The sequence below is a fragment of the Phascolarctos cinereus genome, unplaced genomic scaffold (assembly GCF_003287225.1).
Source record: "Phascolarctos cinereus isolate Bilbo 61053 unplaced genomic scaffold, phaCin_HiC Scaffold_5;HRSCAF=322, whole genome shotgun sequence".
Taxonomy (NCBI): domain Eukaryota; kingdom Metazoa; phylum Chordata; class Mammalia; order Diprotodontia; family Phascolarctidae; genus Phascolarctos; species Phascolarctos cinereus.
Genome location: NW_027555958.1, coordinates 311448272 through 311587202, shown reverse-complemented (window position 1 = coordinate 311587202; position 138931 = coordinate 311448272). Strand labels below are relative to the sequence as shown.

The 138931-nt window shown below is 41.2% G+C and overlaps 1 protein-coding gene across 4 annotated transcripts; it reads right to left on the bottom strand.

Moving 5' to 3' along the window:
* Nucleotides 1–58713: 58713 nt before the first annotated feature.
* HLF (HLF transcription factor, PAR bZIP family member) lies at nt 58714–138002 on the bottom strand. Of its 4 annotated transcripts, none has more exons than XM_020991937.2 (4): nt 137449–138002; nt 135000–135332; nt 67449–67669; nt 58714–61329 (listed from the first exon to the last, which is right to left on the bottom strand). In XM_020991937.2, exons 1-4 carry the CDS (start codon nt 137561–137563, stop codon nt 61111–61113), a joined length of 888 nt encoding a protein of 295 aa, XP_020847596.1. In that variant the 5' UTR covers nt 137564–138002; the 3' UTR covers nt 58714–61110. The 4 variants fall into 4 exon arrangements, with proteins under 4 accessions (XP_020847596.1, XP_020847597.1, XP_020847599.1 ...); XM_020991938.2 differs by having other exon boundaries at nt 58714–61326; nt 137449–138000; XM_020991940.2 differs by lacking the exon at nt 137449–138002 and adding an exon at nt 137074–137424.
* Between the last annotated feature and the right edge of the window lie 929 nt (nt 138003–138931).

The window sequence follows — 138931 nt, the reverse complement described above, 5'->3', positions numbered from 1 at the left end:
GCTTGGCCTTCCTGACTTCCTAAGTCCTTCCTTCCTACCTGCCCCAATGGCACTTAGGTTGCAGAATGAATAGAAATATTCACTTTTCACTTACCACCTTGGCCTTAGGACTGAATTCATATAGCAAAGCCTCTGACTCCTTACAAAATTATGAAATTTTTCATGTCTTGTTATCTGCAGAGCATCTTTGGCTGTAATAACATTTGTTATATCACTCTGCCAAGTATTCATTTGCCACCTAAATGATTCTCTTATCTACTTTCTCATGGAACAAAGAATGTTTCCAGAAAGTGTGCTAGGAATTTGTGTAATTTAGTGAGATTGGAATTTTAACATAAATGGAGTTACTCTGGCATTACTGGTATTCCTCTATCAAGGCTGTGTGGCACATTGGTTAAAGAACTGGCCTGGAAACCATGATACAAGAAATAATAGACTAAAACTATCCAGAGCTTCTGAATACAGAAAAGTGCCAAACAATAGAATACCTATGTCATCTATGTGGGGGAGGGCAGTAAGAGAGAAATCCTATGCTGCAAACTCCAAGACACAAAGTGGTTAAATTAAATAATGCCATCAACAGACTCTTCACTGGACCCTGGGGAAAGACCCATAAACATAAAAGAAAGGAAATTTAAATAACAAATCTATTCTGCATTCACCAGAAACTACAGAAAGTAATAGAATGACTGTTCCAAAGAGCAAAGGAGCTGAAGATTCAACCCAAGGCAACATATTCTGCAAACCTGAGCCTAATCATCAATTTAAAAATATGAGTGTTCTAGAAAAGAGGCTTTTTTTAAAAAAAATTCATATCTCACCATAAAAAAAAAAAAGACATGAGAGATTATTTCCTTAGCAAACACCCTGATAACAAAAGCAAAAGGTAAATACTGCACAAGAAACAAAATTACCCCCAGAAAAAGGTGGGGGGATTAGAAAAAGAAAGCTATCTAAAAGGTCAAAAAACAATAACTGCAACAAAATAGAAGAATAATTAAGACATTTCTTTCTAAAAGCACACAAGGAGACAAAGGTGAAAGTGGAACTTAAATAGAGATGATGGTGGAGGAAGTCCTGAAACACCATGGACTAAGGCCTCATAGTACCTGCCTGGCCTACAAGTGAATCAATGCTTGTTTGTTTTTCAGTGGGGGGAACTAAACTGAAATGTGGCAGGGTACATAAAAGAGGGGAAGGGAGGGAGAAGATACAGGGAAATGTATGCCGTACCCCAATCAAGTCAATGGGAATCAATGAATGAAAAAAGAACTTTGATAGTCTCTCAGGGAGAGGAGGGATAGGAGGACAATGGATGAAATGGCAAAGGGAAGAACTGGAATTGGGAGAAAAGAAGAAATCTTAATTTCGGAGGTGGGAAGAGGGTCCTACTAAAGGACGTTCCCATGGTGGGAGATAGTCCATAATAGTAGACAGGGACTTTACAATGGTCATAGTCTGCAGGAATCTTCTCAGAGAGACCACTCCCTCAGACAGCATGTCCATGCACAGCATCCTATCTATAGATAAGGGGAATCAGAGCTTCTGGGACAGCCAGAAAATGAAAAAGACAAGAAAATGAGGGGGGGAGTGGAAAGAGAATTTTAATGACTTAACTGAAGGGAAAAGAGCGGAAGAATTAGATAAATAGGTAAAAGTAAGAAAGGAGACAGGATTATTAAAGCGCATATAACTCCAAAACTAGAGAAAGAGGTGACTACTAGGCAAGGGAGGGAAGAGCATTTGAGGGGGAGGAGAAGAGAGCCTATAGGAATAGAACTGGATTAAAGTAGATTTATCAGAGAATGGATAAGAAAACAAAACCCCACACTATGTTACTTATAAGAAACACCCCTAAGGGGCAGCTAGGTGGTGCAGTGGCTAGAGCACTGGCCCTGAAGTCAGAAGGACCTGAGTTCAAATCCAGTATCAGACCAAACACTTGACACTAGCTGTGTGACCCTGGGCAAGTCACTTAACCCCAATTTTGCCTAAAAAACAAACAAAAAAAACCCCTAAGAAGTAAAGACATACATAGAATAAAAATGGGGGATAGGGTTAGAATAAAGTATACATCAGGTAAATCCAAAAAGTCTGGAGCTGCAATACATGTTATCAAACAAAGCAAAAGCAAAAATTTACAATGTAAACAGATAAACAAAGGGAAACAATTATACTGAAAAGGAACCCTAGACAATAAACCATTATCGATATTAAACTTACATGCTTTTAATGCCTTAGCATCTAAATTCATAAAGAAAAAAATTAGTTGAATTACAAGAACACATAGCAACACAATAATATCAGGAGATTTTAATACCCCTCTCTGATTTTGGAAAAATCTAGCAAAGATATCTGAAACAAAAACAAAATTGACAAATTCCTAGGGAAATTAGAATTAAAAGACATCATCTTCTAAATAGGCCTGCTAAAGAATATACATATTTTTCAGCACCTCATGTAACTTTTACAGAAATATATACACAATGCACTATAGACATCAAACGATATTATAAAGCAATAGTCAACAAAACAATTTGGTGTTGGTTAAAAAAGAGGGGTAATCAATGGTTCAAAGGACAGGAGAAGATAAAAGAGAATCAGAAACAATGGAACTCAATGACTCAGTGTTTGATAAACCAGAAAACATAAATTACTTAAGATAAAACTCCTTATTTGATCAAAACTGCTTGGAAAATGAAAGCAATCTGGCAGAAATTAGGCTTAAGCCAGCATCTTACAGTGAGGCAGCTAAGTGGCGCGGTGGATAAAATGCTGGTCCTGGAGTCACAAAGACCTAAGTTCAAATCTGGCCTCAGACATTCATTAGCTGTGTGACCCTGGGCAAGTCACTTTCAGCTGTTTACCTCAGTTCCCTCATGTGTAAAATGAGCTAGAGAAGCAAAGGGCAAACCACTCAGGTATCTTTGCCAAGAAAACCTCAAATGGGGTCACAAAGAGTCAGACGTGACTGAAATGACTGAACTACAACAAAAATATCTCATGGCATATTTTACAATAAATTCAAAATAGATACATGACTTTAGTATTAAAGATCATGCCATTAAAAAATTAGAAGAGAGGCAAATCATATCCCTTTCACAGCTATGTTAATAATACTATATGCCAAGTGATTTGTAAATATTTCATTTGATCCTCACAACAACCCTGGGAGGTAGATACTGTTATTCTCCCCATTTTACAGATCAGGAAACTGAGGCAAACAGAGGTTAAGTGACTTGCTCAGGGTCACACAGCTAGTAAGTGTCTGAGGCCACATTTGAACTCAGGTCTTCTTGATTCCAGGCCCAGCACTCTTTATCTACTGCACCCATCAAAAAGGCAATTACAAGAGATAAGATAGATAACTTTGATTGAAAGAAATGGAAGATCTTCCACACCAACAAAATTTAATGCACCTCAGAAAAGATGGGAAGTGATCAAATGGGAAAAAAATTCTTTGTATCAAATTTCTAAGGTAACGATTTGATGTCCGATATATAGACAAAAGACAGCTGCTCTATAGGGGATATATAACTACTCCTATACATAACTTTGTATACTTACATATATACACACATATTTATCATATATACATATATAATCAAAAGCTTTTAGATAAATTGGTCAGAGAGGGACCAAAAATCTCAAAAGAATTGCATACTTTAACGACCATATGAAAGAATGCACCAAATCACTAATAAGAGAAATGGAAACCAAAATAACTCTGAAGTTTCACCTCACATCCAGCAAATTGTCCAAGAACAAAAAATGGAAATAGCCAATGTTGGAAGGATTGCAGGAAGATAGGCACACTGGCCCATTGTTGGTGGAGCTCAGAATCAATATAACATTTTGGAAAGCAATTTGGAATTTTCCAAATAAAGTGACTAGAACATCCATACCCTTTGATCCAGAGATTTTACTATTAGGCAAAAAAGACGACCACTGATAAGAAATACACACCAAAATCTTTATAATGGCACTTCTTGTAGGTAGCAAAGAACTGGAAACAAAGTAGTTGTCCATCAGACTGGGGAATGGCTAAACAAAATGTGGTACATGAATATAATGGAATATTACTGTTCCAGAAGAAACAATGAATGTGATGAATAGAGAAGCATGGAAAAACTTCTCCAAAGAATGAAACAGAGCCAAGAAAACAATTTACCCAGTGACTACTGTAATGTAAATGGAAAGAGCAACAATGACCCATCAACCAAAAGTGAACATTGTAGAATTACAAAGAACAAACAGTGCCCCAAGGAGATTTGAGGATTCACTTCTGTAATTCCTTTGCTGTGGCAAAAGTTCCCCAAGCATGGAACATTACACATGTTGTTGTATACTTTTGTCGTATTGCTTGATTTTGCTAATTTTTTTTTCATCTTCCTCTTTTATCCATTAAAAAAAAATCCTTTGTTCTATGTATTGGTTCTCTTCAAGAGGTAAGTAAGGGTGGGGATACTGGGAGAAACTGAGACAATGTAAAAAGAAAAGCTATCAAAAAATTTTAAAGTAAAAGATTCAGAGTTATCCTCCCTGTCCTGAAATCCCTCATTCAGAAATTGCCACAAAGCACAAAGCTGCTCTGCTATCTGAAACGAAGCTTTGTTTTCTTATTATTAGGAAAGGGCGACTCAGTTGTGGCCTTGAGTCTGCTAGTTGTTTCTTTGCTTATCTTTTATTGTTGAGCAGTTTAAAAAACCCACACCAAAACCCTCCGAAATAATTTGCTTTAGATAGATGGGTCTGTTTGTACACAACTGCCTTGTCCCTGAAAAGTTGGGTCTGGATTTAACATCTGTCAACAGAATTCTATTCTGAATGCAATAGAAAACCTCACTATTAAAAATAAACTTGTGACAAATCATTTTGTGAGAGGAAGCCATCTTTTTGCTATGTAAATAAATAACCTAATCTTTTTTTTTTAATTTTTAGTCTTTCTGATTGAGAGCTGGTAGGGAGCAACCTTAGCTATTACTAAATATAACAGCTCTCATTTTACAGGTGCATAAACTAATGCCTAGAGTAATCAAGTGGTTTGCCAAGGGTCACATCAACAGATGCGGTAAAACAACAGAGTCAAGATCTGAATACAGGTTCATGCAAATCCAGTTCACTCACAAGTAAATTTATTTTCTAATGTACCAGGTCTCCCTTAAAGCAGACCAGAAACCACAGAGCTGGACCTTCAGTGCATGGGGAAAATAAGATGAGAAAATGTATAACTAATAATTGGGAGGGAAGGACTTTTTGCTCTTATACCAAACTGTGTATAATATAAAATCAGAAGGAATTTTAGAGATCTAGTCCAAATTTCTGCACAGTCCCCAATACTTTGGCCAACATGTTACCAATTTTCCCACCATGTTCAACCCTGCACCTGTCTCTTAATCATCAATCCCACAACTACCTACTGTGTTTACTCTAGAGAAAAGAAGATTTCTGGGATACAGGATTGTCACCTTGGGGAGGGGTACAATTATTAAATTTTCAGTATGAGCATTTACACCACAGAAATCCCCAAAGGCTTGATTTATTATTTTGTTGATTGTCTAGTCTTAAGAAAGAGGTGGAGAAAATGTTAATAATCTGGTTAAATTTCAAAGAATATTCTTTGTATATTCCCTCCTCCACCCCAAGCTGATTGTTAAACATTTACCAGCACACTCCCATATTCAAGTATTTCCAGGGTTGGCACAGGAAGAGGAGCTAGATTCCTTTGGTTTTTTTCCCTTTATTCCAGAGGGCACAACTAGGATTAGTTGGTGGTCGCTTCTCAGTGCCTGTTAAAGCCTTGATATAAAGACAAACTTTCTAATAATTAGAGCTATCTGAAAGTAGAATGGGTTACTTTGAAAAATAATGAGTTCTCTAACACTGGAGGTATCTAGTGGATGACTATCTTTGAGGGCTGTTATAAAGATGGGATTCTTATTCAGGAATGAGTTGGATAGGATGACCTCTGAGGTTGATCCCACCCCTGAGATTCTATGACCAAGCTCTCAGAGATAACTTTTAGGGTTTGTCTTCGTGATATTTATGTGCCAAACCAGGTTCTAGCTCAGCTCTCTGGTTAATTTGCACCATGACCTTGTAAACAGGAATTGTTTCATGTGTTGTATTTGAATCCCTACCACTTAGCATGCTGCCTTATACATTGATTAATTGATGTAAATACCTCTCTACAGTTAACTCTTCAGTAACCTTGAATGGCAAAGCCACCCTGTGGGTTATCTGCATTGATTTTAATCCTAGGCCGGTATCTCCTGACCATTTAGCACACTTCTGGTAATACCTTTCTCTGCCATCCACCCACAGCCACTATCCTCTAGATATAAAGCAGTGAACATGATATCATTAATTTGAGCAAAACATTATGAGGAAAATGTGTTTTGTCATGGAGTAGGAAAAGTATTTAGAATACCTACTATAGTTCACTGCATAATCGTTGCAGATTTTATGTCGATTTTTTTGCAGAAAAAAAGGGGTGTGACTATTATGTGAAGCTTTTTAAAAAATTGTGCCAGTATTACTTAAATTTATTACTAACCTGTCTTTGGTGCAAGATTAGGATGTACAGAATACTCCTGAATATACATTAAAATTGGGAAGATGAAAGCCTTACCATTTCATGTGACTTACTCAGGGCAGCTTTGCCTGCCCCTTCCCCGCCTTGCACCTACCACTCTTCGTTGGGTTGAGTGACAATACCATTACTAATCAGCACCTTAAACAAACCACGCAAGTCAGCTTTCGTAAATATACTGACAGTGCACATGCACTGAGAATTCTAGACTCTCTGCTCAACATATCCATCCGTATGCCAGTGGTGAATACATTGCTGCTCTGTTTACCTTTTAAGTGGTGTGACGAACAGAATTATACCATGTGATGATTACACAATGAAAGGTTATAAATCAGTTTTTTGACTGAAAAAACAGAGTGTAACGATTATGCAGTGGCAACAATTATGCGGTGAAATCCAGTACTTTTTAGTGTGAATAATGGAGACTTGAGTACAGACAGATAGATACATAGGTGTAGAATCCCAGAACCACAGGGTTGGAAGGAATCTTGGAGTCTATGTGATTCAACGCATATAGTTATAGGCAGTTAGGTGGCACCTGTACCTTGAGTCAGGAAGACCCAAGGTTAAATTTAACCTTAGACACTGTGTGACCCTGGGCAAGTCACTTAACATTAGTCTGCCTCAGTTTCCTCATCTGTAAAACGGGGATGACAATATCACCTACCTCCTAGTGTTGTTACAAATGAGAAATTTGGAAAATGCTCTGCGAATCTTAAAGCACTATAGAAATGTGAGCTATTGTTACTAATTTTTTTTTTAAATTATAGGAACCCCCTCTACAACATTCCTGGCATGCCATGTCCATTTGATGCCCTTCAATGATATAGAATTCACTATCACCAGGAGGAGCTCACACTGCTTCTGAATCCTAATTTTTAAAAAGTTTAAAGCCTAAACCTGCCTCTGCAACATTCACCCATTACTCCTGAAACCCAGGGCTACACAGGACAATGTTTCATGAAATGACCCTTCAAGTATTTGATTGCAGCTATTATATTTCCTTGACATCATATGCTCCAGGCTCCTCATTACCGTGGAACAGTGGAAAGAACATGGGCACTAGAGTCAGAGGACTGGAGTTCAAATCCTGCCTGTAATGTAAATAAAGAAAAGACACTTAACTTTCCTCTACCTCAAGTCCCTCATCTGCAAAATGAAGGGGCTAAATTCTGGAGAGCAACTTGGAACCATGCCCAAAGGTCAATAAAACTGTGCAGACTCTTTGACCGAGCAATATCACTACTAGGTTTATGCCCCAAAGAGATCAAAGAAACGGGAAAAAGACTTCTTTGTACAAAAATATTTATAGCAGCTCTTTTTGTGGTGGCTAAGAATTGGAAATTGAGGGGATGCCCATCAATTGGGGAATGGCTAAACAAGTTGTGGCATAGATATGATTGTAATGGAATATTATTGTGCTATAAGAAATGACAAGCATGATTATTTCAGAATAATCTGGAAAGACTTACATGAACTGATGCAAAGTGAAATGAGCAGAACCAGGGGAACATTATACGCAGTAACAATACTGTACAATGATCAACTGTGAATGACTTAACTATTCTCAGAAATACAATGATCTAAGACAATTCTAAAGAATTCACGATGAAAAATGCTATACACCTCCAGAGAAAGGACTGATGAAATCTGAATGCAGATTGAAGCATACTATTTTCCTATTTTTTGTGTGTTTTTTTTCTGTTTTCTTTCACAACATGACTAATATAGAAACATATTTTGCATGATTGCACATGTATAAGCTATATCAAATTGCTTGCTGTCTCAGGGAAGGGGGAAATTTTGGGAATGAGTGTACTGGTGTCACTGCCAAAGGGGTAAATGCCGTAAGCTCTCTTCTTAATTGCCATCTGTCTCAGGAGGCTGAAGTGGGCCAGTGCACTCCAGTGCCAACTCTGGATTTCTTTCTGTGTGGCATTTGTGATGGAAACATCCACTCAGAAGATAAAACAATTGTAGAGCTGAGTTCATTACTATCCATTAACTTCTCCCCTGCCTCCAGAATAGAACAACTTTCACAACTTTCAAAGATTTCCAGACCATTTTTTTGGTCTCTCTATTTCTTCCTTCTTTCCCCCTGTCCATAATCCTTCCCACCCTACCTCTTTCTTCTTTGGGGTCATTTCCTTGTGTTACTTGCTGCATAGAAGACTTTATTAGCAGGAAACAACCCATCTTCACCTTGACCATACTTCTGTTTAGCTTTCTCATTTCAAGCTTTTCAGGACATCTGGGAGATACTAGATTGACAGCTCAGGGATTGTAAAGCTGCTGGTTTGCCCGTTTAGGGATCATGACCGAGACATTCTTTCTAAACATATGGCACTGGTTTAGAGGCCAAGGACTAGCAGTTCTAGTCTCAACTCCATCAAGTCCCTTCTCTGGGTCTTATTTTCTTCTGGAAAAAGAGCAGTAGCTTTAGAACTGGAAGGGACCTTGGAGATCATTTAGTCTGGGGGTTTCTAACCTGTAGTTGTGAAATAGTGATAATTTCCATCTTACCTATATCCCAGGATAATTATGAGGATCCTAATTGACACAAGAAATATCAAAGCAATATGAGACTATAAAATAGCATATGAACATAAATGCATGTGCAGGAAAAAATAGTGAATGGGAGTTTTGATTTAGAAAATGGTGGGGGGGGAGTCTTATCTGACCCCAAAATACAAGGAAACACCTATCGATTATTCCTTGGGAAATGCTTCTGACTATAAATAACCCGAATCTCTCCCCTGAGCTCCAGTCTCGCAGCACTAAGTGCCTAATGGACATGTCAAACTGGATGTCTAGAAGACAGCTCAACCTTAGCATGTCCAAAATAGAACTCATTATCTTTTCCCCTAAACCCATCCCTCTACACAACTTCCTTCTATATGCTCAGAACAGTAACATTCTTCCAATCTTCCAGGTTTGTAACCTTGGCATTTTCCTCAGCTCCTCACCCTTCCTCACCCCATCTATTCAATCAGATGCCAAATCTTATTTCCACCTCCACAATATTTCTCACATTTCATCCCTTGTCTCTACACATTCATGTCCCCTTCCTCTCCCTCCTGAGCTATTGCAATAACGTCAGAATTGGTCTCCCGGGCTCAGATTTCTCCATCTTCCACACAGCAGCCAAAATGATTTTTCTTATGCACAGATCCAGCCACATCACTCTGCTACTCAATAAACTCTACTGGAATCCTGTTCCCTTTAGGATAAAATATAAAATCCTCTTTAAAAAGTCCTTCACAACTTAGTGCCAGACCCCAACCTTTTTCCCAGCTTCATTATATATTATTTTCCCTTCTACACTCTATGGCACAGCCAAACTAGCCTTCTCTCAGTTCCATAAACATCGTCATCCATCACGCATCTCTATCCCTTTCCGCTGGTTGTCCCTGGTGCCTAGAATGCACTCCCTTCTCTTCTCTGCATCATAGAATACCTTTACTTCCTCCAAACGCAGCTCAAATACCACCTTTTACAGAATCCTTTCCTGATAACTCCCAGCCCACATGTATTTATTTCACATTTGTTCTGTGCATACACACACACCACACACACACACACACACACACACACACACACACACACACACACACTCCTCCTGTTGTCTATCTCCAATAGAATGTAAGTTCCTTGAGGGAAAAGATTGTTTCACTATTGTTTTTATATCCCCAATATCTATGCCTAGAACATAGTAAGCACTTAAATGATTATTGATTAGCCAGTTTGAGACCTTTTCTTTAATTACAGAATATGCTTTAAAAAAAAAAAGACAACCTATATCAGATTTCTTGCCTTCTTAGGGAAGGAGGATGGGAGGGAGAGAGGAAATTTGGAACTAAAAATTTAAAAAAAAAACAGATATTGAAAATTATTTTTGCATGTAATTTGGAGGAAAAAAGTCAGTACATGGTTTTTCTTAAGGATTTATTCAGGTAGCTGAGCAATTTTCAAACTTAGTGACCTAGTGACCCCTTCTGGATGTCTTGGGAAAAGTCGACATTCTGAGACAGCTGTGCTGTGACGCCAGAAACATCTCTGTGGATCATAGGTCCATACGTCTAGAGCTGAAGGGAGCTTATATTACAGATGAGGAAACCGAAGGCCTCTAATGACTGGCTCCAAAGGTTAGTTTGACTTGTGTCTGAACATAAACTTCAATCCACCCTGCTCATAAATGTAGCACTGGGATCTTTCCAGTTGTCCATCAGGGTAGTTAATCAATACACATTTTTTAAGTACCTACTGTGTTCTAGGCACTGTGCTAAGCTCTGGGGATAAAAAGAAAGTGAAAAAAAAGTCCTGGGTCTCAAGGAACTCTCAGTCTATGGGAAAGACGACATGCAAACAACTCCAGGGCGCCAGGGAAGATGTCTGGTTCAAGGAACAGCAAAGAGGATAGTGACACCAGATTGAAAGGTATGAGGGTGTCCACTCTGCAGATTATCTGTAGCAAGCAGTTAGTCAATCAAGTAATATTTAGTAAGTGCCTACAAAGTATATGGCACCTAGTACATGTGAGGAATCTAAAGAATTGAAGAAAAGGTCTCTCTGCTTTTTTAATTTTTTAATTTTTTAATTTTTAGTTATAGAGGATCATATTCGAGGTAGGAGAAGGGAAAGGGATATAACGGAAAATGATAGTGATGTAAAAAAACCCAGAAGATTTCAGGAAAAATTTTAACAAAAGACAATTAGGTCTAGACTGTAAGAAAGTGATGCAAAAAAAAAAACCCAGAAGATTTCAGGAAAAATTTTAACAAAAGACAGTTAGGTCTAGACTGCAGGAACTGAGAATGAGAATTGTAGTCATCTACATAATAAATTTTATTTACATATTACCTTGAGGCTTACCAAACACTTTATCTCACTTGGGCTTCACCACAAAGTTGTGAAGAGTACAGATATTATAATCACCATTTTACAGGTAAATATAAAAAAATTTTCAATATCCATTTTTTACAGATAAAGACACAAAGTCAGAGAGAGGGTAAGTGATTTGCCTAGAATCACATGGTAGGTGTGTCTTTTTGACTCCCAATCCATCACCTAAAATTCTTCCATAATGAACAGGCCCCCATACAAATGAAATCCTAGATCCCATGGAGGCTGCATGGTATAGTGGAAAGGGCACTGGGGTTCTGGAGTCACAAGACCTGGTTTCTAATCTCTTTTTTCCTTTCCTCATACTTCCTTGTGACCAGAATTGATCACTTTACAATTTCCTGAACCTCAGGTTTGTTTGTTTTTTTCATTTGTAAAATGAAGTGGTTGGACTAGATTACTTCTCAGGTCCCTTTTAACTCTAGATCTGTGGCTATATGATTCTTTCATATATAGCAGAATTAGTAGGGAAATGGGTAGAGTATACTCAGGGAAATAGCATTAAGAAAAGCATTAGAGGGGCAGCTAGATGGTGCAGTGGATAGAGTACCAGCCCTGGAATCAGGAGGACCTGAGTTCAAATCTGACCTCAGATACATGATACTCACTAGCTGTGTGACCCTGGGCAAGTCACTGAAGTCCAAATGCCTCACAAAACAAACAAATGAAAAAAAATATTGGATCAAGAAATGTGTAGTAGGGAACACCTAAAGTTCGAATGTGAGATGAGGACAATGAGAAATGCCAGTTAGATGCAGAGGAGAACCAATATAACCTTTCCCAATACCCCTCAGCTGCTAGCCACCCCCAATTATCTTGTGTTCTTTTTTATATAGTTAGTACTGTTATAATAGGACACGAGTTCCCAAAATCATCTTGACATGCACAACCAAGCAATAAAAACCACAGGACTTATGGGTAAAATGATGTTGATGGGTTCAACATTCAAAAACTTTAGAGACACAAAAAAAGATAGAAACCTAATAAAAATGGCAGCATAGTTTTATATGTTAAATGGTTAAGAAATATGTAAATACTATAATAGATAGTGGCAGTGTCCAAAGTCTGCCCAGGGCTGGCAAAGTTGAGTTGCTGAGGGCAAGAGGGCAGCTTCGCGTACCAAAACTCTCTCATGGTAAAAGGTGGAGGGAGAGGAGGGGACAGATCACAGCTACTCCTACTGCACTAGAATATACACGATAAATATGACACTTTACCTTGAAAAAGACCTAAAGTTTGCTGATGGAAATAGTCATTAGAAGGGCTGTAGCTTGTTATAAAATGGTGTCATTTTCCGTGTTCTCTCACTATGTCTCAGGGACAAAATCAAGCATAAGCAAAACACAAAATCCATGTTATGTTCAAATTACTCCCTAACATATTGTGTTAGAACTGATTTGTGTTTTCAAAACAATCATTATAGCAAAACTAACTACACTTACATGTCATTTCCCTTGATAGAGTATAAACTCCTTGAAGGCAGGGATGATTTTCTTAGTCTTTGCACAGTCAGATTCTGGCATATCACATATCTTTAACCGTCGATCTAAATGTCAATTGGTTGATAATGAGACCTAAGAAAGGGAGTTTCAAGGAGGTACCTGAGCATAGGTTTGAATCTGGGTAAATTATGTCTAATGTTACAGGGACATAAAGGTGAATGAGGACAGAGAAAAAAAAAACGGTGGTTAAAAAAAATCATCAGTGACATTCAAGAGGGAGGTTTCATAGAAATGGCAAAGCAAAAGCTAACATGGAACTCTTGTTCAAGGACCAAAGAGGGATGTGATGAAGAGAACCTAAGCCTCCCTTAGAAAACAGAAGAGGCGCCTCTTACTCAGACAGTAAGGAAGGTGAAGAGGGTGAATTAAGGTATGGAAAAGAGAAGCTAAGAAGACTCAGTCTCCCCAAGCATGACTTAAGCTCTTCTAAGGAGAGCTTGGGTGGAAGAAGAGACAGAAGCTTGAGGAGAGTGGAGAAAATGAGGAGTATTCTAGGGAATGACCAAGAGGGTTAAAAAAAAATAGCTGCACAGCAATAAAGGCTCAGCTGATATTAAACAGCATTCATTTGTAGAGAGGCAAGCAAACACAGCTTGGTGAAATTCTCCAGTGATAATGGGAGCCAGGAGAAGCAAGACAGAAAGGAGGCAATTGTAACTACAAGGATGCTAAGGGCTGTGTCTTCCTGGTCTGGACTGGAATATCTTGATGTAAATAAACAGGTTAAGGGATAGGAGTCCTGGATGTTAGTGAGGAAGAGGTGGGATGGGGGGTTATACTGTGGTCAGAGACAGGAAGTAACAAGGTTGAGATTTCAAAGTGAAATGTCAAGTGATGATAAAGAACATGGTGTAGCTGTATTGATGAGTGGCTGATAAGAAATGGAGATGTGGGCCAGTGGAGCAGATGTGAACAAAGTGCTATGAAATCAGCCTTTCAGGTAGAACATCAACATGACTGTTGAAGCCACCTCCTTGAGGTTTGACTTTGGGTGAGACATTTAACTTCCCTGAGCCTCAGTTTCCAAATCTGTAAAATGAAATGATTGAATAAGATAGCTTCCGAGATCCTATCCAGTTGCAGATCTATGAGTCTAGGTACCTAAATGCCTTGGAGGCAGCTAGGTGGCTGAGCCTGGTTTCAGGAAGACCTGAGTTCAAATCCAGCCTCAGATACTTATTGGCTGTGTGACGGCGGGCAAGTTACTTAACCTCTGTCTATCTTAATCCACTAGAGAAGGAAATGGCAAACCCACATCAGTGTCTCTGCAAAGAAAACTCCACAGAAAACACTGGTGTCCTGCAGTCCATGGGGTCACAGAGTCAGACACGACTGAACAACAATACCTAAAAATTATGCTGGGCCTCAGTTTCTCCATGTGTAAAAGGAAGTGGCTGGACAAAATGAGCCGTGAGTTCCCTTCTAGCTCCAGACTTGCGAGCCTCTCTGGGGTCCCTTCCAACTCTGACATTCCATGTTTCTGTAGCAGAAAGAAGATATAGAGGATAGGAGATATTTTAATTAACAACTGACTTCCTGTGACCCATCCCACTTTGAGGCCACCGTCCCTACCTACTTGTTATACTCAGCTCTTTTTCATCTCAGTATGAATAAAACATAATTAGTAAAATAAGCCTGCATTTTAAAAAAAGGAAAATAATTACCTACCCTTGGAACAATCTACATTGTTACTCTTCTTCACAGCACAGATAATAGAGAGTTGTCGACATCTGTATCAGAGAGAATCATTCCAGAGGCTCCAAAAAGGAAACAATGACTGTAAGTTAAAAGCAGACCAGAAAAACTAATTCTCGGGTGACATAGTGTTGGACCACAGCTAGCCCCAAGAGCCTCATGCCCTTTTGTAACTATGGACGTCTCTCCTCAAAAGCTGCAGGTGCACTCAAGGTATCACCTGCCTTCCCAGCATTCCTAGGAGGTCAGTCCAGGACAGACATTGTCATCATCTTTTTTTTTTTCAGTTTGAGGAATAGTCACACAGAAACCATAAATGACTCTCCCCACATCGAATAGCAAGTTGTTGACAGAACCAGAACTGGAACCATCAGGATTGGTTCCTTTAAAAAAAAAATCAATCCTGCCAAGTTCTCTATGAAGCATCATCTGCTTTTTAGTCAAAGTCTAGGAAAAATTAAACTTGAAGAAATGAATAGAACCATAATTAAGGGACCTGGCAAGGGAGCTCAGCTCCCTGAGAGAACAGCTTGTGCTTCATTCTTTTCTTATTTTAACAGAGCAGTTGTACGATTTTTTTCTTCCTTTTGCCCAAAACTTTGTTGTTTAAAAATCAAAACTTCAAGAAAATGAAACTAAAGTTGTTCTGTATATGCAGATAAACATTCTAGGATCAAGGGGTCTAGAATTAAAAGGAACCTCAAAGAACACCAGACCTAGGGGTCTTTTGTCTTTTTTGGTATTGTGGAACTCTTTGGCCATCTGAGAAAGCCTATGGATGGACGGACCACTTCTCAGAAGTGTTGCTTTTTTAAAAACTATATAAAATATATCAGATTACAAATTTTTTTTAAGTTCACAGGTCCAAGGTTAAGAATCTGAATTTAGTTCACTCCTTTTACAGATGAGGAAACTGAGACCCAGGGAAATAAAGTTATTTGCCTAAGGTCCTACTATTGTGCTTATGCATTCTTAGATTTTTCATTTTTTTTTCTTTTTTAGGTTTTTCTTTAGAGTCTGATGTTTCCCAAGTCTCTATCTCTTCTAGGACACTAGTGGGCTTGCTATGTAGTTACAAGAGTAAGCCCTGGATTTGAACTCAGAGGGCTGGAGACCAAGTCCTAGCCCTGTTTATCACCTGTATGACTTTGGGCATATAACTTGAACATTCCTGAGCTTTGCAGCATCTGAAGACTTTCTAGCCTTTCTATCTGACCTGCAGCTAAGTTCTTTCTTACATGTTTCTGCAAACAGAATTTGGGCTCTTTCATCATGGGCTGTCTCATTTTTTCTTCTTGTGTTCCCCAGAGGTCCATATAGCGCTTGGCACACAGTAAGTGTTTAATACTTATTTTCATTCATTAGGTCTTAGTTTCTTCATCTGTAAATTGAGAAAGTTAGACTAAATCTCTTTCAGAAATTTAAAACTAAATCCCTTTCAGCTTTAGATCTTATGATCTCATGACTCTTCAGCATGTGCTAAATCCATTTCCTAGGGAGTGGTCAGTCCCTCAGCATGGAATAGCACCATGCAGAGGCCCATGTGAGTGTGGGTGGGAGAGAAGAGAAGCTACATGGAGTAGTGAGAAGAGTATTTCTGACCATGAATTAAGAAGGGTGAAACAGAATTAGCTTATGAATGGTATGGCATTCCAAAGGGCAGGTGGGTAGCACCATAGCGCACAAAGCGCCAGGCCTGGAGTCAGGAAGACTCATCTTCCTAAATTCAAAACCAACCTCAGATACTTACTAGCTGTGTGACCCTGAGCAAGTCACTAACCCTGTTTGCCTCAGTTTCCTCATCTGTAAAATGAGCTGGAGAAGGAATGGCAAACCACTCTAGTATCTTTGCCAAGAAAACCCCAGATAGGGTCACAAAGAGTCAAATAGCGCTGAAACTACTGAAAAACAAAATGGCATTACAAACGTAAAGGGGCTGGGCAAAGGGGGCCAAGAAAAGACAAAACAAGACAAGTATCTGCAAGTAAGCTAGACAGGCTTATTGCCTGGTACCCTCAAACAACAACAACAATAATGATAACTACCACGTACATAGACCTTTAAGGCTTGCACAGCACTCTCTCACCTCAATGACCCTGGGAGGTAGGTACTAATATCACCCCATTTTGCAGATGAATAACTGAGACTAAGAGGTTAGTTGACTTGCCCAGGATCAAACAGCTAGTAAGTGTCTAGGGAAGGATTTGAACTCTCCTCTTCTGAATTCCAAGTCCCTCTTTTATCCACTACATTACCTATCTGATTCATAGTGCCAGTTAAGCTTTATATGCCCAGGGTCTAGGTCAGGGGTCTGATGGGTTCACTCAGAGCCTGAGAGCTCAAACAGTCCTTTTTTTTTTTTTTGACTCAGAACACATTCCAATACCCAAGAGGATTCACAGCAGTCCAGAAAGATAAAAACAGATAAAGATTTCTAGAGAGATTTAAAAAAAAAAAAGGCAAAAGGAAGTTCACAGAGTTCTCAGAAGCTCCCCTGCAAAGGGCTAAAAATTAATTTTATACTCTCTTTGCCCAAAGTGCTCACACCTGGGTCTCCATTAGCTCACCTGGGGGCAAAGGTAATCTCTATTACCATAACTTCCCTGTTCTCAACACTACTGCTGGTGTGGGGATGGAAGGTGGGGAGGGAGGGGAGGAGATGTTAACTCATGCCCCACTTCCTCTCACCTTCTTCAACCAGTATCCAGGCTCATAACATGCTCTTGGGTTGAGGAAGTCAGTCGTGGGGGAGGAGGGCAAAGGCCAAAGGGACAATCAAAGATTAAGGTTTATTGGTACAAGAAAAGCAAAAGAACCTGTAGACACAGGTGCCAATAATGAGATGAATTGAAGAACAAGAGGCCTGCAGGAGCTGGGTCAGAGCAGGAAACTCAGGGTGGGGAGGGCCACATGTTGGGCATCAGTGTAGGGGCACACATTGCCAGAGCACTGGAGAGAGGGCTTCTCCCCTCTGCATACACATACACACATACAAATGCCAGCAGCAGGGATGCTGCTTAATCACATGCTAATGGTCCCAGCCATACCTGGCATCAATCAGCCTCGCCGTGGATGCAGGCTGCATGTGCATGTGGCCATAGCAACGGCTAAAATTGGCCATTCTCCCAGACCACTTTCTCACAATAAGTTGGTCCTATTTTTAACCCTAACCTGTGCTGAAACACCTTTTGTCTCACAAAATGGATGGAGCCAGAAAAAAGGCTTGGATTCTGGTCTTATTTTTTTGCAATTGACATATTCACTGTTTAATATCTGTTTAATCTAACCTCTTAAGTTCTTAGGAACCATAGTCCTAGATCCTAAAGGGGCCTTAGAGATCATCTAACCCAGAGGTGCCCAAACTTATTTGACCTACCACCACTTTTTAAAAAAATTACTTAGCATCCCCTTGGAAATTTACTTTCTTTAAGCCTTTAACTTTTTCTTTTAAAATTTGCATCATTTTAAAAAAATACATAATTTTTAAAAAATGACATACCTTAAATTTAATAACAATATTTATAATATATAATAATAATTAACACATTTAATAATTTATTATAAATTTGTGGGGTTTTCCTGCATTGAAATTTTGATGAAACAGTATTGCATCATGTAACAGAGTTATCATATTGTAAACAAGTCATTACACGCACATATTCCTGCTGATGCATTTTAGACTTCCCGACAATATGCAACAGCCATGCATGCCTGACAACATTTGCTTGTTAAAACCTGTCAGCGGACTTGACTACTAATAGGTTATAACTTGCATTTTGTGTGTTTATTTGGAAAAGAATGTAATTACTATGACTTTAACTCTGTTATACAACACATGAAACATGTACAGTTTTTCAAAATTTTCTTCCCTTCTCTTCTTCCCTTATGCTTCCACCACCCCCTTATTTTTATTCAGCGCCCTCCAATTGCACTCCAGGCTACTACCACCCCTGGATCATTCCAACATCCTCCAGAAGGCAGTATTGCCCACTTTGGGAGCCTATAATTCTAGCCCAATCTCATCTGAGAGCTAAGGAAACTGAGGTTCAGAGAGATGAAGTCCAAGGTCACACAAGTAGTAAGGGTTAGACCTGCAATCAGGAAGAGCTGAGTTCAAATTCTGCCTCAGGACACTTAATAGCTGTGTGATCCTGGGCAAGTCACTTAACTTCTCTTAGCTTCACTTAACTGATTTGTATAATGGGGCTAATAATACCACCTACCTCCCAGAGTTGGTGTAAGAATAAAATGAGATGGTATTTATAAAGCATTTTCAAATCTTAATGCACTATATAATTGTTTATTATTATTATTATTATTAATCATTTCAGATGCATAATTTACCAGCATATCTCTCAACCTCTTCCAAGGGCAACATCCACATATACTCAACCAACACTATGTCAACAAAGAAGCATTAAACAAATAGCTGAATCATGAGGATTTGTTTACAGGAACAGAAGGATTTATGATAGCAATTAAAGACAAAAGAATTGATGTAAGGAGTTAGAGAAAGGTTATCTGTCCTTAAGGAATTTGGATTTATTGACTAATAGAGATTATGTAAGAAAACCGTACAACATATCACTGCAAATTGCAAAAGTTTAGCACCTACCTACAAAATACCTAGAAAGACATAATCAGCAGGCCAAAATTATACAGCAGAAACTCACAGTCCCTCATAAACAAACAGATGACATAGTCCCATATGACAAATACAGACCCAAAATATCCTTGAGCAGTCATTCCCAAAGTATGGTCTGGAGAGCTCTTAGGGTCCCCAGGAGGGACTTAAAGGAGGCCCACCAGGTTAGAACAATTTTCGTGATAATTCTGAGATATTTTGATTCCTAATATGTTAAATATGGATAGCTACCACCAACACAAACAGAAGCTTTTTGAAAGAGGTGGGCTCAATAATTTTTGAGAGTGTAAATGAGTCCTGACATCTTCAGAAAGATATTGGAACTAGGGCATTATCACCGACAAAACCGCTGCTGACAATGCCCGAACATGGCAATTCCCGGATGTGGCAATGCCCCATATAAATTTGAGAGCAATGTTTTTTGTTGGATGTCCCCCTACTAACATTCATAACCTCCAATCTATATGGAATAAAAACATTCTCAAAACACAGAGACCAAGCAAAAGAAATCAAAATCTTGTGGGAACAAGATAAGATTTGACAAAGAGGTCATTTTGTTTTGTTTTTTGGTTGGTTTTCAGTCATATCCAACTCTTTGTGACCCCATTTGAGGTTTTCTTGGCAAAGATACCAAAATGGTTTCCCATTTCCTTCTCCAGATGAGGAATTGAGGCAAACAGGGTTAAGTGACTTGCCCAGGGTCACAGAGTCAACAAGTGTCTCAGGCCACATTTGAACTGAGGTCTTCCTGACTCCACATCCAGTGCTCTATCCACTGCACCACCTAGCTGCCATATCTAGATAGATAGATAGATAGATAGATAGATAGATAGATAGATAGATGGATGGATGGATGGATGGATGGATGGATGGACGGACGGACGGACGGACGGACGGACAGACAGACAGACAGACAGACAGACAGACAGATAGACAGATGGATAGATGGATGGATGGATGGATGGATGGATGGATGGATAGATAGATAGATAGATAGATAGATAGATAGATAGATAGATAGATAGATAGATAGATGGATAGATGGATAGATGGATAGATGGATGGATGGATGGATGGATGGATGGATGGATGGATGGATGGATGGATGGATGGATAGATAGATCATCCTAGTTTTCCTCTCTGATCCTAGAATCAGCCTAACAATTCATTCCATGCCCCTACAGAAGATGAGCTTAGATTCTAGCACTTTTATTCCATCATAAAGAGCAATTATTTTATCCTTATGCACAATAGTCTAACAAACTTTAAACATAAGTGAACAATAGCAGAATGGCAACCTGTTTGAGGACCATTTCTATCTAAACTCCATAAAACTGATGAATAGAACGGAATAAGAATAAACACCTGGGTGGTATGGTGTATAAAGAGCTTAACTTGGAGAAAGATGTGAGTTCAAGACTCACCTCTGATACTTACTAGCTGCATAATCCTGATCAAGTCAATTCACCTCCATCTGACTCAGTTTCTCTACCTAAAAATGGGGATAATAAGAGCACCTATTTCCCAGGGTTGCTGTGAGGATAAAATGAAATTGTATATGTAAAGTGCTTTGCAAACCTTAAAGTACTATATAAATACAATATTACTGTCAATGATAAGAATAATAATGATGCTGATGACGATGATGATGATGATGATGATGATGACAATTAACATGATGTGAGGGGGCAGGCATCAGTAAAGCAAAGAATGCCAGCCATAATGATATACAGTGGGAAGTAGGAGTATTCTGAAATTACGACATTAGCTATAAAGGCATGGCAACCCTGAAACACTGTCTAATTGAACTCTGGTGATGCGACTAACTGGGCAGTGTGATGAATTTGCTCTTTAGACTCTAAGAAATAGGTTGCATGGCATACAGCTGCTCTGCTCAAAACCACTGTGAGCATTAACTTGACAAGAAGATGACAAAGTGAGTTGCGTTTCTTTCTGTTCCAGACCCACAAACCAGCAAGATATAGATCAGAAATCCCAATAGCCTTCCTGCTGGAAATGATTCAGTGCAGATAGCACTGACCACTAAAGTGAACAGATCACAAATGAGCATGAGATGGATGAAGATATAAATCCTTGTATTATGCTCCAGTGCTGAATCACAACAAAAATGGAAACACGGAACCAAGCGTAGGGCAGGGCTTCCTACTATTTTTTTTGTCACTGGTACCCTTGGCTCCAAGTCACACAATAATGTATTGCTGACCACTGCGGGTTAATCAGAAAAAAAAATGACTTCATCCCTAAACTTAGATTAAACTAAATAAGAAATGAAAATGAAGAATTACTGAAATCTGAGGGAGGGAAAGTTAAGAAAGTCATTGAAAAAGTTAATTTAATAAGAGACTCCAAAAATTATATGTAGTAATGAAATGGATGACAAAACAGCACTCGTTTCTTAAATGATTTTGAAAAGGGGATGAACAAACTTAGATTAGAATTCCTAAAAGTCATTTTTCAAGTTTGACATCATGAATACAACTAGTACACCAATTATGCCAAAGAGGCATAGTTTTTTAAAAAGCTAGTTATTTGCTGAAATCATCATGAACAAACATATTCTCTTACAGTTTTTGACAGAAAATATAAAAACATTTCAGGACCTGCACACAGTTAACAGTTGCAATGCTAAGAGCCAGGGTAGCAGGTGATGCCATGGATAAAGCACCAGACCTGCAGTCAGGAAGACCTAAGTTCAAATCCAGCCTCAGACACTTACTAGATGTTTGATCCTGGGCAAGTCACTTAACCCTGTTTGCCTCAGTTTCCTCATCTGTAAAATGAGCTGGAGAAGGAAATGGCAAACAACTCCAGTATCTATGCCAAGAAAACCCCAAATAGGATCAGGAGGAGTTGGACACAACTAAAATGACTAAACAACAATAAATGCTGAGAGCCATAGAAGAAAATTGCGCTGATGCTTTCAAGGAATGTCCTTAAGAACAGGAGTCAAATAATACCATGGCACAAGTGATTTGAGAGAGCTGTTGAAGAGGGAAGATCTTGGAAGACAACATCAATATCTAGCTGGTATACACAGTAGAAAGCTGAGTGTCATATTGCGCAGTTAAAGTCAACAAAATAGAAAAATATGTAAGGGAATCTGAAAAACAAAAACATATCAGAAATTAAGAATCATCTTGATTAACAAATGAAAGTAAAAGTCAAAAGGTTAAGGTGATATAAGAAGCCAAAACAAAGATCAAAATAAACAATTCAGGATTCTTTTTTTAAAAAAAAAGCCTTAGTACACAGGTTTGCAAAGTAAAGAAATCAAATATGAGACAGAAAACTTGAAGATGGGGAACGTGGAAAATTTCTCCTCAAACAATAGCGAAGGCTATTAAATATACATGCCATTTGATTTGTTGAATGTAACTGAAAAGGATTTGCCTCCAAATGGAGCCTGTGAATTGGCTCAGATCCAAGAATGGAATCAAAAGGTCCTCTATGGCTGACATCCACATGAACTCAGACAACAAAATATGAACAAAGCTGCATTGACCAAATGGCTGAGTTGTGCGAATTTGTTTGTGGAAATGGAGTGGTTTGTGAAAGCAATTCAGGACCAGGTCAGTGTCACTGGAACTTAGGGACAGGTTATCCTTAGAGAAGCCTGAACTTACTGATCAATGTGAATTATGCAAGGAAATGGTAGAAACTCTGCAACACATCACTGTAGGCTGCAAACATTTCCGGTGTCCACTGAACGCCTGGCAAAGCATCACCTGGTGGCTAGAAGCTTTCTATCCTTTTTGGACTGACAGGTGACAGTAACAATAACAACAACAATAGCTGGTTTGCAAACACTTTAAAGTTTGCGAAGTGCTTTACAAATGTCATTTCATTTTATCCCCAAACAATCCCAGGAAATAGATATTATAATTATCCCCATTTTACAGATGAGGAAACTGAGACTGAAAGAGGTTAAATTACTCTGCCCAGGGACATTTAGCTAGTAAGTGTTTGAGGCCAGTTTTGATCCCAGGTCTTCCCAACTTCAGGCCCAGCAATATAACTGTACCACCTTGCTGCCTCACATTACAATTGCATACCTCAAAATATGATGGAGAATTTAACCAAAAAACTATCCCAGAACTGGGCCATCATCATAAATTGAACTGTTCTTCCCAAATACCTGGACATTACATTGATTCTTTAAAACTTAAGAACATTAAATAAATATTGTCCTACCAAATTCTCATAATCTCTAAGCTACTTGAAACAAAAAGCTATAAAGATGTAAAAACCTAGTAAAAGAGATCAAAATCACAGGGGAAGAAGATGAGATGTGTATCATCTGTGCAGCCTTATCTGCTTCTGAAGCTGAACCAGGGATAATTTCAGTGCGCCTACAGAGGATGAGCTTACGTCCTAATATTTTTATCCAACTACCAAAAAAAGTTATTTTCTCCACTTGTACAATAGTCTATAGAATATTAAAAATAATAAAAAGCCATCTAGTGCTTTGTCCCAGGACTATTTCTATCTGTATACCATTGCAAATGGTAAGAGGAAAGAGATGATAAGGATAGTGATAATGTTATATTTATACAGCCCTTTAATTTTTTCAAAGGGCTTTCCAAATATGAATCAGTTATAATACAGACGTTTGGAGGAAGGACTAACATCTGTGCTGTTTATGTTATGTCAGGCCTTAGGAGTGGATGATCTCTACGGTCCCTTCCAACTCTAACAAATCTATGATCTTAGATATTGTTTTCATTGATAAAACGTATAAGTTTGTTGGGGTGTTTGCATGGATCAGAGGGAGGAATTCTTTCATTTTTCTCATATCCTCAGCATACTGCCTAGCTCAAGGTTGGGGAACCCTTGGCCTCGAGGTCACATGTGGCCCTCTAAGTCCTCAAATATGGCCCTTTGACTGAATCCAAACTTGAACCCCTGGCACTGAAAGCATTTAATGCTAGGTTGTGTATTGAGAGACAATTAAAAGAACAGCTAACATGGATGTGGTGTTTACTTTTAATTAATTAATTATTTTAAATTTATAAGAATAAAACAAGCATTTCCATAACATAGTACAATAAAAAGACAATTATACATGAAACCACAAATCACTGTGTACAACTCGCTATTCATTTTAAATATACAACAAAGTTATCATGTAAATTTCCTTTCCTTCTCTTTTATCTTCCCTTTCCACCCCCCTGCCTCAGAGATGGCTACCAGTAGACATGTATATATATGTAACATTATTCTATACATACTTCTATTTATCAGTTCTTTCTCTGAATGCAGATAGCATCTTTCTTCATATGTCCTTTATAGTTAATTTGAGTATTTATAATAGTTAAGATGACTTATTTGCTCAGTCATTCTTCAAACAATATTGCTGTTACAGTATGCCATGTTCTCTTGGTTCTGCTCATTTTGCTCTTCATTATTTTGTGCAAATCTATCCATGTTTTTCTAAGATCATCTAGCTCATCATTTCTTATAGCACAGTAGTATTCTATCACAATCACATACCACAACTCATTCATCCCAATTGACAGGCATCTTTGCAATTTCCAGTGCTTTGCCACCACAAGAGAGCTGCTACAAACATTTTAGAACATATAGGTTCTTTTCCTTTTTCCCTACTCATTTTTGGAAATAGACTTAGTAGTGGTATTACTGGGTCAAAGGGTACAGGCAGTATAATAACTCTTTGGGCATAATTCCAGATTGCTCTCCAAATATATGCCAGGCACAGTGCTAAGTGCTTTACAATTATTATTTCATTTGATCTTAACAACAACCCTGGGAGATAGATGAAGAAATTGAGGTATACAAAGGCTAAGTGATTTATCCATGTTTACACAGCTATTAAATATCTGAGGTCACATTTGAACTCAGGTCTTCATGACTCCAGGCAATATTTGTAATAAAAAAAAAAGTGGAAAAAATAGGAAGACATGGTAGATGGGAGGGAGGGAGGGAGGGAGAGAAAGAGAGGGAGAGAGAGAGAGAGAGAGAGAGAGAGAGAGAGAGAGAGAGAGAGAGAGAGAGAGAGAGAGATGCAAAAATGTTAGGAGTCTGATCCTTGATATATTTGATGGAGTGCAGTATGATGGACAGAGCATTAAGTTTGGTATGAGGGGACCGGGGTCAAATCCTATCTCTGATATGTACTATGTGTGTTAACTTCTTCACCTATCTGGACCCTAGCTTTCTTATCTATAAAATGAGAGGTTTTAGACTAATTTACTTCTGAGGTCCCTTTTAGTCTCCAATCCTAGGATAAAATGCAATAAGAGAAATACAAAATTCCAAGGTGTCAGAAAGAAGAGCGCTCATCTCCTTAGGTATATCTGAGATAAGATTTCATAAAGGAGATGGCAGATATTTGAGCTGAATTCAGTGGATGGGCATTCCAAGCTAATGAAATGACATAAACAAAGGCAAGGAAGTAGAAAGGCAAGAAGGTATGTTTGAATTAAAGGAAATAGTCAAGAGTGGGTGGACTATAGTGTGAGTAGGAGAATAGCTGAAGAAAAGGCAGGAGAGGTAGATTGGAACCAGATTGAAAAGGGCCTTGAATGCCAATCTGAGATAAATGGACTTTATTCATTAGGAAATAGTGATTTTTTTTTTTAAGCAGAGAAGTAATATGATTAGATCTGGGTCATAGGAAAATTAATCCAGCATCATTGTTAAAGGTGGGAGGGAAGGGATGGTGGTTGGAAGTGTGAAGACTGTTTAGTGGTTTATTGAAATAGTCTGTGCAAAAATAATCAGTCCTGCACTAAGACAGCTGCCATCAAAATGTAATTGAACTGAATTATTAAATTTTGGTCTTCCTTTATAGTATTTTCATAGCAACAGGTCACCACAAGGGGGCACCAACAGTCAAGTTAATTAATAAAAGAAGCTGGTACTGTTAATTCTTTATGCAATGACTAAGCATGATCTAGGACTTTCATATTTCTAAACTTCACTATAAAGCTGAATCAATATAAGCTCAACTTTGGTAAAGTGGCCTGAAGAGGATGATTCGATTTTATACAAAAAATATTGGCTACCTTCTATGTGCAAGGCACTGTGCGAAATCTTGGGTATACGTAGACAAAAAGGAAATAGCCCTGCCTTCAAGGAGCTTCCATTCTACTAGGGGAGGACAGATCACAATGTATGGACAAATAAACATAGTGTAAGGAAAACTGACATGGAGAGAGAACGCTAAGTATCAGGGAGATCAGGGAAAGTTTCACAGAAGATGGGGCAACTGAGTTGAGCCTGAGGTCAACGAAGAATCTGAGAAAGAGTACATTAAAAATGGGGACAATGGCTTGTGTAAAGACAGAGATGGGAGATGGAATTACTGAGTTCAGGGGATATAGGTAGCAATCTAGTTTGGCTGGACTAGAGTATTCATCACAGACTTTAAGAATTGGAATGGACCTCAATAGCCATCTAATCCAACCCATCCGTGAAAAGAATTCCCTCTATGACTTACCTGAAGGATGGCCATTCAGCTTTGCCTGATGACCTCCAAGGAGGCAGAACTCACCATCCCCATTGGAAGTCCATTCCAGCTTTTTTAAATAGCTCTGTTAAGTTTTTTTCCTGACTTCCTGCCTGAATTTGCTTCTGTAATTGCTACCCCATTGTTCCTACTTCTACTCTCTGTACTCAAACAGAACAAATTTTAAACCTATTCCACATTACAGCCTTTTCAAATGCTTGAAGACAGTTATCATGTCCTCATGTACTATGGAATCAGGCTAGAAAGGTAAGTAAAGTCCATGTTGTGAATGGCTTTGAATGACAGACTGAGTTTGCATTTTATCCTGTAAGCTATAGAAATTTGGGGGCAGGGGAATAGCATGGTTTTGAATTCCCTTCTTATCCTGGTTGCCTTCCTCTGGATGTATTCCAACTTGCCAAGATCTTTCTTAAAATGTAGCACTCAGCAGGTACCTTAATATTCCAGATGTGGTCTGACCATGGTGGAGTACCATAGGACCATCACCTTGCTGGTTCTAGATACTTTACTTTTAATAATACAACCTAAATTTGAGGCTCAGTGAATAGAGTATTGGAGCAGGAGTCAGGAAGACCTGAGTTCAAATGCAGCTTCATAAACTTACTAGTTGTATGACCCTGGTTGGGTCACTTAACCTCTGTCTGCCTCAGTTTCCTCACCTGTAAAATGGGGATAATAATAGCACCTACCTTCCAGGGTTATTGTGAGGATAAAATGAAATAACATTTGTAAAGCACTTTGTAAACCTTAAAGTGCTATGTAAGTGCTGTGATGATGATGATGGTGATGATGATGATGGAGGGGGGAGGGGTTGGCTGCCATGTCCATGTTGACTTGCAGTCCACTGAAACCACTAGGATTTTTTCACATTGATTTGTTGTCTAGCTAACCTTTCCCCATGCCATACTTGATCATTGATTATTTTTAAATCCAAGGGTAGGATTTTTCATTGTTTTTATTAAATTTCATCCTATTAGTTTCAGCCAATTGTTCTTCCCTGTTGGGACCTTTGGGGATACTGTTTCTGCTGTCCCTCCCAACTTCAAGACATCTGCAAATTTGATATACATACTATTTATGCCTCCATCCAAGGGGAAAAAAAGCATTGAATAGAATAAGGCCAAAGACAGAACTCTGCAGCACTGAATTGAAGACCTCCTTCTTGGCTACCCACCCATTTGTTAATCACCATTCCTTGGTTCTGGTCAGAAAAACTGTCAACCTCATACCCACACACAGTATCTTCCTACACCTTAGGCTGTCTGTTCCAGAGACTCCAAATGCATTATACAATGTTGTCTATTCACCAATTATTCACCATATGCCTGCCCTCCAGAGGACATGGATTCCAATCCAGTTATTTATTCTCACACAAACTTAAATTGTATGACTTAGTCATTTAACTTCTTAACTAGTCAATTAACTTCCCTGGGCCCTAATTTCCTCGTCTGTAAATGAAAGAGATGGACTAAATGACCTCTGGCCCTTTGAGCTCCAAATCTACAATATTCTGATCTATCTGCCCACCTGTAATACCTATATTTGATCCATTTGTAAGTCAAGTGTACATAAATCAGGGTCTGACTGTATTTCTTGCCTATCTCCCATAACACCTCATGCAAATAGGCATTCAATGGGTTTTGTTTTGAAAAAAAAAATTTGGTCCCACAAAGAAAAGCCAGGAGCAAGTGTATCTTCCTTTTCCTCTTTTGTCCTCCCTTCTCTCACATGATTACCCTTCCCCCCAACTCCTTTCTGGGCTCTCTTCCTCCTCTGAGTCTCTCTTTCTCATTCCCATTTCCTCATGCATTCCCACTGATTCTTTTTCAGAGAAAGCAGCCAAGATATGTGTGGGGGTAGGGATGGGGTTGATGCTAAGAATCCATTTTCTGGGTTTCAGAGAACTTTTCCTTTCTCCTCAGGCACCAAGAAGGGGCAAAGCTGATGAATTCACGTGTGCCTTTGCCCTAAATGAGCCCACAACTCTGCAGAGCAAGCAGCCTTTCCTGCTGTATTGTAAAGCTGTTGCCTGTGCCGGAAGGTTAGAAACGAGTTCATTAGCTGTCTGCACCAAGGTTGCATTTCTTCACTTAGCAGGTCTTACATATCCCTGCCGTCTCTGAAATAATTAGGGATTTGTATATTTTCTGCAAGCAAAGTCTTCAATAGAGCTGTTCCTGGCCTGTCAATAGTCAAATCCTTGGGCCTACTTGCCTAGTATGAACACTGTGATCCAATATACTAGCTCATTATCTCAGTCATAATCTGTTTTCTAAGAATTTTCCCCTGGGCATGTTCTTTGGTACTGTTCTGATTGTCATCTCTGCACTCACTGTGTGACCAAGGTGGCTGGGGATTTAGAATTCATAGATAACCAGCTGTCAAAGAGCTCCCACCTCTCTCCTAGTCCTCTGATAAGCTGTATCTCCTGCCTTCCTTCACCTACAAAGAGGCTTTTGTAGGCACTAAAGAAGAAGCAGAGGTGCCTGTCTCACCTGGGACCCTCCCCACCTTTCCACAATAACTCAAACTGTCCTTAGTCTCCACATCAGAGCTAGATCAAACTGCCCTGCTTACTGTTCCCCAAATCCATCATCTCATCTACAATCTCTATGCTTTTGTAAAGATGGCCATGCCTGGAATCCATTTTCTCCTCATCCCTGCCTCTTAGAACCTCCAGCTTCCCTCAGGGCTCAGCTCATTTGCCACACTCTATAAGAAACCTGATTCCTTCAGTCAAGAAGTACTTACTCCTTCCTCAGAGAATTATGAGTGCTGGACTTGAAGTCAGAGACCTTTAGAAATCCTTTCCAAATAAAGGTCTACGAACCCATGATTCTGTGACGTGTGTTCAAAATCCAACTCTCCTATTTAACTCTTTTTGTGAGCCAAGCAAATTTATTTACCTTTCTTGGTTTCATATGAGAAGATTGTACTAGATGATGTCTGAGGTGGTTTCTAGCTCTCAATCAATGTGTAGCAACCCTTTGAGCTATCCACCCCAATTTGTCCTTTGAGATGGGATCTCCAGGAGATGATTGCCCAAGGTTCAAGATCCTCTGTGGATCTGCACTACAACCATAGCTCACAAACCTCCACTAGAGGGTTAACCTTTTCAGTAGTCAGTCAGTAGGGGCATAAGGGGTGTTCAGGGAGGAATAGCACCTCTGGTGTGAGGGCTTGCTGAGTCCTTTTTAGGGCTGCTCATCCACCTTTGGTATCCAACTGGATGCCCAAATCTCACCCGTGGCTCCAAAAAGCTGTAGCATGGGCAATGGCCCCACTCTGATAAAACCATGTCTGCTGACTGGCTAAACCAGGCTGAGGGTGACAGAGTGGACTCAAACCTGTCAGGGGAATGTCTATCCCAACCATGTGAAAACTTCTTGAGGGGGAATGGGTACTTATGAACAATTTGTTCTGAAGCAGGCACTGTGGAGCACTTAGAGCTTGGTCAGACATTGAAGTTGCCAAGATCACCCACTGCATCCTGGGGCATTGCCAGTTTAGTGCCACTGGACTTCGATGACTCTGGAAGAGAGAGTGAGGCTAATAACTTTGTGCTACTCTGCCTCACTTAAATCCAGTTCAGGTGGGAGTCAAGACATCACCCTGTGATGTCACCAGTCCTCTTGGAAAACAAAAAACAAAACAACTACAGTCAGTCGATTGATGCAACTAGCTGAAAGCAAAGGTATTTTTTGAAATAGCATAGCATGAACTGTAGCAACAAAACATCCTCCCTATAAATCTGGGACATACTCTCCTACAAATAAACATTAATAGTGGGAAGATGGATACTCACACTAATAGGAATGCATGTGGCCAAGGCAACTCACCTTTACCGGGTCCCAATACCTTTTCTTTTCTCATGATATTCTCTCATTCCTCCCTGCTGAGTGCAGCATTTCTACTTGTCGTGTCATTCTAATCTAACATTCCCAGCCTCTGATCTCTCAGATCTCTGACTGAGACCTCGGAATAGAGGATGGCTATGCAGCTTTCTCATTGTCTCAGCTCTGGGGTCTGCAATTTCCTGAGCACCACAAACCAAATTCCCAATTCCTTTAGCTGGACTCAACTTTGCATCTGGCCACTCCAGAACTGCTCTCTGCTAGACATGGCAGCTCTTATGGCTATGTACTTCTGCTGTTAAGACACCAGTGTCGATCAGAGAGAGGAGAGAAAAAATCGTTTTCCCTGCCTCCGCCTAACCATCTTCCCTTTTCCCTCCCCCTTTGCTATACTCTGGAAAGGAAAAGATGAGGAGTAAACTCTTGCATGAGCATTCACTGTCTCAGCTGACACTAGCCCTGGCTGGCTTGCTTTTTCATATGGGCTCAAGGGGCATGGCTGATCCTCTCAGCTAATCACTAGAAGTTCCCAGCGTGACATCAGTTGCCTCATCCAGACTTAGACTTTCTATAATCCTATCAAGTCAATTGAGAAACTTAATGCCTCTGAAAGTAGTAACTCCTTTATATTTGATGGCGGGCAGAAGCAATAACAACCAATACACCTAGTTTGTAGCCCTGTTTCCTGCCACTTATAGAAAAAGAGGCTATCGATTAATTAACAAATAAATCTCTTAGGGGACTGTGGGAGACAGACAGACAGAGACAGAGACAGAGACAGAGAGAGAGAGAGAGAGAGAGAGAGAGAGAGAGAGAGAGAGAGAGCGCGTGTGGGTGCATGCCTCTGTGTGTGTGTGTGTGTGTGTGTGTGTGTGTGTGTGTGTGTGTGCATGTGTGTAGAGCCAGGCCTGGAGTCACTCATCTTCCTGAGTTCAAATCTGGCCTCAGATACTTACTAGCTGTGTCCCAGGGCAAGTCATTTCACCCTGTTTGCCTCAGTTTACTCATTCTGTAAGATGAGCTGGAGAGGGAAATGGCAAACTGCTTCAGCATCTTTGCCAAATAAATCCCAAATGGGGTCACCAAGAGTCAGACATGACTAAAATGACTCAACGACAACAAGTAGATGTGTATGTATATCACTATATGGTTTGCAAATATACGGTATCTTTTATCTAATCGCTAGAGGCATAGATCAGAGATCTAGGTAAACTATAGATAGATATAATACAGAACGGCCACCAGGTGGCGCTCCTTCCAGTCCAGCAGTCAAGTTGCTTCCTGAGTGAGTATTCAGTGTATGCACTGACTTTCTCCAAGGCTGCAGTATCCCCATTGCTCCCAACAGACTGCTCAGTCCAAAAAAAATCTTAAACTACTCCCTGTTCCCACTGCCCTGAGTTCACACAGCTGATCAAAGCTGGACACCGGGCCTGGGTTCACTATAGTTCTTAGAGGAATGTATAGAACATGATCCCAAATTACTAAAATAGAAAAGCTCTTACCTCCTCTCTCACTACCACCTGGGAAATCTGCTGTCAACTAATCAACTAAGTTCATTCACAGACTAAAATGACTGCCTTTTTTTTTTAAAGGCCACATGATTTATTTAAACATAGTCAAGGAGCTGGCTCATGGCAAAATTATAAAGAAGCTGTTTCATCCAGTCATCTCCCCTTCCAACCCTCCTAATCTCTCTCATTGGCCAAGGCAAGGGGAGGATTAGGGGAAGGAGTGGAATGAAGCCCACCAAGACCATTTCATTGGGCCACTGGAGAATATGGAGAAGGGCTGGGGTTAGGTAAAATCCTTCTGCCTGATGTCCCTCACTACAGCTATGGTTTCAGAGAAGCTGCTTATCCCGTTCACTTTGATCGTATCATGCATCTAAAGTGCTGACCCCATCTCTCCTCCCAGATCTCTACCATGACCACCATAACTCTCCGGGATCTGTCTCAACTCAGAAATTGTGGCACTTCATTTGGGCTCTAGCCATAAGTGGCTTACATAGTGGTAGAAACCACAAGGATCAATGGGTCTAGGCTGCCTGCCCCACCAAGTGTTCTCCCCTCTCTGCTCCTGGCTCTGCGTGTGTGTGTGTGTGTGTGTGTATGTGTGTGTGTGTGTGAAAATGGGGGGAGTTGGGGGACATAAAGGAAGACCAGAAGTCTTTCAATAGGCAAAAAAGAAGAAATTCAAAAGCATTGGGAAGTAAATACCTGTTTATATCACCTACCTTTCTATGGCCTTGATGACATTACTATTTCCTCCCAGTCAACTTCCAGAAGGGGAATAAACATTTTTATACAGTGCCTACTACATGCCAGTGCACTATGCTAAGTGCTTTTACAAATATTGTCTCATTTGATCCTTACAACAATCTTGGGAGGAAAGTACTGTTGTTATCTCCATTTTTCAGATGAGGAAACAGAGGTTAAGTGACTTGCTCGGGGTCACACAGCTAGCAACTATCTGAGGCTAGATTTGAACTCGTCTTCCTCACTCCAGGCCTAGTCCTCTATCACCTGTACCACTAGCTGCCTCTAAGAAAGTATTAGAAGAACCTGTAACACTATTATCTTATGTCTATATTTATATTTACATATTATGTTCCAACCCCCCCCCCAACACACACACACTATCACCACTGGAGTAGAATATAAACTCTTTGAGGACAGGTGAAGTTTTTATTTTCTTGTTTTTGTTTCCCTGGACCTAGTACTGTTCTTGGCACATGACAGGTGTTTAATAAATGTGTTTGATTGGTTTTTATTATACCTTATCACTAATTTGCTGTTCTTTCTCTTGTTAGAAGTTCATTATTATCAATTATTTGGGGTTCATTCCTTTCCTCTTTCCCCTCTCCTCTCCTCTCCTCTCCTCTTCTCTCCCTCCTTCCTCCCTACCCCCCTTCCCTCCCCTCTCCTCTTCTCTCCTCTCCTCTCTTCCCTTCCCCTCTCTTCTCTTCTCCTCTCCTTTTTCCCTTCCTCTTCTCTTCTCTCCTCTCTCCTCTCCTCTTTCCTCCCTTCCCCTCCCCTATCGTCTCCTCTTTCCCTTCTTCTTCTCTTCTCTCCTCCCCTCCCCTCTCCTCTTCTCTCCTCTCCTCTCTTCCCTTCCCCTCTCTTCCCTTCTCCTCTCCTTTTTCCCTTCCTCTTCTCTTCTCTTCTCTTCTCTTCTCTTCTCTTCTCTTCTCTTCTTTCTTCTTCTCTTTCTTCTCTCTCTCTTCTCTTCTCTCCTCTCCTCTCCTCTCCTCTCCTCTCCTCTCCTCTCCTTCCTCTCCTCTCCTCTCCTCTCCTCTCCTCTCCTCTCCTCTCCTCTCCTCTCCTCTCCTCTCCTCTCCTCTCCTCTCCTTCTCTTCTCTTCTCTTCTCTTTCTTCTCTTCTCTTCTCTTCTCTTCTCTTCTCTTCTCTCCTCTCCTCTCCTCTCCTCTCTTCCCTTCCCCTCCCCTCCCCTCTCCTCTCCTTTTTCCCTTCTTCTTCTCTTCTCTCCTCTCTCCTCCCCTCCCCTCTCCTCTACTTTCCTCTCCTCTCCTCTCCTCTCCTCCTCTCCCCTCCTCTCTTCCCCTCCCCTCTCCTCTTTCCTTTCCTCTTCTCCCTTCCTTCCTCCCCCCTTCACTTGCCTTCTCTCCCTCCCCCTTCAGACAGTGGTATGCCTGCAGGGACTCTGGGGATTTGTGGTCTGGATAGAAGAGGAAGTAGGAGATAAATCTGAGACACAAAGTCTCCTCTTGGCCCCACCCTTCCTAAACCCAAGGCCAGCTGACTTCAAATGTAGCTCTTGTTGATCCTTGTTGGAAATATGCCCCCTTCCTGGACTGGAACTTGTCTGTGGTTTGATCAGTACTCTTCTTCTGGGACTGATGCACCCCACTGAAGAGCACTAATTCCTCTAAAAGAAAGCAGTGAGGGCACTCCTACTGATGCTGAGGAATGAAGTGGGACCCTCTCATACCCCTAAGTTGTTAAAAGGCAGCATCATTTTAAGGAAAAGAGATCCTTGGCAATATATAGAAATACATTATCACATTGGCATGCTATTAAAATAATCTCGAGTGAGACCAGAACTCTCTGAGATATACTTTTAATGAGGCAATTAGTAAAAACCATAGAACACAGCATGGGGTATAAAACACTAAATAGAGTTCCTAAGGGGGCTTGTAGCAAAAGGGCAACTGGACTGTAGTAGAAGTTGAAGCCACTCCGCATGTAGTACCACTAGGACCTCTTAGCCCTTGATCCACATGTGGCTGCTCTCCAGTGGTAGGGGATCAGAACTTAATTATTTCATCTCTGTGGGTCTGAAAATGTTTAAGGAAGGAGGTGATCAAATATAAAGATAAAGCTTGTGGCCAGAACCATGGACTAAAGCAACTTTTTACAAGTTGGAGAAGTCGGTTTGTAATCAGGAAAGGGTTCAAGGTTGCTGTCCATTTTCTACTCATTTCAAGATTTTGTCTCCCAGTTTTCTAGGTCTGGAATTTTGAGGATCATTTTATCCAGGGTCGATCAGCACCTGGGAAGAACTTAGCTTGTGCAATCCAAATTCCCCCATCAAGTCAACAAGCATTTATTAAGTTCTTACTACATGCCAGGGACTACAGTGGGAATACTAATACAAGAAAAAACAAAAACTACTCTCGCCCTTCTAACTGGAGAAGACAAAACATAAAAGGGAGCTGAGAAGGGCTGAGGGCTGGCAGGGGTGGGGGGTGGGGTGGGGAATAGGGAGTGGAGAGACATGGTGGGGTGAGGGATGGTAGAGAAAATTCAGAGTGTGTGGCGTGGAAAGGAATGAAAACCGAGGTTCTAGGATGAACCAGCCCATCAGAGGAAGAGGCCATGGGCTTGGCTCATATATCCAATGGGAGAAATAGTCCAGGGGTGGAGTGAGCCTCCAGGGTGAAGAGGTTTCTAAGTCATGGCAGAGACTGTCCTGTGGCTATGAATCAGCAGTACAGCCTAGAGAGAAAAGGATTGATTTACATTGGAAAGCCAATTTAATCATAAATGATGGTACCTATAACTGCCAAGTGAGTGAACCAAAATTTATCAGTGAACACATTCTCTTCCCAGCAAGGGAGCCCATCTGGGAACCCAAAGTAAGGTCAGAAAGTTGCCAAGGGAGGATCTTGACTCATCAGTTTCATCAACAGCAAACATCTATGGAGAACTTACTATGGGTAGGGTACTGGGCTAGACCCTGGGACCAAATGATGAGTAAGGTCAGATGCCTGTCCTCTAGGGGTTTAGAGTTTAGTTGGGACACAGACAGGAAATAGAAAGGATCTTCAAGGTCATCCAATCCAACACCTCATTTTACAGAGATGGAAACACACCTATAGAGATTAAGTGATCTGCCCAAGGTCATACAGATAACAAGGAGCAGTGTCAGTATTTGAACCCAGGTCTTTTGACTCTGGTTCCAACATCCTTTCCACTTCACTAAGGAGTCCATAATCCCTCAAATCTAAATAGCCTTTTTCCTATCCACCCTCTCTCTTGATCTACATTACAACTTTGTGAAAAACTGCCTGAATATTATCCTTATACCCATTTTACAGAAGAGGAAACTGAAAATTGGAAAAATTAAATAACTTGTTCAAGGACATATGGCTACTAAATGACCCAACTCATAACAGATGAGTATATTTCTGCTCCACAAAGACTTAAACCAAAGAGTGATGCCTACCGACCTATTTGTTTCTGTGAGGTTGTACATCCCAGGACTCAGGCCAGAGTCTATACCCAGTGCTAAGCCCAGTAGACCTTATGCTTCCTCCATATAATACTCTTCCTTCAGGCTGGTTCTGGCTCCAACCCCACAATCCTACCGCACATTATATCAAACCCACAGTGCTTTTTCAACTCTTGCAGTAGACACCTCTGTCTTGTCCCAGAAAGGAAGATTCTTCCTTCTAGGAATGTTAGTAAAACTCAAAATCATCAATCTCTATGTTCTACACTCAAATTTGGGGCCTTTCTGGCCTCTTCTTTAGTTTCAACCTCTGGGAGGGAAGGAGTTACAACTTCCCTGGGGTGATTTTCCCCTCCCTGAGACATCCCATTAAAATGTCCAGCTCACTTTTCTACCCTCCCATCAGCTCTCACTACATCTAAGCTAGCTCAGGCAACTGAAAACTGTAAAATATAGTGGAAGGGTTGATTTTTCTGCTAATTAAAATCCATCCAGAAGGGGTTTTACTAGAGTTATTTTAGCCTTATGCCTAAAGCATATGCATTAAGTAATGCCAGGCTTTCCTTCCAAACAAAACCCACGGGGGGGGGGGATTGATCATAAGGGCAAGCAAATAGCTGTTAAGTTTGAAGCGCCTTGGAATAGGCCCCAAGTGGGTGGCTCAGGCTTGTTAATAAGTAGGGCATGGTCAGCGACCTCCTTGGAAGGCATCATGCAAACATTAAGTGACTTTCCATGAGAAGATCATGTTCTCATTCCTTCTGCTAAAGACCCGCTCTCTTGGTCACTTTGCTAATAACCCTTTGTCAATAACCCTTTGTCCCATCTAGCCCAGCTTGCCCAGAAAAAATTGAGGCATGAGCAGCAAATGCTTTACCACAGTGCAGCCTCTTTCCTTTTGCTGAGGGACAACTTCCCATGGCAAAGCTTGTAGGAAATCATATCCTTAGGAGAAGGAATGGGATGAGGAAAAGAAGGAGAATGGAAAGGAAAAAGAGAGAAAGAAAAATAAGAAGGAGGGAAAGGAAAGAGGTCGAAAGGGTAGATTTGGATAGGGTTTGGTATCAGAAGAGCTGGCTTTGAATCTCTGCCCTGCTATCATGAGTAGAGCATGATTTCAGCAGAGAGAAGCCCATGAAGAAGGGCCTTTAACTAGAAGGGGGTGGGGATAGAGTTATATTTGCAAAAAGGATGGAACTTACGCTTGGAGTCAGAGGCTCTGGGTTCAAACCCTACCTCTGCCACTTACCATGTGGCATTGAGTAAACCACTTCAATGCTCTGTGTCCCAGGTATTAAAAAGATGAAGTTGAACTAGTTGGCTTCTCAGGTCCCTTAAAGCTCTAAATCTATTATTTTATAATCTACAGAACAGCTAGGTCACCTAGTTGATAGAGTGGTAGATCTGAAGTCAAGAAGACCTGAGCTCAAATCTGGTCTCTGACACTAGCTGCATGACTTTGGACAAGTCAATGAACCACAGTCTTCCTCAATATCATCAACTGTAAAATAGGGATAATTATACTGTGTTTTGTCCTTCATTCTCAAAGAGGACCATGACATCAGGAAGATGATGCCATGACTTGCAAGTGAACTGTTTTTAAGTGAGGGAGGCCTGTGCAAAGTCACCAGTCTCACTTTCTCCTCCAGAGCCAGTGGCCAGAAAAAGATCAGGACAACTGAAGATAGCCCAGCAGATAATTATAGTACCTACCTTGAAGGGTTGTTATAACAATGAGTGGAGATAATATTTGGGTTTTTGTTGTTGATTTTTTTTTTGAGACAGTTGGGTTAAGCGACTTGCCCAGGGTCACATAGCTAGTAATTGTCTGAGGCCAGATTGAACTCAGGTCTTCCTGACTCCAGGGCCAGTGCTCTATCCACTGCACCACCTAACTGCTCCTAGAGATAATATCTGTAAAGCATATTGTGAACCTTAAAGTACTATAGAAATGGTGTGGATGATGATGATGATAATGATGATCCTATGAAGAGGGAAAACAGTTAAAGGAGGAAAAGAGAAGTATAAAAAGAGAAGAGTAAAAAAGAGGGAACAGGAGTGGAATGAAAGGAAGGGTAAAAGAAGGAGGAAAGGAATAGGAAAATCAAGAGAGAACGAAAAGAAAGAGGAGAAAAGATAAGAGGATGAAAAAGTAGAAGGGTAAAGAAAAGCAGAAGAGCGAAAAAAAAAGGAATAGAGGGAAAAGGAGAAAAAGGAAAAAATTTAGAAAAAGAAATAAAAACATCCCTCTAAGCGCTAGTGCCTCACCCCAGAAATTATCATGTATCTCTCCCCACTCCAGTGCATCCTCAAATAAAATGCCAAAATGATTTTCCTAGAGTGGAGTCTGACCATATCACCTCTCTCCTTCCTCTACTATGAACTCCTCCCCTTCTCCTCCATAAATTCCAGTGGCTCTCTATTGCCTCTAAGATCAAATATAAAATTCTCAGTCTGGCATTCAAAGCCCTTTATAACCTGGCCTCTTTCCTCCTGCTTTTCCAATCTTCCTATACTTTACTCCTACCCATGTATTTTATGATCCAATAACAATGGCCTCCTTGCTATTCCCCACACACTCCATCTTCCAATTGTAGGCATTTTCACTGGCTACCTCCACACCCACCCATGCCTGTAATGCTTTCTTTCCTCATGTTTGCCTCCTGGATTCCCTGCCTTCCTTCAAGACTCAGCTCAAATCTCACTATCTGCAGGAGGTCTTTCCCTGTTCCACCCTGTCCCTCACCCTCCTCTCCTTCCATTGCTAATGGTTTCTCCTCTGAGATTGTCTCCAATTTACACTGTATGTTGCATGTACATGGTGTTCACATGTTGCCTCCCCCATTAGACTGAGCTCCCTGAGGGCAGAGACCAGTCTTTGCCTTTCTTTGTATCCCTAGCACTTAGCACGGTGCCTGTCACTTAGTTATCACTTAAAGAATTCTTATTGACTGATGGACTCTAAAGCAGGGAAATACATTTCCCTAAAATGCTCCCTTGTGTCATGGAATGTATTCTGTACAACATTCAAATAGAAGGAGAGTTCTCTGTAAATGCTGAAGTGCTCTAGGACCTCCTGTTTGTGAATGGCATTGTGCTGATTGCAAGGCCATAAACATTACATGGCCTCCTCAATGAAATCCATAGCCCCTGAAAGGAGATCTTCCTAGAAAAACTGGACAAATTAAGTGGTTCAAAACTGCATATTGCCTAGATTATGCCATTCAATTAAAGGGGCATCCCATTGAATTAGGCCATCAGAAGGCACTCAGGCCATTTTGGATGGTCACTGAAGATGGCTGAAGAATTGTACCAAGAATTGACTAGAAAGATGGGATCACTTTCAGAAAAGTATGCAACACTTTCAATGATACTGAACAGCTCCTTGATAGAAAACTGCCTCTTTATTTTTTAAAAATTCAATTTCATTTTGTTTTCAGTTCAGAATTCTTACTTTTTCACTCTCCCTCCTCTATCCTCATCCATTGAAAAAGTAAAAACAAACAACACCCCCCAAACTGAAACTCAATGTAAATACGTATTGTCAAACAAAATAAATTTCCACATTAGCCCATGTCCAAAAAATATGCCCCAATCTGCACTCCAAGTCCCTTACCTCTCTATTTGGAGAGGTATACCATGTTTCATTATGAAGCCTCTGGAATTATGTTTGGTTCCACTGTGTTGATCAGAGTTCCTAAAAGACCTATCTTTCTTAATACCAATTTTGCCCTATGATGCTTATATAGATGGGAATCATGAAACACTATGATCTCATAAGAATTACAATTGCCAGTGATCTAAACACTTAGGGAAGGGGTAGGCAGGCTGCATGAAACATATTTCCAATGATGACTTCTGTTGAGAGAAGTGATATGGAAGACACCAGTAAGGATGGACCTAATCAGAAAAAGTGTGACAGCCACATTACAAGAGTAAAGATGAACAGATGGCCAGCCTGAGGTTTGCCTTGGTTCTATGAAATATTTAAGGAACTAGAAGAAAGCCTGAGGCATATCACATAGCCCCGCCATAAAGGATTCCTGCAAAGACCTGGTCAAAAGGATGAGAAGGTATGAAGTGGGGTTGCGGCAGGTGATGACAATCAGTTCCATTGAGAAGAATGTCTATGTCACCGAGAGTGCAGATCCATGAAAGTAACCAAGAAGGCAAGCAAAGGACATTGGGCATAGTTTATGAGTGATTTGTGTCATGGATAAATATCACAGATTTATTAGACTGACTCTGCATTTGACAAATTATTTAGCTGGCACATCACATATATATATTTTCCAAGTAAAGGACTAAACAAGTCATATTCAGACCTACAAGACAGAATATTGGACTGGTCCTCTTGGTGCCTCTGTTTCCCCATTTGCAAATCAATCAAATCAAAACCAAATATTTATTAAGCATGTACTATGTGCTGGGCATCCTAATAGGCACTGAAAAGAGTAAAGGACCTGGAGTCAGAGGATCTGGGTTCAAATGTCCGCTCTTCTACTCACTACCAGTGTAACACTAATTGCTTAAATTCTCTGGGCCTTAGTTTTCTCATGAAGAAGTTAGACTAGATGTGCCCTGAGTGGTCTTCTAGCTCCAGATCTATGAGGTATATGCTATGAGAATTAAAAAAATAAAAATATATTCTATTTTACATTCTACTGGGACAACAATGCATATGTATATATTAATATATAAAAAATAAATAAAAGATAATTTGAGGCAAGGGAGTGGGGGCTGAGCTATTATCAGTGAGGACTATCACCCCTCCCTCTTCCATGGATGCTATGAAAAGTAAGAAGGGTTTCTTCTCTCACAACATGACTAATATGGAAATATATTTTACATGATTGCACATACATAACCTATATAAATTACTTACCATCTTGGGTGGGGGGGAAGACAGAGAGGAAGGGAGAAAATTTGGAACTAAAATTTTATAAAAAATTAATGTTAATAATTGCCTTGGTGTGTTGTTTTTTTTTTTTAAGGCAATGGGGTTAAGTGACTTGCCCAGGGTCACACAGCTAGTTAAGTGTTATGTGTCCAAGGCTGGATTTGAACTCAGGTCCTCCTGAATCCAGGGCCAATGCTCTATCCACTGCACCAATTAGCTGCCCCATTGTCTTGATGTGTAATTGGAAAAAATAAAATGCTATTTAAAAGAAAAAAAGAAAAGTGAGAAGGGAGGGAACCCATTGTATTGAAAAGGGTTTGAGAGTCAGGACATTCAGGTTCTAGGCTCTGCACTTCTGCTAGCTAATTGTGTGACTTTGAAGTCTCTTTCCCTCTCTAAGTCTGGCCTTGATTTTACACTCTAACAAAGGGTGTGGTCCTTTTCTAGAGCCAATACTATACGGGGGAAAGGATGCTGGATTTAGTCAGAGGCCCTGGGTGTGAAGCCGGGGCTTTGTCATTTACTATAGGAAGAAACAAGGATTTATTAAGCACATAATATGTGCCAGGCACTGTGCTATGTGCTTTCACAAACATTACCTCACTCAGTCTTCACAACAACCCTGTGAGGTGTTATTTATCCCCATTTTTACAATTGAGGAAACTGAGGCAAACAGAGGTTAAGTGACTTGCCCAAAGTCACACAGCTAGTAAGTGTCTGAGACTAGATTTGAATGCAGATCCCACTGCACTACCAGTTGCCTCTTTACTGCCTGTACAAACTTGGACAAGTCCCTTAACTTTTCTGATGCCTCAGTTTTTTCTTGGGCAGTGGTTGGCCTAGATGACCTCTAAGATCCTCTTCAAGCTCTAGGTCTATGATTCCTGCCAGTTCTAACCTTCTGTGGATTTATGTTTGAAGATGGTCTAAGGCTTGGTTTCATAGAATCAAAGTCCCTCAGAGATAAAACAGACTTTCTTTTCACACAGATGGAGCCAGTGTTATCTCCAAGGCATTTTGGTTATTTGGATGAAAGGACAGCTCTTCGCTGTCCCCCTCCCCCTATCTTCCTGACCCCTCCCATCACCCTCGAGGGAAAGGGTTAGTGTCATAAGGCAATTTTGCTCACTGCTTGAATCTGTAATACCCACAAAGGGTATGAGATGGAAGAGGAGAACCCTTGTACCCAAATCCCTCCTCCTCATTCTCATCATCCTGGAGGCTACCCTTTTAAGCTCCTTTTTCTCTATCTTTAAAAATATTTCCACTTCAAAGGGGAAAATAAAAAAGACTTTTATTCTGTGAGGTTTTTTATCCCCTCCCCTTTTTTCTTTTTCTTTTTGGTCTTCTTGGCACTGAGTCTCTGAGTAATCTGAGGTGAAGATATGGTGGGCACAAATGAAGGCAAAGGCTTTTAAAAAAATCTAATCTATATTGCTATCTTTTGTTTTTACACCATTTTCATTTCTAAATATATTCCTCCCCACCCCCTTACCCAACAAGAACATCATTTGTAACCAAGATTAAAAAAGATTTTACACAGCAGTCAAGCAAAACCAATCAACCCATCAATTTTATCTTAGAGTATATGTAATATTTCACACCCGTAGTGCCCCACCTCTACAAAAAAAAAGAGGGAAGTATGTTAAGAAAAAGCTTTAAAAATTGAAATGCCTTATTAAAATTCTAACATTTAACACCAACACAACCAAATAAATTTGTTATTATCTGCTTACCTTTAATTTAATTTCAGCACATAAAGTATCACAACTTTTTAGTCACTCTCTAAGTTTAAAGAGGGAGAAAGGTTTTGTTAATGGGAGAAGGCAACGTAGTACAATGGACAGCGAACTAGAGACAATGTGTTGAAGGGCAGAGCACACCCACTAGGAACTAAGAGACTTGGTTTCGTATGAGGACACCAACTCTAAAGCATTGTAAGTACAGAGCTAGCAAAGACCTTGATGGCCATCTGCTCAATGAGCATTTATTAAATACCTGTTTGGTTCCAGGCTCTATGCTAAACTTTGGGGATACAAAGACAAAAACAGAAAACAATCCTAGTAAAACCCATTTGTTTTGCAAATGAAGAAACTGAGGTCTGGAGAGGTAAAGTGATTTGCCCAAGACCATACAGGGAGTTAGTTGCAGGGATGGGAATAGAAGCCAGGTGCTCTGAAAAAAAAAAAGGCAAGTCTTTCCCCTGTACCATATAGCTTGCCTGTATGATCTTGAACAAGTCATTTCCATATTCGCCTGAGTTCTCATTTGTAAAACAAGAGCACTAGACTAGATGAGGAGTGGGGGAACCTGTGACCTAGAGGACCACATATGGACTAGATGGTCTTTAACTTACCATCCAACTCTAACATTTTGTAATCCTGACCAGGTGAGAAACATGAATGGGAGGTAGGGAATCTGTAGGGGAGGAAGGGAGAGAATGAGAGTGGCAGTTTGAGGCTAGGATTGTGGGAGAACTCATAGTAGACCTTACTAAAGACTCTCTTCTTTGGCCCTTGAGAGCTAGGAAGTCATTAAAAAAGGGTGGGGGGCAGCATTGTTACTCACTTTCTCAGGAGGAGATTTCTCTTTCCTAAAAATGATTTATGGAGAAGAAGAAGAAAACACCAGGGTTGGGGGCAGGGGAGGTATTGGCTGTTTAGAAGTCAGGAAACTATCAAGAAGATAACCTACTTTAAAAAAAAATAATCCAAAATAAATGAATTGGCTGAGGGATGGGGGTGGGGACTCAAGATGAGCTTGCATAGCTGAATCTTTGCAAAGAGGAACTCAGAAAATTTAGTATCTTAGTACTGCAAACCACCTCCTGCACTCACTTCCTCCTTTATAGGGCAAAAGATGCAAAACAGATGGAGAAGGTTTGAGAACAGCTTTTCTCTAAGCAGAAAAAAAAATGACCAAAGAGTAAGACAATAGGGGGAAAGGGGAAAGGAATACGTACTTGTTAAGCACCTACTATGTGCCAGGCACTGTGCTAAATGCTTTACAAAAGCATTTGATCTTTACCACAATCCAATGAAGTATTATTATCCCCATTTTACAGTTGAGGAAATGAGGCAGACAGAGGTTAAGTGACTTACGTAGGGTTACAGAGCTAGTATGTGTCTGAGGATGGATTTAAACTTCCTGACTCCAGTCCCAGTGTCCTATCCACTACATCCCCTAGCAGCTCTAGCACTGTACTGTAGCATGGTATAGGATTTGGAGTCAGATGATTTGGCTAGGTCCAAGTCTTCACCCTACTATTTACTGCCTATGCCATCACGGACAAATTCCTTTACTCCCCGAGCCTTGATTAATTTTCTCATCTGTAAAATGAGGGGGTGAGGTGGGGTTGGACTAGAGCACCTCTGGAGCCCTTTCCAGGACTCAGTCTATGATCCTATAACTATAGGGTCCTAATACTGATGGAAGTGGGGCATGAAACACCAATTACTACCTTCTTCTTCAGAGCTGTTTGGGACAGGTGAGTCAGTATAAGTTATCATTGACACTGTAGATGGAAAAGATGAAGTAAAGGTGGGGCAAGGGAAAGGGCAAGAATTAAAATTGTCTCCATCCCTACCCTCCTGCCCCTTGGCAAGTGATTTTTCAGTAACAAGGTCTTCCATAGTGACAGTTACTGCCATTCCCATCACTGATCTATAGTTATGTTTCCTTCTCTGATGTTGTCAAATCTTGGCCAAGAAATGTGCTTTTTCCAAATATTCTTTCTATAGTGAGATGCCAGCTTCCATTCTGTCCCTTGGATCTGTTCCCATGGGCATGAAACATCTTTAGTTAGAGGACTAGTGAGAGGGAGCAAGAGGGAGGACGAAGAAGGTAGCCCTCATAGGCTTAAGTTCTTTACAAAAAAATTTAATTGATTTCTAGGAATGGTTGGGGGATGGTGATTAAAGGTGTTTGGCAATGACAATATCTTTTATCTTTGCATCATTCTCATTTCCCAATATATCCTTCCCTCCCGCTCTCTGGGAGCCATCTCTTATAACGAAGAATGAAAAAGAAAGTGGGGGAAAAACATTTCTGCCAAACTAATTGGCACATCAACCAAATTTGACATTATACACAGTGTTCCCCATCCACAGTCCCCTAACTCTGCAAAGAAAGGAGAGAAGTGTATTTTGATAACTCTTCTTTGGAAAGTCCAAGCTTATGATAATTTCACAGTATCTATTTGATTTGTTTCCTATTGATTTTCCATTGACATTATTGCAGTTGCTAAGTATGTTGTTTCCAGTTCTGTTAACTTCATTTTGCATCAGTTCATAGAAGTTTTCTCATGTTTCTTTCTATGGTTCATAGTCACCATTTGTTTTAAAGCACAGTAATATTCCATAACATTAATGTACCACAATTTTGTTTAGTCATCCCCTAGTCTGTGAGCATCTGCTTTGCTTCCACTTCCTTGGTGCTACAGAAGAGGGTGCTATACTTTTTTGTATGGTGGGCTCCTCTATCTTTGACCTTTTTGAAGTATATGTTTAACAGTGAGTTCTTTAGGCCAAAGGCAATGGATATTTTAGATACTTTTTTTTAAGCATAATTACAAACTACTCTCTAGAATGGTTGAACCAATTCATATCTCCACAACAGAATGTAAACTTTAACAGTAAATAATATAATAAAGCAAATATTTATTATAAATTACTCATAATGAACATTAATTTATATTTATTATAAATAATATAAAATAATGAAATGGTAATTTAACAAATAATAACAACAACAATAATTTGTAGTACATTTTGGTAGCATAGCTAAGATTACAGAATATCTTTCTTCACAGTAACTCTGGGAGTAAGGAAGTTTATCACTATTTCCATTTTATAGCTGAGGAAACTGAGGCTCAGAGAACCCAAGAACCATTCCCTTGATTAGAGTGCCAAAGCTGGGAGTAGAATCTAGATTATTTGACTCCAAAAGTAATGTGTTTTTTTCCGCCATCATATCTTACTGCCTCTCAGTGGTGCCATGAGGTAATGGGAACCTCAGAAGAAAAAGACAATATCATCTCAGATTTTGTTGTAGCTGATGCAACCAGGCTTCCAGGAAGACCAATCTTTTTTCAAGCAGAAAGGGAAGGTTTTCAGAGAGTATACTTTGGGAATGAGAGTCCAAACTGGTGACATAAGCTCCTTTCACCTGAGGAGAAAGGATTGGAAAAGTGTGGTGTAGGATGCCCAGCTGACACATCTGAACAAGAATTGCAGTTTGGAGAGGAGCTAAAAGGCTTTTTGAATGGAGACCAACAGTAAAGTGGTTGCTCACTACTCTGCCTATTCAAAAATCTGAGTTCAGTGAAAAGACAGAAAATATGTAACTTCATTTGGCAGCCATTTTCTACAGATTTTTTAAAAAATTTCTTTAAGCTATTTCTAATTCCTGATTTTGTCTCATATAAATTATATCTGGATATAAATGCTTTGTGACTCATGTCTGTTAATTTATTGCAACAGACTGATTGTCATGGAGAAAGTCATTGAATAGCTTGGAATGTAAAGAATTAAGCAGGACAGAGGTCTGAACCTCAGTCTAAATAAAACAGCTGAAATTTAATCTTGGCTTTAGGTGTTCTGAGTTGTAATCATGAGACTCTTTTTTTAAAAATGAGTAACTCTCATGAACTCCTAAATGACATGGAACTCAGAAAAATTCACCCTGTAGACTATTGAGTCATGAGTAAGCAAGAGGCAGGTAGCATCAACCAGTAGACACCTAAATGAAGCTTTCAGCCTCTGGAGTGAGAGGCAGAGTAGAAGTGTGGACCAAGGGAAGGTCCCTCCTGCTGGGTTACCTGTTGGGAGGAAAGGCCAAACCTCAAAATTCCACATATGGAGACTACTCTCTCACCTATATAGCCCACCTTACCAGTCAGTGAAATCTGCTGGTTACATAGATAAGGGACATTTTCATAAAAGAGGAAAAGATAGACATTAGAAATTACAGGTTGCTGAATCTAATAGTGATGGCTGAAAAAAAAATCATAGACAGGAAGCCATTCACTCAACTAGCATTTTTAAAGTGACTAGTATGTACCAGACCTTGTGTTAGACATTGGGGATAAACTTTGACACACAGTCCTGCCTCAGTTGACTATCAAAGGGAACCATGGGTGAATAGTAGTGGTTCAGGGTCTTTGTAGTGGGCTGCTGTTTATAGCTCCATAGCAGGATTCTTGAAGAAAGATTTAGGTTTATTTTTATTGTTCCAGGGAACAGGACTAGAGTCAAGGTAGTGGACTTGCTGCCCCTTGGCTTACTGGTCAAGGTGGAGGAGTTGAAATATTTCTCGCTCCTCATCGCTGCTTCTAGCTTTTCCTTTATCTCCATCACTCTGTAACCTCTCCTCCCTCCTCATGCAATTCATACGTATCACCCAGTTAAAAATCCTGGCACTTATTGTCTACAAACCCCCAGGTTACTCCCTTTCTATCCTCAATGGGTTCGGTATTCGGCTCACAATTTTTCTCTCCTCCCCAACTCCTGTCCTCATACTTGGGGACTTCAGCATACATATTGGTTTTCCCTCAAATACCCTAACCACTCACTTCCTTAACCTATTTACCTTCCTGGAGCTACTTCTCTACCCCTCAGCCACCCCCAAAGTTGGTCATGCCCTTGATCTTGCCATCACCTCCAGATGTACCACCTCCACATTCAAGAATTCTGAAATGCCTTTATCTGTTCATAATCTATTGACATTCCACCTTTCTCTCCAACTTCCCTTAGCAAATCCTGCTCTTTGTCCACTCTGTGACCTTCAATGTCTTAACCTCTCAGTTCTTTCCCAGGTGATCACCCCTGTACTAGCCACTCCTCTTTCCCTCGTCTTGAACCCTTGAGGAATCAGTTTAACTCTACATTATCCTCTTCTTTTGAGTCCCTAACCCCCTCATCATATCACTGATTTTACTCTGTCAAACCTCAACACTGGATTAATTCCACCATCCACTGCTTTAGCTCCTATACCCTTGTTGCTAAATGAAGGTGGGGAGAATTATGTAACTGTTCTGACTGGGTCCGCTACAAATTTGTTACACAATCTCAATTGAGCCCTCACTGCTACTAGGTAATCCTTCTGTACCTCCCTTAAGAACTCATTATCCCACTTTTCACAGTGGCTCTTCTAAACTTTTATATCCCTCCTCAAACCTTCCATGGCTCCCCCTACATACACCCTTTCAGTTAAGGACCTTGCCTCATATTTTGCAGAAAAAAATTAAGGCCATTTGGCTGTGAGCTTCTTCTCCTCCCTTCTACTTCATCTGATATCACTCAGAGATACACCACTATCTCCTTACACTATTTCTCACCTTCTGCCACTATCTCTTCCTTCACCTCTTTCTCACGTGAAGAGGGCAGCCTTATTCCTCACCAAAGCTAATCCCTCTATCTACACAATCATATTTCATCCTGTGTCCTCCAACACATTGCTCCCTCTGTCACCCCTACTCTTGTCACTTATTTTCGATCTCTCCTTGTCTACTGGTCCCTTCTCTACTGCCTACAAATATGCCTATGTCTCCCCCATTCCCATCCTCAAAAAACCCTCCTTTGATCCTTTCATCCCCACTATTACCTTATATCTTTTGCCCTCTGTAGATAACTGCCTTGAAAAGGCCATGTGCAACAGATGCCTCCATTTTCTCTCTTCCCACTCTATTCTTCCAATCTGACTCCCAATCTTGTCATTCCACTGAAACTTCTCTCTCCAAAGCTGCCAATGATCTCTCAGTTGCCAATGGCCTTTTCTCAATCTTTATTCTCTTCAACCTCTTTGAAGCCTTTAACACTGTTGATCACTCTCCTCTCCTTGATACTCTCTTTGCTCTGCAAGACATTACTCTGTCCTGGTTCTCCTCCCACTTCTCCGTCCATCTCTTCCTACTCTTCTTTACTGGATCCCCATCCAGACCACACCCTCTAACCACAGGTGATCCATAGAATTCTTTCTGAGTCTTCTCTTCTTCTTTTATACTACCTTTCTTGGTGATCTCATCAGCTCCCATAGATTTAATTACCATCTTTATGTCGATGATTCTCATACCTCTCCATTCTGCCCTAATCTCTCTACTGACCTCAAATCTCACATCTCCAACTATCTTTCAGACATCTCAAACTGGATGTCTAGGATTCATCTTAAACTCAGTTATGTCCAAAACTGAACTCATTATCCCCCTCTCCCCAAGCCTTTCCCCTCAACTTTCCTATTTACTGTTCGGGGCAACACCATCCTCCCAGTTCCTCAGGCTCACAATATAGGGACCATCTTCCCTTATATTTAATCTGTTGCAAAGACCTGTCGAGATCACCTTTGCAACATCTTTCTAATACCCACCGTTCCCTCCTCTGACACTGCTGCTACTCCGGTGAAGACCCTCATCACCTCATGCTTATACTTTTATTGCTGGTGGGTCTGCCTGCCTCAAGTCTCTTTCTACTTCAATCCATTCTCTATTCAGCCACCAAAGTGATTTTCCTAAAGCACAGGTCTGACTATGTCACCCCCTTACTCAGTGATCTACACTATTACCTCCAGGATCAAATACAAAATCCTATAGTTGGCATTCAAAGTCCTTCATACCCTAGCTGTCCCACCCCCCACCTTTCCAGTCTTCTTAAAACTTTCTCCCACCATGAACTCTTCAGTTCCATGAACAAGATACTCCATCTTGCAGCTCTGGGCATTTTCCCTAGTTGTCCTCCATGCCTGGAATGCTCTCTGTCCTCATCTCTGCCTACTGGCTTCTCTGGCTTCCTTTAAGTCCCAACCAAAATCCCATCTTCTTCAGGATGCCTCTCCTAACGGCTCCCAATTCTAGTGCCTTCCCTCTGTTAATTATTTCCTACTCTCCTGCATATAGCTTGTTTGTACATATTTGTTTGCATTTTGTCTCCCTCATTCAACAGTTCTTTTGCCTCTTTTTGTATCCCCAATACTTAGCACAGCACCTGACACATAGTAGGCACTTATTATTATTATTTTTTAACTGACAGGCAATGTGGCATCAATGGGAAGAACACAGACTAGAGAGTCAGGAGACCCAGGTTCTAATCAAGTTTCTTTCACAAACTAGCTGTGTGACCTAGTCAAATCATTTCACTTCCTCTGAGTCTCATTTCTTTCTCTTTAACATGAGTAGGTTGGACTAGAAGACCTCTAAGGTTCCTTCCAGCTCTACAATTCTATGGAATTACGGGAAGGTTAATTCCAGGGCCATATACAGAAGAACATTTTTATAATTAGTGCTAATGAAACGAGTTGCTTCAAAAAGTAGTGAGTTCTCCATTAATGGAAGTGCTCAACCAGATGCCAGATTTGTTAGGGATAATATAAAGCAAATTCTTACATTAGCTTAGAGGTTGGTTAGAAAAGCTCTAAGATCCCTTCCAACCAGAAATTTCTATGACTCAATGGTATCGGGTATTTACTTTTTTGTTGTGCCAGTGAAGACAGAATAGTGTAGTGGATGGAGAGCTGACCTTGGAGCTAGGAAGACCCGGGTTCCAGTCCTACCTCTGACAGAAAGGCTATATAACCCTGGGTAAATCATTTCACCTTTCATTCGTCTAAGTAATTCCGTAAGATTCTAAACTATGGAGAAGCTGCCAACCTGCACTGGGAGAGGGGGGTTTCTGTCCTCTTTTAGGAGTTCCCCAGGTCTAATCCCTCTCCTCATTCAATCTTGATATGTGTCTGTAGTTGATTCTTGTCACTGCCACAGAGCCTTCTCACCAGTTATCCACCTATTAAAGTGAAACAATAAAAGAACATTTTGAATTCATTCACCAAATGATGAAGGAACCCATGGATGAATGAATGGTCTTCATAGCTGGGCATTATGACAGCTCTGTAGCAAAGGAGTTCAGGAGAAGGGGGTATTAGGAAAACGGGGACCCAGACAAGGTAAGCTGCAATAACAATACTGACAACTTCCATTTATACAGTGATTCAAGGCTTTCAAAGGACTTTCTTCATGTCTCTGTTAAATAGCTAATGTAAATATTAATATCTCCATGTTGCAGGAACAATAGGCAATTGTTCATTGTCATGGATAATAGACTTACCATCCCTCTCTTGGCCCACACTGGAAATCTTTCCACCTAAATATAATCTGAGAATCTAGGGCCCTATCTATGCCATAAGGAAGCATCAGAGGAGGTCTTTGGTGGAGGGTAGAGTCCAACACAGCTACTAAAAAGGACAACTAATGTGATATTGGCAAATGGGAATGGGTACCGGAATAATTTTAAATGAAAGAAACAGAATACAAGATAGTGCACAAGCAATACTCTGAAAATATATTAGCAAAGATCTTTGAAGGAATGCAAATACCGAGAATATGAGGTTCACTTGGTTCTTTGGGGGCAATATTTCCCAAATTCATAATAATTCTTCTCTGAGTCAGTCTTTCATTCCTTTTAGATACATCTATGAAGTTAATGGTAAGAGGCACTATGGCATAATGGATAGAGAGCTGGCCTCAGAGTCAGGAAGAACTGGGTTGAGTCTTGCCCTTGGTCAGATACTTAGATTATCAGTCCTCTAGACAGCTAATTCCCTAAGATTATATAGGCTTCAGAACAGGTACTAACCTGCCATTGGTAGAGGGAACTAAGCCATCTGTGATTTCCCATTGTCAATGAAATCACAGGTCAGATCACTATCCTATTAAGACAACAGTCTAAGAAGTTCCAGCATACTTTGAGACCAAAGAGTTAGCAAAACATGGTGATTCTTCACATATTTAACATATTCCAAATTCAATTTGGAAACATATGCTTGTGTTTTGGACATGCTTTCTGTGCTAATTTGGGCCATCCCTTAAATAGGGTTGTGGCCATTACTTAAATGGAGTCTTACAACCCACCAATAGCTGTAGGTATTTACATAATGAGACTTTGTCTCTTCAAATAAATAATGAATCTACTGTAACACAAAACTCATCAAAAGTAAATGAGATCAATGCAATATTTACTGATATTCTAATTTGAGGAAAGGGCCATGTTAGGCCTTTCAAGAGCATGCAAGGAGTTAATAGATAATAGTTACTAGTTTGGGGGCATTCCACTACCTTAAGCAGAGAAATCTTGTACATCTATTCTCCCTTATACAAAAATGGAAATATGGTGGCTTGAAGGACATCATACTATGGTTCTTTTAAGAAACTCTTTAAATGGAAAGGAATAGGGTTCCTAGAAGACTTAGAAGATCATAGATCAAAAGTCCAACCCAGATGAGGCCCAGAGAGGTGAAACAACCTGTCCAGGTTATAGAGGTAATAAGTGGCAGAGCTGGATGTATGCCCAGGTGCCCTGACTCCAAATCCACTGACCTTTCCACTGGACCAGCACTGCCATCATCCACTTTGACCACTACTTATTCAATATGCAGGTTAAGACTCTATTGTGGAGGAAGTTCTTCCCTCATCAATCCATCCTCTACACAACTGCCAAAACAATTTTCCTAAGGCACAAGTCTGACTAGGACACCGTGATGAACTCAGAAGCTCTGAGGGACTCCTTATTGCCTCTGGAAAGGTGTAGTTGCAGGGGTAGGGAAGAGATTTGTTCTGTGAAGTTTGGATTCAGCCACAGGGCCACACTTGAGAACCTAGAGGGCCACAGGTGGCCTCAAGGCCACAGGTTTCCCACCCCTGGGGTTTGAGAGATGATCTCAGACAGGAAAATCTGTAAATAGCACGAACATGAAGTTCAGTTAGTTCCTTGGGGACAATATTTCCCAAATTTATAATTCTTTTCTGGATCCTTCATTCCTTTTAGACAAACCTTTGAAGACAATGGTGAGAGGCACTGTGGTGAAGGAGACGAAGAGTTGGCCTTGGTCAGGAAAAACCTGGTCCAAGTCTCAACTCTGACACATGGTGACCTTGGGCAAGTCACTCAGCCTCTTAATTGTCTAGGAAACTCTTTAAGACTATGAGTTGTACAGAAGGTGCTAACTAGTATTAGTAGAGTAAGTTTCCTCATCAGGGAATTACCAAGACCAATGAAATTATGGACCTGGTCCTTACTGTTATTCCTTTACACAACCTAGAATGTAAAGTCCTTTACAATCTGTCTTTCCAAACCTACTTTACATTACTTTCCCTTCAGGGATTCACTGCATGTTCCAACCAGATTGAACTGCTAATATTCCCCCAATATTCCATCTCCTGCCTCCATGAATTCATGCAAATTGCCTGGAATGCACTCCCACCTCATCTCTGCTTCTTAGACTCCATCCCTTCCCTCAAGGCTTGGCTCATTCTTTTCCTCTGGCTCTCTTGTTTCTGTCTTCCCCCTCCCCCACCAAACTTATACTATGCTTAGCTCTACACATGCTGTAGCTGTCCCCCCAACCCCCTACCATCAGCCAGCAAAGTGTGCAACCTGTCAAATTGCTACTGTAGGTACTGGTGCTCCTGCATTCTCAGCAGTCATAGCTAAAGATCCCAAACAGAAGTGGGGAAGACCCCAAAGTGCTTGGATCCGTCAAATGCTTTAGCATCAGAAACCCATATGATTCTATTAGTGAAAATGACATCACAGAAGATGCATTACTATGTGCTTTGCCACTGCACTCTATGAAGCATGGGACCTTTCCATCTGACTTGTAACTGAAACCTGTGTTATCACCCCCATTAGAATGAGAGCAGGGACTATCTCACTTTTGTATTTGTGCCCCCAACACTCTGCACAGTGTTTTGCATGGAGTAAACACTTTAAAACCTGCTTTTTCATTCATTTATTTGTTCATTCATTCAAATTTGGAAACTCCAATGACAAAGGAACTAGTTATCACACCCACTTTGCCCCTCTTCCTTGTCTCTTTGGCATGCAGGGATGGGCATTGGTAGTAGGATACAAGTGATGAGAAATAGACAAATCACCTGGGAAATGGGCCTTAGAAAAGCTCAAGTTTCATATCAAACTCAAGTGTCTAGAATCTAGAGTCAGGAAACAGGGACTGTATGGAGCTCAGAAAGGCTGGGTTTTGTCAGCTCCTCTTCTATTTCTGTACTCTGTCTTTTTCCTCAGTAGGTCTATTATGCATATGTCTCTATATATACACATATGGAGAGAGAAAAGAGGGGGAAGAAGGGATGGAGGGAAGAGAAAGAAGGGAGAATATGAAACAGGGAGGGAGGGAGTAGGAAAGAGAGAAGGAGGAAGAGGAGGAGGTAGAGGAAGAGGAGGATGGAGGGGGAAAGTATAAGGGGGGTAGATGACAGTGTGAGACAGAAAGGGGGGGACAAAGAGAGAGAGAGAGAGAGAGAGAGAGAGAGAGAGAGAGAGAGAGAGAGAGAGAGACAGAATGTATGCACTTTATCAAGAGATCATTTTCCAAGCTCAAAGGGATAATTTCCTGGATTCTTCTCTACAGCCCCTAGCTAAGACTTTATGGTCTCCTAAGGACAGGAGAGGCTCTTCAGTCACAGTGTTTTTCAAGAGATGAAATGAATCTGAAGGCAGAGGAGGCAGTTTTTTATACGGACATTAAGGGATCTGGGGTTTTCATTCTTTCTTTTCTTTTTTAACGTGGAGGACAAAGACTTTCAACTACAAGGAGCATGTGATAAGGCTACTCACCGTACGGGAGTCCAGGGAAGCAGACAATGGTGCCTTGCATGCAGGAACTCATGAGGGGACAACTAGCTCCCACATTTTACACCAGCATTTAATAACTTTCCAAAGAGAAAATGAAGCTTTTTAAAAATTTTGCCTCACCTTGAGAAGGAGATGACAGAGTGGCAAGTACATTAGAGCTAGAGTCAAAAGAGCTCGGTTGGAATTCTGGCTTTGCCATTTACTCCCCATGTGAGCCTGGAAAAGTCCTGTCCCCTTTCTAAGACCTCAGTATCTTCATCTAGAAAAATTAGGAGGAGGGACTAGATCACCTACATCTAAGACATCTTTCAGCTTTAAAGCCTCTGATCCTTGAGCAAATAATAGGTTCACCTCAACTCAATACTTTTCTCTTCAAAAAATGGCATTAATTAGGATAGCCCAATCTAACCTGGGAAAGAGGTTGTTTTCTGAGGGGAAAAGATCTGGATTCTAATTTCTCAAGTAACCTCAATAAAAATAAAAAGTCTCAGTCTAAATTGGGAACTGCCACCCATAGAGATGCTCAGACACCTAAACTGGGAACTACCACCCAAATAGAAGCTCAGACATCTAAATTGGGAACTACTATCCAAACAGATGCTCATATACTTTACCTTCTGGAAGTCTACCTAGCTTAGGGCCTATAAAAACCATCCCCTGAGGTTAAGCCCACCTACTTCCAAGAAAATGCAGGCAAAACATTTAAGATTGTGTGGGAAGGAACAGCAGTCATAGAATTATAAATTTGGACCCAAAAAGGAACTCAGAACTCATTTGGTCCAACCCTCTCATTTTACAGATGAGGTAACAGAAGTGAAGAGATTAAGTGAGGAAATTGAGAGGTATTAGGTAGTAAAGCTGGGAAGGTTAACTCAGGGTCTCCCACCAGAACTCCAGCTGTCTTCCCACTGTTCACCTTAGCCCTGTTTCCACCAGGACACCTGAAGGTCAAGGTGAGTCAGACTCTTCGTGTAAGATTTTGATAGTGCCTTCTTCACTGGTTTCCCTGTACATTAAGTAGGAAGATGTGGTAGTCTCATTCAATATTTCCTCAAAGCCCCTTCCTAATATAGGTCAAGTTCACTACCTCGGCAAAAGAACCACTAATTGAGTTAAGGCTAGTTCTTTCCATATAAATCCTATTCGTCTTCACGGCATGGACCTTGAAAGATTATTTCATCTATCCCTGTCTTCAACACCATACCATATTTGCCACTTTTTCTTATTGCACCACTTGTATCATTCCAATCATCTCAGAGTCCTCTGGTGCAGAAGTGGGTTAGGGAAAGGGATAGGACCTATGAGATCACTGATAGAGAGAATTCTCAGGTGAGGAAATTCCTTCTACCAATATAGGTGGGCACCTTCTGTGTAACTTAGTTGTCTAGAACGGTGAGAGGTGAAGTGACTTGCTCAGGGGCACACAGCCACTATATGTCAGGGGTAGTACTAGAACCCATGTCTTTCTGGCTCTGAGGCCAGTTCTCCATTTGATACTTTGCACTGCCTCTCATTGGGTGAAGAAAATGCTTAGAAAACCTTCAAGTGCTCTATAAACATGGGTTATAATCATTGTCAAAGTGTAAGGAGTAAGTTCTAATTACTGGTAGACCAAAGTACAGATACGTGGAGGAGAAAACAAATGCTCAAAGTTTATTAAACATTAAGAATAACAGACAAAGGTTTGGGTTGAACAACATATAAAATGCAATCCTGTATCATGATGCACAGTTTCAGCTGATCGCCTAGGTGAACGCAAGTTCCCCAAAATTACAATGGTTGATCACTGGATAAAGACCAGTCTGGTGGTCTCAAATGAAAGGTCTCAGTATCCTTAAGTATCATAAAAGAAGAAATTTAAAAGAACAAAAGGGCACTCATCTTACCAGTCAAAGACAAGCCATCAAGCCTACAGCAAGGCTTGTTTCTGTTGACTTTCAATTCACTCCCAGACACGGAGAGGAGAACTTAGCAGGGTCCTCAGGCCTTATGGAAATGTAAGAATGGAAAAGCCATAAAGAGGAGGTGGCAAGATTCAGTGAAGAGGGCGAATACCACCTGGAGAGCTGGCCACTTAGCCTGCACTCCGTCCTGTCATCACTTAAATCTACAATAGTGGGTTCTCCCTGTACAAGGGCAAAACCCCACCTCCTACGGTATTGCTCTAATAAGCAATCATGCTTTCCTCCTTATAAATAATATTTAAAGTACACTATAGCCTTTGAGGCATAGGTACTACTTCTACCAGTGTAAATTTTAATCCATCCAAACCCTGGGTGACTGACAAGATCCATTATATAAGTTCTTACTTGAGGGAATGTCTATTATTCCGCACCGTTGGCTCCATTCATAGTCACTCTATCCCTATCTGGTCAAATGTGGTTTTGACATAGGCCAAAAGAAGCCACAGAAATAGAATGAAGAGTATTTACTTGTTGAAGGAATTTATTGTTGTCCATAAACATCCCCTAGTGGGAGAGCCGGCTGCTAACTTGGTCTGGCTGATAAATTTTTGAGACTTCTCTGAAAGTCTGGTCAAAAGGAATTGTCAAGAATTGTCAAGGGTGGCTGCCAGCAAAGTTTCTAGTCTGCAGACTTCTATTTCAAATTTCAACTTGATTTGTTCTGGGATGATGTGACTTTTCAAATCCCTGGATTTTTAACCCCTGAAAGGTGCTTATAATGATGGATGAAAGTGACAACGTGATTTCTATAACAGAACAATGCTCAGTTAACATTGTTCTAAGGGCAACTGGATTGAATCTGTTCTGTCCTGATTGCTCTAGATCTCACCAAGTCAAAGCATGAGATTACTTCCACTTCAATGACCAGAATGATTAACCTTTCTGGCATGATTAGCTCGGGTGGGGGAGACAGAGACTGAGAGGGTGAGGGTAAAGGAAAGGGAGAGGGAGAGGGAGGGGGAGGGGGAGAGGGGGAGAGGGGAGAGAGAGAGAGAGAGAGAGAGAGAGAGAGAGAGAGAGAGAGAGAGAGAGACAGACAGACAGACAGAGAGAGAGAGAGAGAGAGAGAGAGAGAGAGAGAGGGAGAGAGAGAGACAGAGAGAGAGACAGAGAGAGAGAGAGACAGAGAGAGAGAGAGAGAGAGCAACAGACATAAGGCACCTGTGCAGACTCAGAAGCGTTTAACTGTAAAGATGAGGTAGCTGCTTAAAGCCTCTCCTGGCACACAACATAAAGAATGTGGTGGGTTTTTTTTCCTTTTCCACAGAAAACATCTGTGATGTTAATTCCTTACAAATAAGCCCATTCCAAGAAAGACCAATGTTGTTTGCTCAGCTGCCTTTTTATACTTTGATGAGTTAGGATGGTCCAAAATGCAATCCCCCAACACTTTTCCACTTGCAAGATATAATTTCTGTCACTGACTTCACAACTGTTAATTATGGCTATTTAAATGTACCCATATTATTAAGAATATGTCAATTACCAATTCCACTGCAATTAACCACTGACTCTGAAAAATCTGAGTTCGTAATCATTTGAGTTTGAACTGATATACTATCCCATTCTACTCTACCTTTGGGAAGCCAACTTTTGAGATGCTAGTTGACATGAATTTCCACTCTACTCTCTTAGCCATCTCCCTCCATGAGCTGTTGTTTGGGGGCAGAGTGAATAACCAGTAGAAGGCTAAAAACCTAGCCTGTTTATCAGTTTTGCCACATTCACAAAGATGCTACCACACAGACATTACTAAAGGACCAATAGTGAGACATCACTGAAGAACTGGGTACTCAGGAGGCAGGAAATTAGAAAATCTCATTGAATAAAAGAAATATTTAATCTAGAACAAAATGTTCCATCTTTTTTTTTCAGTAACATTGCAATCTGTTGACATAATACACTCCAGTGAAACAAGGAACAATCTTTGTTAAAGGAGAAACATCTAGCGAATTACAGACCAAACACTTAGCACCAATATTCACCCCACATTTCAACACCGTATTTGAGACGTGTCTGCAAGGGAGAATGGGACTGTTCCAAATACTTGCAGCAGGAAACCCATCCCAGCAATATGTCATTCTAGAGTGAACATGAAAATTTTTGTGGCAGATGCTTTTCCTAAAAAATATTGTTATCATTCAATAAATATTTGACTAAAATCCATTTTGTGCTTCTGGGTGATATTGACTGACTGACTTTTTTTTTTAATTCCTAAAGGAAAATACAAAAGTTCCTTATGTGTTTATAAGCATGAAGCATTGTGGCAAGTCTCAGTACTGTCATAAAATTTTCATTTACAGCAGAAAACATGCTGATGAGTCAGTGATTGGCTTGAAATAGTAAAGATTTCAAAAACCCCAAAGCATTCCTTCTCTGTACAATAATGGTGAATATATATATATATTATATATATATATATGTATATATATATATATCTTTGCTATATAATTTTAAAACATGGAATAAATTTTTTTCCTTTTCTCTTTTGCTATATATAATATATGTCTTTCAAAATACATGGTCAGTATTTGTATCTGAAAAATACTGTACAAAAAAACACCTTCCTATAATTACTCTGTATAAACATTAAACAATTTCTTTTAATAATTTCTCCTTTTGGTCTAGAGTAAACATTCAAATCGATTGGAGTAACCACAGTTTATGACAACATCATCCCCTTCTGAGATACACCAGTGTCTTTACATTCATTTTTTTTTCAGAAGTCCACTTTATAACAGAACTTACATCCTAAAGCAAACAGCAATAAAGCAACAAAGGAAATTCCAGAATTGTTATTATTTCATGAATATTTTCAAAACAACACCAGGGTAGGGAAGAAAAGTAGAGGCGGGGCTTAAAAAACACCCAACTTGCTAACTTAACTAAAATCATTTTTAGAAACAGCGAGAGAGTTCACAAAATATATATATATATATATATATACATATATATATACATATATACATACATATATATATACGTATATATATATGTATATATATTTTACAAAAGTGAAAGAAAAAACAGATCTGAAACCACTGAACTATATTCTGGATATCTGTCATCTTCAACTGGAATAAGGGGAGAAAAATGCCTAAAGAAGTATGTGGGGCGGGGGGGGAAGACAAAATTAAACTCCTTTTGGTGTCAAAAGCTGATGAGAGTGAGACTTATTATTTGGCTCTGATATCAATGAATTGCCCATTTTCTCACAGACCCAGCATCTTCCTCTGCCTCTCTTATCTGGGGATGTTCTGGGCATGCTCAAAATGCGTCACTTTCCTTTTTTTTCTTTTTCTTTTTTTTTTTTTAAGACAATGAAACTCTCAGGTAGGGAATGATCCTACGTCCACTAGTAAGACTCAGGCAGCATGCTCTAGCATACAACAGGGTTATTGCTTTAGGTACAGACGGTGCAAAAAAAAAACACTCTGTGTGCCCTAGTCATGGTGCTCTTACATAGCTGGGGCTCGAAGACTCAAAAGGAAACTTAGCAGATATGGATAAGTAAATATGGGGGCCCTAATGAATCTAAACAACACTTGAGATCTGTAGACAAGTATCACCAGAATTTAAAAATATGAGGAAAGTAATCTCTAAATTAATATTTTCTGCAGTGTAGCACTAAGTTATCCTGTGCACCTTATTAGCATGTTAACGTTTGATTAAACATAAACAATAGTTTGTACTCTTAAAAACTGAGATCTACTTTTTTTTTTCTTAAAACTGGGATCTTTCCGTCTAAATCCAAGGAAAGGGGTCAAAAGAGTAATAAAGGCCTAAAGAGAAGCAGCGCTAACTGGGGTGAGAGGGCCAGGATGCAGGAGACAAAGAAGAGAGAGAGAGAGAATAGCCACCATAGTTCTCAATAGTCCAAGTAAAAATGTGGCACAAATTTTTTTTCTTTAAACTAAATGAAAAATCAGGGGTGGGAGGAAAGAGGGATAAGGAGGGTGTTTCATAAAAATGGGAACTGCACCCGTACTCATTCTCCCACTTAGGTGCATACAATGTGCATCTGTGTGTGTACACACACATGCGCACATCACACATCACACACATACATATACGCACACATACGCACACATACACACACATAAGTCAGTTTTTGTTGATGCTTCTAGTAAAGTGCCGATGACAGCAAGGTTGGCTTGGATGTGGTGTTTAGGAAACGCTGTCCATCTATTCCAATGCCAACCCACCAAAAATGCCATCCTACAGGGGGCCATGCCTGGCCTCATACTTGGCAAGTATGTTCTTGCATTTACCCAACTCTTTCCGCAAGTCAGCCACCTCCTGGCGGAGGGCCGAGTTCTCTTTCTCCAGGAATGAAGCCCGGATGGCAATCTGATTCTCCTTCAGCCTCCGGGCATCTCGGGAGCGCTTGGCAGCCATGTTGTTCTTTCTACGCCTTGCCCAGTACTTGTCATCCTGCTCATTAGTTACAGAAAGAAAAGAAACAAGATATTAGATTTCAGCAAAACCACAAGATGCCCAGGACATCCGAGGGACAGATTCTACACTGGACTGAGGACAGTGGGGTCATTCTTCTTGACTTCCCACTGTGTGCTGTCAGAGACTCTTAGGACTTCAGAGGTTATGTAGTCCAACTCTTGCCTAGAGCTCTAAAGAGGAATTTTTGAGCCTAGAATGGTACCACAAACCACAGTTGGGAGCAAACAGTAAAAGAGTGCCCTTGTGTTGAAGTGAGAGGGAGCGTGGGGATCAGGCCACTTATTATGGCTTGTCACAAGTCCTGTTTGTGCCCTGAGCCAAAGCATCAGCTGTTCCTTCCTAGTTATGGCTTTGCCCTTACCCTAATGATAGCTTTCGTCCTATCTGGTGGGGAACAAGGAACCGGCCTCCTGGAAGGCTACCTTTCCCTCTTTTAGAGACTCATGAAAAGTCTAGGCATGTGCCCATCAGGAAAGGTGTCACAGTCCAAGCAAGAAAAAGTGTTACATACATTTTTTTTTTACCACACCTGTGATTTTCATTGATGTAGGAAGCTCTCCGTGAAGAAATATCCTCTGTCAATGCATATTAGCAAGCTTTATAAAACTTAGAGTCTCAGAGAGTTGCCTGGGGGCACTAAGGGGTTAAAAGACTTGCCCAGGATCATCAGTATGTGTCATAAGCAGGACTTGAACCCAAGCCTTCATGTTTCTAAGGTCAGCTCTCTATTCACTAAGCTATGCTGGCTCTCCATCTCATAAATACATAGGTACATATACATGTATTTGTATACACACATACATAGATATAGATAGCTACAGATATATATAGATTTCTATATATTTATATATGTATGTATATATGTATATGTTTGTTTAGGTATGTATACATTTATATATTTATGCATGCATTTTTAATAACACTTTCTGTATCTCTGCCCCCTCCCTCTTTTTTCCTCTTTCTCTCTCTCTTTCTCTCCCTCACTCTCTTTCCTCTCCTCTTCTCTCTCTCTTAACTAAACAAAATGTCAGAAGGGTGATGAGGGAGGTGTTTCATAAAAATGGGAAATACACCCATACTCCTTCTCTCACCTAAGTGTACACTGCACATGGGGCACGCGCGCACACACACACACACACACACGCACACACACACACACACACATACACACACACATACATGCAAACACAAATGCAAGTCATTTGATGCTTCTGGGGAAATGCTGATGATACCCTCTATATGTATGTATGCATGAATGTACGTATGCATGTATGTATGTGTATATATTCCTAATTCTATATATGGTTCTATCTCTATCTAAATCTGTGCGTGTGTGTATTTCTAACTCTATCTACATTCAGTATAGCATTAAACATCATTGACAAATTACAAAGTGAATATTATGTTATGGATAAGCAGGAGTTGACAATATAATCTTTCCACTAGGGACCTCAAAGAGGTACACTATATTGATCACCACCCTAATGTTTCAGCGAGACACAGAATGACCAGGAAATATTTGGCAAATGGGGTAAACTGAGACCCAAGAAGATGAAGCAATCTGTCCATAGTCCAACTTTCCACACTCTTCACTGAAATTCTTCTCACTAGGACCCTTTTCCTCTCTCACCCAACATCCGCAAACATGTATGTGTACACATACGGAAGTACTCGTGCACATGTACATGCGATTCTGTAGTTTCCTGATAAACCTTCCTTATGGACCTTATTTAACCTGGTTGATACTTAGATACTTAGTTCTGGTTGATATGGAAGCAATCCTCCTCTCCATCAAACAAAAATAAAAGAAAATCCTCTTAGGAAAAACGTTCTGCATAAATCTTGCTTTAGAACTTTCCATCTAGGTCCCCCCTCTTCTCAAAATCAGCTTTAGGCAATTCATTTATGATGCCACCTGAGCCCCATCCTTCTTTATTTTAACAAATTGCAACAACAAATCTCTTAATCCCAAACTGAAAGGGGCAAAGCTGATGTCTGCAGTCACATGCCACCCAGGAAGCCCTGAGGAACCTAATCTTCTTATTCTCCCCTGGGACCATAAGGGTCATGGTCAATGCATGTGATTATGTTAGAAGGGCCCAAATTATCCCTAGGTCTGCTCCCAGTACTTTGAGATCTGTTTTTCATGCCTGAAGCCTTAGGCGAAATAGAACTAACTTTGACGGGCATGCCACAGAAACCATTGCTGAGGCAACTGGTGCCATAGCAAATAAAGCACTGTTCTGGAATCAGGAAGACCTGAGTTCAAATGCAGCTTTAGACACCAGCTATGTGACCCTGGGCTAAAGTTAACCTCTCTTTGCCTCAGTTTCCTCAACTATAAAATGGCAGTAATAATAGCACCTACCTTGCAGGGTTGCTTTGAGTATCAAATGAGATTATATTTGCAAATAGTAAGTGCTTAATAAATGCCTATGTCTTTCCTACTACTCCCTATACACACATACCTTCTGTTTGGCACATAGAAGCTAGCCATGGCTCCCATTCTTGCCAATCATCCTCAGGTACCTTATACATGTCACCATGAGGTCTGCTCACAAAGAAAGCTAAGCTAAAATTTCTCAAGTATGGTCAGTATGGTCAACATAGGTAGAGGATAAAGGAGAAGAGGACAGATCAAGAAGCTGATGCTCTGGGACCAGTAGCTTCTCTGCAATCTCCATCCCAGGACCAGAAGACAGAGGTACGGCTGTCAGAGAGTTCTTTCCTCTCTCTCCACCTCCCTTTCTGGAGCTCCTCAATAAGCCTGCACATTCTATCCCCTTCCTCCAGGAAATCGCTAGGTTCAGGCGTCCCCCAAGCAGCCCTGCCTTCTCCCAAAGTGCCTCACACTCCAAAATTACTCTGTGCCTCCCACCCTCACATCAAAGCTCTCATGCCCTTCTCTGCATCAGACTGGTTTAATCAGCTTGCTTTCCTAACCAAGGTAACTGACTGAATGCTATCCAACTTCTTAACTTTCCCAGCAGCCTTTGCTCATCAATCCTCTTAGTTTTCTAACTGGTGCATGGACAAATACAAAATTTGGAATAGGTCTGCCTTAAACTATCCTGCTACTCACTAGGTGAATGACCTTAGATAAGTCACTTCATTTTTCTGGGCTACAGTTTCCATATATAAAATGGAGGAGTTTGGATTAGGTGGTCATTAAGGTTCCTTCCAATTCCTGAAACAATGATTCTATGATTCATTCCAACTTCCTTAGAGAAAGTTGGAGAAGGGAAGGGGTGGGAATAGAAATATGGCTTTAGGAGGGGAGGGGAGGCAAAAGAACCAGCCTTAGGCAATGTATCAAAGTTTCTTTGCCCCCTTCTCATTTTCATTTCTGTACCCAGGCCTCCAGGTAAAGTAACTGTCATGCTGCCCAAAGCTCCCTACTCTGGCACCCTCTCCCTTTAGGGGTCCATCCTCTAAAATGTCTGCTACCATCCCCCCATCACAATTTTTGTGACTTCAGTTAGTATGCCTCAGTTTCCCCACCTACAAAACAGTATGTCAGATGGCATCTTCTAGATTCTTCCTCGGCCCTAACGTTCCTGTTATACGATGAAACTGATTCACATTGAGAAGAGTCTCCTCTCTTACTATCTTCCTGTGATGTCTGCTCCTAAACCCAAATGAATTCATAATTAGTAGAATTCTGGTAGGTCTTGTAACCATGGCAGAGTTATTTCAGGTTTTGGACGCATAAACCCAAAGACATAAATCTTTCTTGAACATTTCCTATCCCACTTTATCCTCTAAAAGCAGCTTGGAGGAACATTGGCCCACAAATTCTCCTTTCTGGGGTTCTCAATTTCATCTCTATTTCTCAATAAGAGTGGGGGGAACTCTTCTTTCTGGAATTTCCAATTTCATCTCTATTTCTCAATAAGGGGGGATCCCAATTTTTATCATAAAGAGTCAAAAGATATTTCATCCAAAGCCAAGTTTGACCTGGTATCATAGAGGTTGCCCTATCCTTACTTCTGCTGCCTTGAGAACCACATGGGAAGGGGTACATTAATAAACCAGGAGGTTCCCAGAACAACCAGGCCTTGAGTGCCAGAAACCTTCCAGAAAATGGTAAGACCTCGCTTTTTTGGTCCTCTTGAGTTAGAAATAAAGAAGTTTTTCAGAAGGGCCATGATTCAATTATTCCATAATATTATCCTCCTCTCCCCTCTCTGACTTTAAAAGTGTGGGGTTTTGTAGGTTTTGTAAAAGTACTAATAATTAGTCACTTCCATAAGCTGCTCACCATTCATATCTAATCCCCAACCGGTATAATAACAATTATGCATCTCTTAATTAACTTTATTCTAAGTTTTATCCAATTACAGCACTTATTCTGGTTCGTAAATGTGCAGTCTTCAAAGTTTTTTTACTCACATTGGTTCGTTGTTTACTTTTAGCTTTAAAAATTACAAGGGACAACTTGTTCTTGTGGGGAAGAGGGGCATAATACATGACAAGGAATCATTTTACCATCAAGAATACTTGAAACTTTGGCCATTACATACTTTACCTGCCAAGTCATTTAGGTCTTGAGAACTCTTTTCAGCCTTTCCCCAGAGTAGGACAGCCTCACTCAGCAGCACTTTGGCAAACTTTCAAAAGCCTCGGAAAGCTGTATTAGATGCCCCCCCCCCCAGCTTAAGTGCAATAGATAAAGGCCTGAGATATAGATGGAATTTAGGTAATAAGGAAATAAATCAAGAAACAACAATCAATTAGGAAAAGGCATATTATTACCATCTCAAATATTAGCCCCACTAGACTGTAAGCAACTTGAGGGCTGGGATCACATTTTATTTTTGTTTCTCCCTTGGAACCCATAACCCAAGTACAATGACTTGTACTTATGATATTGAATAAATATTTGCTAGGAAAAAAATCAATATATGAATGTATGAATGACTACAAGTTTCCAATACTGAGTGGCCATCATTTCTTCCTACTTTTTAGCCAATTTACCCAAGGACCCTGGGATCTGGGTTATATTTTACTGTGTACCTCAACCTATTCTAGATTATCTTAAGGATGACAGGAGCTACCTTCTTGGTCCCTTGAAAATCTACTTTTTAACTTGAGATTTATGATGCAACCAAGACTAAGCGTGGCCTTACACCTGAAGGTGTTGCCAGGGATTTAAACTAGCCTGTTATAGGAGTTGATACTGTTAATTCACCCCTACCCCCCACTCCCCAGTGGATCATTCTAGAAATCAAAGGTGGAACCATTAGCATAAATCAGCTCCAGAAAGCTCACATTCCTACTTATTCCAACAGAAGAGTTTTCTATTTTGTGTACCATATTTGGGTTTGGATAAGTAGGAGGGAAGAGGAGGGGGCAGAGAGCTATTTCTACATAAATCAGTGGATCTGAGATCCCATTGTTGTAGTTACTCTTTCCAACGATACAGCAGATTACATCCTATCAATGCCTGTTCATTCTACGTAACTCTTATCTATATCCTTCCATAAATTCTCCAAGGAGTGTCCACTCAACATGGCAAAAGTGCTCCTCCAGACTGTCTGACCCTGAAACCAGTTATCTCTTGCTCTCGTTCCATGATCAGCCCACCAATAAACATTAACTTAATTGCTTAATGTCATTACTTTGAATTTATAGAAGTGTCTTAGAGCAACCCAAATGTAGGCAAGAATGTCTGATTCCAAAATTTAAAAAAGTCATCTTTATTTGGCTTCATAATATAGCATATATATTACAAGAACAGATGTGCTTTCCTCATTCTATTTTCATTCAGCAAGGCAGAGATAAACCAACCTGGGATTAAGCATTCCTCCAGGATAAGCTATAAAGTGAATATTATATAGTCGATAACAAAGAGCTGACTGCATTATCTTTCTGGTAAGGCTTCAAAACACTCTAAAATGTTGCTGATTCTCCTAATTTTTTGTTAAATACAAAAGGACCAGGGAGTGTTCAAGAATGGGACAAACTGAAACACAATGAAATGAAGTAATTTGCCTTCTTCCCAAAGGAAGAACAACCAGAACTCCATGCCTCCCAACCTTCCTCAGGTAGCCCTTAGAATTTTTCTTCCACTAGCCTAGTTACCAGTTCCAATTTACCTTCAGATCTTCAGGGATGAAGACTTTGCGAGCTTTCTTAATCATGGGTTGTGGTTTGAGCTCCTCCTCTGAGAACTTGCGTTTTCGAGGGTCAAACATTTCCTGGCCAGGGATGCTGGACAGAGCCAAGTCAGCTGGGTCTGGTTCATAACCCACGGGGACCTGGATGGTCTCAGGGTCAATAGGACTTGGCGTGTTGCGGTTTGTGGATAATATCTGACCTGCAATGACATAGGAGGAGTTTTGAAACAGAAATACTCCAAAGGGCACCCAAAGGTGCTAGCCCACTTTTCTAGGAGGAAGCAAGATTTATAATAATTCATACCTTTCATTTCTTTGGTGCTCAGGAACCTCCTATTTTACCTGTCCCACAATATTCTCCTGAAAAAGGCAAGGCTAGTAGAATTTTAACCATTTTACTGATTGCAAAACTAGAGCCCACAGAAGGAAGCTGATTTGCTAAATTTCACACAGCAGGTCTAGTCACCTGTGTGTGTACAGAGATTTAAGATTCATAAATCTTGACCAACAGCCCCATGAAGCAGCTAGGGGTACTAGTGCATAAAGGGCTGAACCTGGCTTCAAGAAGACCAAGTTTAAATCTGGCATCAGAAACTTGCTAGCTGAAAGACCCTGAGTGAGTCACTTAATGTGTCTGTCTCAATTTTCTCATGTGTGAAGTGGGGCTAATAATAGTACCTACCTCCCAGGATTGCTGTAAAGATAAAATGAGATAATATTTGTAAAGTTCTTAGCATAGTGCCTGGCACATAATAAATAGTTATTCCCTTCCCCTGAGGTAAGCAGTACCAGTATTATCCCAGTTTCACAGAAGAGTAAACTGAGACTCACAGAGTGACTCATCTAGGCTCAAACTACTAGTAAATGTTAAAGCCAGGACTGAAAAACAGATTTATTCTGACTCTTAGGTCATAATATCCACCGTGGTTTATAACCTTAGGGTCTGTGAATGTTTTAAGAAATATTGCGGAGAGTGCAGACAAGAAGAGCAGTGACCACATCTCCCCCAGATCATACCATACTGGAAGCACCCAAAACTTGCAGACCCCTAGAACTATCTCTGAAAAAAGCAGCATGGAAAACCCTAATGCTTGGGACTGAGAATGCTTGGGACAGTGCTTTCCTACTTCCGGTTGAGCACAGCCCAACTTTAATATAAAGTTCAGGCAAGAAATAGGCTGGGAAAATGAGCAAACAAGAAAAAAAAAAGAATTTGACCATAAAAAGCTACTACTGTAGGAGGGAAGACCAAGACATAAATTCAGAAGACAATAATGTGAAAACAGCTACAAACAAAGTCTCAAAAAATTGCTAATTGGACCCAAACCCAAAAGGAATTCTTAGACAAGTTAAAGAAAGAGATAAGAGTGGTAGAGGACAAACTGAGTAAAGAAATGAGTGTGATGCAAGAAAATTATGAAAAGAGAATTAACAGTAAAAGAGGCACAAAAAATGCTGAAGAAAATAACACCTTAAAAAAAAAAGAATTGGCCTAATTGTAAAAAAGCAACAAAAATTCACTGAAGAGCTCCTTAAAAAGCAGAATGGGCTAAATGGAAAAGGAGGTACAAAAATTCACTGGAGAAAAGAACTTCTTAAAAAACAGAATTGTCAAATGGAAAAAGAGGTACAAAATCTCACTGAAGAAAATAATTCCTTAAAAATTAGAATTGGGCAAACAGAAGTAATGACTCCTTGAGACATCAAGAAACAATAAAACAAAGTCAAAAGAATGAAATAAATGGAAGAAAATGTAAAATATCTTATCAGAAAAACAACTGACCTGGAAAATAGATCTAGGAGAGATAATTTAAGAATTATTGGACTACCTAAAAGCCATGCCAAAGAAAAAGCCTAGACATCATACTTCAAGAAATTACCTAGGAAAACTGCCCCAATACCTTAGATCTAGAGGGTAAAACAGAAACTGAAAGAATATATTGATTACCTCCTGAAATAGGTACCAAAATGAAAACCCCCAGGACTATTATAGCCAAATTCCAGAGCTCCCAGGTCAAAGAGAAAATATTTCAAGCAGACAGAAACAACTCAAATATTGTGGAGTCACAGTCAAGAGCACACAAGATTTAGCAGCTTCCATGTTAAAGGAGTGGAGGACTGAGAATATGATAATTCTGGAAGGCAAAGGAGCTGGGATTACAACCAAGACTAACCTATTCAGCAAAACTGTGTATAATCTTTCATGAGATAAAAATATACATTTAATGAAATAAAAGACTTTCAAGCATCCTTAATGAAAAGACCAAAGCTGAATAGATAATCTGACATTCTAACACAAGAGTCAAGAGAAGCATAACAAGGTAAATATGAAAAAGTAGTCATAAAGGTCTCAACAAAGCTAAAACCTGTTTACATTCCTACATGGGAAGATGATACATGGAAGTCCTGAGAACTTTACCATTATCATGGTAGTTAGAAGGACATGGGTGTGACTGGATTATGTTGGAATGATCTCCAAAAAAATGAAGGGGTGAGAAAGAGGTTATGTACTGAGAGAAGGGGGAAGGGAGAGATAGAATGGTGAAAATTTTCTCACATAAAAGCACAAGGGAGAGCTTTTACAGTGGAAGGGAAAATAAGGAGGGGATGGCAAGCAATGCTTGAACCTCACTCTCATCAGAATACTCACTCAGTTAGTACAGAAATGTAACACTCAATCAGGAAATATCAGGGGAAGGGAATAAGAGAAAAAGGTGAGGGATGATAGAAGAGGACAGATTAAGGGAGACAATGGTTAGAGGCAAAAAAGACTTTTGAGAAGGGACAGGATAAAGAGAGAGAGGAAAAAAGTGAGATGGAGAGAAATACACAATAATCATAACTATAAATGTGAATGGCACAAGTTCACCCATAAAATGGAAATGGATAGCAGAATGGATTAGAAACCAGAATCCAACAAGAGATATACCTGAAATGGAAAGACACACACAGAATTAAAATAAACAGTTGGAACAGAATCTAATATGCTTCAGGTGAAGTAAAAAAGGCAGGGATAGCAATAATGATCTCAGACATTATTAATTATTAATATTATCATAATTAATTATCCCTGATTAAAAGGGATAATCAGGAAGTCACATTTTGCTAAAAGGTACCAAAGACAATGAATAATATCAAAAATTTTTTGCAGCAAGTTTCTCTATAAAGATCTCATTTATCAAATATATACTGAATATAGAATGGAGTCAAATTCACAAAAATAAGAACCATTCTCCACTTGATAAATGGTCAAAGTATAAGAACAGACAATTTTCAGAAAAAGCTAACTAGAGTCATATAAAAAAATGCTCTAAATCACTACTGATTAGAGCAATGCAAATTAAAACAATTCTAAGGTACCACCTCACCCATATTAGAAATGCCAAATGCCAGAGGAGATGAGGGAAAAATAGGTACACTAATGAACTGCTGGTAGAGTAGTGAACTGGTTCAACCATTCTGGAGGACAATTTAGAGCTATGCCCCCAAGGGATATAAAACTGTGTATATCCAACAACGCTACTATTGTATCTGTATCCCAAAGAGATAAAAGAAAAAGAAAAAGGAGCTATATGTACAAAAATCTTTATAGCAGCTCTTTTTGTGGTGGCAAAGAATTGGAAATTGAGGGGAATGGCTGAATGAGTTGTGGCATATAATCGTGATGGAGTACTATTGTGCTATAAGAAATGACGAGGAGGGTGGTTTCAGAAAGACGGGCAACCTACATAAAACTGATGCAAAGTGAAGCGAGAAGAACTGGGAGGTCATTGTACACAATAACAGCTACGCTGTAATGATAAACAACTGTGAAAGACTTAGCTATCCTGATCAATATGATGATTCAATACAGTTCCAAAGGATTCATGATGAAAAAATACTATCCATTTTTCAAGAGAGAACTGATGAACTTTGAGTGCAAACAGACATATAATTTTCTCACTTTATTTTTCTTGGTTTTTTAAAAAAATATGTCTAATATGGAAATGTGTTTTGCATGATTTCACATGTATAATTGATATATTGCTTGCCTTCTCAATGAGTGTGGGAGGGTGTGGGAGGGAGGGAGAAAATTCAGAACTCAAAATTTAAAAAGAAAAAAATATTAAAACATATTTTTAAATATTTTTAAAAAGAAAGAAAAAATAATGTGCTGAGTATCTATCAATAGAATGGGTTAACTTAGTAATTTATATTTAATGTATTTTATTTTAGGTACTTAAAAATATGATTGTAAGAAGGTCCATAAGTTTTTGTGGATTGCCAAGGGGGTCCATTACACACACAAAAAAAGGTTAAAAGTCCCCTAGACTACGTTGCCTTACTAATGGATTTAATGGATTTACTGCTAAAAACAGAACCTAGACTTCCAGGGATGACCCCCACTGTAGTAATAATGTTAAAAAAAATGGTTTCATTGAATTTATACCATATATCTTCATGGTAAGGGAGGGCTTAGGAACAAAAAGTGTTGTCCTCAGAGCTTTTGGTCCTGGCTTTATAGTTTAATCTGAACTTTACAACTGCTACTTTTAAATTTAAAAACATCAACAGTGAGAGTCATGGGCGGCTGAAGTTGCCTCACTCCAACTGCTGGTCACTGCCAAGGTGTATGAAAACAGAGAGACTCATTCAGGTTTCACTAAAATGTGTTCTGGGCAGAAGCAGGGAGCCCACAGACTTCCAGTTGGCCTGTGAAACTGCATATGGCTGATTCAGGGTGGGAGGGATAGTGAAGGGGGCAGTGGACAAAACCAAGGCCTCCAGATGACCTTTCAGTTCCTCTTTCAGTTTTAAATCTCCTTTGCTTCCTTGGGGACAAAGGCAAGAGCTGTGCCCTGGAGGTCCCATCTAGCTGAGGACAGTGCTTTCTCTTGGGCAAGGCTTCAGTGAGAAAGAAGTTCCTGCCTTCCCTCTTAGCTTAGAAAATGCATTCCATGTTTTGATCTCGTGTTTCTTGACATAAGAACAAATGAAATAAATGTATTTGAACGTACACCCAAACCTAATCTACCCAATGAAAACTGTCCTCTACGCTGGCTAATAAGGTTCAACACACAGGAGGTAAGTAGAGCAGTGAATAAAGGGTTGACTTGACAGGTAAATCACTCAGCCTTTCACTGCCTCAGTTTCCTCATCGGTAAAATGGGGATAATAAGAACATTTATTACACAGGGTGGTTATGAGGATCAAATCAGGTAACTTGTAAAGTGCTTTGTAAATCTTAAAGCATTCTATAAATGCTATTTTTATTATTACTGTAGTGAACACACACTCACCTTTTTATCCTCCTCCAGGAAGTCCTCAAGGAAATGTTAGAATTTAAAAATACCTCACAGGACCAAGCTGGATCAAGTGAGAGAGGGTATTTTTTTTAATTGATAAGGCAAAGAAAATAGAGATAGGATGAGAATTTTTATTTCAAAGTAAAATCATTATATCAGCTGGTAATTATATGAGATGCATCTGCACAGAGAAGAGAAATTATGGTAAATTTTTTTAAAATTTGCATCAATTGCTAAGTGTTACATTAAGCCCTTACTGAATGCTAAGCTCTGGAAATACTGCCTTCCCAGCCGGCAAGGAGATCATATACTAATGGGAGAGACAATATGCAAAAAGCTACAAACATACCAAGACATATATACAATGTAACCAGAAGGTGATTGCATAGGGAAGTAATGGTGGTGGGGTGGGGTGGGGTGAGGAGGACCAGGAAAGGTCTCTCTCCAAAGGTGGGATTTTAAACTGAGTCTGGAATGAACACCAGGAAGCCAGGAGTTGAGAGGAGGAGCCAGACAGGAGAAGCTGTGGGGAAATGACCCTTGTGACAACAATATTCTGTAATAATAAGATCTGGAATGTGTAAAGTGCTTTAAGATTTGACAAACACTGCACATTTGATCTTCACAACAACCTTAGGAGGTAGAGGTTATTATTATCCCCATTTTACAGATAAGGAAACTGAGTCTCAGAAAGTTTAAATAACTTGCCCGGGGTCACAAAGCTAGCAAGAAAGGGAGGAAACAAACATTTATTAATCACCTACCCTCTGTCAGGCTCTGCACTAAACACTTTATCAATATTATCTCATTTGATCCTCACAACAGCTCTGAGAGGTAAGTGAAATTAATTATTCCCATTTTACAGTTGAGAAAACTGAGGCACACAGAGGTTAAGTGAAAAGGGTCACACAGCAACTATCTGAGGTGGGATTTGAATTCCAGTCTTTCTAACCCCATGTCCAACACTCCATGCCTTTATATGTCAGCCAAACCTTTAAGGGAGTTCTAAGAACAATCTGATTCAATGTAATATAAATATGCCACCCCCTGGCATCCAAGAGAAGACAGGTAGAGTGGCCTCCTCTGGGTCCCTAGAATCTTACCCATGCTTTCTGGAAGACGAATCTGCAATTGCCAAAGCTCCCACTATGCCTTCCCTGCAAACACTGTACATCTATCTGCATTAAAACTTACAAGAAGGAGCTGGGCCAAGCAGGCAGATTTTGGCTCTCAGAGATGCAAATGAGGTCTTGCAGGCCTCCCTCCTTCTGCAAGCCACATTTGCTAATTAATTATGTGAGACTCGCTTTCAAAAAAGAAAAAAAACAAAAAGCCAAAACCCCAAAACATGTGCGCTAGTGTTTTCTCTGGTCTGAATTAGAATTGGGTTCTGCAGGGAATTAAGACTGAAAGGGGAGATGAGGACAAAAGGCATTCTTTGCCTCTTCTTCTTAAAAGGGTCCTGATGACAGAGACTTCCTGGAAGGGCTGGGGAGGATCTGGGAGAAGGAAAAAAAAAAGGCGGATCAAAGTGGTACAAAGAAAGCTGGAAAGACATCAGTTCTCCCCAAAGCTGGCTTTCCCTTCTGTCACAGGACTGGACGTGTTAATTTCAAAGGAGAGTGCTGAAAACTGGATGCTTCCTGTTATGCATGAATTTTAAAAGGAATTTTGCAGCTCATATCCCATTAGCTGGTTGATTAATGTTTATCAATGACCGGCAAGCCAAGTCAATTGTGCCCACATTGACACAGACTGATAATTTATTGACTTATGGCTGTAGCAAGGTAATAAATTATACTTTAGTTTACTACTTTTTCTCCATAGCTAATTATTTTCCTGAGCCTCAGCTTTGGCCATATCCCTCATTAGTTAAGTAAACAAAATATTAGTTTGGGAGCACAAGTAGCAACACTCAGGTTCCATCTAGGCAGCTGATAAAGTGAAAAGAATATTAGGGGGCATGGGAGTCAGGAGATCTGAGTTCCCCTAGAGATAGTATTGTTCCATTCTTTGTACTTGAATTCTGAGGACCTGACATACTGTAGGCATTTAATAAGTACTCAATGGTTGACTGATTGTAGTTTTGGCTCTGCTGCTAATTTGCTGTGTGCTCTTGGACAAGTCACCCAACCTGAGCTCCACTTTCATCTCCTCTAAAACAAGGGGACTGGTCAAGATAATCTTCCAAAGTTATCTTCTAGCACTGCCATCCTATTAATTTACTGATCTTTAATGTTCAGTAGTCACTGCAAATATCTCAGACTAAGGCTGAAACTCAAGAACTAATTTGAGGGATGATGCCTATGACTAGTCATAAGGCTTCCTACCAAGCCTTGGAGATCCCTGTAATTCTCAAAACCTCATCCTTAAAATTCTATATTTAGAGCTAGAAGGGACCTTGGAAGTTGTAGAGCCCAACCCCTTAACTTTATCACTTTGTAGATGATTAGAATGAATTCCAGGGAGGTAAATGGCTTACCTAAGGTTACACAGTGAGTGGTAGAGCAAGGATTCGAACCCATATCCTCTGATTCAAAAATCAAATTTCTTTCCACTATCCCCTTCTCCAGTCAGACTCCTGGGGTACCAAGAAAAGCCAGACTCCCAAGCCAAAGAAGCTAGTTAGATTCAGGCAGTGACTCCATTCAGCTTTGTGCTGGGAAAGTTCTTCAAAGTTTATAGTCCCTTTATCCTGTTCTACAAAAATTTCCAAGACATTGAGTCTCTTACAGTGTAGACAGGACAACTATATGTCCTGGATGTTATGTAACACTCCAAATTTCAAGAAAAGTCTCCTTTTAACAAAGTTTTGCAAAATGAACATCCTTCACAAGATGAGTATCTTTTACAAAATGAATACCATATCATATTCTCCAAGTTTTGGGTTGGAAACTATGGCTACCATGTCTATGTTCTTTAACTCCCAGCTACCCAAAAGAAATGAAATTTAAGTTCACCCCAAGGGTAACAGAGAGGTACCTGATGGTCATGAACAGGTAGCTACCCATAAACAAGGAATTGCAAAGGAAAAGTAGAATCAAGGATGTCACCCAAGAAATGTGGGAGTGAAAAAGAAACTGGGCTGGGTCATGTGGTCAGAGAGAGGTCCATGTGCTCCACAGGTATTCACCTGATGTCAAGAGAAAGTAAGGGCAGACCTCAGCACTTCAAGTGGACCCCTTGTGTCAAACTCATGGGAAGACACAGACAAGAGGCCCACTCAGGATGGACGGGCATAGAAGGGCTGTGACCTGCATCACTGGAGAGAATACTCCCATGAACAAGATCACAAAGACATCTGAGTGTAATTCCATGTTATGCTGCAGCATCAAAAGCAGGTGTCCACAACAAGCAGACCAATCAGGCTCCTATTTATTTCTTGAGTACTAAATTGATTAGTAGCTCTCTTTATCTCTGCAGTAGTAATAAGCTGACCTCCCTAGAGACAATCTATTTAGTGGGAAATTCCTGCCCTGATAACCACAGGGCTCAAAATAAGCTATACTTCCTTTTGAATTGTCTGGTTTCAGAAAAGGACATACAGGGCTGTTGGGCAGATGCATAAATATTTGCCTCTACATCAGGGGATCCTGACCGGGGGCTCTATAAACATTTTTTCCGTATTTCAATTTATTGGTTTTCTCTGTCATCCTCTATATCTAATTTTCTGCATTTAAATACATATTCTTTTTTTCGGGGGGGAGATGGGGTGAAGCATGGTGAAGTGGAAAGAGTGTTCAATTTAGGATCAGAGGACCTGAATTCAAATCTTGTTTCTGTTACTATGTAGCTGTGAATCACTCAGCCTCTCTGGGAGTCTGTTTCCTTATCTAATAAAATGGCAGGGGAGGAGGGGATGAACTAGAGGATATCTAGTCCCTTCTAGCTCTAAATCTACAATCCTATGATCTTGTCATTTCCCCCACCTTACTACCTTCCACCCCTCAGAAGAGGAATATAACCTATAAACCAGTCCCCAGTCCTCTAAGGATCATTTTTGATGTTGCCCTCCAAGAAAGAGCCTGCCGTGCCTCACTGGCATAGCATGAGCTGAGTTTAAAGAAAGGCTTACTTGAGGATTAAGTTTGGGAATGGCTACTTCTGGAGAACATCTGGGTATCTGGGAGTTTTCCTAACTCATTTCAAGTCTCCATAGTCCTACATATTTAGTGAATGTCCTTCAACAATAAAGGAAAAGATCTTTGTCCATGGTCGGGTGTAGTTGGCATTGTAAGTCATCCAATACGCATTCATTAATCACCTACTATGTACCCAGTACTAAGAACACAAAGGAAGTCAAAAGACAGGCCCTGCTCCCAAGGAGTTCATAGTCTAGATACAAACAACTACGTACAAACAAGCTACAGACAGGATAAATTGGAGATAATGAACAGAAGGAAGGTACTAGCATTAAAGAAGGTCAGGAAAGGCATATGTAGCAGGTGTCAGGAAATGTTCACAAAATGAAAATATAGAGTTGTGGTGCAGTAGGTAAAATGCTACACTTAAGGGTCAGGAAGACCTAGGTTCAAATTCTGATCCAGCTACTTACTCGCTAGTGACCTTAGGCAAATCATTTATCTTCCCTGGACCTCAGTTTTCACATCTGTAAAATGCAGGGACTGGACTTAATGACTTTTGAGGTTCCTTCCAACTCTAAACCTACAGTCCATTAAAAAAGAGCCTCCCATGAGGTGAGTTAAATAAACAAACCATTAGTTTGAGAGCAAAAGTCCAATCTAGACAGCTGCTCTAATGGAATGAAAGCCTGCAGATTTGGACTGCAACTAACTAGCTGTGTGACCTTGAGTCAATCAACCCCTTTGAGGTAGTTTTTAACGTCAACACAGAGTCTGAGTTGTCTTCCACACTCCCCTTTGGCTAGGATCAAGTTGCCAGCACAAATACAAGCAAAGGTGTGATACCAGAAATCTAGCTGAAGGAGTGAAATGTAAACACTCACTATGAAACATGTGTCTGTCACTATTTGTAATAGGTAACTAGGCTACTTTGTATGCACATGGGAACATTCAGTGAAAAAAGAAAAAGGAAAAAAACTCTCAAATTTATAGCTCAATGAGAAAAGCCAGCCAGGGTCCCCAACACCCTGACTGCCAACAACTAGTCTATCAAGCCTTATTATTGAGTGACCACTCCAAGGAAACTGGGAAAGAAAGGCCCCCAGCTTGTATTCCCCTCCCTACTACACCTCATACAGGCTGGGAAGGACCAGGGAACCACCGTCTACCTGATTTGAAGAGGAGGGAGGCAGCTGCTTACACCCATTCTTCACATTAAGGGCCAAACCCGAGAGGGGCAGGAACATGCCCCATGTAGGCCAGGAGGCTTCGACTAGAGGTAGCAGGCAATGAAAAGTAAAAGCCAGCGATCTCTGTTTTATTCCTCATTCTTCATCTCCCTCCCCTTATCCTTGTTCCTCTCCCCACAAAAATCACATCACTTCACAAGAGGAAGGTACTTCAGAGATCACTCGGTCACCTGGAGAGGTGGCACTAAACAGAGTACAGTATACTGCATCTGGGGTCAGATGAGCCAGGTTCAAATTTGGCTCAGCCAACTACTACCACGATCTTGGTCAAGTCACTTAATAGTTTCCTCATATGGAAAAGAGGGAAATGGATTCAATTGCCTCTAAGACCTCTCCCAGTTGTACGTCTATGTGACCTTCATGTCCATCTCTCTCCTCTTCAATGATCGCGTAAGCCCTAGTCAGTGAGTGCACACCAAAAGCTCCTGACTATAATCCTCACTGAGGGGAAATCATATCCTCTTTACTTCTGAATCTTTCACAACACCAAGGACACTGCCCTTAAGCATAGCAAATTATATAGCTAGCATTTACATAATGCTTTAAGGTTTGCAAAAGGTTTTGTATATGCTATTCATCTGATCTTCACAATAACACCCAGGAGGTGGTGGTTATTATTATTACTCAGTTTACATATGAAGAAACTGAGGCTGAGAGAGGTTTCAGTGATTTGCCTAGCATCACACAGCTAGTAAGTGTCTGAGGCAGGGTTTGAATTCAGGTTTTCCTAACTCCAGGCCTAGCACTCTATCCACTATGTCACCTAGCTGGCTGGAATTTTTAATAGATGTCTTTTAAACAAATTAATTCTAGCGTCTTGGCGGATAGCATGCAATACCAGGCCTCTAATTAATAGTAGGCTTCATTTAACTTAAGCATTTTATTTATTTATTTATTTTTGGCTTTTAGGCAATTGGGATTAAGTGACTTGCCCAGGGTCACACAGCTGGTTAAGTGTCAAGTGTTTGGTCTGAGTCTGGATTTGAACTCAGGTCCTCCTGACTTCAGGGCCGGTGCTCTATCCACTGCGCCACCTAGCTGCCCCTAACTTAAGCATTTTAAAAATAAACTTATGTTGGCAGATCAAAAGAAGCTTCTCATCAGGAAAAGGATGCAGGACCCTTGTCCAGTGTGTTTGATATATGCAGCAAGGAAGACATTTAGAAGCTGATTTTATAGGTTGCATGATGTGAGAGAGGCATGTTCTCAACCCCCCAAAATGACTGTAATTAACATTCCACTTTCGCTAGGAAGAATAAATGCACTTGGTACATTCCTACTTGCTCTAGTCCCAGCAATTCCTCCTCCTCTCCTCCACCACCCTCTGCCATCTGTCATTCACCTGCAGCTCTTGATGGAGCCAAAGTCTGAGAAGAGGCTTGCTCTTCAGGTATGCCCCGGTAGTACCCAGCATGAGATGCTGGCCCTAAGGTACAAATCAGTGCTCCATACAGCATGCCTGCCTTGATGGGCAACTCATCTTGCCTACTAGACTGGAGTTAATGATGTGTGTGCGTGCATGTGTGTGTGTGTGTGTTATCACTGATGCTTTAACATTAATAAAAATTCCATCTCTCTGGACTCCAAGGTTGAGAGGGACAAGGAGATCAAGGCAGAACTGAACTTTCTTCTATAAAGGAAATCAGACCTGGCACCAAGGCTGAGGAGTCAATGAATGAATTTAGGGAAATTAGAACAGCCTGAAAGAGCACTCTGATATAGGGACAGAGGCACAGTTGACCAAGTTCCCCCAGGAACCTCCTTCTCTGTGGTCTAAAAAGTTTTTTGCTGCTCAATTTTTTCAGTTGTGTCTGACTCTGCATGACCCCATTGGGATTTTCTTGGCAGAGATACTGGAGTGGTTTGCCATTTCCTTTTCCAGCTCATTTTACAGATAAGGAAACTGAGGCAAACAGGGTTATGTGACTTGCCCAGGGTCACAGAGGGGACAGCTGTCACAGCACCACAACATCAGCAGATCTAAGGGGTTCCAGGGAATGAGGTAGGCCAGCCAGAGAGAAAACCCCCAGTGCCAGATGCCAAGGACAGCAGGAAGTGTATTTCAAAGCTGGTGACACGTGCCTCTGGAGCAGGGAAGCAGGAGGATGTCTCACATCACCACACCCCTCCTCCTCTTTCTTTTCCACCTCAGCTCATTCCCAATGTCCCTTTACTATTCAATTGGATGACAATCCAGAAAGGAGACAAGTAGCCTAGTGTTAGAGATGGCAAGGTGGGGAGTGATGAGGCCCAGTGTAAATAACACTGGTCTTGGAGTCAGAAGACCTGTCCCAGTCCCGACTTGGAAAATTACTAGCTGTATTACCCTGGACAACTCACTTAACTCTTTGGGCCTCAGTTTCTTCACCTGTAAAAAATGAGGAAAATCACACTTTACCACCGACTTCGCAGTGCTGTTACGAAGAAAGTGTTCTACAAATGTAAGTCATTATTAAAGTACTATACAAATATGTTATTATTGTTGTTGTTGTTGTTACTATCCATCCTCCACCTTTTCACACCTATACACGACAATGGAGAGGACAGTTAGCAGTTTCAAGTGGGGATTCCCAGCTCCATCACAGGTTAATGTAAAGCCACCTTGTTCTATTTTTTCTCCTTTTGTAAAATGGAAGAATACTCTCTCACAAGGCTGCCATGAGGACACACGAGGGGATATGCAGCAACCCATTCTCAAAAGCCAAAAACGACAACCTTCCTTTTGCATCTTAAGAGGGGAAAGTTGTATCTGAAGCTTCAGGATACCTGGCCAGCTTCATTTGGGGGCCTTGTCCACATATGCTCAGACGACATGCTCAGACTAGAAAGAAAGGTGGTATTCTTACAACCTTGAGGACAGAGACTAATAACAAACACTGGAGAGACTCCCGAGGGCAGCAGACGAAGGGCTAAAGACCATGGCAAGCACTCTACAGGCCCCCAAACCAAGTCCTGGGAAGGGCTGCTATTTATGTTACTCCCAGCCTGCATTTAAACTGTGTTTTCCCCTATATAAAGTACATTCATTCCTATCATCTCATTTAATTCTCCCATCAAAAATATAAGGTGAGCAGGGCAGACATAATCATCCCCACTTTACATAGGGGAACAGACTTGAGAGGTTTGCTGTTCATTTCTTTAGAGGGAACTGGCTGACATTACACTCAGATGACACTCCACTATAAAACTCAGATACATTTAATGCTCATAATATAAGATTCATTTTTGGATGTATGTTAATGAAAGATAGGATCAGATTCTCTTTCTTTTTTAAAAAACAAACTGTTCACTGCTTAGACCAGCACAGTTTGGGCACCATGAACACCATTAACATAGGCTGTCGCCATCATCATCAACATTTGGTTGTTTTCAGTTGTTTTGGTCATGCCCGACTCTTCGTGATCCCATTTGGAGTTTTCACAGCAAAGACACCGGGGTGGTTTGTCATTTCTTTCTCCAACTAATTTTACAGATAGGAAACTGAGGCAAACAGGGTCGCCTAGGGTCACACAGCTAATGTCTGACTTCAGGCCTGGTGTTCTATCCAGTATGTCACTTAGCTGCCCCTCTGTCATCATTTATATAAGGCTCTTAAGTTTTGCAAAATTATTTACAAATATATTTTGACTTGACCCTCTTAACAAGCCTGGAAGGCAGGTGCCATTATTTATTATTCCAGTTTTACAGATGAGAAAGCTGAGACAGAGCGAGGTTAAGTGACCTGCCCAGGATCCAACAGCTAAGTTAAGTATCTGAGGCCAGATTAAAACTTGTCTTCATGACTCCAGGACCAGCATTCTATCCACTGTGCCAGCTAGCTGCCTCTTAGAATCTCTAGTTTCCTTCAAAGCTCAGTTCAAAGTACCACCTTCTCTTCGTGAAAGGCTTTTCCTGATTCCCCAAGCCATTACGATCCACTCCCCCCAACCCCAATTACTTTGTGTTCACTTTGTATATGTACTTACATGTATATATTGTTTCCCAGTATAGAATGCCCTCCCCTTGTGCGTGGCTGTGCTAGTGAATATTTAACAATCAGTTCTCTGAAAAGAGGGCACCTAGTTGGTGCAGCGAATAGAATGCTATGCCTGAAGTCTAGAAGACACATCTTTGTGAGTTCAAATCTGGTCTCAGATATTTACTAGCTGTGTGACCCTGGGCAAGTTACTTAACCCTCTTGGCCTCAGTTTCCTTATCTGTAAAATGAACTGGAGAAGGAAATGGCAAACCACTCCAGTATCTTTGTCAGGAAAACCTCAAATGAAGTCATGAAGAGTCAGAACAAACAACTTTTATTTCAGTGAGTGCTACAGGTATCATCTCTATTTTACAGATGAAGAAACTGAGGCTGAGAGGGGTTAAGAGACCTATGCATAGGTAATGCCTATGTGAGCATCTTCAGCAGAATCTAAACCCGGGTGTTCCTGACCCTAATTCCAGCTCTCTGTGTGCCTCAAAACTAGGCCTTTCATGGCCAGTAAAACTCCAAACTCCAAACCAGGATCAAACTGTACACACCTTCCTTCCTCCAACCCTGCCCCACCTTCCCTCATTAATCACAAAAGGGAAACCTTAGGTCTTCCTTTGGCTTCTACACTGCCCAAACATGAGCCTGAAATGTACGTTTTTCTAAGGTTCTGCAGGGAGCCCAATAAATATCCCCTCTCCTGTGCAAATCTCCCCCAAATAGGACCCAAGGCTTCCAGCCCAATACGCCCAGTAATTCTTGGACAGCAAACTTCAGACTCTCAACCTCCTCTATCTTCTCATCTTGGCTTGCCATAATCCCAAACACACCACTGTTGAGAACTGAATTCCTCATCTTTTCCCCCAAACTAGATCCACCTTCCTCAAGTTCAAAACCACGACATCATCCCCACCTCCTCCTTCTTCCCTGTTAAGGAGGGAGTTTTGAAAGGCAGTATGGAAAAAGGGGTTTGGGGCAGCAGTCAGGAGGGTTTTCAGTTCCCATTCTGCCCCTAATAAACTCCATAGAAGGGAAAGAAAAGAGGTGGGGAGGGGACGGAATAAGCATCTACAAAGCACCTACTAAGTGTCAGACACCGGCTAAGCACTTTCTACAAATATTACCTCGTTTGACCTTGGACACAGTTATTTATGCCTCTCTGGGCCTCGAGTGCCTTGGGAAAGATGGGGCTGGATGAGCTCTGGTGTTCTTAACCTGGGGGGAGTGGGGCTGTGAATTTGTTTTTTAAAATATTTTGATCATTGTATCTTAACATAACTGGTTTCCATGGTTATCTTGTATATTGTATTTTATGCATTTAAAAAGACTGAGCTAAGAAGAGCTGCATAGGTTTTACAGGAAAGCTATAGGGGCCTGAAACATCAAAAATAAAGGTTAAGAACCCCTGGATTAGAGGATCTACAAAGTCTCTTCTTGCTCTAACACTGTGAGCCACATGGGTTTTTCCTTCACGATGTTTCTCATGTACCCTCTGCCTTTCTATTCTTGTTACCACCCTGCTCTAGGCCCCCACCACCAGATGCCTGGGCGATTACAATAGACTCCTGCCTCCCCTGCCTCCAATCCATCTGGCACACAGCTGCCAGATTACTGAAATACGTGAAGGATTGTGATTTTGTTAGGGTGGGGGAACTTCTGGTTCCACCGATATGGATTAATATAACTCAGTAGATAAGTTTTTGAGAGTTAGCTCCTTGAAGCACCAGAGGTCAAGTGACTGGCCCAGGGTCACACAGCTAAGTGACGGAAGTAGGGTTTGAACCTGGGTCCCCCTGATGCCAAACCCAGAACTCAATTCACTCCCAACGATACCTGGATTAATCTTTCTAAAATTATAAGGGGCATCTAGAGGTCACAGTTGACCTATGAATAAAGGGTACACCCCTTCATTTTATAGATCACAGATTTGGAGCTTTCAGCTTTAGAGGCTGAGTTTAACCTTATTTTATAGATGAAGAAATAAAGGTCAGATGACTTTTCCAAGTTCACATGGATAGATGATGCTTTTATACATCACACCACAGCTCAGAAATCTTCAAGGGCTCTCTGCAAAATCTACCTTCCTTAGTCTCACCCTCAGGCCTTCCACAATCTAGGCCATCTTTTCTCCTGGGAGATTCCAGCCAAAATACTCTATTTATTGTTTCCCAAATACGTCACGTGAGATCAGCTAGACGGTGGAAAAGAAGAATGCAGTATATCCTGCTTCTGCCCCGTGACTACTCCAACAAGGATGGAGGTCCTAGCCTTCAGTAATCTCTGCATCCTCTCACAGCATTTACTGTTTGTATTCATTTGGCACTTAATATGGGCAGGCAATAATTTCCCATTGCTACGTACTGCTGTCTCCCTCTGTACAGCGTAAGCTGCTTAGGGACAGGTTCCCTGTATCATACCTCTGCATCTTCCAAGATAATGATGGTAATAACTGACATTTATATAGTACCTACAATGTGTCAGGCACTGTGCTAAGTGCTTTACAAATATTACATCATTTGATCCCCAATTACATGTAAAAACAATTTTGAACATTACTTTTTTAAAAATTTCTGGGTTCCAAAATCTTTCCCTCCCTCCCTCATGGAGAAGGCAAGTGAGGTAGGAGTTACTATTATCCCCATTTTGTAGATGAGGAAACCGAGGCAAACAGGGCACAGTGACTTGCCCAGAGCCACACAGCTACTAAGCATCTGAGGCTGTATTTGAACTCTGATCTTCCTTTCTCCAGGCCGAGTGCTCTATCTGCTGTGCCACCTCCCTGCCCCCAAGAGACTTGATACAACGCTCCTGTGTCTCCCATTCCTTCGGTATCCCCTTACAGAGTTTTATTTCTGGGATCAGTATTGGAGGTAATAGACACTTCAGGAGAGCATAAGCTTTTGAGCTGTTTTCTCCAGTAACGGACCTAGGTGGTCAGGAAGGCACTTTGTAAACTGTAAAGCCCTCTATAAATACCAGCAATCATTATCATCACCCACACCCTCTCCTCTAGCCAGCTTCCCATCTTGTGATTGACGACACAGAGGCATCTGAAGGCAGGCTGGTCCAGATCCAGTCTGTAGCCCATGATAACAGAGCTTCTCTGTACAAAGCTTAACTAGTCTCTGGTGGATTCCTGCCCTTCACCTCATCCTCATTAGCACACTGTTCCAGTAGAGCAGGAAAGCCCACACCTACCAACCAGCCCCATTCTCACCCTTCTGCCCTATGCCAGAGACTTCAACTGAATTTTGATGGGAAAGCTTTTTAAAAGGACAGAATAATCCTGAAGTTATTTACTTAGTCTGCACATATGACCCTTATGACCCTTTATAATAAGCCCTTATAAAAGAAATGGAACAGGATACAGAGTACTGAAAAACAACAACAAAAACTCTACTACATCACCAAGGTAGCACTTAGGACATTTGTTTGGGGATTTGCAACTTCCTCCAAACCCTCACCTTATCTCCCTTCCACCTCCCTTGCTCTCCCTGCCAAACGAACCTCAGAAAATTACTTCACAGAGAGTCCAGTCCAGAAGCTAAACAAAACAGAAATCGATATAAAGCATGCCTGGCCAAGCAAAAGACTTTTTGTCAGTTTAAAAGAGGTTTGCGTTATCTGCATTTCTAACTCCCCAAATAAAACTAAGCCTAAAGACTATTTGTGTTTCCTCCCTCTCCGAATGTAGCTATAGAAATATAAGTTGTGATCTTATGTTTTCTCAGTTTTCTCTCTTGACTTATTTCCCTGGCAATGATGTGAAGAAAGAGAACCTGAGTGAGATGCTGGCTCATCCATGTGTCTCTGGTCTAGTTATCTATCCTATCTGGGTCTCAGTTTCCTTCTCTGTAAAAGGAGGAGGCTGGACTGATTGCCTAAGGTTCCTTCCACCTCTCAATCTATGTGTGATTGAATTTGTGTGTGATGTGACAGGTGCTCAAAAAGGAGAGGAGAGAATTAGAGCCCACACCAACTTCTTTATGAGGAATGGTTCAGCCTAAAGACACTGAATTTAAACTTTTCTGAGCTTTATCTCTGACTGTAACAAGTCTGTTCTGCTGAACGACAGACGCTCTTCCACTGGAGTCCTCCTAATTCAATGTCTCCTCACAGGGTGGAATGAAAGGGGCTGTGGTTTCTCTCCAAAGCTATTCTGAGGTTTCATGAGGGTTGTAAGTTCCTTCAAAGCTAAAATAGTTTTCGAAAATGAGAAATTGGCTTTCTTCAGAGGACCAGCCTAGCTAACTGAGCTCAGAGACACTCATCCTCAGAGAGTAGGACATCAGTGATGGCTCGTTCAGCAGCAGCGGCACCTCTAAGGACCACCCACCTAGACAGAGGCAGTGATCTGTGTCAGTGAAGGGACAGTGCACATTGAGGAAATCACAGGTAAAAAAGCAATATTAATAACTGCCATTTATATGGTTTTACAATGCCTGCTACTCACAAAAATCTCATCAGGTGGATGCTATAAGCATTAATGTTCCCATTTTATAGATGAAGAAAGGATCTTTAAAATGCATGTGATATCTGCTTTTATTAGTTCATCCAAGACTCACATTCCTCTTGATCTTTTCCTCATTCATCCACCTCCACAATTCCATTCCATTCTGTTCTCCTTTAATGAGGTTCCTTATCTTATGTGACAATTAGCTGAACAGGGAGACGTTTCTTAAGGTAGTTTTGCTGTCATTAATATTTTGATGACTGTATTTCAATATAATTTGACTTCCTTTGTAATCTCATGTATTTTGTGCATTTTTTATTTAATGTTTTATTTTTCCCCAATTACATGTAAAACCAATTTTTAACATTAGTTTTAAAAAATTTTTTGAGTTCCAAATTCTTTTCCTTCCTCCTTCCCCTCCCTCCCTCATTGAGAAGGCAAGCTATTTTATATAGGTTGTACTACTTTATGCATTCGTAAACAATATTCTGAGGAGTGGTCCATAGGTTTAACCAGAAACAAACAATCCAGGGTCCAACTGGACATACCTTTCCTTCCCCTGCTTTCATAAAACATTAAAGGGAAACCCGGGTTTTCTTTGGTATATCCATTGCCCAGACATGAAACTGAAAAATAAGTTTGTCTAAGGTTTCTTAGGGAGGCCAAGAAATATTCTCTCTCCTGTATAAGTCTCCCCAAATAGTACCAAGGGCTTCCAGCCTAGTATTCCTTGTAATTCTTGGATAGCAAACTTCACAGTGAGTCTCAAGCTCCTCTATCATCTTCTCTTGGCCTGTTCTCATCACAAATTCACCACATTTTAAAATGAACTTCTCATCTGCTCCTCCAAACCAGCTCCCTTCCTTTAAGTTCAAAACCACAATAATATCAGTAAATCACTTTGCAAACCTTAAGGCACTAGATAAATGCTATTATTATTATTATTATTGTGCCCTAAGCTTCCTTATCTCAATGGAGTGTGTGTGGGAGAGGGAAAGGGAAAAGGAAAGGAAAAAAAAAAGGAGAGAGGGAGTAGGAGGATGTGTGTACATGGCACAGTTTACAATCAGAGATGTTAATGCCTTGGAAAAAAACACAGCATCTACGCTACTGAAAGGTAGTAGCACACAACAGGTGCATCTTTTTTTCTCTGTCTGTAGTTAACGATAATACTTAATAAGCTGTTGCTAGGGAATTGAGGCCACTTAGGGAACACACACTGTTAGGATTATGGAATTCTGTGTATATACATGCATGTGCACATGCACACACACACACAGAGACAACCAAAAAAGGGGGGGAGGGTCAGTTTAATTCCACAGAGTGACCTTGTTCTTCAACCAGAAGTGGAAGAGATGGAAACAAGCATTTATTAAGCACCTCCTATGTGCCAGGCTAAGTGTTTTATAAACATTATCTCATTTGATCCTCACAACAACCCTAGGAGGTAGATGCTTTTATTATCATCATATCATTATGATTTTATCTTACAACATATTATTATCATTTTACAGCTGAGAAAACTGAGATAGAGGTTAAGTGACTTGCCCAAGGTCACCCAATTAACCTATGTCTGAAGCCAGATGTGAACTCTGGTCTTCCTGACTCCAGGCTCAGCACTCCACCCCCTGTGCCACCTAGCATATACATAAACCAGATGAATCTGTTTTAAGGACTCTTACTTGGAGAAAATGATGATGATGTTTGCTTTTAGCAAACTGGGGTAGTGTCATGTTCTGCAATAAACACTAATAATCTCTATGCGAAAATTTGCCCACCTGCCCACTCCAGAAACGTTCTATTGACATCTTCCATGCAACGTCACCAGCAGGCCCAGGCATTCTTCATGCACACTCCCTCTTCCCACATTTGGCACTTGGTCAGCCCCACAAGGGAATTGATTTAACATACGAACACCAACATATATAGTACATAGAACACAGACTGGATCTGTGGTTTCACTGATACAGGGAACTCCCAGGTGAGGGAACGCCCTCCACTGAGACACGTCAACATCTTTTCTGCAACTGCTATGTCTTAGAGAATTTCCAAGCGCACTGAACGTTTACGTGATTCACTCGATTACATGGCTGCGTGAGAGGCAGGCCTTGAACCCAGGTCTTCCTAACTCCAGGCATAGTGCTTTGTCCCCTGCTGCCTCCTAGGCAAATAGAGACTAAGTGACTTGCCCAGGGTCACACAGCTGGCCACATTTGAACTCAGGGGCAGCTAAGTGGTACAGTGGATAGAGAGATGGGCTTGGAACCACTAAGACTCATCTTCATGAGTTCAAATGTGGCCTTCATGAGGTCAAATCTGTGTGACCCTGGGCAAGTCACTTAATGCTGTTTGCCTCATTTTTTCATCTACAAAATGAGCTGTAGAAGGAAATGGGGAACCATTCCAGTATCTCTCCCAAGAAAACCCCAAAATGGGGTTACAGAGAGTTGGACACAACTGAAAAATGACTTAACAACAACTTCCTGACTCCAAGCCCAATGCTCTATCCACTGCACCACCTAGCTATCTCAAACATACATATACACACACATATATACACATGTCCGTGGATACACACATATAAATATATCAAAGCAACTAGGTAGCATAAGCATAGTAAGAAGTCAGTACTGTCCTCAAAGTCAAGAAGACTTGAGTTCAAATCCAGCCTCAGATAATTACAAACGGTATGACCACGGGCAAGTCACTTAACCTCTGTTTGCCTCAGTTTCCTCATCTATAAAATGGGGATGATAATCACACCTGGCTTATAAGATTGGTGAGATATTAACTGTATGAAATAATTCTAAAATGCTTAGCACAGTATCTGGTACATGGTAAGCCCCACTATTATATAAATGTTAGCTGCTATAAATAATAATTATTATTATTATTCAAAACCTGCCTCAGCCTCGGGGTCTGTGACCCTGAAAAGTCATTTAACATCTTTTAACCTCAGTTTCCTTAGCTGTAAAATGGGAAAAATAATAGACCCTCCCTCATGGGGTTATTATATCAAATGATAAAACGTGTTAACTGCTTCAGCAACCTTTAAGTGCCACATAAACATTTTCCATGATGATTATCTGTATCACAGTCAGGAAGAGCTGGATTCTAATTTAGCCTCTGACACATACTGGCTGGGTAGTTTTGTGACAGTCTTGTTACTGAATTCTCAGTGGTGTAAACAATTTTCTAGAACTGTAAGTTTTCACTAAGTCACCAATCTGCATTCATGAGAGTTTCCCATTCCAATAAAATTACAGGTTTACACCAAAAAACATTATACATATTATGTCCTACACATACATATACATACATATGTATAGATCAACATACATTATTGTCTAAAACAATTTGTCGTCTAAATTCAGATTCATGAAATAATCTGTCATGGGGTAGTAAGATGTATTTTATTTTTGGAATCCAACTGTAAATCAAGCCTTTATAAAGGGTCTCCTTAAAGCTAACCCTAAATACTCTAACCCATAATAAAAACACATCTCATAAACCTGGTGCATTTTCCATTCATTTAATCAGGAGAATAGTAAAAATCGCAGGATTTTTTTCCCTGCCCTTTATCCACATTCTACGTAAGGGAGATTGATGGTCTTTAGCCCTTACACAAATGATTGCCTTAGGTTTGTCTCATTTTATATTTCCTCCCTAAATTAACATACACTTTAGTGATATTTTATACTACAAAACATCTTAAGAATTGTGTTATTTCATAGATTAAAATTTCCCAGTTTGCTTCAAGTAAAAGGCAGGTTAAGATTTTCTGGGATTCCTGGGAATTCAAACCTTGCCCCTACCTCTAGTCTCCACCTCTAACACTCACATAAAAGTACTAGCAAGATAAGAGCTATTCCACTATTTGCAGAATGTTTCCACACATATTTCACAAGGGACAAAGAAACAGGAGTCCCTATCTGTAACTTATCTGTAATATTCTTCCCAGTCTTAGACTGATCTTGGGAGTGGTGGGGAAGGTCCCAGCTTTCTTCTCAACTTTGCCCTACATGTCTTTAATATTATCAGTCTTACTCAAGGTGAGTCAGTCCAAGTTCAAGTGTTAGAATGGAAGATAATTATCATCATCATCATCATAATAACTAGCATTTCCACAGCACTTTTAAGGTTTGGAATATTTGCAAATATTATCTAAATAGTACATAATAAATAAAATAAAAATAAACTTTGCACATATTACCTCATTTCATCCTCACAACAACCCAGGAAGGTAGGTGTTGTTCTTATCCCCATTTTACCAATGAGGCAATTCAGGCAGACAGAGATTGTGACTTAACAATCACCTCGTTAAACTCAGATCTTTCTTGTTTTAAGTTCTGCATTCTATCCACTGTGCCACCTGTCTGTCTGTCCATCCATCCATCTATCTAACCTGTTTTCCAGAGGCAGCCTGGCATAGTGAAGACTTGGAAGTCAGAGTGTTAGAGACTCAAAGATGGAAGAGATATCAAAAGCCACGGAGTTCAACCCCTTCATTTTACAAAAAGAGGAAACTGAGACCCAGGGAGGTTGGTTGACTTGCCCAAGGTCACAGAGGTAGTAAGCATCAGGTCCTAAGAGGTCCTTAAACTTAGAGCCTCTTGACTCTACTCTCCTTGACATCTGACTCCACCATTCCACCAGCTGGGTGAAGCAGTGGACAGAGTGTTGGGCTTGAAGTCAAGCAGCCCCAAGTTCAAATCTTGCCTTAGATATTCCCTAGCTGTATGGCCCTGGCAAGCCATATAATATTTCTCAGCCTCAATTTCCCCATTTGTAAAATTGAGATCATAACCTGTGTGTTATGGGGAAATTGAGGCTGAGAAATGTCACTTCATAGAGTTGTTGCGAGGATCACATGAGTTATGATCCATAAGGCAATCTGCCAACATTACAACCCTATATAAATGCTAGCTGTTATCATCATCATTATATACCCATATGATTGTCAGCTATTATTATAGTTGTTATTATTAAAGACATATAAATGTCAGCTATTATTATTGTTGTTATTATTGTTGGACAGCTAGTCTCCGTTAGCATTAACCGCTGCCATAGGGAAAATTCCTGCTTTGTGTTGATTCTGGGTAGAAATCTGCATAGGGCAAAAAACAGCCTTTGGCTACTTCTCTGGCACAAGGAGCTGTCTGTGCATCTCCTGAGTAAACAGAAACTAGACACTATGTAATTAGCAAATACTTCTGTACGTTCTTTAACATTTCTGCATATTTCTTCTCTAGCTTTTCAACACCTGTGCCTAAAATCCTGTGAACATGCTGGTATGCTCTCTCCCACCAGGGTCCTTCACCAGGAGGAAAATCTTGGCAGGCCATTTAAACTAAGGAGAAACCACTTCATATCTCAGTTTAAAATCCTTGATATGTTCTGTTTAAATAAGTGCTTAGAATTCTAAAATTCCAGGAACCTAGCTTTTGTAACTCTTAAATCCTTTAAAGAGAAACCTGTTTCCCGTTGATTTGACCTGACAAGCCTTCATTTAGTGCCTACTGCATGCAGGGCTAGTCCTGTGAGTTTGAGGCAACCAGAGAAAATTCTTCTGGCTGGAGAAAATGCAGGTTCCTGCTGCCAAAAGGCAGAGAGATATTCTGCAGAAATATAAATTCTTTTTTTCTTCAGCAGCCACAGAGTGGGTAGGGAGGCAGGATGGGAGGTAGGAAGGAAAGACAAAGATAAGCTCGAAAAGAAAGGAGAACTAGAACCTTTGGGAAACCATTTCACAAGCAGAATGTGAAGGCCTGAAACAAGAGGAATAATTCCTGGAGGCTGAGGCCCACTAAGGGAGCAGAACTGCTGCTGTCTTTATCCCTCCCCAGATGTTTTTAACTTAGACTAGCTCAGCAAGGGGAAAAAAAGGCTGCGTTTGCAGGTAACCACAGTTATGGTGGAAATTTAAAGGATTTTAATAATGAAAGAACAATGCACAAGGGTTACAAGAAGTATCAAAGACTTCTTTCTTTAAGGCTAATAATGGAAAAGACAGGCAAGGGTTAAGGATCATTAACAATTAAGAAGTAGTGAAAAAGGCATTAAATGGTAATTGAGGCTTTTAAAAAAGGCTTACTCTAATTATGCAGCGTTACAAGTAATGTTATCCTTTTAGGTTTATGCATAGCAGTTTTAATAAAGCATCCCATTTTAACAGGAAAAGTCAAATTGGGCGAGAAAATGTGCCTTCCTCTTTCCCTTAGTTAAGGACAAATATCTAAGGCCTCACTGTTCCAACCCCAAGGCCACAGCTGAGATTCCAGTCTACATTCAGCAGCTGCACATCCTAACTGCAGGCCAAGTACCTGAGAGAGATGAACTTGCAAGCTTAAATCCATGAAGTGAATGCTTGAAGTGGGCAGAGCAGTGTATGAAGAGTGCCTGGTTTGGGAAAGGCAGGCATGATAGGGGAAAAGTAGATACGATGGGGGAAGAGGCAGCCTGGTTTGGAAAAAGGAGGCATGATAGGGGAGAGGCAGCATGAAAACACACTTTACAGAAGACTGTAGTTCAAATCCAATCTCTGTTACTAGCTAGCCATGTGACAAGGGGGAAGTTACTGTAACTCCTAGAAGGAAATTTCTCTGCAAATTACAGAAATGCAAAATGAATGTTAATTATTCTAGTGATTACTACTACTACTACTACTACTATTATTTTAGACTACAGGTTCTCACCCTTTTGTGTATCCTGGACCTCTGGCAATCTGGTCAAGGTGACAAATAAGGGAATATTTATTAAGTGCTTACTGTATATGCTAGACCCTGTGTTAAGCACTGGGAATACAAAGAAAGGTGTAAAAACAATCTCTTCAGGGAGCTCACCTTCTAATGTGGATGACAGCATGCAAACCACTGCATACAATCAAGATAGACACTAACATTAAGGAGGGCTAGGACAGGGTTCTTGCAGAAGGTGGGATTTTAGTTAAATCATAAAGGAAGCTCTCCCAGGGATGTTTTTAAATGCATAAAATAAACTATATAAGATTACAAATAAAAATCAGTTACACCTAAATACAATCAATTTAAAAAATGATCACAGACCCCCCAGGTTAAGAACCCTTATTTTAGGTTATTCCATTTCAGATGGGGCAACTATGAAGTTAATGATCCTTTTCTTCAGTTAAGGTTTGCCTCCATCCAATTCTAGACTTATCACGGCTTTTTATCACCTGAGAAAATTCCGTTCCTGTTCCTAAAGTATGCTGTCTAGACAGGAGACACTTTACAGTGGAACTGGGCTGGTCGTGGTTTTCCTAGAAACACACAATAAATCACTCAATTTATTCACATAAAAATTAAGAATTGAAGGGGTTTTTTTGAGAGGTGTTAGCAATCTTCACTATGTTCATATCTCACCCTCTACCCACTCTGTTTCCAGGCATCTGCTTTTGTTTACTCATTTCTTTATCTTAACCAGGGATCAATCCCACAGAGGCAGCTGGCAAACAGCTGGATGAGAAATTTGTCCTTTCAGCTCCTAAACCTTTGGCCTAAAGAACAGGGCATGTTGGGAGAGCAGAGCGCAGAGGGCAGTGATCATTTAGCCCTGGAAAAGAGACACTGATTTTACCTTATATTCCCGCTACTGCTGATTTTCATCAAGTGGGCGTGTTGCCATGGCAACTGTCATATCACATCAATTATGCCACCTCTAACCTACAAGCGTGTCTTCTTCAACCGTACCACCCTAGAGACATACACTTCTGCTTCTCTGGAGATGTAAGATTGGTGGTTTGGTTTTTTTTTCCTCAATAAATAGTCAAGCCTCAATTATCCACATTTGGTTCAGTTCATCCCTGTAGTGGATTACCTGTGGCATTATAATGTATCTATTATTTTTATCCTGACTTTGTTCCTACTATCCCCGATCCAATCTTAACCAGAGCTTAGCACGGTTCCAGGAACATAGTAAAAATGTTCAATAAATGGATGTTGCCCACTCGTCATCATCGCAATCACCATCCCTTGCCAACAGCTGGTATATGCTCAAGGAATACAACTTCAATTTTAATATCAGCTCTAAAAAAACCTAATTTGGAAGACAAAGCTGTTGCCCTTGGAAAAAATCATATTAACACACTCCAAAGATCAAATACAAAATAGCCTTGCATTCCCTACCTCATTTTGGATTACTGCCTGTATTATAGCTCCTTCCCATTAAGAGGGTTCCAGGAATATGCAATAGCTAACTGAGTTGCCCAGAATCAAACAGCTAATAATTATTGGAGTTATTTGAACGCAGGCCTCTCCAATTCCAAGCCCAGCATCCTATCCACTATGTCATGTTGCCTATATACCCAGGATTCCCAGGGGACCTCCCATCCAATGACTAAATGGGCCAGAGTATATGATACCAGACACGAATTAGAATAAGCAAGAGGGTAGTCTGGCCTTTGAGGATTAAGAGGCCATGTTAGGAGGGAGAGTCAACAGTTAATGGGATGTGCTGCATGTCCAACTCAATAAGGTCAAGGTCTAGGTAACATGCTCACAAGGAAATAGGCTGGTATGCAGGATAATATCTCTGACTGTCACCTTCACTTGCTTTATACTTATTTTTACTTATTCTAGAACTACATAAGAATGGGGGAGGGGAGGAGGAAAGAAAGGGGGCACAGCCTATAAAAAGCAAAGCAACCTCATGGTAGCAGCAGCAATCTCTCTCTCATATATGTGTGTATCTATGTATATACACACACATGTATATGTATATGTATACATGCACATGTCCACACATGCATATAACACACATACTCGTCTCTCTTGTTAGAACATAAGCTTCCTGGGTAGAGATCATTTCATTCTTTGCATGTGTCTCCAGCAGGGGCCCTGTGGCAGTAGTAGACACTAACTAAATAAATGCTTCCTGATTGACCGGACTGGATTTGGGCAGAACGATCTTTAAAGTCTCCTCAGGTTCTCTAATCTCTCCCAAGAGGGTGAGCTTCCTAAGAGGGAAGGAGCAGCTTTCGTTGTCTTCTGACAAAACAGCCTCACATCTGGTCCCCACTTGGAGAACACGAACAGATCCATCCCCACCCTCACACGCAGATCTATTTTGGCACATGCATTCTGGGATGCCGATCCCCTTCTTCCACAGCTCTCCACGCATGAGAAAATTCCCTTCTCCGGATGCTATCTGGAGACGACTCGTCCTCCTCAGGACTGCCATCTCTTTCAAGAGGGAAGGGGAGAAGGGACACATTCTATCGTTGAGTTTCCCTGGCTTCCTACAAGATGTAGCTCAAATCTTACCTTCTGTGGGAGGTTTTTCCTTGTCCCCCAAGCTGCTAATGTCATCATCCTCTTTCAGAATGCTTTCATATGCTATTGAGTATTTGACTGCCTTCATGTATTCAGAGCATAAGCTATATATGGCTTATAGCATACATATAGTTTAGTGAAGTCATTTTTCAGTCATGTCCGACTCTCCGTGATCTCATTTAGGGTTTTCTTGGCAAAGATACTAGAGTGGTTTGCCATTTCCTCCTCCAGCTCATTTGACAGATGAGGAAACTAAGGCCAAGAGAGTGAAGTGACTTGCCCAGGGTCACACATCTATCTAGTAAGTGTCTGAGGTCAGATTTGAACTCAGGAAGATGAGTCTTCCTGACTCCAGGCCTGGCACTCTACCCACAGCGCCACTTAGCTGCTCCCAATATACACCTTATATGTACCTAATTATTTACAGTCATGTCTTCCATTAGAGTATGCTCCTTGAGGGCAGGGGCTGTTTTTGCCCTTCTTTGTATCACCAGTGTCTAGTTAGAACTGTCAATAACCATTTGTTAAGTGCCTCCTAATGTGCCAGGTATTGTACTAAGGACTGGGGATACAAAGGTATCTTTGTTCTCAAGCTAGAACACAGTAAGTACTTAATAAATGCTTGCAGATTGAAGTCCATCAAAATGCCAGGCAAGAAGAAGGCAGAGGAGAGGACAGTGCTATATCTGTGTTTGGAACATTCATACATTACCATCCCTTTCTTTCTGAGGATTTCCCAGTTTCCCCTAAGGATGCCTAAATGGAAAACTCTCTCTGCCAAATAGATGACTTTATTTCACACATCTCCAGATTGTACTGGGACAGATCAAAGAAGTAGGCAACTCTTTAAGATGTGTGGAGATAGTTCACAGGGTTGAAAATTTGCTAGATTGCAAGTCAGAGGCCCTGTATTCAAATCTTCATCCTGCTACTTATCATCTCTATGGCAGCAAGAGATTTCATCTCTCTAGGACTTAGTACCTTCTCTGTAAAATAAAGGGGGCAGAACTAGATCAGAGGTTCTTAATCTTGAGTCCATCAACTTATTTTTTTTAAAATATACATATATTAATAATATATTTCAGCACAACTGGTTTCCTTCTTAATTCCGTGTACATTATTTTATGCATTTAAAAAACATTATTCTTTGATGGTTTTACCGGATTGCCAAAAGGGGTCCATGACACCAAAAAGGGTTAGGAACTTCCCTTCCATGCATATTCTTATTTTTATTTCATTTTTTTAGAGATGATAATTTATTTTTTTATTTTTTAATTTATTTGATTTTCAATTCATCGTCCTTCCAGATCTATCCTAAGCCCAGGATTAACATTAGTCTTTTTTCTCCCAATCTGGGCTGGCTTCAAGGAACAACTAAGTGTTAGACTCAATAAGACTGCATCTCTAGTGCCTTCAATTCAATTTCCCAATTCAACAAGTATATATTAAGGTCCTTCTACTGGATGTCTTCAGTCTCTCCTGATGACTACGGCCGCCCTCCAGTTTCGCCTTATTGGTAAGGTCAGAACAGAAGGCCCTCCAAATTCTGGGGATGCGGGAAGGCAGGAAATTAAATTTTAAATTAAACTCCTAATGCTGACTTTTAAAATGAGCCCTGCACTTTAAAAACAAATATTTTCTCCCTGCTCTTTACAGAACAGATCCCCAAGGCATTCAGTTGAGAAACTTTCTGCCAACCTGATCCAGCATATGGACTCTGGTCTCTGGCATTTTTTCCATCATCCCCCTCAGCACTTAATGTCCCTGGTCTGGTTGCTACTAATCTGTGCTTATTGATATGGGACTCCGTAAGTGGTGCTTTGGCTGGGGTGGGTGTAACTAACGATACTGCAGATTTCCCAGCGGCAGAGACCCGACCATCTATTTCTTCTGTATCCACTCACAGCCCTTATTAGGGTACTCAGAACACACTGACTATCAGGGTTTCATCCCCTCTCCAGGAAGGAAAGAGTTTTGAAAACACTCAGCCTTTGGCCCTCAGACCAGACAAGCTGACATGTGAAGATGAGGCCATTCCTGTAAGGCTTGACTGAAGCTTGACTCAGTAGTCCTTTAGCAAGCCAAGTTCACGCTGAACCAAACCTTGAGGCTGTGTTCTGTCACTTTTTTTTTTTTGGTTTGTTTTTTTCCTTGAATGCTGGATGGTGAGAAAGTTTTCCCTCCAGGTTTTCTAAGGAGCATTCCATTCCCATTCCCTAATCACCAGAGACCCATCTAACAAAGCATAACTAGAAAGGAATGCACAGCACCGGTGAACTCAGCTGCTTTTCGCAGTTCTTTTTCATTTAATTTCTTTAAAGAGAAATAAAGCTTATTTCTGTGTATATGGAGGAGACAGAGAAAGGGATAGGAAGTGGATGGATGACTTCAGTTGGTGTGGTGAATTCCAGAGGAGGAAACCCTCTCTACTGATGTAGAGGCATCTTTTATGCAAATTACAGTTTTAGTGGGTTGCTTAGAGAACTGAGAAGTTAAGGGGGCTTGCCCAGGGTCACACAGCCAGTATGGATTAGAGGTGAGATTGCTTCTCCAGTAAGGAGGCTGCCTCACATGCCATCTGGGGCACTGGGAGGTCCCCAGACAGAACTGGTCCCCAGCTGGATCCCACCTCTGGTTCACCCACAAGTCAACAGTTCAGATCCCATTAGCGGCTCCTGAAGGGTTAGGGAAGTTTTTGTTGATGTTGCTATTTGTTTGTATTTTAAGGATTCCCAAGTTTATTCATTAACCTGATACTAACAAAAATGGGTGGTAGGTGGCACCAGGCCTGGAGTCAAGAAGACTCATCTTCCTAAATTCAAAACAGGCCTCAGACACTTACTAGCTGTGTGACCTTGGGCAAGCCTCAGTTTCTTCATCTGTAAAATGAGCTGGAGAAAGAAATGGCAAACTACTTTGGTATCTTTGCCAAGAAAAACTCCAATGGGGTCATGAAGAGTCGAGTCAGACACAACAAACTTAACAAAGGGTCATTAATGTTTGCCTCAAGAGCATGAAGACCAAGCAAGAAGACCAAAGCCAGAACTGGCATTAGGTAGATCCAAATGTCCAGCCTCCCACCCTGGAAACTATCCTCCCACACCTTTCTGTCAATGCCTCTTCATCTTTAGTGTTCATGGCAAGACACTGAACCACCATCTCCACTCTGCCAGAGAAACCCAGAATCCACTCTCCACTCCAACCCTTACAGTCCCTCCCTCCTTCCCATTGGTGGTGGGCTACTCCTCTGGGACTGGCACCCTCATATTAATTAAGGACTCCTGGGTCTTTCCCTCCACCCCCTTGCAGCTCAATTATTCACACGATGTCCTCCCCAAGCTTCCCAAGAACAAAGACTATTTCCTTTTTCTATTTCTATCACCAGGATAGTGCTTGGCACACAGTAAGCAATTAATATATACTTTTTCATTCATTCATTCATTCATTCATTCATTCATTCCTAGGTCTGAGTTTGGCCCTCTAGATATATATACCACACTGTCTCTCTACAAACATGTGACATACACAAAACTGGTGCAAGGTGATGGCATCTAACATGGTGGCAATAAATGGCTGATATTGACAAAGTACTTTAAAGTTTCTAAGAGGCACCACAGTATGGTGGCTACAGAGCCAGACCTAGAATGACCTGCATTCAAATCCCAAGTCTGACACATGCTGGCTACGCGACTGAGCAAATTACATGACCTCTCCAGGTCCCAGGCAAACCCTCTAAGACTAAGTTGTGGAGAAGTTGCCAAATTACATGAATAGAAGGAATTTCCTCGCCAAGACTTTCTACACTAATAAAATCCTAGGCTCAATCCCAATACGATGATGGTTGCTGAAATGACTGACATATATTGCCCAATTTGATCCTCACCACAACTCTGTGAGGCACATCTACATCTCCATCATCGTCATCATCACCTTCACCACCACCACCACCATGACCATCATCATCATCACCATAGCTAGTATTTTATATAGCACTTTAAGGTTTGTAAAGTGCTTTACAAACACTAACTCATTTTACCTTCACGATAACCCTGGAATGTAGATGCTATTGTTAACCCCATTTTACAGATGAGGAAACTGAGGCAGACAGAGGTGACACACAACTAGTAAGTGACTGAACTCCTGACTCCAGGCCTAGTGCTCTATCTACCGCACCACCTGGCTGCCTAATAATATGCTGCTATTAAAAAAAAAAAGCCTAAAAACTAAACTAGCAAAACTCACTATTCTGAATTACCCGCCTTCTTTATATTGATGGGGAACAAATACCCTTCTTCATCTACCCTGACCAAGTGATGTATATGACTTTGTTGTTATTTAGTCTTTTCAGTTTTACTCTCTGTGACCCAATTTTGGGGTTTTCTTGGCAAAGACCCTAGAGTGGTTTGCCGTTTCCTCCTCCAGCTCATTTTACAGATGAGGAAACTGAGGCAAACCAGGTTAAATGACTTGCCCGGGTCACTGCACCACCTAGCTGCCCCTATATGATCTGGGGAAAATACTACTGACTTGTGGGCCAAATGACAAGATCATGAATTGGCCTAAGTTAGGGAGAGATTGTTAAAAACTTTGGGACTCTGTAGGACGGCTCCCACTGCATTCTTTGCTGTGGACCAAGAAAAGAGGAGAGAGATAAACAGAGATCTTGTGATGCCATTCAACATACACAGACCTCCCTGTGTGGGAACTCCCTCCACTAACGCACATCACAAGCCATTCATTCATAGACATATCCTAGGGCACTGCTGGAGGTACAAAGAATACAAATAATAAAAGGAGGTGGGGGATGGAATTCAGGATATTAGGTTATGATATATATCATATATCACGACAGATAACATATATCATGCATATCTAGCATATATAGTGAACAGATTATCACATATCATAAGAGATGATAGATATGCATTATCTATGTAATGACAGATACATATTATATATTGAATTTTCTAATGCTGTGCCAGTTCCTTGGATGGGTAGCTCCCTGGGGTGCTGTCTGTTGGCCTTCCCATAGCCTGAACAAGAGAGTAGCAACAAAAACCTGTGAGTCTGGAACCATTCATGGCATTCTCTTTATGAAATGAAATGCATGTCTACTGGGGAAAGGGGAGGTGGAATGGGTGAGGGAGGATGAACTAAACTGATACTAGCAAAGGGATACAGCCAAGGTAGAAAAACGTTGTACAAATCCACTCAAATTTAGATAAAGCAGATGGCTCAGTGGATAGTGTTGGGCTTGGAATCAAGAAGAGCTAAGTTCAAATGCTACCTCAGACACCTACTAGCTTGTGACTCTGAACATGTCACTTCACTTCTGCCTACCTCAGTTTCCTTATTTGTAAAATGTGGATAATAAAAGTACCTACCTCAGAGTTGTTGTGAGTATCAAATGGGACGACATAAAGTGCGTTGTAAACATTGAAGTGTTATATAAATACTGGCTATAATCATTATCATCATCATTACCATTGTTATTGTTATTTCCATGGGGGTTTTCTCCAAGAAGACTGAATTTGGATCAGAGGAACTGAGTTCAAATCCTGACCCTACTGCTTACTACTTGTGTGTCCTTGGGTAGGTCACTCAGTTTTCTCATCTGAAAAGATGGGGAGGCTGAACCAATAAGCATTTAAGGAATCTTCCAGTTGTAAATCTATGATCTGACATCTCTATGTGTCATGTTCACATTAGAGAATACTGCCCTTTTAGAAAAACCTGGTTAGACTTACATAAACTGATGCAAAGTAAAGTGAGCAGAACCAGGAGATCACTGTATACAGTAACAGTAAGGTTGCATGATGATCTACTGTGAAAGACTTAGCTACTCTGATTAACACAATGATCCAAGACAATTCCAAAAGACCCATGATGAAAAATGCTATCCACCTCCAGAAAGAGAACTGATGAACTCTGAGAATAGATTGAAGCACAACTTTTTTTTTTTGCTTTCTTTCTTTTTCTTGGGGTGTGTGTGTGTGTGTGTGTGTGTGTGTGTGTGTGTGTGTGTGTGTGTGTGTAGTGTGTGTGTGTCCACTTTTCCAACATGGATAATATAGAAATGCTTTGCATGACTTCACATGTATAATCAATATCATATGGTTTGCCTTCTCAAGGGATGGAGGAGAGGCAGGAGAGAGGGAGAGAATTTGGAACTCAAAATTTTTAAAAATGAAAGTTAAAATTTTTTTAAAAAGAAAGAATACTTCCTAGGCACAGGATTCCAAGGAGTTCTTTTAACAAGGTGACAAGAAGATAATTGTTTTTCTTAGTGCCACATTTTACCACCCCCTTTAATTAAGTAGTTAAAAGATCAATTAAAAACCTGTTAGATGACTTTTTAAAAGACTCTTGCTATTGAACTGGGCACATCTAGACTATAACTTCTGAAGTTCAATCATGTTTCCATCATTGAAAGACAGAAAATTTGAGAACAATTGTTAATTTTTAAACACCTCCAAAACACCGTCAACTATTATTAAGGCACCAATCAGAAAACACTAAAACACAAGTTAGGATGGCTGAAAAACAAAAGGACAGGAACAACACAAAACAACGGAATGAAAACTGAGTCTAGAGTAAGAGAAGCTGGGTTCAGAGTCTATTTCTGACATTTACCAACTGGGTCACCTTGGGCAAGTCATTCATTCTCCTCGGTCCTTAGTTTCTTCATCTGTAAGGACTAGATGGCTTTTGAAGGCTTTTCCAGCTCTAGCTCTATGATCCCATAAATTAAGGAACAGAGCATTAGGGGAATGGTGTAACAGAAACCATGCGCCTAGAGGTCTGACCATACGGACTGCTCACACCGGTTCAGTTCTGCATGATGCTGGCATGAGCTGGTGGTATTCTTTTCCTTAACATTCATCACCTTGAACAAAAAAAAAATGTGCCCCAGTTCAGAAGGCACAAAGGAAGTGTGTCACCTTCAAATGGTATTGGGAGGGGAAGAGAACCTTTTCTCTGTTTTAAGCATAAGAAGGAAATCCTTAAATGTTAGGACACATTCCCTGGTATCAAGACTGGTCAAAATAATATCCCCCAGGGTCCAAAACATACAAAGCAGTATCAATATAGGTATATAAGCCCATGAACCGTGTGAATCACAAAGTGCTCATTATTTAGCACAGTATCCCGGGCATGTGATAAATGTTTGCTTCTTGCCAGCCTTCCTTAGTAGGACCTGTGGAAACTCCCACAGTCAGAAGTACCGCCCCCAGCACAAAATGGAAACTTACTTAGTTTCCATTAGGAAACTAAGGATTTGGGAAATAAGTACTTGGAGCTGCCTGAGGCTCAGAAACGCTAAATATCTTGTCCAGGGTCACACAGGTAGTAGGCGGCAAAAATAGGACTGGAACCCTAGTCTCCTGGATTCTATCAATCCAGCTAAATGTTGGTAATTCATGAACAGATTACCCATAGCGAATTACTCTACCCTTAGCGGAACTCACTCAGGCAATGTGCCATGTATTGCTTCAGTTAACACTAAAGTAAGTTTGCCAACCTTGAGCACATACCAACTATGGCAAGGAGAGCTATCCCTTATGTGATAGGGCAAGCTAGCCTGGGCTTAAATATTTACCCTGGACAATCCAAAGAACAGATTACCTATACACAAGGAACAGACTTCTGATCACACATAAAACTAACATGTAAAGTCCAAGCCCCATGGCCTGGGATTCAAAGCTTCATTTGTTTTGTTTTTTGGCTAGGCAATGGGGTTAAGTGACTTGCCCAAGGTCACACAGCTAGTAAGTGTCAAGTGTCTGAGGCCGCATTTGAACTCAGGTCCCCGACTCCAGGGCCGGTGCTCTATCCAAATGCGCCACCTTGATGCCCCAATTCCAAGCTTTATGCAATGTGATGCTGACTTTCCTGTCTGGCTTCATCTCAAACCATGTATTCTACATTTCCAAGTCCATACTTGTTTGGTCCTGTCCAACTCTTCATGACCTCACTTGGGATTTTCTTGGCTGAGACACTGGAGTGGTTTGTCATTTCTTTCTCCAACTCATTTTATAAGTGAGGAAATTGAGGTAAACAAACTCCGGTGACTTGTCAAGGGTCACACAACCAGTAAGTATCTGAGGCCAGATTTAAACTCAGGTCTTCTTGACCCTCTATCCACTGTGCCACCTAGCTGCCCCACAATATGACCCAGTGCTTCCCCTACCTTCACGCTATTTCCTGGAATGTACCCTAGCTATCCATCAATGCCTACTGAATTCTACACACCCTTCAAGACTGGGCTTCTCCATGACACGTCTTCCCAACTGCTGCCTCCTTCCCCCAACTTCTCTCTTCCCCCCAAAGGAAATGGTCTTTCCTTCCTCCCTCCAACTTCAAAAAGCACTATTTATACCTCTCTCATGTATTTCCTAGGATCACAGATTTAGGACCAGAAGGGACCCTCATAGTCCTCCAGTCTAATCCCCATATTTTAGAGATGAAGAAACTGAGGCCTAAAGAAAAATCATAGCATTATAGTTTTAGTGCTAGAAGGAACCTTGTAAGTCATCACATTTACCTCCTCATTTTATAGATGAGGAAACTGAGTCCCAGAGAGGAAATAACTTGTCCTATGTCACAGAGCTAGCAGGAATCTGAAGCAGGATTGAACCTAGGCGAACTTGACTCCTAGTCCAGAGTTCTATCCTAGGTCATCCTGACTCCTAGTCCAGAGTTCTAGCCATCAGACCATACCACTTCTAAGTAACTTGGCCCAAGGTCACACAAGGTTGCAAATGGTATAGGTGAGACTCCAACCTAGGTGCCGACACCCAACACAGTGTTCTTTCTGCATAACCACCTCTCCCAAATGTGTCTGTAATAGTTTTTGGGGGGGTATACCCCATTGTGACTAAACTGCTAAATTCCATGAGGGCAGACTCTATGTCTTAGTTATGCTGATGCTCCTTTAAGCGCTAAGCATGAGGAAAATCAGAGCTTAGTACATGTCTAACTATGGAGTGGCTGAAAGAGAAAATATGACTCTTAAAAAACCGAAGGAAACAGTGTTCTTTATGGGGAAGGAGGTGGGTAGACTTCAAAGAGACTTCAAACCGGTGGCAATTAAAAAAAAAAACAAAACCAGCCTTCTAATGAGCTTCCGAATTTGAACAATTTTACCATGTTTGTACAGCTGATGGGTTAGAAGAGGCCGCTTTCTCAACTCACCTTACCTAACCTCACCTGGGATGAGGAAGCTCATTTTGACAACTGGGAGAACTGAAAGCCTGTGGCCACCCCATCTCCCATCTCTCTATCTCCCATGGCCTCCCTTTCCCTCCTCCTTCTACCTCCTCCCAAGCTCATTCGTCTGCCGGGAATAGAAAGGCCTTGAATTATTTTTAAATCTCATAACTGACACGTTTCTAGGATCTGGGCAGGGGGAAGCACCATTTTTCACCCAATATTACTTCTGTCTGGTAAATCAGGCTAACCAGTGGACCACTGGACTCCCTGCTCTGTACGCCTGGGTATGATGTCCCCCAGAGGGAGAAAATCTACCACAGGCTGCCTCTTAGCACTCCTATCCAAAGAGACTGAAATCTCTGCCAAATAACATACTGCCAGCAAAGCTGTCTTAGAACAGGATCAACTGCTCCCTGACCTAAGGGTGCTGACAGAAAAAAAGCAGCTTTCCAAGTGGTATATGAAGGGACCAGACAACCACGAGGGCAGCCTTATGACACAGGACATTATTTAAAAGTTGGGAAGACATGGCTCTGCTCCTAACTACCTGGGTCATTACAGTCAGCCAAGTCCTTTCTCTGCCCTGGGTATCAGCTTCTTAATCTGTAAAATGGGGAAGGGGAGTATAGAAGGGCAGCTGGGTGGCACAGTGGCTAGACTGCTGAGCCTGGAATCAGGAAGACCTGAGCTCAAATCCAGTTTCCAACACGTACTAGGTTATGCAACTCTGGGAAAGTCACTTCATCCTGTTTGCCTCAGTTTCCTCACCTGTAAAATGAGCTGGAGAAGGAAATGGCAAACCACTCTAGTACTTTGCCAAGAAAATGCCAAATGTGGTCACAGAGAGTCTGACATGACTGAACAAATGTAGAATAGATAATCTCTCTCTAACCAGATCCCTCTTCTAAGGTCCCCTTCTAGCTCCAAATTATAAACTGTACAACCTCATGTGTTGCCTTTCTTCCTAACAACAGCCCTCAGCACGGTGCCTGGCACATAAGAAGCATTTAATAAATGTTTGTTGACTGACTGATGATGGCCAAGAAACTGTAGGGGAAAGGAATTATTCTATAGTACTCGTTACAGTACTAAGCAAAGTAAATGAAGTTTCATTTCCCAAGGAGTCTGGTCTTCCCTGAGCATGCTAGACAATCCCAGTAGAGCTTTATCTTCCCCCCCCTTTCCCCTTTCCCAAATTGGCCAAATTAGGCAGACACCTTCAGAAATCAAAAAAGGGGTCAACCCTCCACCCAGAAGGTTACTTCTGGATTTCCCCCAACTTCTCCTTCCCAAGATAGATACTTCCCCTTCTGGGAGGAATCAGAAACTCAGCTGCAGCCCTGAGGCCAAATGGATACAGGCTTGGAGGGAGGGAGGGAGGGACGATTATAGAGTTATTGTACAATACCTCCTTTCCCCCAAGGAAACAAAAATGGAAACTGAGGAGAAAAAACTCAAGAGGTTCCCTTGATGATTTTTAACAGTTCCCTCCTTCTTTTTCTGGACCCAGGTCAACAGAAGATAGAGGTCTTTAGATCTCCAGAAAGAAAAACAGAAAAAAACAGAGCGAGCTATTAAAGATGGAAAAGGCAGTTCATTCAAGGATCTCAGAACTCTGGGTTCGATGTATAGCTGTTGTAGGCCTAAAACCTATGGGATCCTTATAGTTTCAGCCAGGAAAAGAGGGCAAGCAAGGGGAGTCCCATCCAGAGTAGTATCCAATCAGGAAAGGGGAAGGAAATAAGCATTTATATTGTGCCAACTATATGCCAGGCACTGGGCTAAGCGCTTTACAAATTTTCTTTCCTGGATTCACCGAAGGAGGAAAAGTCCTGCATGCAGACACCCACAAGAGGGAAACAACACTCCGCTGCCTTACTCTCCAAATAGACACCACCACAGATGTTCTGCCAAGGAGTTGATGTGAGTGTGTGTTCCAAGGCTGGCTGGGAGCCAGCTTTCTGCTGTGTTATTTTTTTTTTTTATTTTTGCACAGAGAGCTGCAGTCTGGCAGCAGCACGGGAACACATTCAGCTCCACGTGACGGGAGAGAGCCAGGCAGGGCTAGCTGGTCTCCTTGTGTTGGTTAAATGTGATCTCTAAACTGTAACACACAAACAGGCCTGGCAGAACATGAGAAGGCACCCAGGAAACCCTGGATGCCGGAAGGGGAGGGCTCTCTGCAGAGCTCTAGGTTGGTGCTACCCAATGAGAGGGCATTTGGAGCTTAGGAAAAGAGAGGAAAACAATCTGGATGCCCCTCAAGAACGGCAGAACTAAGATGGGGGAAGCAAGGGAATGGTTTGGAAAGATTTGGAAAGGCTCTCTGAGCCTCAGTTTCCTTCTCTGTCAAAAGAGGTGGCTGGACTAGAGGTTCTTAACTTTGTTTGGGGGGGGTGTCCTGGACCCATTTGGCAGTCTGCTGAAGCCCACAGACCCTTGCTGAGAAGACTGTGGTTAAATGAATAAAATCCACAGCATTACAAAGGAAACCAATTATACTGAAATAAAGATGTAATTTTTTTCTTCTTATCTAAATTCACAGATCTCCCGAAATCTATCTGCAGACCCCAGGTTAAGAACTCCTGGCCTAGGGTGAACTCTAATGCCCTGCCAGGTTTTTAATATTCTATAGTTCAGCAGCCTCATCAAAGACAGGCCAGTGCAAATTTTAATCCTCTACTAGTAAGCTAATGTTTAAAGTAGAGTATCGCTCAGGGTTTAGGGAGAAATTTGGGATTTGGTGAACCTCTTAAAGTAATGGGATATCAAACAGAAGAGACTGACTCTCTTGCGGTGAAGTGTTTGTATACTGTTCTCAGGGATGGCATGACATAAAGGTGGTACAGACAGACAGATGGACACACACACAAATTTCCACTCTTCTCATGTCCCATAGTCCCTTTTTAAATGTTTAGAGACTGAGCTTTGGAATTAAACACAGACAGGCCAAGAATGTATGGTCAAGGTGATTAAACTCCTTCTGTTGACCCCACTAGTCATAAGGACTCCTTTGTACATTCTTGGACCTGAGTTCAAATCCAGTCTCAGATCCTTGCTAGCTATGTGACTCTGGGTGAGTCACTTAACCTCTGCCTACCTCTGTTTCCTCAACGTGGAGATAATAATAGTGCCTATTTCCCAGGACTGTTGCAAAGATCAAATGAGATAATGTTTGTAAAGTACTTAGCATAGTACTGGTACATGCCAGGAGCTTAATTAATGCTTATCTATTTTTCTTCCTTCTTCCTTCCTTCCTTCCTTCCTTCCTTCCTTATTAGAAGAAAAATTTTCAATTCAATTCAAAATACATTAAAGCACTGCCTATGTTCAAGGTCAATTATCATCATTGTGCAGATGATTCTCCAATCTATATATCTAATCTAAATCTCTCTCCTGAGCTCCAGTCTCATATCACCTCTTGGACATTGTCAACTGCCTCTTGGACATCTTCAACTAGATGTCCTATAAATATCTCCAACTCAACATGTCCCAAAATGCAACTCATTATCTTTCTCAACAAACCCTCCCCTTCCCCAACATTCTTATTTCTGTGGAGGGCAATACCATTTTTGAGCACCAAGATTCTACTGATGAACGTGGGGATGTGTGTTAAAGACTCACCCTTCCAACAACACTAGCTTGGGCCATTGTAAGCAACGAAGTTGTAGTGCAGACCAGGAATTTTAGGTTAACTTTGCTCCCCAAGTAGATGGATTAAGGACTCAAGTGTGGGCCCTCTGGGCAAGAAGAATATAGAAGCAATTTTTAAGACTTTTTTGACAGAGTTCCTGAGACCCCAGAGACTCTCTTTACCAAATTCTTTTAACCTTTTTAATCTTTCTAAATTTCTTTTAACCACCTTGGGAACTGCTTCTTCCTGGGGGTACTGGATTGTGGCTTTTTTATAAAAGGACTGTTGTTTAAACCCTCTAGCTCTGATTGATCTATTTCACCAACTTCTGAATTGCAACTGGGACAACCAGCCTTCCAGTCACTCATCCAGGCTCACTATGACCTCAGGGTCATCCTTGGCTCTTCACTCAGGCTCATCCCAAATATTCAATTCATTGCCAAATCTTGTCATTTCTACCTTTAGAATGTCGTATGAGTCCCTTCCTCTCCCCTCACAGAGCTTATACCGTAGTATAATATAGGGTGGGGAATCTACAGCTTTGAGGCCACATGTGGTCTTCTGGGTTCTTGGGTACAGCCTTTCAACTGAGTCCTAATTTTACAGAACAAATCTTTTATTAAGGGGATTTGTTCTGTGAAGTTTGGATTCAAAGGGCCGCACTTGAGGACCTAGAGGGCCACATGTGACCTCGAGGCCGCTGGTTCCCCACCCCTGGATAGGTTCTCTTCATGTCTCACCTGGACTATTGCAGAATCTAGTCTCTGGTATCCCTTCTTCAAGTGTCTCCCTACTCCAATCTTCACTTAGCTTCACTTAGCCTTCACTTAGCTGGCAAAGTGATTTTCCTAAAGCATAGGTCTGAATCACATCACATCCCTGCTCCATAACAAACTGCAGTGGTTCTTTAGCATCTCCAAAACGTAATATAAAACCTTGGCATTTAAAGCCCTTCATAACCAGGCCCCTTCCTACCTTTCCTATCTTCTTATGCTTATCCTCAATGAAATCTGAGATCCATCTATACTGGGCTACTTGCTGTAACTAACACATTCATATACACATACATACACATACACGTAGACACACCACTCCACTTCATGTAGGTCAGTGTCAAAGCGGATAGAGCATTAGGTTCAAATCTGGCCTCAGGTATCAGCTGTTTGACTCTGGACAAGTCACTTAACTTGCTGCCTCAGTTTCCTTATTTGTAAAATAAAGATAATAACAGCACCTACTTTGCAGGCTTTGGAGAGCACAAAATGAAATATTTGAAAATAACTTTGCAAACCTTAAGTTCTCTATCCAAGCTAGCTATTATTATTATTACTATTTCATGAACATAGTTGTTTTCATACCATCTCCTCCATTAGATCATGAGCTCCTTGAGAACAGGGGATGTCTTTTGCCCTTCTTTGTATCCCCAATGCTTAGCATAGTGCCCGGCATATCATAGGTGCTTAATAAATACTAGCTGAAATACGGAAATGTTTTGCATGACTTCACATGTATAATGCGTATCATATTGTTGGCCTTCTCAAAGGGTGGTGGAGGGGCTAGAGAATAGGAGAGAATTTGGAACTCAAAATTTAAACAAATGAATGTTATAAACGAATGAACGATCTTTTACTTAAATAAATGCTAGGTAGCTGACTCTATGCATTTTCACGGGCTGTCCCTGGTGCCTGGAATGCTCTCCCTTCTTACCTTGGCCTCCTAGCTTGCCTGGATTCCTTTCAGACTCAATTCAAATCCTATCCTCTGCAGGAGGCCTTTTCTGGTCTCCTTCATTGCTAGTCCCTTCCTCTCCCCTTTTGAGATTACCTTCCATTTACACTATAGATATTTTTTTTACATATAGACTTATTTTCATGGTCATCTCCCACTATATAGTGTGAGTGTCTGGACAGCAGGGAGCAGGTTTTTGCCTTTCTTTTTGTCCCTAGGCTTAGCAAAGCATTAGGCACATTGTAAGCACTTAATATATGATTGTTGAGTGACTGACTGCAAGGCACTAGTCTAGGCACTGGGAATAAAAAACAAAAAGACAAGATAGTCCCTATGCTTAAAGAGCTTACATTCGCCTTTTCTTCCAATTATTCTTCCTCCCCACACTAGCAGTGGAAATCATTGTTGTGTTCAGAATTTGCTAGATTAAGTGTTTTCCTTTAAATTGGTATGGAACAGTGGAAAAAAACCCTGGATTTAGATTTAGAGTCAAGGACCTGAGTTCAAATTCTATCTGTGTGCATGTGAGAGTAGGCACAATGCACTTCACTGCGGTTATCCTGGCACAGCTGAGCCCAATTTTCCTAGCTTGCTGACAAAAATTCTTGGCCTCTTCACTTCCCTGTTGTTTTTAAACCCCTAGAGACGCAAACTTAGATTAGCTCCTGCCAAATTGCCTTGCACTTGCCTGTGGACAGCTATGGCTGAAAAGCTTGGGGTGGAGGAGGTTAAATTTGTCTACTGGAGACAAGCGGGGAATAGAAGACATCAGTACAGGAAGAAGGGAACTGTGGTCAGCCCTCATCGAGTTCCTTTAATGGATTGTTGTCATTCAGTTGTGTCTGACTCTCCATGACCCCATTTGGGTTTGGGGTTTTTTTGGCAAAGATCCTGGAGTGGTTTGCCATTGCCTTCCCCAGCTCATTTTACAGATGAGGAAACTGAAGCAAGCAATGTTAAGTGACTTGCCCAGGGTCACACTGCTAGTAAGTGTCTGAAGCCAGATATGAACTCAGGAAGATGAGCTTTCCTGACTCCAGGGCTAGCTCTCTATCTACTGTACCACCTAGCTGCCCTAATCCCTTTAATGGACTATCCTCAGGCAAATCTGAATCCCAGGTTGACCTCTCTATTGTCCAGCATACTGTCAGACATCCCTCTCCCCTGACATCATCTGGATGCAGTGGGCTTGGGGAGCACATGAGCAAATTTTAATATCCAGGTTGACCCAATACAAGAAAATGAACTTGGCACTTCAGAGTACCAAGAGAGGGAAGCAGGAACAGATAAAAACCCACATGAAGCTCATTGTCCTCCTTTGGATTCTGAGATGCTGCTCCCTCTTTTGGTTCTCCTTTTCTTTGTCTGACTGTTCATTCCTTCTCTGTCTCCTTTGCTGGATCAACATCCCCACCCTATCTCCCTTACCAAGTATGAGTATACCCCCAAGGCTCTTGTCCAGGACCCTTACCTCTTCTCTCTCTACATTTTCTCCCTTAGCGACCTCATAAGCTCCCTGGAGTTCAATTCTCATCTTTCTACAGAGGACTCCCAAATCTACACACCCATCCCTAATTTCCCTCCTGAACTATCCTGCGATGCCATCTGCTTGCTTGACACTTCATCTGGATGTCCCACAAGCATCTCAAACCCAGAAAGTGAAGAACAGAACTCACTGTATTTATCCTAAAATCTATCCTTCTGCCAAACTTCCTCATTTCTGTTCACGTCACCCAGATTCAAAAATTTGGAGTCAACCATGGCTTTTTCCCTTTCCCTCAACCTTCATATCTAATCACTTGCCAAATTTTGCCATTCCTGGGGCCCCAAATTATTCCCCCCCCCTCCCTCTTAAAACGACTTTATTTCCCCTTACTTGTGCACACATAACCTGCCTAGTAGAATGTAATCTCCTTGAGGGGCAGGGCTGTTTCATTTAACTTTTATCCCTACTGCCTTACACACAATAGATGCTTAATAAATGATTATAGAATGGAATTAAATTCACAAACCAAAAAGAAATTACTTTTATCAGCATAGTGCCTTGCACACAGTAGGCATTTAATAAATATTTATGAAAGTAAACTCATAAACCAAAAACAAAAGACTTTTCACTTCTCTCTATGGTATTTCACTTATCGACACAGTAGGTAGTTTAAAATGTTTATGGAAATTAAGTTCGTGAACCAAACCCAGATGACTTTTTATTTCTCTGTTCTACCACTCCCTTTGGTTAACCTGGTTGAGACTTTAGTTGGGTACAGATATTACATAGTTTTGGCATGTTTCTAATGCCATTTTTAAAACAAATCAGCAATACTACTTATTAAAAGAATCACATAGCATATGGGTTCCTGGAGGCCCAACACCAAAGCCCTTTCCTGGGCCAAAATTCCCAGTGAATCTTCTGCACTGACTATTGGATCCGACCTAATGGAGACCATATGCTCTTCTGGAGGGTTCGTCTGGGTTTTTGGATGGCTCTGCTGGAGCAGGAAGGCTCACATCTGTGCCTGACTCATGCATTAAAGAAAACTCCAACAGCGACTGAACCACAGTGTCGTTACACCTTTCAAATCCTGCCCCTGTGCTTGAGAAAAGTAGAGACTTCCTTTATCCCATCCCCTTTAATAATCCAGTCAGGACAAGGGCTCCTTCAGAGGGAAAAAGGAGGTGCGCCTTGGGGCCTCAAGGGGGGGGAACCTGTACTTTTTCCAGGGTGCAGAGGAACAGCCCTGGACTGAAGCCTTGATGTTTTGCCCAGTGGCCTGGCACTGTCAAGGTCCACTTGGCAGGCTACAAGGGTGTCCAACCACCCGGAGGTACGGCCAAAGATACAGTTGTCAGCTACTCTTCCAGGAAAGTTGCCATCAAAGAAACCAGTCACTGGCCTTGAGTTTTTTCTGTCCCTTTGGTTTTTGTGTGTGTGTGTGTGTGTGTGTGTGTGTGTGTGTGTGTATGTTGACGGGGCTAATAATACATGTCTAAGAAGTCCAAGATTCTTTCTTAATAGTGGTTACTCCAACTGGATAACTCTGAGTTACAATCAACTTTCAGATACCATTATTTTAAAAATCCTAATAGTTTCCTCATTCAGCATTAACATTAACACTGATGAGGAAGCGAGCTTTACTATTTAAACTTTTAGCTTCAGTATTTAAAGTCGATCCTTCCCAGGTGGCAAGGAGTCAGAGATTCTCAAGCCCCCTTTCCAGGCATTATCCTAAGCAATAGCTACTTTAATTTCATGTGAATAATAATTTGACTGCCTGCCATCAGCTGGTACCCTTTAGAGAACAAAGAATGTAGCAGGATGACATTGGAAGGGACCTTTCTTAGAAAGAAGTTCTAGCCTGACCACCTCATTTGAAAGATGTGGGAACTGAGGTCAGAAGGTAAAGTGATTTCCCAAGGCATAGATATAGTTCCTAGCAAATCCAGGCATAACAATAACTAAATAGGCCACCTTCACAAGTACTTTTATATACCTTATCTCAGTTGATCCTCATAATAATCCTATGAGGTATGTAAGTGTTATTTTCTTCCCATTTTATAGCCTGAGGAAACAGTCTCAGAGAGAACAAATGATTTCCCCAAGGTCACACTCACACTAACAAGAATGAGATCTGAACCAAGATCTTTCCGATATCAGAAAATCTGCTGGTTTATTCCACCACCATATTCCAGGTCTCCCAACTCTTGGAACCTGGGCCAGTGTTTTTTTTTTCCACCTTTATCATTTGTCTAGCTTTAAAACAATTTGTCACCTTATTTTCATTTTTTTTTGCTCTTTTTCAAGATATAATTATTCCCATCTACAGATGAGAAAGCTGTGGCGTGTGAGAAGTTCAATGAGTTGTCCATTGTCAATATCAACAACCCTCCCATCATAAAGCTAGGACTATATAGTCCCTTGACTCCCACTAGAAGCAGTACTAAGGTGTTTCTAGGGACAGAAGCCCTAAAGTTTGGCAAAAAAATATGTATGTATATATATACAGAGGTACATATTAAAGAAATGCAATCACAAACGTATTTTGGGAAGTATTGACAAAATGACTTTCAAGAACCCCTAAAGCAGTTTGATAACGGAAGGATGGGAAAAGGCTGTTTCCACCTTTATGACGTCTCTGGATCTCTGTCCGTGCACATGATGATACTGCCTTCTTTGAAAACAACTTCTCCCTGACCCCCCAAGTTTTCTGGCCAGACTCTGGCCCAAGGTTTTTCAAAGTTGCCCTTTGGTCGTCATAATAAGTACTGAACAAGAAAAGAAGAAAACACCAAACTTGGCTATGTTTCTTCTTCTTCACAAAGGGGAGAAGATCTATAATTATGCTCGCAGGAACAGTCTAAATTTCAGTCATTGATATTGCATTTATATTAGATATCCTGCATCCTTTTCTTTTCTTTTTTTTTTAAAAGGATTCCATTAGTGGATTCAATGGATTTAAAGTTGGGACTTCTAGTCTCCCCTTTTATCAAGAGGTTCACAAACAGAGATTTGATTGGGCATGAGAAACATGCCAGAGGAGCTTTAGAAAGGTATTAAACCCCCCTTCCAAAAGGGGAAAAACCTGCCTAGTACTGATGTACTTCATGATCCCTTAAGACGGCTGTATCTTTAAAAGCTTTATTCCGACACACCCATATTTACAGCACACAATGTACTGTATCGAGGTACGTGCCAAGAAACTCCACATTTCTAATCTGGTTGAAAAACAAAGTCATATCAGGTTAATCCAATTCTTAAATCACTTAACTTCTTGTTTTCCCTCATTGTTTAACAAACTCCCCCTCCCCCTTTTTTCCAAATAACCTACTCTTGTTTTTCAATCGCCTTATGTTTCCACTCAGTTTCAATAGAAGGATCTTTTTTTTTTTTCCTTTTCAGAGTTTCCCCCTCTCCCTTTTCAGTACCGTGCAAGACTGTTAACAAGAGCTGTACTTAAGTGATTTACAGTAGGGGAGGCAGGAAGAAAGAGGTATTTAGTACACGTGAAAGTAACCTCTTTCTTCCCCTATTACCACCACCACCTCACCAGCAGAGAGGGCCACAACTGACCACAGTCAGCTAAAGGTAATTGAAAAGTTAATGAGTCAACAAACATTTATTAAACACTTACTATGTGCCAGGCACTGTGCTAAATGATGGGGATACAGATACAAGAAAAGACAGTCCCTGCCCTCAGGAAGCTTACATTCTAATGGAGAAAGACAAAACATTAAAGGGATCTGAAAAGGTATTGGAGGAAGATACCCATGAGGGGGCATGGTAACAAAGTCCAGAGAATCAACAGTATAGCCAGAAGATGAATGAAGGATGGCAGACCTGAGCCCTTTCTCATCAAAGAAGGGAGGGAGCCATAGGGATGGAAGGATGTTCCAGGCTTTGAAGATCACAGGGCTGGAGGAAATGAACTTTTTCTATATAGCAACCCAAGAACATCACACAAAAAAGTGCTCCAAGTTGAAAACGTTCCTGTTCATTGGTAGTATCTGATGACCAATCCCAAGCTTGCCCTCCACCACAGTATACGTATTGTGATGGTTATAAATACCCTGCAAATAACTATTTGTTCATCTACTCTGTCTGTCCATCACCCTTTTCCCTCCGTTGCTTTCAAAGCTGGGATCAGTCCACATACTCAGCAATCTCAGCAGCTCTCAATAAAGTCCAATGTATCTAGCAGCTGCTCAGCTCACAATTTGACAGTGATAAACTGGGGGTACTCTCTCAAACGTTAGACTTGATTACATCCTCATAATATGGGCTGGGATAATGGAATGAGAAGGGTGAGGCAAAGCATCCTTCTGAGATGAATTTCATCAACTGCTAGAAATAAAAGAAACATCTAGTGGTATTGGTATCTCAGACCTAGTCTGAGAACATAAAAATTCAATGTTTTAGGAGCTGGGATACTGTTTTCTCCACCAATTGAGATCATAGGTCTTTTATGACTTAGTACATTGTCTTTGTGGGTTGCCATGGCCAGAAAAAAAAAATCACATGTCTTGTCATGAGCTTCTCTGAACTTAGCTATGCTGGTCCTCAGATGAAAGACTCAGAGTTTATCTCTGGAACTATACACAAAGGTTGTCCAGCTTGGTGCTCCAAACTCTGTCTTGGAGAAACCAAAGTCACCTTCACATCACCATGAGGCATCAGAATAAGATTTACTTTGACCAATCATGAAAAAGTGTGAATTACAGAGACACAGCTGTATTGCTGTCAATGCCTAAAACCTACTTGAATAAACAGGATTAACCTGTAATTAGAAGCATCCATTTGCACACAACATGTGTAGCCCATGAAAACAATTTCATGCTATTGAGTTAAACAAGTCCCCTGAAAACATGCTTATCCTATTAATTTATCTGATACCATTTTTCCACACAGTGTGCAAGTTCAAAAGTGAACTTGCGCCCAGCCAAGATCAAATTATGACATATTCTGAATTAATGAGGTTTAGCTGTTCTTTGAGCATAAGGAGAAAATAGAGTCCACATGGGCTCAAAGTTGCTTTTGGACTCCCAGTTTCTATTGCTGTTTCCTTACCAGCCAGTCCCTGGCACCCACATGTAGCTGACCACCACCAAAGGAATGGCCACTTTGGGGGTATTTTATCTAGCACCTATCTAGAACAATACTGGAAAACCCAGACACGCCAGACATTCTAACCTGACCTGTGATCTGCCTATGTCCTACTGGGAGAGTACAAGACAATTTGGAAGGGGCTAAAGTGAGTTTGTGACTCGAGGTGTTTGCAAAATAAAATCAGGGAAGAGTAGAGGGCAAAGATTTTTGTAACCTCAGAAAAAGTGGGTTCCTCTCTGACAGTGTTACTGCAGTGGGGCACCATGGGCTGTAGTCAAGGACTGGCTCCCAAGGAAGACACCTAATCCAGAAGATTCTAAACACCCTGATGGCTTCCAGTGCTAGAATGGAGAGCAAGAATAATTGGACAATTAGTAGAATAAAAGCTTCCTGAGGGCAGAAATTGATTTTCATTTTGTCATTGTATCCCCAGTATCTAGCACAATCCCGTGCATATAGTTGGCACTTAGAGGCAGTTGGTGGTGAAGTATATAGAGCACTGGGTCTGGATTCAGAAAAACCCAAGTTCAAATCCAGCCTCAAATACTTACTAGCTGTGTGACCCAAGGCAAGTCACTTAACCTCTGTTTGCCTCAGTTTTCTCAACTATAAAATGAGGATAATAATAGCACCTACCTCAAAAGGTTAATGTGAGGATCAAATGAAACAATATTTGTAAAAAGCACTTAGCACAGTGTCTGCACACAGTAGGCATTATATAAATGCTTTCTCCTTTCTCATCCCTTCCCCTAATAAATGCTTGCTCAATTGAAAGATCACCAAAGAGGGAGAGGCCCCATCCTACTACAATAATACCATCTAAACTCAGGGCTCCTTAATCTTTTTTGAGTCATGGACCCCTGTGCACTCTGGTGAAGCTTCTTCTTAGGGTAATGTTTTTAAGTGTCTAAAATAAAATACAGAGGGCTACAAAGGAAACCAATTATACTGAAATATGGTTATCAAAAAAAATTTTTTTAAACCAAAGTCACAGACCCCAGGTTAAGGACCTCATGATTTAATCTCTTACTGAAAGCATTCTGCGTAAAGTTGAATCCCTTTTTTAAAGGAGAGTGGGGAGGGGGAAGAGTAAGGCAGAACCGTTCATAGTTTGGGGCGAAAGCCCTGGCCTGGGCAACCTGACTGCTGATTTACACACGCTATCATGCACAGTTGATTCATGGCACTACTTCCCAATGCTTGAGGCTTGTGAGAGCCTTCCCAAATTAAACCACAGGCTTTCTCTTTTAATTCAGCTCAACAGAGAAAGGGAAAGAGAGAGAGAGGAAAAGAGAAGAGAAGAGAGGAAAAGAGAGGAGAGGAGAGAGTAAGTCTGCTATCACCCTAGCATCCCACGGATGGTCAGTCCCACTTAACTATTCACATCAAAGTCAGAAGCACAAACCAGAGAAATGATAGACACTCATTCCATCTCTAACCCACTGCCCCCATCCAAGTCCAACAACAAAGAGATCAGAGGAGCCTGTGCTACCCAGAGCTTATCAGGAAAGGGATCACTGCCATTCCCCATACTCAAAGAAATCATTGCCAAACCATTTATTTCTGATGATCCATTTATGCGACTGCACTTTCTAAGAGAACATTCTGTCACAGACAATTTACTGATGCAGCTCTCCCTGATTGTGGCATGCAAGCACGCATGCACACACGTGCACACACAAATACACACACACAGTTCTTTAGGAATAGACTCTTCTAGGCAAATGGGGAGAGGAAGGGTAGCAATTAACAACAGAGAACGCCTGACTTACACGGCTCCAAAGTTCCAGTGTCCCAGTGTTCCCATCACTGGACAAGATCTTAAATTCTACTTTAAAATTAAAACAAACAAATAAACAAAACTTTAAGGAATATGTACCAGATGCTTCATGTGATTTTTCAGGGAACTGCATTCACACTAGGAATAAAGCTATAGAGGAGCAAGGGGATAATGAGACCGGCTAAAAGAAAAAGGTGTTTTTGGTTTTTTTTGAAAGAATTCTTTGCACATTATTAAACCAGTGTTGTGAAAAGAGCATAGGATTTGAAGTCAGGGGGCCTGGGTTCCAGTCCAGACTATTCATTACTACCCACGAGACCTTGGGTAACTTCTCTTCCCTCGGGGGCAATCTGGTATAGGGATGGCATGCAGGACTTCTGGGGGATTTAGGAGTCCTCAAAAGAATACTGGGTTCAAATCCTACTACAGACACTTTCTAACTTACATGACTAAGACATGTCTTCTCACCTCTCAGAGTGTCAGTTTCTTCATCTGGAAAGTAGGGGTGACAATAACACCCACAGGACTTGCTTCACAGGGATGTTGAAAGAACAAAATATGATAATGAGGAAAGTACTTTGCAAACTTAAAGTGCTATAAAAATGTGGATTATAATAATAATTAGTGATAGATAGCATTTTACAACTTCACCTCATTTTATTTTATCCCCACAACAACCTTGGGGCTGTTATTATCCCCATTTTACAGATGAGGAAACTGAGGCAGAAAGCAGTTAAGTAATTTGTCCAGGGTCACACAGCTGGTAAGTGTTCGAAGCCTGTGATTTCCTCATCCACAAGAAGATTTAGACGCAGCAAAGCAATGTAAAGTCTTGGATTTGGAGCTGGGGGACCTGGTTTCAAATCCTGACTGCCATTTTATCATCTGTGTGGCTTTAGGCAAGTCATCTCTGGGTCTCAGTTTCCTCATCTGTAAAATGAGACAGTTGAACTAGATGACCATTCAGATCTCTTCTAGCCCTAAATCTACAAGCCTACCTACAATCTCTAAGGCCTCTTCCGGGACTAATTCACAGGATCAGCATCTGAATTGTTTATTAGCTCTTTTAAATCACCCAAGTTATATCCAGTCTTGGTCATCCCCAGTACCAACTACAGAGCCTGGCATACAGTAGGTACTTTACAAATGCTCAGTGACTGACTGATTTTTCTCAGTAGACACAGAAAGGTTAAGTTCTGCCACAGAGCCCTTCAATCATCTGTAATATGTTGCCTGGGATTAAATTAGTGCATCGTGATTGTTTCTATTTCATATTTTGGTGAATGGCTTCAGGTTATAGCCTCAATGGTAGTCTGTAATCTTGGCTTGATACCACAGTATACTCCAAAGCATGTGAGTGCTTACACACACACACACACACACACACACACACACACACACACACACACACATACACACACACACGAAATACAAGGTTTCAGAAAAGAGAATTCAGGGGTCAGGAATATAGTACATAATGCTGGAGTAATGATTCTTTTCTCTCTCATGAGAAAAATCAGGTACCTGGCCAAAGGCAGATCCAGGGATTTTTATCAGGGCATCCACTCACCAGGATGCTGCTGATAATCTTACATGATCAATAACATTGTACAACCCTGAGGAGAAGCTCCTTCAAAAAGATACCTAAAATCAACTCAAATGACAAGATCCAGTAAGCTTTCATAAAATAATTTTTTTTTAATTTCAAAGTAATGAATATTAATGAATTACATTTATTAAAGTCCCTCAGTTCTCCTGAGAGAGGTCAATCTCATAAGCTTTTAGACTTCAAAAATTTTACAGACAGGGAAAGAATGTTGGAAATTAAGAAATCCCTCAAACATTTTGCCAAAATATTTCATTTGACGGCTACAAATGCTGGCCACTTATGTGAGAGTTATTCCCTGTGTTTTTTAATTGCTTACACTTAAATCATTGGGACATTGTGTTTTATAAGGCTGTTTGAAGGAGAACTTTTTTTTAAAATGCTAATAATCAGGAAGTCCCTGATTGCCAAAGACAATAAAGTGTCAAATGGTTGAAAGTATTTCAGGCGCAGCCTTGAACTCAGGTAGCGATGTTCACAAGTCAGACCCCTTGCTCAGATAAAATACAAACACTTTAGCCTAGGAGTTTTTAACTGTTTTGTGTTTCACCTCTCCTGCAGTCAGGTGAAGCCTGTGGACCTCTGCTCAGAATAATGTTTTTTACATAATTGAAGGAAATGATAAATTTTAAATTAGAGGTTAGTGAAAATAAAGACATCACAGTATTTGTTTTTTGGTGAGGCAATTGAGGTTAAGTGACTTGCCCAGAGTCACACAGCTACTGAATGTTATGTGTCTGATGCTGGATTTGAACTCAGGTCCTCCTGACTCCAGCGCCATTTATCTATCCACTGCGCCACCTCGCTGCCCTAACATCATAGTCTTTTCATCCAAATTCATGGACTCCCTGAAATCTTTCCACAGAATCATGGTTAAGGATGGGACATTCAAAGCACTCCACTACCTGGACCCTACCTTTTCTCTTTAACCTTATTTCCCACCACACCATTAAATGCCAGGCCCTCTGCTCCAACCGCATCATTCTATTAAATGTCCTCCAGAATACATCTCTGTCTTTACATCTTTGATCTTTTATCCCCTCTCCCTTTATCTATTATCTACTCAATAAACTCTAGGGGCTTCCTATGCCAGGATCAAATGCAAAATCCTGTTTTGGCTTCTTAACCTGGCCCCTCCCTACTTTTCCAGACTTACACCTTATACTCCTCCACTTATACTTCCATCTAGTGACAATGACCTCTCTGCTGCTGCTGCTCAAATTTGACACTCCATATTCCAACTCCAGGCATTTGGTTGGCTGTCTTCCGTCTCTTTACTTCCCTAGCTCCCTTCACATCCCAGCTAAAATCTACTTTCTGTAAGAAGTCCTTCCCAGTCCATAATTTTAGTGTCTTCTCTGTTGATCACCTCCAAATTAACTTGTTTATGTTATATGTATATAGTTGTTTTTTTCCATTAGACTCATGAGTTTAATGAGAAAAGGGACTGTTGTGTGGGGTTTTGGGGGCCTTTTGCCTTTTTTGCATCCCTAGGCAAATGCTTTTTCACTTGATGTGACTATATCTGTTCCTTCATTTAGTGTTTAAGGCCAAACTCCTATAAAAAGTTTTTCCAGACTACCCTAACCCCTGGAAATCTCCCCTCTTCCAACTCCCATAGCAACTGCTTCCTACCCCAATTCAATGTTATTCATCACGCCTATTCCCAGGAGTTCAAATATCATTGCTATACAAATAGATCCCCAAACTACATACTCAGTCTAATCTTTCTTTTAAACTCTGGCTCCCCATCACTAACTGGCTGCTGGACATCTATTACCTCGTTGTCCCTGAGGCTGTAAAACTCAACACATCCAGGACTGAATTCATCTTCTTCAGTCCCACCCCCATTTCTGCTCCAAATTTCCTTCTATTGAAAGCACTACAATCCTTCTAGTAACCCAGATTCATTATGTCAGGCTTATCCTTGACTCATTTCCCAATATCCAACTGGCTGCCCAATCCTGCAAATTACATCGTCACGGCATCTCCTACATCTGCCCTCATCTTTCTACTTTGCACTTTTATGAGATCACCATCACCTATTCTAGACCTTCATCACCTCTCTAATGGGTATCCCATCCTCGATTCATTTCCTCCCCTTTCCAATATGCCTTCAACACAGTTGCCAAAATAGCCTTCCTAAAGTATGGGTCTTACTGCCCTGCTCAAAGATGTTCCAGAGTTCCTGATTTCCTCTAGAGTAAAATACAAATGCTTCAAGTCCAGCATTTTTAGTCCCAGAACCTGGCTCTAACCTGCACTTCACTGATAAATTTTGTATCATTGCCATTTACTCATTCTACATTCCTGCCAAACTGACCTATTACCTGTTCCCTGAATTTGGCATCTGTGTCTCTGCACGGGCTGTCCCCCATTCCTGGAATTCACTCTCCTCTCAGCCAACAAGTCACTGCTTTTAGGAAGCCTTCCTCGATCCTCTCAGGCTGGTGGTGTTCTCTCCCTCCCCAAACTCTCTTGCCTTTGGCATCTCTGTGCGCATGTTCTATTTCCCCAGAAGAATAGAACTCTTTGAGCATAAGGACAGTTCCATTTTTGTTTTCGTATCACCAGCACAATAGTGCTTAACAGACGTTTGCCAGACTTAAAGAGTACTTTTATGTCTATGCCAATCCCAACTAGATTATGAGCTTCTTGAGGGTAAGGTACCGGGTATAACCACAATCTATTTAGCCTCTTTCTATATCCTCATCCTCCAGAATACAGAAACTACTGAATAAATTGTTAATGATGATGATAATGATGCATCTGGACTGCATTTTTGCCTACAGCAAGTTAGTGATCACTTTGTACTTTCCTGGGTTTTAAAGGACAACATGAGACAATTATAATCTTGAATTGATTATCTACAGTCCTGCCTGGATACAAGGGGGTGGAGTCACTCACGCAGAAGTCACTTCTCCAACCTCTTCCATTTCTCTGTTTTTCTAGGTCTTACTCTGCTACCTTTTTTGCAGAATAATTATTAATAGCTTGTTATTTATAATTATTAATAGCTGATTATGAAAATACAATAGTGTTGCTTTCAGTTTCTGTTTTTCCCCATTAGTTGATAAGCTACTGTCAAAACACTGGAAACAATTAATACTTTTGATTTCATGACCTATCAGGACTGGGGCTTTGTGTTAGTTAAGCAGTCAATATTTAGTCAAACATTTAATTAAGTCAAAAATTTAATTAAGAACCTACTATGTGCCAATTGGGGCAGGTAGGTGATGCAGTGGATAGAGTCAGGAAGACTTGAGTTCAAATTTGGCCTCAGACACTTACTAGCTGTGGAATCCTAGGCAAGTGCCCAAGGCATGGGAGAGAGCCAGAGAAGATGCCCAGAGCAAAGACAAAGAATGTCTTGTTTGTGAAATAGCCAGAAGGGCAATGTAGCTAAACTAAAGAGTATGTGTCAAGGAAAATGGTGTAAGAAGACTAGAAAGATAGAATGGGTCTAGGTTATGAAGGACTCTGAATACCAACTAATTAATAAAATAGTTTTTCTGGGAACAGTTAATTGGGGGTAAAAAAGCTTTAAACAAGTTTCTCTGCAAAAGGTCTAATAATCTCCAAGATATGCAATGAAATGATTCAAATGTATAAGAATAAGAACTATTACCCAGATAATAAATGATCAAAGGATATGAATAGGCAATTCTCATGGGAAGAAATCCAAGCTATAAAAAATAGTGGTATAAAAAATGCTCCAATCACCAATAATTAGATAATGTGACTTATCTAACCAAATAATAATGCAAATTAAAGTGAGGTTCCACCTCACACCTATCCATCAGACTGGGAAACTTGACCAAAAAAAAGAAAAATGACAAATGTTGGTGGTAGGACCATGGAAAAACAGGCAAATTGCTGCGCTATTGCTAAAGCTGTGAATTAGTAAAGCCATTCTGGAAAGCAATTTGCAATTATGCCCCAAAAGTTACTAAACTGTGCATATCCTTTGCACTATACCACATACCCTAATTGTACCGCTACTAGGCTTAGATCCCTAAAATGTTAAAGAAAGAAGGAAAGGTCCTACACGGGCAAACACAGTTCTTATAGTGTCAAAGATGTGGAAACTAGGAAAGTATCCATCAACTGGAGAATGGTTAAACAAATTATGGTATATGAATATAATGGAAGACAACTGGGCTGTAAGAAATGATGAAATAGATGTTTTTCAGAGAAACATGAGAAAACTTGTAAGAACTCATGGAAGTAAGCGGAACCAGGAGAAAAATGTATACTATACAATAACAATGCAAAAATAAACAATGGTTAAAGACTTAAAAATTCAAATCAACATAAGAGCAATGATGAAGCATGCTGCCCATCTCCTATAAGAGAAGTGACAGACAAATATGCAGAATGGCACACACTTTTGGATATGAGTAATATAGGATGTTTTTTGCTTGGCTATGCATATTTATTACAAGAGTTTTGTTTATTCTTTTTTTTTTCCAGTGTGGGGGAGGAAGGAAAAAGGGGAAAAGGGGGAGGTAGAAAAATGTATGACAATTGAAAAAATTTTTTATTAAAAAAACAAATTAATAAAGCTATATTAACATTCTTGTAAACCAGGGGTTCTTATCTTGGGGTCCACAGATCTCTAAGGAACCCATGAATTTGGATGGGAAAAAAATTACATCTTTATTTTAACATAATTGGTTTTCTTCGTAATGCTATGTATTTTATTTTATATACTTAAAAATACTAAGGGTCCACAGGCTTCACCAGACTGTCAAAGGGTTCCATGACACAAAAGAGATTAAGAATCCCTGCTGTAAATTTTTGTGGTAAAGCAGGCTGAAGACAGTCATCAGCATCACCTGACCAGGGAGCGCACCAGGATTTGGGGGCTTTTGAAGAGTCAGGAGCACCGTGGGTCAGAATATGGGTCAGAAGAAAAATAAAAAGATTCAATTGCATACACCTGTACCCCTGCTGTCCCTGAGGCTGTGGGACTGAAGCCTGGCTCAGAAGAGATACTATCTCCCCAAAGAACTTATTGGGATTCAACCAAAAACAACTTCAGAACATTAGGTCTGAAAGCAGGGCTCCCCAGGGTAAATGAAACCTAAAGAAACAGTCTTCCAACACAAGTAATTTTGACAGGCCCAGTACACTGTGGGCCAAGAGGTCCCACATTCTCAAGGGAAATGCTGAGCCAAGTTAGGAAGCAAAAGCTGGGTTAATAGGCTAATGTCTGGGCCCTCTGGAAATGCCCTATGTAACAAAGGGGGAAATGTTAAGTAGAAGAAAAGTTTCACTGAAATTTCCCCACTGTAGAAATAAACACAAACTCTATACTGTACTTCCTTCCCTTTTAGAGGAATTGGTACCATAGCTGAAAGAGCACTGATTGGAAATCAGAAGACCTGGGTTCAAATCCTAGCTCTGTTGATAAATGTCAGAGAGTGGGAGGGAGGGAAGATGGGAAGGAAGGAAGGACTTATTAAATATTTACTATGTAATCTGCTGTGTGAGACAACCTGGGAGGTAGGTACTTCATGAAGAAGAAACAAAGTGCCTTCTTCACAATGTGCTATTATTATCCCCATTTTACAGTTGAAAAAACTGAGTCAGATAGAGATTAAGTGACTTGCCCAGGGTGGCACAGCTAGAAATACCTGAGGCTGGATTTGAACTCAGGTCTCCCTGACTCCAGATCCAACACTCTATCCTTTATAACACCTAAATTAGCAAACTATTTCTGTCTCTGGGCCTCAGTTCTCCACATCTCTAAAATGAAATGGCTAGAAGAGACAAAGCTAGCAGTGGACAAAAGGACCTTTGTCCTATGGAGAGATGGAGTTCCTTATGAAGGGATGAAGTGGCATTTTTACTATCGCCCCTGAGTCCTGTCACGCGAGGCCCTCAGACTCACCTTCCCCCCTAACCTCCCTTGCTTCACCCCTGCCCCATATCCCAAGGGCATAGCTAGTCCATGAGGTGAGGCCATCCTCTCGGCCCTACAACCCCTACACTCAACTATTTCTCTCCCAGATGACAATACTCCTCAGTACATCTGCAAAAGATAATCTGTACAGTCCTTCCATCGCTATAAATTCTACAATCCTAGGATTCTCTAGTCTTTCCAAGGATAGCTAGGTGGAGCAATGGACAGTGTTGGACTTGAGAGTCAGGACAACCTGAGTTCAAATCCTGCCTTAAACATGTACTCCGTGTGACCCCTGTGCCAGTCACTTACCTTCGCCAGCCTCAATTTCCCCATCTGTAAAAAAGGGATGATAATAGCCCCTCCCTTCCAGGGCTGTTTTGAGGATCAAATGAGGTACCATCTGTAAAGTGTGTTTTGACTCTTAAGGCACCGTATAAGAACTACCCAATATGCCCAACTATCCTCATTCTCCCTATCATTTTTCACTTAGGACATTAAAAATGATCACAGTGTAAGAATAATCTCAGGTTTATGAAGGATTTTCAAAGTGTCTTCTTCAAAATGTCTTCGTTACAGGGGGAAGTGCCCGTGTTATCACCCCTAATTTATAGAGAAGTAAACTGATCAAAGCAACTAGTCAAAGTTTGGAGAAAAGGTAGCTGAGAACCCTAATTTAGAACTGCCGGCCTTCCTATATTAAGCTTTGAATATCAAAATGCCTGAGCTTTTTCCTTCTCACTCTCTCCCCACCTTAGCTGTCTATCTGTCTTTCTATCAGTCTGCCTGCCTTTTCATATTTTTCTCATCTGACATATGGAAGGCTGCAGAGAAAACACTGTCATGGCTTTTGGAGTGGAATGATTAAAAAAAAAAAAGACCTGGACATCTCAACAGCACTAATCTACTCAGGTGCCTGTCAGCAAGAGAGGAAGAAGGAAAGAATATGGGCTTTGGGGGTGTGGAGGGGAGAAAAGTTTCCCTGGCTTGGGAGGTGTCCCCATCCAGCTTGGTTTTTCTATCAGTTTGACTCTGCTCTCTCAGGGCCAGAATCATTCCAATCAGGAGAGAGACAGGGAGGGGAGGAGAGAGAGAGAGAGAGAGACAGGGAGGGGAAGGGAGGGGAGAGAGGGAGAGAGGGAGAGAGGGGGGGGGAGGGAGGGAGGGAGAGAAAGAGAGAGAGAGACAGAGAGAGGAAAAGAGAAGGGGGGGGGAACAAACCATCACCCAGACTGGCTCAGACTCCAGAGGGCATGGCCACGTGCCGATAGCACATGGACCTTCAGGCAGCCTCCGCTGCCAGGGCTCACGTGAGCGTGGGTGTGCAGGGAGGGCAAGAGAGCTGGCAGGGCTCATGGTAGCAAAGAACAGGAATGGATGGGCAATAGAGAGGTGGTCAGACACTGCCCCAAGGGGGAAGAGGGGAGGGCAGGTCAGGCGGGGGCAGTTGGGGGCATGATTCAAAATGAATATACTATCCTGGGAGGTGGAAGGGCAGAAAGAGGTCCTGTGTGTCAACTTCAGAGGGGGGCAGGGAAGAGAGAAAGGCGACCATGCCACTCCTTTCCCTGATTCAGACACCTAACAAACATTTGTCTGTGGGATCCCTGGGGACTGTGTTTCAAAACAGAGTCTGGGGAGTGAAGGGGCTACTTCATTCTCATGTTTGTCTCATGGTGCCAAGCACTGTTCCTTGCACACAGAAGGCGTTGTACAAATAATCCCCCTAGTCCAGGCCCTCATCACCTCTTACCTTAATTATAATAGCCTCCTGATCCAGGCTTTTCCCTTTCCAATGCATCCTCTACCCAGCTGTCCAACTTATATGCCCAATGCCCAAGTCGCTCCCCTGCCCTGAGAAGCATCTGTGGCTTTCTACTGCCTTTAAGACAAAAAACATACTTTCTCTTTTCGAAATAGAAAATCCTTCACAACTTGGCTTCTACTGATCTTTCCAGAATGATTTATACATTACTTCCCCTCACACATTTGGATCCCCAGCACTTTAGCACAGTACCTGGCACACGTTTAGGTGCTTAATAAATGTTAATTGAATTCTACACTCCGGCCAAATTGGCCTAGGGCCCATCTCCACATATGACACTCCATCCCTTGCCTTCTGCCCTTTGTCCAGGCTGCCTTTCCTGCCTGGAATACCCTCCCTTCTCATCTCATTTTCTTGGAACCCCAAAGAGGTCCATCCATTCAAGGGTCAGCTGAAGTGACATGTACTTAAGACCTGCCTGATTCTCACCCCCAACCCTCCCCCCCAAAAAAAATCTAAGTATTTATTTTGTATATATCTTGTAGTTACTTATCTATGAACATGCTGTGTCTGTCCCAGTAGAATGTAACCTCCTTGGGGTCAGAGAATATATTACTTTTAAGTAAACGTGTATCCTCCGTGCTTAGCACTGTGCCTTGTGCACTCTTAACAGGAGCCTGCTGACTGATGGTTAACTAACAATTATACGGTGCTTTAGTTTACAAAGCACTTTACATACATGATATCACTTAAGTCTGACAACCCAGGGAGGGTGGGATGACAGGTATTATTACTCCTATTTTCCCGATAGGAAAACTAAGGTTGGGTGAGGTTGATTCTTTGGGATTATCACACAGATAACAAATACTTCCTGAAATAAAATCCAAATAACGCTGGGGAATAGCAGGGTGCAGGGCCTACATGAGGGCATACCTGGGGAAAACCCAAATCATTTAGTATGTAGAATGAAGGCAGCTCACCTGGCATCCCAACAGTCCAACTAAAACAAAGCCAGCTTGATCCCCTTTGAAAGCTCCTTGATCCTGATGGATTAGAGACATTCTCCCAAATACTGGAGGGGAAATGTACCCTCCACTACACTGCAATCATCCATCACTGCTGCTGCCTGCTTGTAGATGGTTCACTGTGTCCCCTGGGAAAACCTACAAACTGCGAACCCTTGAGGGAAGGAAGACATTGGGGCTGCAGCTCACAGCTGTGTGGTGAAAAGCAAGCCAGTCCAGTGATCTTGGCAGGCCTCAAGTGATGGCCACAAACCTCACCTAAGCTACTACTGGACATCTTAGACTGCACACATCTCCCCCACTGCCAGGGGCCCAAATGTCGGCCACATTTTGATCCCTTACTAAAAGTACAATGAGCTTCTCCTACACCACCGAATCCTTCACTTCTCTCTTCTCCACCTACTTTCTGTGCTCCTCCGGATTCTGCTCAGATAAGGCATTTTTTTTTAAAGCGTCTACAACGTGCCAAGCATTATACTAAGGTCTGTGGACACAAATCTAAGAAAGCAAGACAGCCCTTGCCCTCGAGGAGCTTTTATTCTAACAGGGGAAGACAACACGTAAAGGGGTGCTGGAAAAGGAGGGGAGGGTACTTGAGAAGCCACATGTAAAAAGTTCAGCTGTCAGTAAACGAACAAGTATTAACTGCTTACCACACATACTAAATATTGTGGAGATGCAAATATAAGCAAGCAAGGAAGGTCCTGCCCTCAAGATGCTTCCAATCTAAAAAGGGAAGACAACATATAAAGGGGTGCTGAAAAGCATGAAGCACGGAAGAGGAGGAGGAACAGCCCAATCACAGGTGAGAAGTTCAGCAGATGTCTCTGACTCAGTTTATCAGTACAGGCTTACTAGCTGGAGCCTGGAGTTGGAACTTTTTAAAAAACAGACCAAAACAAACAAAGGAACAACAACAAGAAAACTGGGTTCTAGCCCCTCCTGGGGCACTTCTCTAAATCACAGAATCTGAGAGTTAGGAAGGACTCCAGGGGCTTTCTAGTTCAGCTCAGACATGAAAGGAATCCCCACTACAAATGTAGCAGAGACGTGGATATCCCTCCTCTACTTAAAGACCTCCAGGGAGAAGGAAACCACCCATTTCACTTTTAGATAGCCCGAAGCTTGGGAAGTTGTTTTTTTCCTGACAATAAGCCTAAAATGGCTTCTTTATAACCTACATCTTTTGCTCCTTCTACCCTCTGGATCCGAATGGATCCAAATCTAATCCTCTCCTCCACGGGCTGGACGTGTGACCCAGAGAAAGTTGTTCCATCTCCTTGGGTCTCGGTTTCTTTTGCAAAACGAAGAGGCTGAACTACATGGCCTCTGAGGTCCCTCCCACCTCCAGGGCAACATGTGACCCCATAAAGACTTGCTGCCTCAGGGTTCTCATCTGACAATGAAACCTTGTTCATTCCCAGTGGAACTCAAGCCCGGGGAAGATACATTTGAAAGGCAAACATGATGTCCCTCACTTTTCTACCAGGGTAGGCAGGACAGTCCCGGCCACGCAAAGACAAAACAAAACAAAACAAAAGCACACCACACCACAAGGAACCAATTTAGGAACTGGCTTGGCTAGTCTGCGACAGACATAATCTGCCTTTGTATCCTGTGGATACCTCTCCTCCATGGAGCCGCTGTCCTAAACCAACAACTTTTCATGGCCCTCCTCAGTTCAAGCAGGCACAGAATCCCATTTCTCTGAACACAGCCCCACCTCCCCATCCCCTTGTCTCTACTGAAAACACAGGGAGCCTGGGACTTGTGCTCTGCCTCTGGTAGTGAAACAGCCAAAAGCAGTGTAGTGCTGACTGTCTTGGGAACCTCTGGGAGGGAAAATTCCTTGGGAGCCAGAGGGGAAGCCTCCTTTCATCATATGGAGGCATTTTTTCATTCATCATTTTGTCAAACCCTCAAATTATCTTGCTTGTCACGTATAACCTGTATAAAATTGCTTGCCCTCTTGACGAGGGGCAAGGGGAAAGAGGGAGAGAATTTGGAACTCAAAATTTTTAAAAAAACAACTGTTAAAAGCTTTTACATGTAATTAGAAAAAATATTTTTAAAATTCAAAAAAATTATTCTGCTTGTTGGCCCCAAAGATAAACAGTATAAACTCCGATGGGAGAACAAAATTTCCCCCCAAAATCAGGGAAATCAGTCATATACTTTTCATTCTATCGGTCTACTTGAGAACGTGGATTCCACTTGGCCTGATGTGGGTAGGTAGAATGGGGAATCAGGGTCAAATGTCCTCACCAGGAAGCTCGTTTTGCTATTCCAAAAAGGATTGGGTATTGAAAAAGACATATATAAGTTGTCAGCTTATGGCTTAATTTCATTTCTCCAACTAGGCACCATTGGTGACATGGTGCTATTAGGCATGGCTTAAAGGATACATGCTGAGCAAATAGCAGAATACAAATGTTTAGCAAAACTGCACTCTAATTATCTCCAGATCAGCCTGACATCTTAGTTTTACCAACATGCTAATAGAGGATAAGTACATTTTTATTAGCATCACATACCTTCTCAACAATCTAATGACTCCTGGGATTCCTGAAAGCTATACAATATATAGAGACTGGACCTGGGGTGTTTTACAACCGGCTCTCCAGGGAGAAAAAAAATAAACGTTTTCTCCAACACTCAAATCTAGACAATCAACCAAGCCCTGATTTATAGTGTGTGATGATTTCCAAGGCATAAACGCTCACGCTGAAAATTTACAATCTAGCTGCAGAACACCACAGAGTAGAAGGAAATTTCAAAGGAAGAAATGCCCTCTACCAGTGCAGGTTGGCACCTTCTCTGCAACTTATGGTTTTCGAGAGCTGTCTAGAACACTGAGAGGCTGTGATTTGCCTGGGGTCACACAGCCAGTATGTTTCAGAACAAGACTTAATCCAGTCTTCCCGGATTTGATGCCAGCGCTCTATCTCCTAAGTGATGCCAAAAATTCCAACCCAAGGAACAGGAATTAGGATCTCGTCGGTTGTGCTTTACAATACCCCAAACTCAACCTTCACTGACTGTTTTCCATGCCTGAGATGTTCTTCTTCCTCATCTCCACCTCCTGGCTTCCATCAAGTTCAAGTGAAAATCCCACCTTCTACAGGAAGCTTTTCCCAATATTCCTCATTTCTGATGCCTTCCCCCTTTTATTCATTTGCATATATCCTATGGATAGCTGGTTTGTACATGATTGTTCTCAAGATGTCTCTCTCATTAGACTATGAGCTTTTTGAGAGCAGGGATTGTCTTTTATCTTTCTCTGTATCCCCAGCACTTAGCACAAAGCCTGGCTCACACAGCGGGGCCCTTAATAAATGTTTATTGACTGACTGGCCTTCCCTATTATTTTGAACTCCAGTACTTAATGGCCCCATGATGTCAACAAAGTAGATTTTCTGCCAAGGATGAATATGGCAAACCACACACACCTGGCAATCCTGTGCAATTGTCATTCATGTCCACCAAGATATGGAGTTCACACAATGTGCTGGGACCTTTCCTCAGTTTCTCTGGCCATTTTGAGAATATTAGTAGAATGTACTACATTCTTTAAAATTAGCAGCATTGCCTAAGCAGGAAGCTATAATCCTAACTGAAATTAATGTACCTGAAGAAAATAGTGTTTGTAAAGTTTTTTTCTTTGCTAAAATTTATTGTTAGGATTTCAGTGTTGAGAAGAAAATGAGTTTTAAGCATGGTTTGCCTCTAGAGAAAAAGCTGTCAAAGCCTGTTTGGTTGGGTTTTTTTTAATCAACAGGAATGAGGTGATACACTTTCATATTCAAGGTTTCTGATACTGTAGGGTGGAACTCCAGGACAGCATGAAGATAAAGGAAGAGTAGTGGCAAAGCCACCAATGACTCAAGGTCACTACCAGAACCAGCCCCATGAGAAACAGAACTCTGCCAGGGAGTCACTAAACACGCCCATTTCTTTTCACCACATCTGGGGAGGGGGGAAAAATATCATTGTCTCTTGATTCTCAACCACAACAGGCATGGTGAGGTAGGGTCCAGTCTTACAACTGTCAAATGTTAGAATGCACTTTAGGCAAAAGAAAGATGATTTCCCATGCAAGCTACACACCTGAACACAGGAGCTGTTCAGTAAATACCAATGGACTGATAGATTTTTAAGTCAAATAGGTCAAAAGGCAAAGGGGCATAGTGTCTATTCATGCATTACTGGGACTGAAATACCCAAATGAAGCAGTTATCCTTCTGAATGCATCCTGATATTTAATTCTGGGAGGAGTTACTTGCCCTACCTAATAAATTCGAAGCAAGATATACCCTAACCCCTGTAAGTCAGGTGCAAAGCCTTCTGAAAAGAAGGTTATCTGGGGAGATAAGAGAAGATACAGGAGACAAAACATGGGGAGTAACTGCAGTGCTAAAGTCTAGTCCTGCTTAGACATTTGCTTTTCCTCTGGATCTTTTGTTTCTGCCTTTCCAATTTTACACAGCTATTGATTTCTCTGGCCTCACAAGCAGATACCCCCGACAGCAGCATGGTCCATGCTCTAGAGACCAACCTTATGGGCAGGGGTTTCCCAAGGCTCTGCTGGAGAGGAGGTAAGTGGCTCAGAGTCAAGATTCCAACTTGAAGAGGGAAGAGTTGAAAAGACCCCCCCTCCAACTCAATTTTAAGAGAACAGTTTTACTTATTCACATGGTTTCCTTCTGTTTTCATTAATCTCTTCTTATGTCTCAGAAACTGCTACAGAGGAGGACAAAGACTATAATAAAGGTCTCTCATACAAGCCCATCATTGTCACATTCCCTCCATCCTTCCCTCCAGACTCCAGACCCTGATGGCTTCTCTGGCTCCATCTTTCTTCCTAGTTACCCAAGTATGAAAGTGTCCTTATTTTTCCCAATTTTGCACTGAGCAAGAACTTTGTAGGTGTGCAGACAGATTTATTTCTTTCTGCTTTTATGTGCAGAAGGGATTTTAAGCACCAGTTATGTCCCAAGAAATTCCAGGCAAGGATACAACTGCAGTTACCATGAGACCATTTTTTGGGGGGAGAGGGTTCTGCCATGAAGTTCCTTTAAATACTGAGCACCCACAATGCACCTTAAAATATATTACCAAACATATTTATAGACAATTGTTCAAGAACAAAGTGGGGTTAAATGAGGGGTCTGGTTTTTTTTTTACAAATCTAAAATAAAACATCTGATTTATAAGGAAATGGCTAAAAGGCATCAGAAGAGTAGGGAAGATTGGTTCTAAACTGACTAGTAAAAGGGTCAAATCTCCTTTTCTGACACTTAAAAAAATTTCTCAGAGACCAAGAGCCCGAAACCAAGGATACTGCTTCTTACCCCCAATTATTCTCCTGTCTTTTCCCATTTTTTTTCTTCATGCCAAATCTACAGAGCTATGAAATGAAGGGCTACCAGAACTGAGGCAGTGTTGTAAGCCCATCTGAATCATTCAGGCAAGAAAATTCAAGCAAAAAACATTTATTAAGCATCTACCATGTACAAGACATTAAGCTAGGCCCTGAGAGAGATACTGTTTTCTACCTGTTTAGCTAGGCAATTTGGGTATTTAAAAAAAAAAAAAGATTTGTGAGGACAAGTGGATTTTCAGAGATTTAGAGCTGGAAAAGACCTTCTAGGTCATCAAGTCCAACTACTTTGTTTCACAGATGAGGAAACTAGAGGACCTGAAACTGGGCCTGGAAATGACCTGCCTAAGGTCACATTGGTAATAAATATCAGAGGCGGGATCTGAACCCAGGTCCTCTTGACTCCAGAGCCAGGGCACTGTTCTCCTGTACCAAGTGTCTCTCCGAGGTGAGGCCCCTGTGGAGGGAAACGTCCGGACTCCTAGTTCTCTGATTCCTGGGCATAGCCAGGAAGCCTCCATCTCCCCCCTCCCCACCCTGTGGGGGGGGCAGCCTTCCAGGAGGTTTACCTGGTCTGATGGGGCTCTGCAGGCAGTTCTGAGAGGAGATGCTGGGGTGCACCGAGGTGGAGGCCCGGCTGCTGAGGTCCATGACAGAGGGGGCAGCTGAGGTTGCTGGCGGTAGCCCAGGAGGGTGGGGGCTGTGGTCATGCTGAGAGGGGCTGGGGGGGATGCCATTTTCTGACAAGAATTCTTCCAAGTCCATATATTCCAACTGGAAAGTATCTCCGTCATAGGGAAGGGTTTTGTCCCACAAAGTGGGCCCCAAGAAAGCAGACTGGGGGACCATAGGGCTACTGTTGTCATCATCCAGCTTCTTCTTGTCTTTTTCTTTACCAAATGCTATAAAAGAAAACAAAAGTTGATTTTTTTTCTTTTTAGGGAAAACAAATTCTGCTTCTTCTCTACCCCACTAATCTCCCCTTCCAAAAACCACTAGGGGAATTTTCTCATCCCAAATGGCACTATGTCCTGCTGCATCTGTCCTCAGTGGACCTCAGGTAATCCAGAGTTAAAAAATCAGGCTGGATGTGGAGTTCTGTCTGCTTTTCGCAATCTCCCTATTTACTTTGGAAAGAGGCAACTGCTTTACTGGTTGGGGTTTCAGCATGAGCTAAGATAAAAACTTGCAGTCTAAGACTGATCCGTGAGCGCCCACAGTGGGACAATCAGTTGAACAGTTGAGTTCTGTCTGAGGAGATAAAAAATTTACATGTACAGTAGGGGAGAATTTTTACTGTGATTATTTACAACCTGGGTTAAATATTTGGATTTTACACATACATTCACTCACTCACTATACTGTTATATCTCAATCCCAATCAACCCTATGTAGGGTTCATAAAAATCCAGATTTGCAAAACACATTAATTATTCAGAGGGGCTGTTTGATAAAAGGCTCCTTCTCCTTATAAAAGGGCACGGAGATATTCCTTCAAATGCCAAATACCCGAGGATATTTTAAGATGATTTCGCTTAAAAAAAAAATAAACCGTATTTGTATACAACTTTTCAAGAACACAGCTGTTGCTTAACAGAGAGAAAGCACCAGCACACACACGGTACTAACACGTGTGCATGCAGCTATCTTGTATAGGCAAATACCTGATATTTCATTCCATTTATAATTGATCATTTGACATTTGTCAATTTCAACCGAATAAAGTCTCCAAGGGGAATCTGGCCCCTAAGTAACTGGTTTCAACTCTGTAAACACCACATTCGTAAGTGCTGTCAACTTCCTGACAGCTTGGATTAAAATGCTGAACATAGTCAAGCTAAAATATATTAGTTCCTTCACGTGTCCTTTTTCTTCCAGAGTGGGTGGAGAGAGGGGATTACAAGCATTCTGCATTTCGGGAATTTAACAAGTCCCTTAAATTCGTAGCAACAAGTCTAGATTAAGCAAAGAAGGTACAAATCTCCTGAAAACAATTTTAAGAAGGGAGCCATTTATAGTACTTTACGCTACAAATGACCAGACTTACTGTTGTGATTAGCTGGGAAACAGAACTGCAGAAGCCTTAAATCGCAAATCTATCACATTTCCAGCATAATGCAGTTTGCTGGCGGCAGACCAGAGGAGAAGTAGTCAGTGGAGTCTATTTCTCAGATTCTTTCCCCAACACCTTTAGCACCAAAATGTCATGAGACTTCGTCTTACTTTACACGAGAGCATCCTTTCAATTCCTCTCCCACCAGGAAAGGTGGTGGGGGAAACTGACCAGAGAAACTGGCACAGGGATCAGCTTTCAAAAGAAAAGCCCTTCTCTTCATCCACTACACTCCTTTCAACTTCTGAAAGTAAAAAACGCCTCCTAAAATTCCTTCCTTATCCACACCTTCAATTTCTTAATAAAAATAAAAACCACCAAGATCCCATTACTATGGTATTACGCTGCTCAAGGACTGCTGCCTGCAAATCTCTCCAAGAGTCCCTCAAAACCACGTAAAGCATAAATGTAGAAGAAATTTACACTCTCACCTCTCAAAACTCCCCTCTAACTTTACTCGTGGGAATATCTAATGGGGGGTGGGGGGACTTCCCCACCCCACCCCTATTTTAAGTTGCATCAGCTCCTACCTGCACAGCTGAACAAACCACAGAGGTTGGGCACTGGCTCCCAGAATTACTTAAAATAAAGCGGAAAGACGATTCGGGGGTGGGCGATGGAGGAGGAGGGGAGAAAGGAGAGCTGGTGAGAGCCAATCCTCAACTGCATCCAAGCAGAGGCAGCAACGGGTCTGGCTCGGGGGAATGCAGGAGAGGGTATAGGGAAGAGAATGGGGAGGGCAAAGTGGGGTGGGGGGGTGAGGTGAGAGCGGCTGGAGATTCAAGGTGGGTGCCCGGTAAGAAAAGCAAAGTCGGGGAAAGCCCCAGCCGTGGAGTAGGTCGCTTTCTCCGAATCAGGGGAACCCGAGGAAGACAAGCAGCAGTAGCGGCGGTGGTGGCTCTCACCGTCTTCGGGGTGCAGGGGCAGCTTCAGGGGGTTCTCCAGCAGGGACTTGAGCACGCCGTAAGTGGGAGGGATGAACGTGGGGTTCAAGGGGAGCGGTCGGGACATTTTCTCCATCTCGTTGTACTAGATTTTTTTTTCTTTTCTTCTCTTTTCTGTTTGCCAAAAAAAAACCCCTCCTTTTCCCCCCCAAATCCCCCAGCCCCAATTTGCTTTTCCTTCCTCTGTCAATGTGTACTCCTCCCAGGCGGTGGGGAAGCCAGGGGAGTGTAAGGGAAATTATGCTAATATAATCAAGTGCATAGACACACACACATAAAAATGAAAAATACAGAAGTTTCAGGAAATAGCTGGTCCTGGGCAAGCGGCCGAAGTGCAAGACAGGCTCCAATAAGACCCTTCTCAGATCCCCCTCCCCTGCAAAATGTTACTTAGGGCGAAAATTGCAAAAACAACGGAGGGGACAGTAAAATTAAAAAATGCACGGCATAGCCTGATCACCCGCGCCCCAAAAGCCCGAGGCCGTGCGTGTTACCCACCCCCACCCCCCCTCCCCGAGGCTGCTGCTGCTCCTGCTCCTGCTTCTGCTCCCAGCTCTTGGCCCACAGCAGCCCGCTCAGTGCATTCGGCAGCCCATGTGCAGGGACGCAGGCAAAAGTGACGTCAGGGCCCGCACCGCTCCCCCATAGGCGTGCGGGGGCGGGGCCACTACCCCCCTTCCCTCGGCTCCCTGCCTCTGCCTCCCCCCCTCCTCCGACCACCGCCGTCACGATACTGAGTTTGGCGTCGTCGCGCGCGTCTTTCCCGGGCGCTGAGTTACAAGCACCTAGAGCACGGGGTGGGGTGGGACCCCCAAGAGGTTTCCCGGCTGACTTTCCTAGCAAGGCATTAGTCGGGGGTGCGGTGAAGGGCGGTGGATAGCGAGGATGCAGAGAACAGGTCTCCTGGACCCCGCCCCCTTTGGAAGCCCTACCTCCCATCCTTTCTCCTGGAAGATCTCCTTAAAATTAGTTAGGAAGACGAGGGAAAGGTGGAGCGTGGAGCAGAGGTGGGAACTGAGCTGGAGGGAGTCGTTTCCAGGGCATCCTGGAGATGTCTTAAGGACTTTGTATGATGGGCTTGAATCGCATGCCCCACGGAACAGAGACAGGCTGGGCTCTGAATGAATGAATGAAGCAAGCAAGCATCTTTTAAGCATTTACTATGCTCAAAGTAAGGTCTGGAGATACAAACAGTGTAGCAAGACAGTGCCTGCTCTCAAAGGAGCTCTCATTCTAATGGGGGACACAACACATATGGAAGGTTTCAGCTTCAAATCAGATGGAAAGTCTCATGGTCCTTAGGGTGCAGGGACGAAGCAGATGGTAATGCCTCTTTAATGCCATTGCCGCTGATAAAAACCCTGTTTCTGGGGGATATTAGCATGTCAAAGAACCCAGGGAGATTTGGGGATAGGAATAGGGACTAACTATTCCTCTGATTTTA

Coding starts and splice junctions, on each gene's coding strand:
- HLF (XM_020991937.2), bottom strand. CDS start 137,563: ATGGAGAAAATGTCCCGACCGCTCCCCTTGAACCCCACGTTCATCCCT. Junction 135,333..137,448: donor GCCCCTGCACCCCGAAGACG/GTGAGAGCCACC, acceptor TTTCTTTTATAG/CATTTGGTAAAGAAAAAGAC. Junction 67,670..134,999: donor GCAGAGCCCCATCAGACCAG/GTAAACCTCCTG, acceptor ATGTCATTGCAG/GTCAGATATTATCCACAAAC.